Genomic DNA, 144,179 nt, shown 5'->3' with positions numbered 1-144,179 from the left:
GGCGGGTGCAGTTAAGTCCGCGAGGGAGAGGATAATCAAACTTCTCGTTGATGTACGAGTTGACGCGACACATCAAAGCACTGCACTCGATATATTTCAATAATTTGCGTTTACCGATGCATTAATTACAATGCATGCATGCATGCCGTGACTCTCCTTTTGGTACTTGCATGTGTTCATTTAATGCACCTTGAAGTAGTATAAAATATGTGACGGTAAAGCTTTGTAATACCCCGGCCCAAGTCGAGAGATGGTTATGCACGAGGAGGGCGAGATCATGCAGACCGAACAGGACCCGACGATGGAGCTCTCTAAGGTCTCGATGGACCTCACCGTGCTCCACTGCCCCTTGTGCCTCCGCCCCTTGAATTGTGGTTTCTCAACGAGTTGTGTTGAACTTCTTGTGAATTGTGGTGGTTTTCAGTAATGAAAATCGGAAGGGCCAAGCCCTTCTTTGATCAAAAAAAAATTAATCGTCCTTATATATTCATCAGTCTTGCTATAAGTCGCAGTAGATGCTATATAGGTCCGTCGGATCTTACATCAAGATCCGTGCTTTCAGGTTTTCTTTTTTCTCTCTTAAATCTCAGTCGAATGAGACATAGCCACGCAATTAAACAGAGGCTCGGGCGCCATTAATGGAGACCTTGGGAGAGAGGTGGACGGCAGATGGAGGTCAAAGGGCTCTCCTCCCGATAAGCACGCGCAGGGGTCTGATCGCACGCCTCTCGTACTCAAATAGCTACCATGCACGGCGCCTCCTAGCTAATAAAAATGGGGACGCGTGGTGGCACGTAAATGGTACTAGTAAGTAGAACGCCCACGATTTCAATAATACTTGTGTTTCCGATTGTAACGTGACAGCACTTGTTCCAAAATGACTTTGTTGATTGTTAATGTGTGCGCCTTCGCAAATTGGACTGCAAATTTACCACAGCATGTTGGTGCCATCTCATGGCACCAAGCCAAGTTTCATTATTTTCATGCGTGTTTTGGATTTACAGGAATTAAAAAATTAAGTTTCTCAATGTTTCCAACCCAGCCACGACGCCCAGAATTTTGAATTTCATTCCCATTTCTTGCATGGAACCTAGAAATTTACCCGAGGACACACATGTGATTTTTCAAGCAACTTTGGTGCACTAGAACATGTGCTTGTATTTCAAATTTGAATTATGCACACAAAGGTGACACGTTCCCTCCCAGAACCACGAGCCTTCTTGAGAGAAGCTCTGATTTGCAAGAAGCTTATACCAAAATTTGTTCCTATTCAGCCATTTTTTTACCACGGCATGGTACTACCATGACATGACACCATACCAAGTTTCATGATTTTAAAACCAAGTTTCTCAATGTTCTCGACCGAGCCACGATGCCCAGATGTTTGAATTTTATTCTCATTTTTTGCATGGGACCTACTCCCTCCTTCCATCTATATAGGGCCTAATGTGTTTTTCAAGACAGCCTTTGACTATTGACAAGATTAATAGCACATGAGATGTATACTATGAAAATTATATTATTGGAAGCTCCTTTGACATACAAATTTGAAGGTATGCTTTGTGTAAGTTGCATGTCCATATATTATTGCTCTAACGTTTGGTCAAAGTTAGCCTCTAAAAACGCATTAGGACCTATATAGATGGAAGGAGGGAGTAGAAATTCACCCGAGGACACAAATGTGATTTTTCAACCAACTTTGGTGCACGGGAGCATGTGCTTGTAGTTCAAATTTGAATTATGCACATTAAATGACCAAAAACTCAATTAATGTGTAAATAAGGCCAAACGAAGCCGGAATAATTCCAAAATTTAACAGGGCACTCATGTAGTTCTATGTTGCCTTTGTAAATAAACTCAAGGGGGACAACGTATATCGTTTCGCACTCAAAGGTGGCACGTTCCCTCTCAGAACCACGAGCCTTCTTGAGAGAAGCATCGGTTTGCAAGAAGCTTATACCAAAATCTGTTCCTGTTCGGCCAATTTTTTTACCACAACATGGTAGTACCATGACATGACATCCATGCCAAGTTTCATGATTTTCAGACGTGTTTTGGATTTACAAGAATTTTAAAACCAAGTTTCTCAATGTTCTTGGCCGAGCCACGATGCCCAGATGTTTTAATTTTATTCTCATTTCTTGCATGGGACCTAGAAATTCACCCGAGGACACAAATGTGAATTTTGAACCAACTTTGGTGCACGAGAGCATGTGCTTGTAGTTCAAATTTGACTTATGCACATTAAATGACCAGAAACTCAATTAATGTATAAAAAACAACAAACGAACCCGGAATAATTCCAAAATTTAACAGGGCACTAATGTAGTTCTATGTTGCCTTTGTTAAGAAACTCAAGGGGGCGGCGTATATCGTTTCACAATCAAAGGTGGCACGTTCCCTCTTAGAACCACGAGCTTCCAAATCGGCCCAATTTTTTACCACAACATGTTAGTGCCATGACATGACACCATGCCAAGTTTCATGATTTCCAGGCGAGTTTTGGATTTACATGAATTTAAAATCAAAGTTTCTCGATGTTCTCGGCTGAGTCATGACGCCCAGATGTTTGAATTTCATTCTCATTTCTTCCATGGGACCTAGAAATTCAACCAAGGACACACATGTGATTTTTCAACCCACTTTGGTGCACCGGAGCATGTGCATGCAATTCATATTTAGATTATGCACATTAAAAGTCCAGAAACTCAATTAATGTATAAAAAGGCCAAATGAACCCGAAATAATTCCAAAATTTAACAGGGCACTCATATAGTTCTATGTTGCCTCTGTAAATAAAATCAGGGGGAGGCAGCGTATATCGTATCTCACACAAAGGTGACACGTTCCCTCTCGGAACCACGAGGCTTGTTGAGAGAATCTCCGGTTTTGCAAGAGGCTCATACCAAAACTTGTCCCAGTTCAGCCAAAAATTATACGTGTGAAAACAGGGTTTAGATTATCCCAAACATCTCGCTACCTAGACCAATAATGTACTATGATTTGAATTCAACATAAAATGGATACAAATATTTGAATTGGAGAGCGTATGGTACATGTAGTTCATAGTGAAATATGATTACTGCAATATGTATGTTTTTTGTTATCAAGATAATATTTAAATTATTGTATAACTTGACAACAATCGTATTCAAATAAGGAAAATTGATTCAAATTTAGTCCATATGGTAGACGACAATATATATGTTCACATGGTGGAGTAAAATGTTCATATATGATGGAAGATCAAAATGTACGACTACATCGATTATAAACCGCAAGGTCACCTAACGATATATTTGAATTCAACATAATGTGGATTCAAAAATTGAAATTCGAGATCATGGCATTTGTAATCATATAAAAAGGGACATTACTCTTTCTTTGGTGGGAATTGATTTGTTTTTTGTTGTTGTTGAGGGAAGTGCGAATCGATTTGGTACTGTGCAGGGTAATCTTGTCACTACTGGAATCAGCTAATTTGCCATCTGCCAGCTCTTTGTCGTCTGCTAGCTGACGGCAAAGAAGCTCTTTGCCATCAGCTACCCAAAAGCAGACGGCAAAGAACAGGCAGACGGCAAAGAAGCTCTTTGCCATCTGCCAGCTCTTTGCCATCTGCCAGCTCTTTGCCGTCTGCCAGCAGATGGCAAAGAATCTTTGCCGTCCGCTGGCAGACGGCAAAGAGTGTGGTGGCCCCCACCCCCCGCTCGTTTGAAAAAATCTTAACGGCCCACCTCTTTGCCGTCCGCTAGCAGACGGCAAAGAGGCAAAAAGGCGGACGGCAAAGGCTGGCGGACGGCAAAGAGGGCACTTGACTAACGGCAGGTACCCCCCCCCCCGTTACTCACTTCCTCCTCGCCCTTCTCCTCCCACCCCGCCGCCGCCCGCCACGCGCCGCCGTCCCGTCGCCCCCGCCGCCCCGTCGCCCCACCGCCCCGGCTCCCCGCCGCCCCACCGCCCCGCCACCCCACCGCCCCGTCGCCCCCGCCCCGGCCCCCCGCCGCCCCGCGCCCCACTGCCGCCCCGGCCCCCCGCCGCCCCACCGCCGCCCCGGCCCACACCCGCCCGGCCCCCCCCCCCCGCCGCCCCGGGCCCCCGCCGCCCCGCCTCCTCCACCGCCCCGCCCCGGCCCCCCGCCGGCCGGGCCCCCGCCGCCCCGCCTCCTCCACCGCCCCGCCCCGGGCCCCCGTCGCCGGCCCCTCCCCGACCCGTCGCCGCCCCCCACAGTGAGCCCCTCCCATTTTTTTCTGTTTTTTTTGTTTTTCTTTTCTGTTTAGATAAGGTTTTTTAAGTTTTTTCAGTTTAGAATTAATTAGTTTAGGTTATTTAGTTTAATTAGTTTAGGTTTAATTAGTTTAAATAGTTTAGTTTTAATTAGTTTAGGTTTTTAGTTTAGGTTAAGGTTAAGTAGAAGGGGGAAGAAGAAGAAGAAGAAGAGGAGGAGGAGGAGGAGGAGGAGGAGGAGGAGAAAGAAGAAGAAGAAGAAGAAGAAGAAGAAGAAGAAGACGGGGGATGAGAAGAAGTAGAAGAATGAGAAGAAGTAGAAGTAGTAGAAGAATGAGAAGACCCCCTGACCCCCCAACCCCGACACCACACCCCGACACCCGACCCCGACTCCACCCCGACACCCGACCCCCTAACCCCCTGACCCCGACACCACACCCCGACCCCCCGACCCCCTAACCCCCTGACCCCGACCCCCCGACCCCCTAACCCCCTGACCCCGACACGACACCCCGACCCCCCGACCCCGAAACAGCACCCCGACCCCGACACGGCACCCCGACACCGACACGGCACCCCGACACCGACACGACACCCCGACCCCCGACAGGACACCCCCGACACCCCGACCCCGAGACCCCGACCCCGACCCCGACCCCGACACCCCGACCCCGAGCCTGACCCGACACCCCGACCCCGACACCGACACGGCACCCCGACCCCGACCCAGCACCCCGACCCCGAGACCCCGACCCCGACACGGCACCCCGAGACCGACACGACACCCCGACCCCCGACACCTCCCGAAAAGGTGTTCTTTGGCCTTCCAAAAGCCGACGGGGTCATATATTTGTGAATTATTAGTTAGGTCATATATCTTTCGATTTTGTTATGAAAAACATCATATATAATTGTGTTGATCGGGTAGTTTTAAATGTGCAGTTGTTTCATCGCTGCGAGGTTTGGTGTTCGACGACCTCGCCGTGCGTTTGACGAGCTCTGCCCCTTCGTTCGTGGGTGAGCACAAATGACATGTCCTCCTCCCCCATTAATTATTTGATCTATTCCGATGAAACTTGATAGCTAGATATATATGTGTCTTGAATCATCAGTATGCGTAACCAATATGTGTCTCCCGTTCAAAAGCATCATAGTTATAAATATGCATGCATTTGCATATTTATAACCTTGATTCTTTCGAATTGTCCAACGCTATCCATGGACAGCCCGAGTATGTTTAGATTGGGTTCGTTTTCCCATATGCTTTGCTCCGGATCCGACGCATAAATTTCGTCAGTGCCTCCCCTGTTGTTCTCCGGGTACACATCCTCTCTGTTTATTGCAGAGACGTGTATCAGGAGAACAGCGGGGAGGTGCTGCCGAAATTTTGCGTAGGATCCGGGGCATAGCATGGGAAAATGAACCCAACTAAACATACTCGGGTGGGATTAGGACCTATCATTACCTATTAGAGTGTAGGTTGCATGGACGTAATACAATTGACAAAGTAGATCAACTGATGAATACATACATGGTGAATTATATATATATATATATTTGTTGTGTGTCTAGTAGCTCTGAAAGTCAAGATGAGTGATCGTGCGTGGATGTACACCGGTCACACTGGTCAGAACAAATGGAGCACTGAATGGTTCACAAAAACCAAGGGGTTTGTGCGAGCCGCATTTGCAAATGGCCAGAGGAAAACCTGGTGCCCCTGTTTATGGTGCGGCAATTGGGAAAAGAGGACAGAGGCTGAAATGGGCAAACACCTGCAGAAGAGTGGTTTTACGCCCGATTATACGGTGTGGACATTTCATGGTGAGTCTGCCCAACGTGACCGAGCTGAGGTGGATCGTCGTCGCACCGACGAGCATGGTACCGGGATGGAAAACATGGTGCAAGACTTTGATGATGCTCGGGATTCGGACGAGGAGATGGAGGAATCTGCAAAGGCCTTCAATGAAATGTTGGAGTCTTCAAAACGTCCGCTCCATGAGCACACTAAGCTTTGTCAGTTGGATGCCATCTCACAAGTAATGGCTCTGAAGGCTCAGTTCAACTTGGGCAGAGAATGCTACGATGCAATGATGACAGTATTTGGACGCTTTCTACCCAAAGGCCATGTAATGCCTGCAAACCTGTACCAGTCGGACAAAATCCTCCGTGCACTGAAGATGCCCTATGATAAGATACATGCCTGTGAGAAAGGATGTGTCTTGTTTAGGCTTGACTATGCGGACTTGAACTATTGTCCCATTTGCAAGTCTTCCAGGTATGTTGTGGTAGACAACGGTATGGGTGAGAAGACACAGACCAAAATCCCCGTTAGTGTTCTTCGAAATATGCCAATCGTACCAAGACTTCAACGTCTTTTCATGGTCGAAGAGACGGCCAGACAGATGACATGGCACAAAACGGGCAAAAGAACCGAACTAGATGCAGATGGGAATCTGATGATTGTACACACATCGGATGGTGTTGCGTGGAAAAAGTTTGATGAATTACATGGTGACAAAGCGGCAGATCCGAGGCATCCTCGAGTCGGCATCAGCACGGATGGGTTCAGTGTGTTTGGTATGACGGCAGCCCAATACAGTTGTTGGCCCGTATTTGTCTTTCCACTCAATCTCCCCCCCGGACAGATTATGCAAAGAAAGAACATTTTCCTGACGTTGATAATTCCAGGGCCCAACTATCCGGGGAAAAATATGAATGTGTACATGCAACCGCTTAAGGACGAATTGCAAGAAGCCTGGGATAATGGGTTCAAGACATACGATGCTTATAGCAAACGGAACTTCATAATGCGTGTCTGGTACATGTACTCGACGCATGACTTGCCGGCGTATGCGCTATTCGTTGGCTGGTGTGTGCATGGAAGGTTCCCGTGCCCCACATGCAAGGGAGCTCTTGAGTTTCGTTGGCTTCAGGCCGGTCGCAAGTTTTCTTGCTTCGACATGCATAGACAGTTCCTGAATCCTCGCCATAAGTTCAGGAAAGACAAGAAGAACTTCATCAGAGGTAGAGTTGTCAAAATTCTTAAGGCCTTCTACTTAAGTTCCTTCATTTAGTAATTCTTAGCCGTAGCGCTCAAGTTTCTATTTGCTAACTTAGGCGCCTCCGAGATGGTGTGCGGATCGGATGGATTGTTGGGAGGTGTTGGTCGATGAGTGGTGCTCACAAGAATGGCTAGCCCTCCACAACCAGGCCAAGGACAAACGTGCCCAAATGGAAGGTGTGCCACACCATCAAGGCAGCTCCAACTTATATCAGTTCGGGCGCAACTGGGTATGTGGTTTGCTTCATGATTCATGCAATTCATTCATCATGCTAGCTTGAGCCCTTTAATTACTAATTTTCATTGTTTCTCTCTTTCAGGCACGCCACAATAAGGCGGATAAGGTGCCAGAGGTGTACGACCTGTATGCCATGGCCCACACTGGCTCTTTCAAGAAAGTCAAGGCTTTCTCTCAGTCTGACCTCGATGATGCAAACAACTTCACCAACATCTCCTCCCACAACAAGCTCGTGAGATATAGAGATGAGGGGAAGGCGAGGAAAGGGGAGGACTTTAACCCGAGCCAGGGTCCCATTGATCCAGAGTTGGTGATGATATCTGGTGGCGGGAGGTCCCATGGCTCCATAGCCATTGGAGATGGACTTATCCGTTGTCCTAGCACTCTCCCGGAGATCAAGGCGTGCCAGTCGAGCTCCGCTCCTGAGATAAGGCCTCGTGAACGGCCAGTGCAACTCGCCATCAAGGTTAGTGATACGTACTCAGTTATCTTTCTCCATTACATTGTGTGCGCTTCCATCAATGTTTACAAATGGTCATGTGAGTGGTGTTGCAGGCTGCTATACAGACTGAGAGAGATAGAACGGAGAAACTTCTGGCGGAGGCGGCGGAGAGGCAGCGGGAGATGGAGGAGAGGACAAGAAAGATGATGGAGGAGGAGAGGGCACGGAATGACATGCAGGCAAGGGCCATGTACGAGCTCCTTGTGGTAAGTTTCTTCTGCAGATTACTTGCTAGTCTTAACATTTGAGTCTCATTACTAACTAGTATGACTCTGTTCTGAAAACCAAATGTGCAGTCTGTGTGCGAGAAGTCCGGTCAGCCCGCTCCGCCGATGCCAGTGATTGCTCCTGGGAGCACGGTGAGTTTAGTTTGAATGGACATTACTTGGTAGTCTTAACATTTGAGTGTCGTAATGCTAACGAGACATTGGAAATGATCTTTGGTGCAGCTTAACTCCAGAAACGCATCGCACGATCCTTCTCCAGGTAGCGGCACTAGCCACCCCGCTCCTACACCTCCCTGATCACGGTAAGTTTCTCTAGTGTTTTGCTTAACAAATGCATAAAGACCTAGACTTAGCTTTATTTCCTCCAATATGCTTACCATAATGACCTAGAGTTAGCTTATTTTCCTCCAAAATGACCCATTTTACCTAGGTTAGCTTATAAATGATGCAGTTCATCCAAGTTAGCTCAAAAATGACCCATTTTACCTAGATTAGCTCCTACATGATCCATTTTACCTACGTTAGCTTTAAAATGGCCCATTTCACCTACGTTAACTCCAAAATGACCCATCTTACCTAGGTTATCTCATAAACGATCCATTTCAACTAATTTAGCTCATAAACGATCCATTTGACCTAAGTGAGCTAAAAACGATCCATTTCACCTAAATTAGCTCTTAAATGATCCATTTCACCTAAGTTAGCTCAAAAAGATCCATTTCAACTAAATTAGCTCTAAAATGACCCATTTTACATAGATTAGCTCCTAAATGATCCATTTTACCTACATTAGCTTTAAAATGACCCATTTCACCTAGGTTAGCTCCAAAATGACCCATTTCACCTAGGTTAGCTCCAAAATGACCCATCTTACCTAGGTTAGCTTATAAATGATCCAGTTTATCCAAGTTAGCTCTAAAATGACCCAATTTACCTAAGTAGCTCCTAGGTTAGCTTATAAATGATCCAGTTTATACTTCTTGTTCTAGTCTTCTTCTTGTTCTAGTCACCTATTTCTAACTTTCTTATTTACCATTTTGCAGATTTCATTCACTTCATGGAAGCTAGCTTGCTATGATGGAGTGCTTGCTTTTCCTTTGATGAAACTTTGCATTGTATCTAGCTTGCTATGATGGAACTTGCTATCTTGATGAAACTTTGCATTGTAATATATATATTGATGGAACTTGCTTATGTATGAACAATGTGTATGGATGAAACTGATGTGATATGTGATATGTGATATGAAACTTATGTGCTGGATATGTGATATGGAAATATATCTATATATGTCATATATATTTTCTGTGCAAATTGTGGGATTTAATAAAAAACAGAAAAAACAGCCAATATGCAGGCTCTTTGCCGTCTGCCACCGACGGCAAAGAGCTCTTTGCCGTCTGCCGCGGACGGCAAAGAAGCCACGTGGCAGCCAACTGTGCTTCCTGGGAGCTGGCCCATTTGGTCAGTTTGCCTACAGTGGCAGACGGCAAAGACTTTGCCATCTGTGGCAGACGGCAAAGAACCTGCACTTTGCCATCTGTGGCAGACGGCAAAGAACCTGCCATCTAGTGACGTGTAGATGACATCATACGGCAGACGGCAAAGACCATAGAAATTTTGCCGTCAGCGGCGGACGGCAAAGATCTGCCGTTAGCCACTTAACGGACTGACAGCGCAATTATTGACGTCCGCCCTCTTTGCCGTCCGCCGCAGACGGCAAAGAGCCTGTGCCGTCCGCCGCCAGGAAGCAGACGGCAAAGCAGCTGTTTACCGTAGCCTTCTTTGCCGGAGCCTTTTGCCGTCCGCGGCTGACGGCAAAGGTCTTTGCCGTCCGCCTTTCGAGCCTTTGCCGTCCGCCGTGGCGGACGGCAAAGTAGCTGTTTCCTGTAGTGTGTTCTCCCGATTTTTTTTACATTTTTCTTGTAGTTTTCTCAATGGCATCTATAGCAATATAGTAAAAGGGGACATGACTCTCTTGTGTCTTGTATGAATTGTTTTTTTACACATTAAGTTTGTTCTGCTGAACAAGGAATCCGCACCTTGTTATCCCGAAATTTTCAAGCTCGAGTATCTTTTGTCTCACCTGCTTTGAAACTCCCGCTTCTTCAACCCACGCCGCGCCTTGTTATCCCAAAATTTGGACGCGTGCGAGAACTCCCTCCTCATCCGAAATCGCTCCCGCAGCCCAGACATGCGAAATCCCCCTTCTACCCCTCAGCCGGAAATGAAGCTCCATGTCGCGGTGTCAAAACCGGTGGGGGTACGCTGGTAGCTTACCCTACATTTCGGACAAGCGCGTCCCTAAGCTTGGCTCCCCCCTCCCCCTTCACCCCCCCATTCGTACACCGAGGCCGCCAAAACCCGCGAAACCCCACGCTCCTCCGTCGGCCTCCCGACCGCCGCCCAGCCGGAGACTCTTCCCCAACTACGTCGTCCACCGCAACAGCTCGCTGTCCCTCATCCACCGCACCGGATGAGGATCCGTTGTCGATCTCGTCATCCCGCCGGATCAGCCGCCCCGTCCTCCACCTCCAAGGAGCTGCCCCGACGTTTGCCTCGTCTATCACGCCACCTCAATCCCCACAGCGCCGTCTTGACCTGCCCCACCGGAACCGCAGCACCCTCACCAATTCCTCCGATGAAGCCGAGGCCAACTCGGCGCCACCAAGGAGGTTCTGCACTCACCGCTGCATTTTATCTTTTATTCGATCTCATGGGGCTGCCGGTGCTCGATACCGAGCAGACATGGCGTGTCTCCATCGACGGCGCCGTCGCCGGCCACATCATCCATGGCGTCTCTCCCCCATGTCATTGCTTCCTCGGCGGCGACTTCCACAACGACACTAGCTGCAGCTGCTCCGGCTCTCGCTCGCGCTGCGGCTCTGTTCTTGCTGTCGGTCGCGCTGCTGCACTGCTCCTGCTTTCGTTCGTGCTGCTGCTCTGCTCTTGCTCTCGCTTGCGCTGCTGCTGCTGCTGCACGACCTCCGGCAGCTACAGGAGTTGCTGCTTTAGCACTCGGTTGCGGTGCTACTGCATGACTTGCTCTCTGCTAGTGCGTTCCCTGCTCGAGCGTCTGCTGATTTAGATCACTGCTTCTCTGCTACTAGTGCTCGAACGCCCTAAACATCTATTGCAATGCTCTATTAGTAGTTCAATCGGTTTCGACAGTAAAATTCAGTTTTGACTGTGAAGTTCATTTTCTTCAGTTAAGTTCAGAGTGAACGGTACTTACAGCATCTGTCGGAGCGGCCGTGGCGCGGCTGATGCGTTTTACATCTAGCACTTTTTGGTGATGTATTTTACATCATCTATTGCAGATGATATTAGGGTCCCACTTCAGATTAACGTTGTTTGTCTTGTCATGCTTCAGCCTCGTCGCCGTACACCTTAGCGGAGCTGCTCCAACGACGAAACCGTCCATCACAGTGGAGCAATACCCTCGGCGCCATTTCCAGAGGCCTCGGATCTTCTTCCCTGCCTCCGACAGTCACACCAGCATCATCACCATCCTCCACGTCCAACCCAATGATGCTGAGGTCCACAAGGCTATGCCAAAGAGGTTGTACACTCGTCGCATCACTTTGTTTCTCCATTCCTCTGTTCTTCCAATTCATGTGAGCCAAACACCCAGGTTGACTGAAATCCTATGTTTCCAAATGCTCTGTTTTGCACGTGCATTCCTATCCTATTCCTGTGTTTTTCCTGTCCCTGCGTTTATAGAATCCTCCAATCCTAAGGAGCCCTTACAGATTTACTTCATTTTCAGATAGGCGTCAAAGAAAACTCTGTGTGTTATGTCCTGCTCCTGTCGTGCCGTCATCCACCCCACCTGAGGTGCACCATCGACAGAAGCGTTCACTGCAGCAGAGATCCCCCCTGCAGACTTCCTTTCACCGCCTCAGATCATCTTCCCCATTGCCGGCAGCCACGCCAACTGCATTACCATCATCGACTGAGAAGATGAACCTGAGGACTACACAGTTCCGGAAGAGGGGTCGCAGTCTTTCGTGTTTGCTTACGTTATACATCGGTTATTATTACCTGCTACTTTATCGTTCAATCTTGAGTTTTGAATTGCCCATGGGTCTCATATCGAGCCAGCAACGAATAGTATCTATCTACTATTTGGTTCATCTGGGGTCTTCTATGTGGTTCATGTTGGGTGGGCAACAAACAATAGATGATCCATTGTCTATCTTTTTAAACTGAAGCTATAATCTACCTGCTATCATTAGTTTTGGATCCATCCACTCGTTTGCTACCATCAGTCTTGATTTTTGCATGCACCCCTTAGGCCTTACAAAATCTAACTATTTTTTTATTATGCATGTCAGATATTGTACACAATCATACTGAACATGTAGAGAAAAAGAGAAGACCGTTGTGTGCGAATATAATGTCATGCAAACGCCGCTCCATGGTGGGCGAAGTGCCCCCCCCTCCTGCATTTCCAGATTGTATTCCAGAGGAAGATAACTATTCAGATGGAGATTCAGAAGGAGCCGACCACGCCTGTTTACCACCTGAGGTGTTTGCTCTAACCTGGCATGCTGATGTTGGTCATATCATGCATATGGCGCCTTGCATTGCTTACATTATACATCTTATATGTCATCAGCTTAGTTTAGATTTGCTTTGTGTGAATGCCACTTGTTTGGTTTCTATATCATACTCCCACCATTCCTAAATATTTGTCTTTTTAGAGATTTCAACAAGTGACTACATACGGAACAAAATGAGTGAATCTACACTCTAAAATATGTCTATATACATCCGTATGTGGTAGTCCATTTGAAATCTCTAAAAAGACAAATATTTAGGAACGGAAGGAGTATATGGGAATTATGCAATGCCATCTTCTTTAGCCAGGCATCATATACGTGAATCATGCAATGCCATCCTGTTTAGCCAGTCATCGTATATGTGAATTGTATTGTGCCATATTTTTTTTTCCATAATGTATTCCATTTGTCAACAATGTTTATACATTCATCTACTCTTCCTGTGCATCAGCCATTTGAGTCGGTCATGGGAAAATCTGGAGTGAAAACAAGGTCTTCTGAGCAGTCAGTGCTACCTGTCGATGCAGATTCTTGCTGGTTACAAATAGCTCCTCAGAGGAGGATTCAGAGAGAGATGACCAGTCGTATCCCCCCCCCCCCGAGGTGCATGCTCTAACTTGGCTGGGTTATATTGCTCATATCATGCATATGGTGTCTTGCATTGCCATGCCATCTGCTTAGATTAGACATGCTTTGTGTGAATGCCTCCTGTTTGCTTTCTATATCAGATATGTGAATTATGCAATGCCATGTTTTTCAGCCAGTTATCATATATGTGAATTATGCACTGCCATGGAGCCAGGCATCATATATGTGAATTATCTCATGCCATCTTTTTTTTTCATTACGTATTCCATTTGTCGACAATCTGTGTATATTGAACTACTCTTCATGTGTATCAGCCATTTGAGCCGGTTATGGAAAAATCTGGAGTGAAAACAAGGTCTTCAGAGCAGGCAATGGTACCTGTTGAAGCATATATCTCGATGGTTACAGGGAGCTCCTCAGAGGAGCATTCAGAGACAGATGACCAGTCCTATATCCCACCTGAGGTGTATGCTCTAAGTTGCAATGTTTATATTTCTCATATGATGCATATGGTGTCTTGCATTGCTTAGTTTAGACATCATATGCACAATATTGAATTCTATCTGCTTAGTTTAGAGATCATACATGCGAGTGCCAGCTGCTTAGTATATGAATCAATTATGTCAATTATATCATGCCATCTTGTATACTTAGACAACATGTATGTGAATTATTTCATCCCAACCTATTTTAGAAAGACATCATATAGTTTTGTCATGTCATCCTATTTAGGTACTCATCATATGTTGAATTATGCCATTATATCCTGTTAAGTTATCCATCATATATCTGAAACTGTGTCATGCTATCCTGTTTAGTTAGGCATCATATATGTGAAATTGTGTCATGCTGTCCTGTTTGGTTAGACAACATATATGTGAATTACCACATCTGTCTATCATACAATGTCTGTACGTTCAATTTCTTTTCTTGTTTATCAGCCATTTGAATTGGAGGGGGTGATGGCAGTATCTAAGGGAGCAAAAACCCGTTCTTCACAAAAGACAGTGCTACCCGTCGATGCAGATAGAACCATGGTTGTACTGGCCCACAAACTAGCCCCACCACACATAATCGAGACTCTTCCAGATTGCACACTTACATCGTTGGGCAGAGAACCAGCTACAACCCATCTAACCGCAACCCCAGCGGATAGTAACCCACTTATAGTTGACAAAGCACCATGTCCACCACAGAGTACCCCCACACGAGCAGTTTGTAAAGCTACTGTAGTGCCCAAAGCACGAAGACCACCACAGCTAACCCAAACTCCACGTTTAAAGCAGAAGAGCAACTATTCTCATGTCAGATTCCGTAGCTATGGTCCATACTCCTTTGCTGTTGCATCACTGTACTTACTCATACCAACTACTTTCGAATTTGAAGGATCCAATTGAAACTCCAATGGCGCAACAGGTATGTTTTAAACCTATTTCTTTAACTGGATTGCTGTCCTAACTTGTTGCTCTATGTTGATTTCAGTTTAAGTTGTATAAACAGTTATGTTCTCATGTGATGCACATTACAAGTGCTGCTAATGCTATGTAGTTTCTCACACTTATATTCTGTCTATGCTGTTGTGTCTTAAAATATATGAGTTGAACTGTGTCTCTATCTTGATTAGGGAACATAAACTAGAATGATATGGACAATACAGTGACCATAGTACATAGATATATGTTTGTTTCATGTTGTTATCCTGTCCACCTTACTACTGAACCGGTTTACCAAAATGAGTTTCGTATACTACAAGCTAAACCTGTGATGTGTCTGCTTGTTTCTCTTGTAGTATGCAAACAGAATATTGGAGAAGAGCACCCCACTATGCAATGGTAGATAAAGTAATGCAGATAAGGTTCAAGATAGTGAGACAACCCTGTTGGTCTCCAAGAAAGGTGATAAAAACGATCTTGTAGACAGTGAGAAAACCCCACAGTCCTGCGTTGATGTAGTGTTCGAGTTACTGGCCAGTACCGCTGGCACAGGCTCTTCGAACCCGCTGCCTGAATCACTTCGGCTTCTTCAGTCTCAGCTACAAGCTGAAAGGCATCAGTCAGCTGTGTTGCGGCAAGAAGCCGAAGGACTAAGGAAGTCCCTGCAGAATTCAAATGTGTACTTTCTTGTGCAACAGCAAGCGCTGGAGGATTTAAGCGCCAAACAAGAGAAAGTTAATAAGCTTGCTAAGCATCTTGCCAGCATTATGGGTACCCAGGATATTGTTTCTTGAACTCTTCTGAAGTGGTTTCAGTTCTGGACTTGTTTTGCTGCGGCATTTATATGCTGCTTTGTTCCCTATATTTGCACTGGTGGCGAACTTTGATGCCCAGTGGATGTAATATGTGTAATAGCCGTGATAGCCTAGCATAAGTTGCTTGCTTATTTATTTCCTTGTTGTCTTGTTTATTTATTTGCTTGTAGTCAGTGCAGTTCTTTTTCCGCGGTTTGCTAGTGGCTGCAATAACCTATTTTTTAAAACTAGGCCACAATAACCATGGGCTAATATTTACTGTAGTGACACTGGGCCTCCTGCGGGCCGTAGAAACAGTGGGCCTTCTACGGGTCGTAGAAACAGTAGGCCTTCTAGGGGCCGTAGAAACAATGGGCCTTCCACGGGCCGTATCATCAATGGGCCTTATACGGGCCGTATGATCGATTGGCCAAACATGGGCCAATAATAGGCCGCATTATGGCCGTAAACGGGCTAGAGTTGGAATCGTCCGTTCATGGGCCGACCATAACGGGCCATCGTTAATAGGCCGTATTTGATGACGCTATGAAAACGGCCCAACGTATTAACGGACCACAAACGGGCCGACTGTAACCACGGGATGAATTTGGCCCACAAGCAGAAAATGACAGTAACGAGCCGTAAGTAAACGAATGCTGGAAATGAGCCCAAGAATAAATGGGCTCTGAGAAGGCCGAAAGATAACATGGGCTGGAAACGGCCCAACGGAATAACGGGCCGTTAATGGGTATAAAGTGATACACTGTTCATTACGGGCCAGTTTCACCATGGGCCGTTAATGGGTGTAAAGTGATACACTGTTCATTACGGGCCAGTTTCACCACGGGCCGTTAATAGGCCAAGAGTTACATAGGGCCTCATATGGGCCGAAAGATGTCATGGGCCAGAAGTGAAAACGGGCTGGAATCATATTGGATGGCCCAGATGACGCTACTGGGCCTAATTCGGATAGGGCGTAACGGGCCTTGGGTTAGCGGGCTGTAAATGGGCTATATGCGAACAGGCCGTTAACAGGCTTTCCATGGGCCGGCCCGCCACCTTTTGACCAAGTCAAACGGGCCGGCCTTTTCACAGGAATGGGCCTCTGTTGGGCCGTGCCACGTGTCGACGTATCATAGGCGCCTTCTGTCCAATGAGTGGATGACATCTGTCCCAAGGATGAGCCGACACGTGTTTCCTCCAGCCAATGATGATTTTACACGTGGAAAATCCCCATTGCTCGGGGCTGTTAACGGGTTATCGAATCCAAAACCCGACCCGATAGCTTAACGGCGTTCCGTTACGGTGGATGCCACGTGTCGGTCACCCTTGATGAAAGCACTTCTGTGACGCGTGATTTATTGTCATGGAAGTGGACACTTCCGTGATGATAATTTTGGTAATGTCATGGAACACTTCTATGACAGCACAGGTATGACTATCTTGATTCTGTCATAAATTTGTCATGGATGTACATGCATGACAAAAAACGCGACCTACTGTGACAAATACGTATCATCACGGAAGTGTATTTTTTTGTAGTGCTAGTCCATGACACCTTCAATGGGTCCATTTCTACTAAAATCAAATGGGTTGTAAATTATGAGAAACAATAAATGGGATGCATGTCCGCAATATTTCTTTTCACCCAGCGAGGTAAATAGGTGTATTCGAATAAATAATCAAATGCGCACTAGGAAATAGATTATTTTTTGAGTCAAAGCCTAGGAAATAGATGTATTGGAAAACGATGAAATGGGCTATAAAACCTAAATAAATGGGTTGCATGTCCGCCATAGCTTTCGAAGCTGACTTTGTTAGCCCACTAGGACGAAGCCTACGCAAGGTATCGTTCATTTAGTCAACAAAACGATTTAATGGTCAAAACAAAAGTCAACGAATTATTCTGACAACCATAGTCGTTGGATTGACATCGAACGGTCATCCTGCTTCTTCAATCTCTGATCTAGTTGCTCTTGCTCTAGCCGCCGAAACCATTGCCGGCGGGAGTGCTTACATCTGCCTCCCGTGGTCGACTGTGCTGCCACGCAGGCCTCGCCGCCCCACCCTACTCCCAATGGTGGCCAGGTCATACCTCAACTCACCCACACCTTTTGTTATTCTCCGGCGACGGCAGCCTCACCCCGTAGCCGAACCAGTCAACCCTCGTGCTCCCCTCCGCCAGGGACTCCAGTGCCCCTTCTTCCACGACTCCAGATCGTTCCCATCGTAGGCCTCGCCATCGTCCACCGCCGTGGTGCGGTCGACAATGTGTTGTAAACAACAAGAGTCAATGTGGAGTACATGGAGAGGCTGACAGCTGGGAACCACCAGCTACATCTTTGCACGCAAGCTAGTGCCTCCTTATTACATGAAGATAAACGATTCCTCCCCTTAACAGGTTGAACCCACCAACTACAATCTTTGCACGCAAGGAAGTTCCTTCTTAATACACGGAAAAAGGTTTGCTCCCCATGACAGCTGGGATCCACCAGCTACATCTTCGCACGGAAGAAAGTGCCTCCTTATTACGCGCAAGAAAATGATTCCTCCCCCTACTAGCTAGGATACACCAGATTCGGAGGCCGACTTGTGGGCCTATTAGGTTGACATGTACGCGGGGCTTTGTCAACTTAGTCAACAAATGACCGCACTGCTTCTTCAATCTCTGATCTTCTTGCTCCAGCCACTCAAACCAACGCTGGCGGGACCACCTGCTCCTGCCTCCCATGGCCGGCTATGCTGCCACGCAGGCCTCACCATCCCACCCTACTTCCACCGCTAGCCATGCTATCCCTCTACTCACCCATACCTCCTGTTATTCTCCGGCGACGGCAGCCTCACATTGCAACGGAACCAGTAAACCCTTGTACTCCCCTCCATGTGGGCAACTACTACCGCATCTTCCCCGACCCCTGGTCGTTCCCTTCCTAGGCCTCGTCATCGTCCACCGCCTTGGTGCTCTCAGTACGGTGTCATCAACGCGGTCAATGAACGACAACCATCGGTAGAGGACTGTACGTGGAGAGGCTGGCAGCTGGGACCCGCCAGTTACATCTTTGCACGCAAGGAAGTGCGTCCTTATTTGGCCAAAAAATGATTCCTCCCGCTGATAGCTGGGACCCACCAGCTATATCTTCGCACGCAAGAAAGTGCCTCCTTATCCTCCCAGACAGCTGGGACCCACCCGGTCGAACCGTACATAGGGTTGTCTGTCTGGTCGCGAACGTGTATGTACATACTAGTTGATCGGTCTCTCTACAAGGATGAACCGTGGCCAAGTAAGTTGCAATGCGTCTCGTAGTAGAGCCCTCGACGTAGCAGTTCACGCAATCTTGTCTAAATCGTGTATACGTACGTACAACCACGCTGCAATAAAGTAAATACGGCCACGTACGTACATACGAGCGGGATCTCGAACGCGTACATCAACGACATCCTGTTCATGTGCAGCCCATCGGCTGGGTCGGAACGAAGGAAACAACGTTGTGTTGATTGGGAGGCAACCAACTGGGTCGGAATGGGTCCTGTTCATCGGGAGCCAGCTGGCTTGGACGAAACAACCAAAACAGGGTCATGTTCATTGACTCGGGGCTTCGCGTACTGCAAAACAGTGGAAACGGAGTTTTGTTTGACCGCTTACAGTTGAAACGAGGTCCTGTTCATTCGGATGGGTCTGACGTACCGCAAAAAGGAGGAAACGGACTTCTGTTCAACCACCTACGATCGAAACGGGGTCCTGTTGATCGAGATGGGTCTAGCGTACCGTAAAACGAAGGAAATGGACTTCTCTTCAAGTGCCTATGGCCGAAACAGGGTCATGTACCGCAAACCAGGACTCCACGGGCTACTGTTCATCCATCGTCGACTTCCTCCAGCCTTCACCAGCTACTCTTCATCCATCGCGATTTCCTCTAGTCTCCACCATCTACTGTTCATCCACGGGCTACTGTTCATCCAGCCTTCATTGGCTACTGTTCATCCAACCTCCACGGGGTCCTGTTCATCCAACCCCAACCGGCTGAGGTGTGTGGCAGCCTCCTCGGGGTCCTGTTCATCCAGCGACAACTGCCTACACGACCGGGGTCCTGTTTATCCAACCCCCACCGGGAACTGTTCATCCACAACCAACCGACTAGGTCAACTCACCACGTCTGGACACGTTCTACGTATCATGCGCGCGACAGCAACTGGCACTGTTCATCTAGAGGAAACCCAACCGGCTAGCTACGTCTCGCCCGAGGGCTCAATCGGCTTCAGTAAGCAGTGAAGGGATCGATCGGGTTCAATTAACAGCGAAGGAATCACTCGGATTCAGTTAGCAGCGAAGGAATCGATCGGGTTTAGTTAGCAACGAAGGGATCGATCGATCGATTTCCGTACGCATCAGTGTGATTGCTCGGGTTCAGTTAGTGAGCACCTCGCACACACGCGCGTACGAGAGAAACGCGCAAACCACACTGCATCGCTTGACCCCGACCACCCACCGTAACCGGGAACTCCCCGAAATTTTCCTCGCACTCACTTCTACCACAATTTTTTACATCCTGAACGACTGAAAGAATGTCACGCGGGCGCGTCTCCGACCCGCCCAAGACGAAAAGCCCAATTTCTGTCATTATTTTTGGTCATAGAAGTAGGATCCCACCACATCTATGATGATACATGTGTTTGTCACAATTATCATCATAAAGTGTCATAACCATGTTAGAAAAAGTTTTCGTTCGGGCCATAATGTCACGGATGTGTCTTTTTTTGTAGTGATGTATGTTGTCATCAATTACCAAAAAGGGGAGATTGAAAGCACATTTGCTCCCTTGGTGGTTTTGGTAATTAATGTCAACATACATGTTGTTGGACTAACACTTTTATCTAGTATGTTTCAAATAAGTTCAAAAGTGGCATGGCGAGGACATGAGGATGTGACCCCTTCAAAATGCTAAGGACAAATATTGGCAAAGCTCCAAGACTCTACATTTTTGGTTAAGTGATCCAAGATCACATTGAGTCCATAGGAAAGCCAAAAGGGATCAGGTTTTGATCATGACTCAATTGCTCAAGTGCTTAGTGGTACTACTCCAAAATCCTCAACTACTTCTCCACATCACTCCTAGTCCTATCCAAAACCCTAGAAGTCCATTCGGGTCCCACCAAAAAGTTCCCATATAGACCCACCGAGATGACCCTATCGGAATTTCCGGAACGAGGTCTTGCCCTAGCCATTGCACTTCAGTCGCACCGAGTCATTCTGTTCGGACTCACCGAAAAGCCTGACAGTCAAGTCTTTTACACTAGCCGGTCTCACCGAGATTTTCATATCGGTGTCAGTGAGTTGGGTCAAAGGCTTGTAATGGTTGGATTTTTGGTGCTGCCTATTTATACCCCTCCACCACCACCTACTCTCTAAGAGAGCCATCAGAACGAACCACAACTTCCACTACTGATTTTCTGAGAGAGAACCACCTACTCATGAGATCAAGAGATTCCAATCCAACCATTTGGACCTTGATTTCTAGCATTTCTCAAGTTGTTTTCCATTCAATCCCCTCTTCTACCAAAGCCAAATCTATGAGAGAGTATTTGAGTGTTGGGGAGACTATCATTTGAAGCACAAGAGCAAGGAGTTCATCATCAACAACACCGTCTATTACCTTTTGAAGAGTGGTGTCTCCTGGATTGGTTAGGTGTCACTTGGGAGCCTCCAAGAGATTGTGGAGTTGAACCAAGGAGTTTGTAAGGGCAAGGAGATCGCCTACTTCATGAAGATCTACCCGAGTGAGGCTAGTCCTTCATGGGCGTAAGCCATGGTGGAATAGACAATGTTGCTTCTTCATGGACCCTTGGTGGGTGGAGCCCTCCGTGGACTCGCGCAACCGTTACCCTCCGTGGGTTGAAGTCTCCAGCAACGTGGATGTACGATAGCACCACCTATCGAAACCATGCCAAAAATCACCGCGTCTTCATTGTGTTTGATCTTCCATCTCTATCCTTTACTTTTCGCACAGTTGCATGCTTTACTATTTCCGTTGCCCTCTGTCTAGATATGCATGTGTAGGAAGTCTTGGTGATATCTTAACTAGTGCCAAACTCTGCCTAAATTTTAAGAGAACTAAAAACTGCACTTTGGTTGGTAAGAGTCTATTCACCCCCTCTAGACCTATATTCTTCGACCCTACAAGAATAACAATGACTCACGGATACCACACAACAATAGGGCAGGTACAAGTAAGCAATGCTCTAACGTGAGAGCGGTGTGTTGTCCTATTTGGAGTTCTTCTTCTTCGATGATCGGGAACCTGAGATTAGCAGGGGGACATTTCTTATTTCTCTTGCATCTTAGGCATATCTGCTTCTTATCCATACTCAAATTGTGCCTTCTGGATGATGCTTGTAATGTAATGTTGGGTCATGTGACCTCTGTTTAGTGATGTAGCTATGTATGACATTTGTATCGTATTGTATTTTTGTATTATCTCTTCTATTCTTGAGTAGTTGTATGTGTTGTGATGTCCACCTTCACTGACATATGACACTCGGGTTAAATCATATGTTGGGGTGGCCAAATGTGCGTCTCTTCTCCACAAGATTGCAAGGTCTTGTAGGGATTAGAACCACATCTTAGGCGTTACAACCAAATTCGTGTTTTACTCTGCCAAATTTAGGAGATCAGCTAGAATTCGTGTTTTACTCCACTAAGGTTTACTTTGCCATTTACTCCTCTATTATTTAGGGGATCAGCTCATGATGCCCTTAGCCCATTTCTAGATACAACCTGTGTCCAAAGTAGTTGTCTTAGATTTGTTTAGATACGGATATATCTAATACTAAAACATGTCTAGATGCATCTATATGTAGACAAATCTAAGACAAGTAATTTGGTAGAAAAATGACATCGGGCAAGGAAAAAGTGAGGCATCCATTGGATGTAAAACAAGCGCCGATGGGGCCATGTAGTTGATCATGCTTTTTGGGTGTGTTGGTTACCATCATCAATTTTGCATGCATTGCATGTGTGTCTCAGTTGGGCCTGGTTGAGAGAAAACAAGCAAAAAACCACCATCTGCACATTGTTTGGTTGCCCGCGTCTAGGCTACCTGCATTAGGGAAGCAGTTTTGGCATGACATTTGGTGTCCTACATTGGCTCGACTCATGCAACTACACGGTGTTTGGTTGCATATACGGGATATGATTAAGAGTTAGCATTTACACTTAACACATAGAGTTACACTAGAGTGCCTAGCGACTGCGATGGACAATGACTGTGATGCCGCGTCCGAGACGACGAGCACGGAGTCGCGGGTGAGTGCTCCTGCCGACAGTGTGACGAACTAGTTGCTAGTGTCGTCGCCACGGAGAAAGTCTGTGCGGAGGAGTGCTGAGGCAGATGACGGGGGAGGAGAAATGTAGTGCGCACGGCGTTAGTGTAGTAGGATGCAAGATTGGAGGCCGAAAGGAACGACGCCGGCGACATTGCAGTAGGACACATGCGAGGAGGCCGAGAGGAATGATGCCGACAACAGTGTAGTAGGACGCAAAGCGAGAGGAACGGCGCCGACGATGGCGTCAGTGTAGTAGGATGTGGGAGAGAAGGCCAAAAGGAATAGGAAAGCCATGTGAAACTGCGAGATGAAGCTATAGGTCAAAGGAAATTTCAAATGGTCAACTGTGCGCGACGAATTTGACAAATTTTATCCAAAATTGCTCCAAACATGAACACAGAATTGAACATCCGAATGAAACCACAACATCAATGTGTATATTTTTCATGTAGACTTTATCTTAAATCGGAGCACCGTTTTATAAATTAGAAGATGAAAAAGATTAAAAAGGAGATTACACTGAAACAGTGCAAACTCACCACAGGGTGCACCCACCCTAGAGGATCACACGTAACGCACAGCCTAAGCTACCCAGGTGCGCTTTATTGCATCCCTCGGGCCTGATTTTTGAAAAACTGTCAAATCAAGGATTTTCAGGGATGCAGGCAAACACATGCAAAAGTCTACCCGGCTCTGTTGGAGCAAGTAAACACGTCCTATATAACCCCTTCTTTTTTCTTCCAAACACGTACAGTAGCTTCCTAGTTGTATACGTGTAGCAGAACGTTTCCAAGTCCTAGTCCAAGTCCGAGTCATGGATGGACTGCTCTTATTCTGCAAGTTATATACGGAGGTTATACCTTGGCACGGTCGTCTATTAGCCTCAGGTTAAATTATTTTGCGTTGGTGACCGGCTGGTGAAAGCCAACATGTCGTCGCCTACCGAGTATGTCTCTCCCGATCATCCCTTCCCCATGAATTTCCTTATATCGAGACGATCAAGATTTTCTTCGACACTACGTATGTTTTTTAGAAAAAACTAAACCTAAACTCTGGTAGCTGCATGTTTTTAATCGTAAAAAAGCTGCACGTTTAAGGCATCAACAGCGCGGTGCTTAAACGATTTTTTTTCAAGGATACGCCAAAAACGTACCTTAGCTTTATAGAAGAGAGAAAATATGTACAAGAGATTAAATTGCGCTGGTTAAGAGTCACATCCGATCCTAACCAAGCCTCCACTCCACTCCTCACGCTACTCTACTACTCGGATACACGTTGTCCTCCAAACGCTCCTGCTGTGGCCATGTCCTCAAGTCGTCGAAGATCATGTCCACCGTATCCCGCTCGTTCTTGATCTGGCCCGATCCGAACACCCTCGCGTTTCTCTGTTTTCATAGTGTCCAGCAGATAAGCATTACAAATGTGTCGAATTTTTTCCGAGTTTGCTTATGTATTCGCTTTCTGGCTCTGACCACCATTGCGCTTAAACGATTTTGATCCTTGTCAACTGGCGGTTGGAAGGTCTGAGCCCAGTATTTGCCCATACCATCGAAATTTTCGGGTTTGCGGCATGAAAAGCAGAGGTCGCCCGAACTCGGTTGTTAGCGCCCTGCGTTGAAGCGGGGAGTAGCTAGGTTATTTTTAATTTCTTTTCGGTATTTATCTTTTTTGCATATTTTCTTTTTTTTAGCATATTGCATTTTTTTAGGGGAGCATATTGCATATTTTCTGTTTAGTCCAGTCCGTCGCGCGCGACCCAGCCTCGAATCCAAGGGGATCGATTTTTTTTTAGTGATACGGGATCGAATTGATGTGGCGCGACCTTGTTCCACTAGCAACGATCAATGAGACCCTAAAAAAAAAGCAACGATCAATGAGTGACGGCCCATTTGAGACAACTGGAACTGGTCGAGATATTTTCCCCTCGTCTCCCCAGGAAAGCTCCTTCCTTTTCCCCTCGCCCATCTTCTTCCCCTTTGCCTCCCCCAAGTCGCCGGCAATTCTCCATGCCGCTCAGACGACTCCTCGCCGGCGAAAATTCCATATTTCGTCGTCCTGGCCATTCCACGATTCGTCTTCCCGATGGCCAATACATCGATGTCTACACTGACGACGATGGGACTCTCGTCACCGGCGGATCGGAGGGCCGGCCGCCACGGCCTGTCCAAGAAATCTTCGCCGACATCCGGCGCCGTCAGGCGGCCGCTGAGGACGCCGCCCGTCGCCTCCACCACCCGCAGCGGCGTCCACAACCCCAGCCAGCATCAGATGCGGCCTCCACGACCCAACTACCTCCAACCCCCTCCACTCCACTCCACTCCACCATCAGAATCAGATGCAGCCGACCCCCTGCAACCCCTTCCCCTCCCCTCCACCGTCAGCTGCAGCCTCCACAACCCGAACCCATCCCCTACGCTCCAGGCAAGCCTCGCCCCTTTACACTCACCGACCTGGATGCGATACGTCGACGCGTAGCAGATGCACGCATGGAAGTCACTTGCTCCGACTACCCTGACGGGGATGGACAACTCTCCACGGATGTCGATGAGATATCTCAACGCGTAGCAGATGTACGCATGGAAATAGCCTGCTCCGACATCCAGACGAGGCCCTACGATCGGCCGCAACCTCCACAGTATGAACTTTATCGCCCTCTCCCTCTCTCGACTGTATCTCAAGCAACATGGGCACTATGCTGGTTGCTCAAGCCTCCCAGATTTATGCATGCTAGGAATACTGGAGGTAACAGTAGCTGTATTTCTCTCTTCACACATCTAATTATCAAGAAAACAAATTTAAGTCTGATGGGATGGAGGGTTCTGGTATATAGATAGATACTGAAGAAAAAACAATTCTCTCTTTTCTTCTTTCTCTTGGGGTTCTGTTATTGATCGATTAAACTTCATGTGTTCTGCATGCATCTCCCGTGATAAATTAAGTTATTCTTCAAATCATCGAGCTTGTTCCATTGAGCATGTAGCATCTGTTAAAATGTCTATTCCTGACCCCCATTATGATGTGCCGAAGATTAAAAAAAAATTGTCTACTAACCTTCTAACCATGTTTCGCTTCAGGTGCGAGTACCCTTCTTATGATGTGCCTGAGCAGTTGGAAACGCCACTGCTAGAGCCAAAGAACACCAACACTTCATCTTCCTCCACACAGCCAGAGGCGCTAACTCATGACATCTTGCCAGTGTCAAGGCAATCATCTCCGCCTATTTTCGCTCGCAATCCTTCTGGTTGGCATATACAGTTTTTCATCAGAATAGATGTTGAGGGTTCTTTCCAACGTATCCTAGTCTGGGCGGGCCATTTCAGAGCTTGCAGGAAGCTGAGAACGCTATCACTAGCCATCTTGACGAGCTGCGCTCTCCAATGATGTGCGTTTTCTCAACTTTGTTATGGATTTTCATCATAATTAATGGAAATTACAATGTACTGACACATAGAATACTCTGACCTGAACTAGGTGCACAGATGGGCTTTCGGATGCTGAGATTGGTATATTACATGCCCTTCACTGGCCTGATGGCACAAGGAAGAAATCTTCTAAAGGCAATGCGGAACATAGGAATATCAGCTTATTGGTTCAAGCGTTACTGGACAAATACAATGAAGATCACCATCTTCTGGGGGTTTACTCTCTCTCCCTCTTGCCCGCTCTCACTCCCGGTCCTCTTACCAGGATTGTCTTATTTGTTCTTATATTCATGTTCTAATTGCTGACACAATCCATGCCTCCTTTTCAGGATTTTGCATATGAACTTGATGATGTTGTTATCTTCCGAGAATTTGTTGAGGGGGAGAAAGTGACTAGGTTCTATCATATCAATCTGGCTACAAAAACCAAAGGAGAAGATGGTTTGCAGAGTGGCGTCAACAATCTATTTTCTGCTGAAGTCAGACAAATTAAAGGAGAAAATGTATATGTACTCAGTTGTTTATGCATGGTTAAACCTACTGACAGTGGTATATTTTCCACCTTGTATTAAGTTCTGTTCATACAGTTTGGCCTCACATTTATCTGATTGACGTGTTTGGTTGCCCCTTGTTTCATTTTTACCTTCATCTCATCCAGTGTTTAATGTCTAATATAGTTCGTGCCCAGCCATAAGTAGCGACATTCTAGTTCCTACACATGTTTGTTATTTTTCCTGGTTGATTATTTGGTAAGGAAATGACTGCTCAATGGTTTTTGTTCCACCTTAGATAACTTCTGTTTATTCATACAGTTTGGGGTCACATTTTTTCTGGTTGACCTGTTTGGTTGCTCCTTGTGTCATGGTCCCAAGCTTTACTAAAGTTTAAATATGTATAAGCTAGATAGGCAACCATATGTACTGAGAGTCTAAACATGTTTTTTTTGCCTAGTTGGTTATTTGGTAATTAAATGATAAATCACGGTATTACTTCCACTTTAGATTAATTTCTGTTATACAGTTTGGGGTTCACATTTATCTGCCCTTCATCTTATTTGTTATCTTTGAGCTTTTAACATCTAAGGTAGTTCATGCCCAGCCATATGTATTGACTTTTTACACACTTTTTTTTTTGCCCAAGGCCAATGCTATGGTTGCTTGAGTTATGGAAATGTTGATTTGAAGCACCCTGTTGATACTGATAAATACAAAGGTGGCCACACTGCCCCGCGCTCACCATGTTGCGGTTTTGATCTACGGTGTGATGTTATCCCTGGCCTAGATGTACCTGAATGCATCGAGGATGAGGAGGCTAGGCTGGCGAAGGAGGAGGCTAGGTTAAGATATATATACAAGGTAATTTTATATCTTGTGTGGTTGGTATCTTGTGTGGTTGGTATTTTGTGTGGTTGAAATTATTCTCCTTCAGTGCCCTGCTCCGGCAAAATTGGATGGTGCAAGAGTGCGTGCTGGTTTGGCAAAGAGAGAGGATGGTGGTTTGACCAAGGGAGAGTGTGGCCAGGGAAGCGCGAAATACATTGTGCCTGCTAGGCGTCGTCTGCTGGTTTGAGTAACCCCTCAGGTACGTAGATAAATTTAATTTGATTTAGGTAATGCTTGATCTCACTACTCATCAGTGTCCTCGGTGTTTCATTAGGTTCAAGCATTATAGTATTCTTACAATCTGCACGGTTGCATTTTTCTGCATGGTAATGATTCTTTAGTTGATCAACTAGAGTCTGGATCAAGTGTTAGGGCAATCGATTTCAAATTTTGCTAGACATTTAAGCACTAGTGTCATTTATGATCAATCAACTACCAATGTTCTCAAACCGAATATGTTTTTTTTTAAATTTGAAGTATAGTGCAGGAGGATGCATTGTTAGAAATGAAAATATATGCTTCTGACATGTTTTATTTAGTAACTTCTGTCATCCTACCATTGTTCCCTTTTGGGAGGTGATGCTCAATTTGTTTTTATCATGTACTCCCTCCGTAAACTAATATAAGAGTGTTTAGATCACTACTTTAGTAATCTAAACGCTCTTATATTAGTTTACAGAGGGAGTACATGCCGAATTGCCAAAAAAGAAATTCCATTGATGAGTTGTTTTCCTTCAGAACTCCTTGATGTTGCATGGCATAACTATTCTTTAGGTTAGTTCATATCCTTTGGCCATTAATCTCATTGCATGTTTTTGTTGCTTTCTGCAGCTTGTAGTGCCGCATCTTATGAGAATTGTCTTTTTTTTCTCATTCAGTTTCTAGTATCTTGGAGAAGGATTAAACTCGCCGTGCACCATAATTTGGGATGTTGTTGCTGCAATAGTAGAATGTATGGACCTGCCCTTTGCTTTGGACTTGGTTGTAGCTGCTCGGAAGTTTGGTGCTTTGGGTCCGTAATGGTGTAATGTTTCATATTTTAGTTCCATGGAAGGTCTGCAATGGAGCTGCCTTTTGTTTTTTAAATGTTGTCAATATTTATGCTTCAGTCTTTCATCGACACATAAGTTTCCATCTAGTTAGCACACATGCTCCGCATCTAATTTTCATCGACACATAATTTGCCATGACGTTAGCACACAGGCGCCTCATCTAATTTTTCATGACGGTAACAAGTATGGAATGAAAGGAAGCATGCCATATGATATGGACACATGGAATGAATATCGGAACCATAATGTACGCAGGGTGATTAAAGGAAGTTTGTGAGGGAACTTTGCAATTATTCTGGAAGCATATTTCTATGGACTTAAGCAAATTTTAGTTGTCGTCGTTTACAACTCATCTGCATGCCATGTTCGAGCAAATGAGTCAAGATGGATAAATTCAAGAAGAAAAAGGCCAACGTGGTCGAACCAACCTAGCTCCTGGATCAGACGCCGCAGCAGCTCGCCCCGGTAATCGCCGGTCTTCAGGATGCAAGACTGCACCACGTAGTGCCCGTACTGGTGGCAGGACAGACTGGCGACCTCCGTCATGAGCTGATCCACGATGGCGTACTGTATGCCTATGTCCCCGTGCTCCAGGACGTCCTGCATCAAGTAGTTGCTGCATGCGGGGTACCGATCGACAGACTTATGTCAGTTTTAGCTTGGCATTCAGTTCAGACTTCAGAGCGGGCCGGTAATATCCAACGGAAGTTGAGAATCATGGAACAGGTTAACGCGAGGATTGAGAATTAATTAACCTGTATTGGCTCATGGCTATTTCTACGGTGCCTTCACAGACGACCTTGTTGAAATCCTGGAGCTCATCGGCTCAATGGCGGATTCAGGATTTGAAATTTTTAAACGAAACAAAAAAAATAGAACCCACAATACACTTAAATAAGACAATCAAGAAAATTAATTGGCCAAGTGTATGCATTCAGGCAAGACGATCAACGTAATAAATTGTTCAAAGTGGTTTCATTCTCAAGAACTAGGCAAAATAATATAATACAAAAACCACATAAAGTCTAACTTGGACTCCCGGTTGTGCTGAATCTTCCACACTATATTGTCATCCCCCTGGACCACTTTGAGCACCTTAGCTCCGAGGGCCCATTTCATTTCCTCTTCTCTAAGAAGAACCCAAAGTTTCTGTTCGGCCTTAGTTTTAGCCGTATGCTCAGTGACGTTGAGCAAGCTAGATTCAGCTTTCAGATCTAGTTCATTGTCGGTGTCAAAACCGGCGGATCTCGGGTAGGGGGTCCCGAACTGTGCGTCTAAGGCTAATGGTAACAGGAGGCGGGGGACACAATGTTTACCCAGGTTCGGGCCCTCTCTATGGAGGTAATACCCTACTTCCTACTTGATTGATCTTGATGATATGAGTATTACAAGAGTTGATCTACCACGAGATCGTAGAGGCTAAACCCTATAAGCTAGCCTATGATTATGATTGTTGTTTATATATCGACTAGCCTGGCCTCGGTTTATATAATGCACCAGAGGCCTAGGATAACAAGAGTCCTAGCCGAATACGCCGGTGGGAAGGAGTCCTTGTCTTGATCGCCAAGTCTTGTGGAATCTTCCTTGTATGCGGCAGCTGTCCGAACTGGCCCAAGAGTATACGGCCATGGGGGTCCTCGGCCCAATCTAACAGATCGGGAGATGACGTGGTGAGTACCCCCTAGTCCAGGACACCGTCATTCGTTAATCAGTTGACTGAGTCTCTCCTTTTCTCGCTTATAAATCCCACTTTCATTTCTGGCCCAACCCCTCAGGAATTATCGCAAGTGTCTAATCTTATTCTGCCATCGTTCAACACTAGTGTGCCCACCAACATCCTTGGACCACTCTTGCGATGATATCTAAAAAAATCCTCCCTCTCGAACCACGCTAGTTCGAAGGAAAAGGTATTCTTATTACCTACATGGGTCGCTTCGCCTGAATCGACCAACAAAGGTGTATGATCTGAGACTGCACGTTGCAGCGCATGCACAGTAACAAGAGGGAACTTTGTTTCCCAATCAACACTGGTAAGGACACAATCCAACTTCTCATAAGTCAGATTTGGTAACGAGTTCGCCCACGTGAACTATCTACCCAAAAGATCAATCTCCCTCAAATTAAGACTCTCAATAATCGCGTTAAACATAAATGACCATCTTCCATTGAAGTTATCATTATTCTTTCTTCCCTTCTCCTGATTATGTTGAAATCCCTCCCACTAGGATAGGTAACCTCTCATCCCCGCAGACCCTTACAAGGTCCGCTAGGAAATCAGGTTTAAATTTAGGTTGCGTCGCTCCATAAATAGCCACCAAAGCCCATCGAAACCTATCAAGTTTCAAACGGACCCGAAATTTAACGGTAAAATCTCCTTGAACGATGTTCATGACCTCTAAGGTCTCGCATTTAACCCCAAGTAAGATCCCTCTGGATCGTCCTCGTGGGGGTAAACAATGCCAATCGAAGTTGACACCACCTGATAAAGTGCCTAGAAACTGTGAGGTGAAGTTGTCCCTGCCGGTTTCCAGTAAGTCAACAAAGTCTAGTTTGTATTCAAGTGACGCTTCCGCAAGAAACCTTCTTTTAGCCAAGTCAGCTAGACCTCTTCTATTCCAAAAGATTCCTTTCATTTGTCATCATGGAATTTTTTTCTTGAATTTGACTCTCGCACTTCTATGCATTGCCGATGCAGGATAAACCTTCCTCTTATAGGAATTTTGGTTTATCCTGCACCTCCTCCGTGTCCATATGATCTGACACAGTTTGGAAAGTGTCATCCAGCTGTAGAGGAGCCACATACCCCTCCTGCCCCGATTCATCTACCTCATCTTCTTGTCCCGAATCGGGCACAACATCCTCACAAAGACTCTCAAGAGTATTAATTCCTAAGTTTTTAATCTCCTCATCGTTCATAGGCTTCACAACCGCAATGTTATGAATAAACTCTTAAGCCCTCCCAGCTTCTAAGTCCAACAAGTCATTAACTGATTTCACAATTTCTTTCCTGTTAGTACCGAGAGAATCCCCAGGTTGCTCACATGATCAATAATATCTTGTTCAGGAAAATGAAGAATAGAACAACTCGTGTATTAGATGTGTCAAGCATTAGTTGCAGTGGTGTGAGAGCTGAATTTTCATATCAAAAATTTCAGGTTCTTACCTGCATAGGCAACTTGTGTATCTACTCGATTATTGTGGGTGTCTTCATTGAGGTTATCATCATGTTCATGGTCCAGCACCACTCGTACCGGGAAGGGATCAACAATGTGCTTGTTATTCTGATCATAGGGATGCCAACAGTTATTTCGGTCATGCTCGCAATAGGTTCTCATCACTTATCTCAACAGGTGTGTTTGGATATTCTCATCACCTTTCTTCAATTAACAGACGATGTGTTATATACCACTGAATTTGTTCTGAACTTTGAAAGGTGCCATCACCAAGAGAATGATGGCCATTGAGGAAATGGCGGGAATGGATGTTCTCTGCTACGACAAAACCAGAACCCTCCCTCGTAACCACCTTACTGTTGAAAAAAACCTAATCAAGATCTGTTGGGGGATCTGGTGCACCCACAACAAAGTTACTTTCGATAATCATATTGTCCGGTCTCCTCTTGAGGCAGTTTTTACCGCTTGTGCACTGATGACTTACTAGACAAGGCTGCTGAAGATGGAAGACAAAGCTATGTTTTAGGCCGAGATCTAGAGGGTGATGCTGGATACTCACTCTTCTTTCAAGGCGTGGCGTGGATCTGGTCCTGCCATCCCCTCCCCCCACTGAGGTTTGATGCCTGCTAGGGGGTTCTCATTAGATCTGGTTGTTCTTGGTTGGTCTTATCTCTAGTTCGTGGTCTTAAGGCGTACTCCCTCCATCCACGAATAAGTGTACATCTAGCTTTTGTCCTAAGTCAAGGTTTTAAAATTTTGACCAACTATATAGAAAAGAGTAGTAACATATATGACCCCAAATTGGTATTATGAAAGTACATTTTGAAACGGATCTATTGATACTAATTTAGTGTCATAAATGCTACTGTTTTTCCCTATAAAGTTGGTCAAAGTTTTAAAACTTTGACTTAGGACAAAAACTAGATGTACACTTATTCATGGACAGAGGGAGTATAGTAGTGTTATCAGGTTTTTGCCCTGTAGTAGATGTCCGTTTTGCATATGCGGCGGGTTTCCTGGTAGTGCTCCAACTCGCTAAACCCCTTTCCCTCTCATATTCGGGTGTGTGTTTTTCTGTTTCCTAGTTGAACCTGGTCCTATGTACTAAAGTTTATATTTCCGTTAAGCAATTAATGGAAAGGGGTGATAGCCCGGTTGGAAAAAAAGAAAGAGAATATCCTGAGAATTCTGAGATTTATCAGCAGTGTAACACTGCGTGCATGCTTCCTTTTGGTAATTTCAGGTTTTTAGCAGAGAAATGGATAAGGACATGATTATCTTGTTGGCTGCAAGAGCATCAAGCGATGATAATCAAGATGCAATTGATATGGCCATCATAAACATGCTTTCTGATCCCAAAGAGGTTTCTGAATCATCTCACTTGATTTGAGCCTGCACATTAATAATGGATCACAAGGACTACCTATTGGAGCTATTGGAGGAGCTAGGATTCAGTGCCATATGGAAGGACTGGATCGCCTGGTTGCCATCGTCTTGTAGTTCTGAATTCCTACTCAACGATGCCCCAAGGAGCAAGATAAAGCACCAGAAAGGTCTTCGGCAGGGGGACCCGTTATCTCCTCTCCTGTTCATCATTGCAATTGATCCGTTGCAGCGGCTGATTGGTGAAGCAGTCCAGCAGCAAATGATTCAACCCCTGCCTAGGAGAGAGCTCAAGTTGCAGGTTAGTCTTTATGCAGACGACACAATCATCTTCATGAACTCGGACAGAGAAGAGATGGAATCATTTCTTATAATTTTGAACCTGTTTGGAGAGGTGATAGGTGTAAGGGCATATTTATACCTAAAGTGTTTTGGTGATTGATGACAATGCTTTTGCGGACTAATCGTGTGCCATGAGTTTTTCAGACGTTTCATCGCTAGGCACAAGACGGTTTGGTGCCCCTCGAAGACTATTGAAGACGGCGTTTTTCTACGTTTCTTTTCGGTGGAGTTGAGTCATAGGAAAGCCGTACTATTAAGAGGGGGTCCGCTTCGGAAAGGTTCGGGTGGAATCATCACGTACACGTTTCCTTCCTATACACCGCCTTTCCCCTTGCGCTTTGGAGCATCCTCCGTTTTCCTCATTTCTATGCAGAGAGAAGAATTCCTAGTGTTGCTGTTCTGGGGCATGTGGTAGTACTGCTCCATGGAGCGGTAGTACCGCAGGCCCCTGCGGTAGTACCGTAGCCCCCCGCGGTAGTACCGCTTCTACGGAGCTGTACTACCGTGGCCTCAGACCAGACTCAGCTGCTCGTGCGGCTGCAGGAGCGGACATAATTTTTTACGTCTGCGCCCTACGCGGTAGTATTGCCCTACGCGTGCGGTAGTACCGTGAGTCCGGGTCTGGCACAGCTACATGAGCGGAAGTAGGGGCGGATGTAATTTTTTACATCCGCTCCCTGCGCAGTAGTACCGCATGCCATGTGCGGTAGTACCGTGTCGGATTTTTGCATCGATTGTTTTTCAGCGGAAGTTGGCACGGATGTATTTTTATTCATCCGCACCCTTCCCAGGCTAGGCCAATCCTGCCTTGCGGTAGTACCGCAAGGGGGAGTGGTAGTACCGCCCTCAGCCTCAGTGCTTCAGGCCTGTCCTAGTTCCTGCCGTAGCAGCGGTAGTACCGCGGTCGGTCGTGGTAGTACCGTGAGGCCTTGCGGTAGTACCGCTTTTCCCGGGCGGTAGTACCGTAGGTCGCGGGCTGGTTAAGTGGATAACGGTTGGATTTGGTTCTCCACTATATAAGGGGTGTCTTCTTCCTCTAGTTGACCACCTCTTCCAACCCTAAGCTCCATAGTTGCTCCAAGCTCCATTTTCGCCCAATCTCTCTCCCTAGCCAATCAAACTTGTTGATTTGCTCGGGATTGTTTGAGAAGGCCCCGATCTACACTTCCACCAAGAGAAATTTGATTCCCCCACTAATCCCTTGCGGATCTTGTTACTCTTGGGTGTTTGAGCACCCTAGACGGTTGAGGTCACCGCGGAGCCATAGTCCATTGTGGTGAAGCTTCGTGGTGTCGTTGGGAGCCTCCAATTAAGTTGTGGAGATTGCCCCAACCTTGTTTGTAAAGGTTTGGTCGCCGCCTCCAAGGGCACCAATAGTGGAATCACGGCATCTCGCATTGTGTGAGGGCGTGAGGAGAATACGGTGGCCCTAGTGGCTTCTTGGGGAGCATTGTGCCTCCACACCGCTCCAACGGAGACGTACTTCCCCTCAAAGGGAAGGAACTTCGGTAACACATCCTCGTCTTCACCGGCTCCACTCTTGGTTATCTCGTGCCTTTACTTGTGCAAGCTTATTTGTGTTATATCCCTTGCTTGCTCGTGTGCTTGTTGTTGTTGCATCATATAGGTTACTCACCTAGTTGCATATCTAGACAACCTACTTTGATGCAAAGTTTAAATTGGTAAAGAAAAGCTAAAAATTGTTAGTTGCCTATTCACCCCCCTCTAGTCAACTATATTGATCCTTTCAATTGGTATCAGAGCCTCGTCTATTTATTAAGGACTTTGCCGTCCAAAGAGTATGGTTGACGTCGTAGACGGTGTGGAGGAGCACTCTGGTGTGAATCCGGTATCGTCTACGGGAGATGGGGAACCACGGTCTCTCGTGAGGAATTCAATGTGGCTTTGGACACATTGAAAACCTCCATGACGACCGAGGTTGAAAGCATGTTTAATAAATTCATTGAAGGGCTTAAACTTTCCACCGCACAGTTGAAAGTGGGTGATCCCACTAACAAGGTGACGGATGCTAACTCCGACAAGGGGAAGCTACTAGTGAAAAAGCTCCTTCTTCTAGTGTTAAGAATGGTACCGGCATCTTTGCCCATGTGGAACCTCCACTTGTTTATGGTGGACCGATTCCTTCTACTCATTTGAATCATGTCGGTCCTCCCCCTAAGATTGTGAAAAATGAGGACTTTGATTCTTGGGTCTATCGGTTTAAGCGTCATTTAAATCATGTGAATACTAATCTTTGGAGAATCATTGAAGAAGGTTTCTATCTGCATGACCGAAGCAACTTCACTCCTAGAGAAGCCACAGATAATCAATTCAATGAGAATGCTCTCTTCATCATCCAAGATGCTATTCCACCCGAAGATCTTCCTCACCTCCGGCCCTACGACATGGCCAAAGATGCATGGCACCAAGTTGTTTCCCTCTACTGAGGAAGCGCAAGCATTCAACGCTCCAACTATGAAGTGGTGCAAGATGAAGCCGACGAGTTTGCAATGAAAGAGGATGAAGAACCTCGTGAGCTTTATCGGAGAGTAACCAAACTCGTGGTTTCACTCCGAGATCATGGAAGCAAGGACACAGATGAAAATTGGATCAAGCGGAAATTCCTCAAGGCAATGATGCCTTACCACAAGGCCATGTCCTCCATCATTCGTCAAAGGCCGGACTTCCACACTTTGTCCTCAAGTGAAGTCTTGGATGAGTTTGTGGCTATGAGCATCTTGGACAAGACCGCCGACAATGCGGTGCTTTGCTCTCAAAGGGCAAAGAAGCCCAACCTTGCATTGAAGGCCAAGGTTTGTGTTGAAGAAGAAGAAGAAGAGGAAGAAGAGGAAGGCAATCCCGAAGATACAAAGTATGCTTATCATGAACACATGGCTCTTGCTTCAAGGCAATTTTGAAGCAAGAAGAACTCAAGGCCCAACTTCAACAAGAGCAACTCAAGTGGCACGAAGGTCAAGCAACGTGTGAGGACTTGTTATAATTGTGGCAATGTGAGCCATTTTGTTGCGGAATGCCCATATGAGAGAAGAGAAGACAATGGTGGCAAGCTCATCCGAAAGGACAAGGCCAAGTCTTTCTCTAACAAGAGCAACTTCACCAAGAAGGCTCCTCCCAAGGCGTTGGTGGTACAAGAAGAGTACAATGATGATGATGATGATGAAGATGGTGAGTCGGTTGCCATGGCCTCCGTTACCATTGCAACAACTCCACGGGCTTCTCTCTTCGACTCACCTAATGAGAACATCACCGCGAAGTGTCTCATGGCTAAAGCCACCAACAAGGTAACCCCCAACATCAAAACTACCATCATTAATAATCCATCTTTGACGGATTGCATTTATGAACATGAGGGGTCTAGTGTGGAGGAGAATGAGTTTGAGTCTTTTATGAATAAACTCAAAGGTAAACCCAAGAAGCACTTCGTTGCCCTCTTGGTATAACTTGGTGAAGCCAATGACATGATCGAGGCTCACGAAGATACCATCTCTAAGATGGAGGGGCATAGTCGTGACTATGCCGATGAGATTTTGGATCTTTCCAATGCTCTTGAAGAAGAGCGTGGTCTTCGTTTGGCTCTTGAGGAGTCACATAACGATGATCATGCTAAATTAAAGAAATATATTGATCATGCTCTTGTTGTATCTCGTGTGCTAAATTCCGAGAAGGCCAAACTTGGGGTTGATCTTGCTAGACTCAAGGAGGAGTTTGATATACTTGACAAGGCTCACAAGGCCTTGAAAGGTTTTCATGCTAGCCTCAAGGAGTCTCATGATCAACTCCAAGTGAAGCTAACCAAGGAGAAAGCCACCTTTCCTCATATGGTGTTAATTGATAATGCAAATGCTACTAACCCTTGTTGTGAGCATGTGCATCTTTTTGAGGAGAATGCGAAGTTGAAGGAGCAACTTGAGAAAGGCCTTGTGTCGTGCATTCAAGGTGAGAAGAAACTCAATGACCTTTTGAGCAACCAAAAGGAAGTTGTGGCCAAGGAAGGGATTGGGTTCGCACCCATGCCCAAGAACAAGAAGAAGAATGACAAGACCAAACGACCTCCCCCTCTTAAGAAAACCTTTGTGAAGGAGGGAGAGGGTGTTTCCAAGGCGAAGAAGAACAATGTGAAGGGTGGTGGTGCCAAGAAAAGCAATGCCACCCCTTCCGACAAAGCCGGCGACTTTAACCCTTCTTATGTGTTGTGCCATGCAAGTGATGGGCATGTTTATGCCAAATTTGTTGGTTCTCCTTATGAGTACATTGAGTGGTCTATTTGGGTTCCTAAGACCCTTGTTACTAACATCAAAGGAACCATTACAAAATGGGTACCTAAAACCAAGCATTGATTTCTTGTAGGTGTTTGCTTCCGGTGGGGGATCATGGTTGCTTGATAGTGGAGCAACTAATCATATGACCGGGAGCAAGGACTTGGTGGTGGATGTTCACAAGATTCCATCTATGCCCACCAATGTCGAGTGGGGTGATGCCTCGTCCTCTAAGGTATTGGGGCATGGCAAGGTTGTCATTTCTCATGATCTCACAATCGAGAAGGTAATGCTTGTTGAGTCCCTTGCATATAGTTTACTTTCCGTTCGTCAACTTGCACTCATGGGTTTTGCCACTTTCTTTGATATTGATACCGTGGCCCTCTTGTGGAGCAAGACTCTTAAAGTAGCCTTTGTTGGGCATGTCGAGAACGGTCTTTATGTGATTAACTTTTCGGAGAGACCCACTAAGACCGCGACATGCCTAATGGCTAAAGTTGACATGGGATGGCTTTGGCATCACCGTTTAGCCCATGTCAATATGAGATCTTTGCAAAGTCTTCTCGAGGGATACCATGTCCGTGGACTAACGAATGTTAGTTTTGCTAAAGATCGTGCTTGCAGTGCTTGTATCGAAGGAAAGGTACATGAGAAGGCTGACCCTCCCACGACTATCATTTACTCGAAGAGGCCTTTGGAGCTCCTTCACTTGGATCTCTTTGGGCCTCCATCCTTTGATAGTCTTGGGGGTAGAAAGTATTGCTTGGTGATCGTGGATGACTATTCAAGATACACATGGGTATATTTCTTCAAGAGGAAGAGCGAGACCCAACAAACCGTCATTGACTTTGCGAATGAAGCCCAACGTCAACACAATGCAAAGATCTTGACTATAAGAAGCGACAACGGCACCGAGTTCAAGAACTACACCTTGGATGAGTTTCTTAGTGATGAGGGGATCAAGCATCAATATTCCGCACCATACACCCCTCAACAAAATGGTGTAGCGGAGAGGAAGAACCGGACGTTGATGGATGCGGCAAGGACCATGATGGAGGAGTTCAAGTCTCCATACAACTTTTGGGCCGAAGCCATCAACACCGCGTGTCATGCATCAAATCGGCTCTATCTCCGCAAAGGCTTGAACAAGACTCCATATGAGATACTCACCGGTAACAAGCCCAACCTCAAGTACTTTCGGGTGTTCGGGTGCAAGTGTTTCATTCTCAAGAAAGGTGTTCGGTTGTCTAAATTTGAGGCTAGAGCTTATGAGGGCATATTTGTTGGTTATGCTACAAACTCCCATGCTTACCGTGTCCTTGATAAGTCCATGGGTCTTATTGAGGAGACGTGTAACGTGGAGTTTGATGAGAATAACGGCTCCCAAGTGGAGCAAAGTGGCACTTGTGATGTAGGTGATGAAATTCCTCCCCAAGCCATAAGAAGAATGGGAGTTGGTTTTATCCTACCCATTGAGGAACCCCTTGTGGCCGAAGGAGAAGGACAATGCTCCACTCAAGTGGAGCCATCACCAACCCAAGGCCCACACGCTTCCGAAGAACAAAATGAAGGCCCTCAACCTCATGAACAAGTCCAAGGGCAAGATCAATCTCAAGATGGTGTTGAAACACCTAGTGATGCCCAAGGCCAAGTTCTCTCCTCCAAGCAAGTTCAATATCAAGAACAAGCTCAAGACGGCACTCAAGATGATCAAGTGACCGCTCCTCGACTCACCCCCGAGGAGGATTTGGAGCGTCGTGCCGCCAAGATTGCTTCCAAGCTCTCCACCAAGGGTCATCTCATGAAGAATGTACTTGGAAGCATCCAAAAGGGGGTAAGCACTCGTAGACAATTGGCAAACTATTGTCAACATCACGCGTTTGTCTCTTGTGTTGAACCCCAAAAGGTATATGAGGCGCTCGAAGATCCGGATTGGCTTAATGCCATGCATGAAGAACTCAACAACTTCGAGTACAACAAGGTGTGGAGATTGGTTCCAAGGCCAACGGGGAACCACAATGTCATTGGAACCAAGTGGATATTCAAGAAAAAGCAAGATGCTAATGGGACCATCGTCCGCAACAAGGCTAGATTGGTGGCACAAGGCTACTCCCAAGTCGAGGGTATCGACTACGGTGAAACCTTTGCTCCCGTTGCTCGCCTTGAATCCATTCGTTTATTGATTCTTATGCTTCCCATCACAACTTTAAGTTGCAACAAATGGATGTTAAAAGTGCTTTTCTTAATGGTCCTATTAATGAGTTGGTATATGTCAAGCAACCCCCCGGGTTCGAGGATCCCTACTTTCCCGATCATGTGTATCAACTCAATAAGGCACTCTATGGCCTTAAACAAGCCCCACATGCGTGGTATGACCACCTTACCGAGTTGCTACAAGACCGTGGATTTGAAGTGGGGCTAATCGACCCCACTCTTTTTACTAAGAAGGTCAAAGGGGAGTTGTTTGTGTGCCAACTATATGTTGATGATATTATCTTTGGTTCCCCTAACAAAGCTTTCAATGAGGAATTTGCCACACTCATGACCTCAAAGTTCAAGATGTCTTCAATGGGAGAGTGGAAGTTCTTTCTCGGGTTCAAAGTGAAGCAAAGAAGAGAAGGAACCTTCATCAACCAGGCAAAATATACTCAAGACATGCTCAAAAGATTCAAGCTAAGTGATGTCAAGCCGGCTTCCACTCCAATGCCCACCAAGTGCCAACTTGACATTGATCCCAATGGTAAAGCGGTGGATCAAAAGGTATATCGTTCCATGATTGGATCCTTGCTTTACCTTTGTGCATCTAGACCAGATATCATGTTGAGTGTGGGAATTTGTACACGGTTTCAAGCCGCACCTAAGGAAAGCCACTTTGTGGGGGTCAAGCGAACCTTTCGATATTTGGCTCATACCCCAAACTTTGGCTTATGGTACCCAAGAGGAGCAAACTTCAAGCTTGTAGGGTATTCGGACTCCGATTGGGCGGGAGACAAAGTGGATAGGAAGTCCACTTCCGGAGGGTGCCAATTTCTTGGTTGCTCTTTGGTGAGTTGGTCTTCCAAGAAGCAAAGTTGTGTGTCTCTCTCGTCCACCGAAGCGGAGTATGTGGCTACCGGTAGTTGTTGTGCACAAATCTTATGGATGAGGCAAACTTTAAAGGATTACAGTGTCATTTGTGACAAAGTGCCTCTTTGGTGTGACAATGAAAGTGCCATCAAGATTTCTTTCAACCTGGTGCAACACTTCAAGATGAAGCATACTGAGATTTGGTATCACTTCATCCGGGATCACATTAGGCGAGGGGAGATCGAGCTCAACTATGTCAACACTCATGATAACCTTGCAGATATTTTCACGAAGCCTTTGGATGAAGCAAGATTTCGCGAGTTAAGGCATGAGCTAAATATCATTGATTTGAGCAATGTGGCTTGAACCCTTGCACACCCCACCATATTCAACTTGTTATCATGTTTAGGTGTAGGCATGGACATAGGGGGAGTGTTGTTCTCTCAATGAACTCTCCCTCCCCCCATTATGCATAAATTGATCAGCTCTTTCACATTAGCCACTTTTGATGGTACTTGTGCTTCAAAGACGAGTTTTGGTCATGGGCCCAAGGATAATTCTTCGCGGTGCCATACCAATTGACTCAAACATAGGTGGCTCCGGCCACCGCCCTCTCCTTGGAGAGATTGTGTATCGTGGTTGGTCCTTGTTGCTTCTTGCCTTTCTTTCTTCGTGTTGAGCGTGTTCTTGTGGTGTTTCTTTCGCTTGAAGTTTCCTTGAGCAAAGACCCTTTCTCTTTTGTCTGAAACATGCATCTTCTTGAGCTCACGGTACTACCGCGGCACGCCACGATACTACCGCAAGTGGAGCGCACGGTACTTCCGCACCTAGTGCAACAGTAATTTTTTACTGCCGCCCGGGGAGTGGTACTACCGCTTCGATGCGGTACTTCCGCCCGAGCGGTACTACCGCGATGAGATGCGGTACTACCGTGCTGACGAGTGCGCATGGGGGTTAAGACCCGGGCAGGGGGAGTTCCAACTCCCCCATACCCATTCGTCTGTTTCTCTCCCCATCGCCTGTCTCTCTCCTGCTCAAGAACGGCGCCGGAGACCCTTGCCGGATCTCCGTCTCCAGCCGCTCTCCTCCGATTCCGACCGGTGGGATCGTTCCCCACCACTTCCTCTTGCCATGGAACAAGGTTTCTCCCCAAATCCCTCTCTCTTTTGTTCGTTCTTTTGCCTCTAGGTTTTTGGGGAGATGCATGTGTTCTTGAGATTTTAGGCCAAATCTATGCAAGAGTAGGATGTAGGCGAGTAGTGTTGCGTAGAAATTATACTTGATATGTTGTCCCGTGGTAGATTTGATCAACCGTAGTACCGCCTCGTTTTCTGGTTTTTCTCAGATTCAAATGGTTCGGATCTGACGCCGATGCGGTACTACCACATCTCCGGTGCGGTACTACCGCTTGTACGGTACTACCGCCCCTCAGGTGCGGTACTACCGCACGAGCCGTGGTACTAAAGTTCTACTACCGCTCCGAGCCACGGTACTACCGTGCCTTCACGCTGTACTACCGCGACTAGGAGCGGTACTAAAATTTTAGTACCGCGCGACCTAGCAGTACTACCGTTGTTGTCCAATCTTCTTCTTGGCAATTACCATGTATGCTTTCTTCATGTTTCCCTTGCTTTGCTAAGGTCTTTGCATTGATTCTTCTCGGTTTTCGTTTGTGCTTTTTTGCTTTGTGTCTTAGGTGGTGGCTCAGGTGCTCCTGCTCGCCGTTCCAATCCCAGTCGTGACACTAGCTCCAAGCGTCTGCGCAATCAAGATGAAGCTCCAAAGGGCTCCAGTGCCCCCAAGCGCAATGTCAAGTCCTCCGCCAGCAAGTACAAGGAACCCGCAAAGGGCATGGACGAGATACCACTTTCTGAGTTTATCCCTCGAAGGCAGATCAACCCATATGTGAATGCCCGTGCTATCTTCAGAGGAAATGACTTGCTTTGGACCAAGCAGCAGACTCTCATTTATCTGGATGTGATCAAGGCCAAGCAAAATACTTATGTGGATGTCAAGTGGATTGAGATGAATCGCATGAGGCAGGACAAGCACCGTGATTACTTTGGAGAGGCTCTGGACTTGGTGGAGCAGTTTGGTATTGAACATGTGATCTCCTTTCATCTGGACTATGACCCTGAGATTATTTGCCAGTTCTTTGCCTCAATTCACTTTCACTCTGGGGAGGATCAAAGGATGACCTGGATGACCAATGGACGTCAGTGGACTGCTACCTGGAAGGACTTCATGGATCTGCTCCACGTACCTGATGAGGGGCTCAACACACCCGTTGGTGTTCGCCCTCATGCCAACCCTGAGTCAGCCGGCAAGAACAGGCTCCAGCAGTATTATGTTGCGAAGACGCTTCCCAGTGGCAAGACGATCTGGGTGCTGAACCCATTTCTGGACATCATGTATCGCATTTTCCGCAACTCTCTTTTCCCTCGCATTGGTGACAAGGACAAGGTGCATGCCTATCTGGTGGATATGATGCTCCTGTGTGAGGAGGCGCGTGTGTCTCAGTCTCAACCACTTGATGTCTCACATATCATGTGGTGTGAGCTTCGGTTCGCGGTGTTCAACCGCAAGGTACCCATCTATGGACCGTACCTGTTTCTGTTGATCTCCAAGACTTGGGAGAAGCTGTTCTCTGGTGATGAGTTTCTTGCTCCAGACTAGATTCGTCATGAGTCCATCAGTCTCCGTGTCAAGCCCAAGTGGGCCAACACTACTACTCGTGCTGAGGTGACGGCTGCTCAGAGGGCTGGTGATGGGGAGGAGGCTGAGGCGGAGGATGCTGGTGAGGACCGCGCTGCTGGGTTTGCCCCTCGCTCCTCCGAGCCCTCGTGGGCCAAGAAACTGAAGGACAAGATGAAGACTCTGTTCTGCATGCAGGCAAAGGGGCAGTACAGGACTCACGTTGCCTCCAAGGAGAGTCGCCGCCGCCACAAGAAGATCATGAGGGTCTTTGGAGAGGAAGTTTCTGGCGGTTCTGAGGAGGTTATCACTCCAGAGGCTGAGTGGATGGCGAAGCAAGGCTTCAAGTATACTGATTCTGAGGAGGACTTCGAGGAGACCATCCTCGCTGCTGAGTCTGACGAGGAGCGTGCGAGTGATTACTCCGCTTGAGCCACCCCTTGTGTGTAGGTGTCCTCTCTGCCTTTTTGGCGTCTCGATGCCAAAGGGGGAGAGAGTGTAGGATTTGCGAGTCGTTTTATCGTGTAGTTTCGTTTGCGTTTCTGTTGAACCTCGTTTGCTTTGGTTTGGTTTGCGCTTGTGAGACTTATCCTTCATATGGTGTAAGACATATGCACTCTATCGTATCTAAGTGAGCTTATGATATATCGTGCTATTTATGTTATGCTCTTGTTTGCTATCTTGCTTAGTGTTAACCTTATTATTGCAAGATATGCCTTGTTTGTAAAATATAGGGGGAGTGTTGATCCTAGTATGTGTGACGTGCAGCCCAAAGCACCTATCTAGATTGCACACATCTAGGGGGCGCCCGTCTATATTTTAGAGATGTGGGGTTTGCCTATGCTCTATATCATTTCCCTTTGTGCAAATCCCGTATTTTCATCAATCCACCAAAAAGGGGGAGATTGTAAGGGCATATTTATCCCTAAAGTGTTTTGGTGATTGATGACAATGCTTTTGCGGACGAATCGTGTGCCATGAGTTTTTCAGACGTTTCATCGCCAGGCACAGATGGTTTGGTGCCCCTCGAAGACTATTGAAGACGACATTTTTCTACATTTCTTTTCGGTGGAGTTGAGTCGTAGGAAAGCCGTACTATTAAGAGGGGGTCTGCTTCGGAAAGGTTCAGGTGGAATCATCACGTACACGTTTCCTTCCTATACACCGCCTTCCCCTTGCGCTTTGGAGCATCCTCCATTTTCCTCATTTCTATGCAGAGAGAAGAATTCCTAGTGTTGCTGTTCTGGGGCATGCAGTAGTACTGCTCCACGGAGCGGTAGTACCGCAGGCCCCTGCGGTAGTACCGCACGCCCTTGCGGTAGTACCATAGGCGCCCGCGGTAGTACCGCTTCTACGGAGCTGTACTACCGTGGCCTCAGACCAGACTCAGCTGCTCATGCGGCTGTAGGAGCGGATGTAATTTTTTACGTCCGCGCCCTACGCGGTAGTACAACCCCACGCGCGCGGTAGTATCGTGAGTCCTGGTCTGGCACAGCTACATGAGCGGAAGTAGGGGCGGATGTAATTTTTTACATCCGCTCCCTGCGCAGTAGTACCGCACACCATGTGCAGTAGTACCGTGTCGGATTTTTGCATCGATTGTTTTTAGCAGAAGTTGGCACGGATGTATTTTTATTCATCCGCACCCTTCCTAGGCTAGGCCAATCCTGCCTTGCGGTAGTACCGCAAGGGGGAGCGGTAGTACCGCCCTCAGCCTCAGCGCTTCAGGCCTGTCCTAGTTCCTGCCGTAGCAGCGGTAGTACCGCGGTCGGTCGTGGTAGTACCGTGAGGCCTTGCCGTAGTACCGCTTTTCCTGGGCGGTAGTACCGCAGGTCGCGGGCTGGTTAAGTGGATAACGGCTGGATTTGGTTCTCCACTATATAAGGGGTGTCTTCTTCCTCTAGTTGACCACCTCTTCCAACCCTAAGCTCCATTGTTGCTCCAAGCTCCATTTTCGCCTGATCTCTCTCCCTAGCCAATCAAACTTGTTGATTTGCTTGGGATTGTTTGAGAAGGCCCCGATCTACACTTCCACCAAGAGAAATTTGATTCCCCCACTAATCCCTTGTGGATCTTGTTACTCTTGGGTGTTTGAGCACCCTAGACGGTTGAGGTCACCGCGGAGCCATAGTCCATTTGGTGAAGCTTCATGGTGTCGTTGGGAGCCTCCAATTAAGTTGTGGAGATTGCCCCAACCTTGTTTGTAAAGGTTCGGTCGCCGCCTCCAAGGGCACCAATAGTGGAATCACGGCATCTCACATTGTGTGAGGGCGTGAGGAGAATACGGTGGCCCTAGTGGCTTCTTGGGGAGCATTGTGCCTCCACACCGCTCCAACGGAGACGTACTTCCCCTCAAAGGGAAGGAACTTCGGTAACACATCCTCGTCTTCACCGGCTCCACTCTTGGTTATCTCGTGCCTTTACTTGTGCAAGCTTATTTGTGTTATATCCCTTGCTTGCTCATGTGCTTGTTGTTGTTGCATCATATAGGTTGCTCACCTAGTTGCATATCTAGACAACCTACTTTGATGCAAAGTTTAAATTGGTAAAGAAAAGCTAAAAATTGTTAGTTGCCTATTCACCCCCCTCTAGTCAACTATATCGATCCTTTCAATAGGGCTGAAGATCAATCGGCAGAAATCAACGACAACTCCAATTCGCCGTGACAACATCAACAATCAGCAGGTCCTGCATAGTTTTGGGGGCCAAATCACTACCTTTTGTAGGATCGAAAGTATGTCTAGAGGGGGGGGTGATTAGACTACTTGACCAAATAAAAATCTAGCCTTTTCCCAATTTTGAGTCCTGGCAGATTTTAGCAACTTAGCACAAGTCAAGCAATCAACCTACACATGCAAATCTAAGAGTATAGCAACAGAATGTAAAACATTTGCATGTGAAGGTAATGGGAGGAGTTTGAAGGGAGCAAACGCAATGTAGACACAGAGATTTTTGGCATGGTTCCAATAGGTGGTGCTATCGTACATCCACGTTGATGGAGACTTCAACCCACGAAGGGTAACGGTTGCGCGTGTCCACGGAGGGCTCCACCCATGAAGGGTCCATGAAGAAGCAACCTTGTCTATCCCACCATGGCCATCGCCCACGAAGGACTTGCCTCAGTAGGGTAGATCTTCACGAAGTAGGCGATCTCCTTGCTCGTACAAACTCCTTGGTTCAACTCCACAATCTTGTCGGAGGCTCCCAAGTGACACCTAACCAATCTAGGAGACACCACTCTCCAAAAGGTAATATATGGTGTGTTGATGATGAACTCCTTGCTCTTGTGCTTCAAATGATAGTCTCCCAACACTCAACTCTCTCTCACAGATTTGGATTTGGTGGAAAGATGATTTGAGTGGAAAACAACTTGGGGAAGGCTAGAGATCAAGATTCTAGTGGTTGGAATGGAATATCTTGGTCTCAACACATGAGTAGGTGGTTCTCTCTCAGAAAATTTATGCTGGAAGTGTAAGCACATTTTGATGGCTCTCCCCACGAATGAAGAGTGGGTGGAGGGGTATTTATAGCCTCCACACAAAATCTAACCGTTACACACAATTTACCAAACTCGGTGGGACCGAATCATAAAACTCGGTCAGACCGATTCAGTTCAAAATGTGAACGTTAGGCTTTTCGATGGGACCGATTTCATTAGGGTTAGGGCATAATGTAATCTCGGAGAGACCGATCACATAAACTCGGTAGAACCGATTTATGTAATAGGCAAACAGAGAGTTGGTCAGGAAAACTCGGTGGGACTGATTCGCTCATTTCGGTGAGACCGAAACGTTACGAAAGGGAAACAGAGAGTTTGCATTGTGAACTCAGTGGGACCGATCGCTCATTTCGGTTGGACCGAAATGTTACGAAGGGAAACAGAGAGTTTGCAATACCATCTCGGTGACACCGAGATCCCTATCGGTGAGACCGAAGTGACTAGGGTTTCTGGCAGTGGCTATGTCAAATGAACTCGGTGGCGCCGGATAGATCAAATCGGTAGGGCCGAGTTTGACTTTTGGTTTGGGACATATGTGGATATGACAAAGTGGTTGAGGGCTTTTGGAGCATATCACTAAGCATTTTGAGCAAGCAAGCCATTAAGCAACACCTCATCCCCTTTTAATAGTATTGCTTTTCCTATGGACTCAATGTGATCTTGGATCACTAAAATGAAAATGAAGAGTCTTGAGCTTGAGCCAATATGTGTCCTTAGCATTTTGAGGGGTCCACATTCCTGATCCATGCCATGCCAATCATTGAACTTTCTGAATGATCATCTTGAAATAGCATTAGTTCAATGAGCTATATGTTGTTAGGAATTACCAAAACCACCCAGGGATAGTTGCACTTTCAATCTCCCACTTTTTGGTAATCGATGACAACATATAGATCAAAGCTTCGACAAATGATAATAAGATTTAAATACATCGTCGCTTTGAGAAGTATGTGATAAGCTAGAGCTCCCCCTAAATTTGTGCATTATTTAAAATTTGCTTTTGAATGCAAATGCACAATCGATTAGGATGATGGGTTACTCTTCCATGTCACATACATCTTGGTGGAGCACTCAAGATGATATATGGAAAAAACATGCACTCATCACCAAGCAAAGTGAATGATCATATATGAGATATAAAAGATGATATCATCCAAGCATAAGCATTAAGGTGGAATATGATCAAACACATGATCATACAAGTATCTCACACACAGACATAGAGTATTAAGCAAGCACACACAAGAGTATCAACCAAATAGCAAGAGAGACAAAGAAGCAAAAACACTCTGTCTCGAAGCCTATGATCTATACATTTCTCCCCCTTTGGCAACAAGTTACCAAAAAGTTTGAAAATGCATAGTGCTATGTGTCTCTCTAGGCTTGATCTTCGGGAGGTGGTGTTGAGAGGACTCTGCGAACGAATGCATCTGTAGAAGTTGTTGGAGCTGGTGGAGTGGCAATTGGAGGTGGCACTGAAGCTGTAGCTGCTGGTGCTGATGTGGTAGCTCTAGTGTCAGCCATGGGCACTGCAACAGACCTCTGACCTCTGGGCACTCTCTGAAAGGCATTTGTGGTAGCCTGCCCTTTCCTATCCTCAGCTTCTTCTTGGAGTTGCTCAATAGCTGTTTGCATCTCAGTCACTTTAAGATCAAGATCATAGAACTTTGTTTCAATGATCCTTTCCAAGATCTCCTGATTTTGGGTCAGGGTGGCCAAGCCCTTCTCAATCCTCAAAGTTGCTTGAATCAGATATCCAAGCTGATCTTGTTTGCTCTTCAGAAACACTTGAGATGCCTCTTCAATACTTGGCATCCTTGCAGCCTTCTCAGCATTTGCCTTCTCTCTCTTTTCTTGTGCTTGCACAGATGTAGGATCTTCTTCATTCATGACAACAGTGTTGTCCTCAAAGTCTGGTCTCAAGGGTAAATGCTCCTTGTCGAAGAGATAAGTGCATGTGCCCATCTTGGAGTTGATGAGCACCTGAATATGTGGAGCATACTGATACGTCTCCAACGTATCTATAATTTATGAAGTATTCATGCTATTATATTATCCATCTTGGATGTTTATGGGCTTTATTATGCACTTTTATATTATTTTTGGGACTAACCTATTGACCCAGAGCCCAGTGCCAGTTCCTGTTTTTTCCCTTGTTTCAGTGTTTCGAAGAAAAGGAATATCAAACGGAGTCGAAACGGAATGAAACCTTCTGGAGAAGTTATTTTTGGAAAGAAAGCAACCTGGGAGACTTGGAGTCCACGTCAAGAAAGCAACGAGGAAGGCACGAGGCAGGGGGGCGCGCCCACCCCCTGGGCGCGCCCTCCACCCTTGTGGGCCCCTCATGGCTCCCCTGACGTATTTCTTCCACCTATATATATCCATATACCCTAAAAACTTCGGGGAACATAATAGATCGGGAGTTCCGCCGCCGCAAGCCTCTATAGCCACCAAAAACCTCTCGGGATCCCGTTCCGGCACCCTGCCGGAGGGGGAATCCCTCACCGGTGGCCATCTTCATCATCCCGGCGCTCTCCATGACGAGGAGGGAGTAGTTCACCCTCGGGGCTGAGGGTATGTACTAGTAGCTATGTGTTTGATCTCTCTCTCTCTCTCTCTCTCGTGTTCTTGATTTGGCACGATCTTGATGTATCGCGAGCTTTGCTATTTTAGTTGGATCTTATGATGATCCTCCCCCTCTACTCTCTTGTAATGGATTGAGTTTCCCCTTTGAAGTTATCCCATCGGATTGAGTCTTTAAAGATTTGAGAACACTTGATGTATGTCTTGCCGTGCGTATCTGTGGTGACAATGGGATATCACGTGATTCACTTGATGTATGTTTTGGTGATCAACTTGCGGGTTCCGCCCATGAACCTATGCATAGGGGTTGGCACACGTTTTCGTCGTGATTCTCCGGTAGAAACTTTGGGGCACTCTTTGAGGTTCTATGTGTTGGTTGAATAGATGAATCTGAGATTGTGTGATGCATATCGTATAATCATACCCACGGATACTTGAGGTGACATTGGAGTATCTAGGTGACATTAGTGTTTTGGTTGATCTGTATCTTAAGGTGTTATTTTGGTACGAACTCTAGGGCTGTTGGTGACACTTATAGGAATAGCCCAATGGATTGATTGGAAAGAATAACTTTGAGGTGGTTTCGTACCCTACCATAATCTCTTTGTTTGTTCTCCGCTATTAGTGACTTTGGAGTGAATCTTTGTTGCATCTCGAGGGATAGTTATATGATCCAATTATGTTATTATTGTTGAGAGAACTTGCACTAGTGAAAGTATGAACCCTAGGCCTTGTTTCCTAGCATTGCCATACCGTTTACGCTCACTTTTACCACTTGTTACCTTGCTGTTTTTATATTTTCAGATTACAAAAACCTATATCTACCATCCATATTGTACTTGTATCACCATCTCTTCGCTGAACTAGTGCACCTATACAATTTATCATTGTATTGGGTGTGTTGGGGACACAAGAGACTCTTTGTTATTTGGTTGCAGGGTTGTTTGAGAGAGACCATCTTCATCCTACGCCTCCCACGGATTGATAAACCTTAGGTCATCCACTTGAGGGAAATTTGCTACTGTCCTACAAACCTCTGCACTTGGAGGCCCAACAACGTCTACAAGAAGAATGTTGCGTAGTAGACATCAAGCTCTTTTTTGGCGCCATTGCCGGGGAGGCTAGCTAAGCGGCACTCACACCCCGTCAACTAAGCTCTTTTCTGGCGCCGTTGCCGGGGAGGTGAGTGCTTGAAGGTATATCTTTAGATCATGCAATCGAATCTTTTAGTTTCTTGTTTTATCACTAGTTTAGTTTATAAAAGAAAACTACAAAAAAATGGAATTGAGTTTGTCTCATACGCTTCATCTTTTTAGTATCTTTCGTGAGTATGGTGGAAAGGAAAATTGTGCCAAAGTGTTAGAAGAAGAATGCATTAAAATGTTTGGCACTAAATCTTTGAATGATGAGCATGATTGCAATGTTGTTAGTATAAACTCTTTGAATATCCATAGTATTAATGATGATTGCACTAGTTATGATGAAAATGTCTCCTATAAACATGTCAATTTTTGTGGAGTGCATTGGTTTGCAAGTACACACCGAATAGGAAATATAGATATTGCAAGAGGCATAAGCATTTAGAAACTAAATTGTTGCAAGAATGGCTAGATGTTTGTGCTGAAAATTCCAGAAACTTTCTGTTCACGAAAACAATTATTTAAAATAACCAGAACGTGATAAAATACTGATTCCAATTGCAGAAGATCAACAATCAAATTATCTAGGTCTTCCAATTTTGATAGATTTTTTGAGTTCCATAAGTTTGCGTTAGTTACAGATTACTACAGACTGTTCTGTTTTTGACAGATTCTGTTTTTCGTGTGTTGTTTGCTTATTTTGATGATTCTATGGCTAGTAAAATAGTTTATAAACCATAGCGAAGTTGGAATACACTAGATTTAACACCAATACAAATAAAGAATGAGTTCATTACAGTACCTTGAAGTGGTGTTTTGTTTTCTTTCGCTAACGGAGCTCACGAGATTTTCTGTTAAGTTTTGTGTTGTGAAGTTTTCAAGTTTTGGGTAAAGATTCGATGGACTACGGAATAAGGAGTGGCAAGAGCCTAAGCTTGGGGATTCCCAAGGCACCCCAAGGTAATATTCAAGGACAACCAAGAGCCTAAGCTTGGGGATGCCCCGGATGGCATCCCCTCTTTCGTCTTCGTTCATCGGTAACTTTACTTGGAGCTATATTTTTATTCACCACATGATATGTGTTTTGCTTGGAGCGTCATTTTATTTTATTTAGTTTTGCTTTATGTTATTTAGAATAATGTTTTGCATCTTTATTGTCAATAAAAATGTCAAGGATAGCCTTTACCATGCTTATTTTGCAAGTATACATGTTGCTGTTTCAAAACAGAAAGTTTACCGCTGTTGGAAAAATTCCCTAGAAAAGTCAGAACGTGATAAAATGTTGAAACCTTTTGCATAATAAGCTCTGATAAATTTACTACAGTGGGAATTTTCTTTCATAATTTTTTGAGTTAGGGAAGTATAATGAATCTTGCATTCTTTACAGACTGTACTGTTTTGGCAGATTGCTGTTATGTTTGCATTGTTTGCATATGTTTGCTTGTTTAATGATTCTATTTGAGGATAGGAGTATTAAATATGCAGAGGCATTTAGTATGCAATGTTTAATTATAATTTTAGTGATTTGTTACAGTAGAAAATGATAATGTTTTGCATTGGTTTATACTAACTTATCTCACGAGTTCTTGTTGAGTTTGGTGTGGATGAAGCTTTCGAGATTTAGGAAACCGAGATATAAAAGGAATTAAGGAGACACAAAAGCTCAAGCTTGGGGATGCACAAGGCACCCCAAGATATTATTTCAAGAAGTCTCAAGCATCTAAGCTTGGGGATGCCTCGGTAGGCATCCCACCTTTCTTCTTCAACAACTATCGGTTAGTATCGGTTGAACCTAAGTTTTTGCTTTTTCACATTAGTTGTGCTATCCTTGCAATGTAGTTTTATTTTGTTTTGCTTCCTGTTTGAATAATATCCCAAGATCTGAAATTCTTAAATGGGAGAGAGTCTTCACATAGCTACATAATTATTTAACTACTCATTGATCTTCACTTATATCTTTTTGGAGTAGTTTGTCATTTACTCGTGTGCTTCACTTATATCCTATGAGTAAATGGTTGAATGATTTGAATGTCATAAATCTGAAATTATATATGTTTCATATGCCTTTCCCATGGGGAGTAATGACTTCACATATAAGAAGTAGAGGTGGTAAATTTATTGAAGGTTAGCAAACAATGTATTGGTCACTTGAACAATTCATGAAAGAATATTGAAGGAAGAGAGATTTCACATATAATACTATCTTGGACATCTTCTATGATTGTGAGCCCCATTAATTATTTTCAAACCTGAGCAAATTAGTTGAAGTTGGACAAGGAAGACAACATAACGAGTTATGCTTGAGTATATTTGTATAGAAGTTATATTGTTATGGATCCTCTAACATGTGGTGCTTGCTATTTAGAATCCTTTGCTAGCCAAAATATATGTACTAAGCGGGAATACTGCTTGTGCATCCAATTCCTTGAACCAAGTTTCTTCCATGAGTGTCCACCATATCTACCTATATGCGGTATTTACCTGCCGTTCCAAGTAAATTTGCATGTGCCAAACTCTAAACCTTCAAATAATAATCTGTTTTGTATGCCCGAATCGCTCATGTAGTGACTACGGGTTAGCAGTATCTTCCATGCTAGGTGGGTTATTATCACGATGAGTGGACTCCGCTCATCATTCACGAGAAAATGGCTGGTAACTGGGATGCCCAGTCCCATGATCAAAAGATCAAAATCAAATCAAAAATAATTGCAAACAAAAATCTCCCAGGTTTGATGTTAGTTGGAGGCACCCGTTGTTTCGGGCAAGCCATGGATTGATGATTGTTGGTGGAGGGGGAGTAAAAATCTTTACCTTTCTGTTTGGGAACCGCCTATAATGTATGTAGTATGGAAGATATTGGGAACTCTTGGTCGTTATGTTGACAATGAAAGCATACCTCTCAAAAAAAAATTCATCTCTGTTTTTGCTTCGACCTCTGGCACCTCTACAAATCCCTGCTTCCCTCTGCGAAGGGCCTATCTTTTACTTTTATGCAAGAGTCAGTAGTATTCCTTCTCATTCCAACCTACTCTTTAGTTGGCAAGCATCATGTGATGGAAAGATCTAAGCATATATGGCCATTCAAATATATTTGAGCATGAATTATTATTGCTGACATTACCCTTGAGGTAAAAGGATGGGAGGCGAAACATTAAGCCCCTATCTTTCTCTGTGTTCGATGAATACTATTTGTTCTAAAAATATGCTTTGAGTGGTAGTAATCATGGAAGACTAAACTTCTCCTGCTTGGCTGCATCTGTAGCAACGTCATCTGGTGCATAGCGTGCTAACTTACTGAAATCCTCCACATACTGGCCTACGGTGCGTCCTCCTTGGCGTAGGTTGCGAAACTCGCGCTTCTTCATAGCCATAGCTCCAGCTGAAACATGTGCTGTACGGAAAGCTTGCTGAAACTGGTCCCATGTGACAGTGTCAATAGGGTGCGTGGCTGTATAATTCTCCCACCATGATGCTGCGGGTCCATCAAGCTGATGTGCCGCAAAACGCACTCTTTCCGCATCTGTGCATCCTGCAGTGGTCAACTCCCTTCCAACTTTGCGGAGCCAATCATCTGCAACAATCGGCTCGGTGCTACTGGAAAACACCGGCGGGTTTAGCCTTAAGAAACGGGCTAAGTGATCAACAGGTGGTGGTGGTGGTGGGTTGTTGTTGTTGTTGCCTTGGTTCTGCACTAGCACTTGCATCAGGGCATTCTGTTGCTGAATCAACTGGGTGATCTCTGGTGGGAAAACAAATCCGTTGTCGCGTCTCGGAGGCATCTGATAGGTTTAGAAAAGATGAGAGTTAAGAATAGAATGAGGTCTCGAGAGAAAACACTACCCATATGCTCATGAGACAAATACAATCAATATCACTCAATCAATTCAAACAAGGCAAAACAATCGATCTATCTAGCGTTACAAAGTGCTTGAACTATACTATTAAATGGGGGAAAACTACTACTGATATGGTGGTCTACTAAAAATTCTGATCCGTTGAAGACTCCATGATATCTGCTCCAGCTTCGTCAACAAAGACATCTTCACTTGGTTCCGAGTCGGTGTCGTCGATAATGATGTAGTTATCCGGACAAGTGCATTCGTCGACTTCTGCTTTTGGCACTGGATTTCCCATGAATACTCCAATCTTCTTCTCCAGGTCGTCATTCTTCCCTACTAGTGCGATGATTTCCTCCATATAATCCTCGCGTGTAGCCTTGAGTTCTTCTTGGAGCTCCTTGATCTTGGTTAATGCCTTCTTCAGTTCTTCCTTGTCCGTGCACATCTGGTTCTCCTGGCGACGAATATGTTGGTTTTGCTCCTGGATGAAAGCTGCAATTGATCCATCCTTCTTGGTTCTGATCATCTCCCATTGCGCGTCTCGGCGTCCACAAATTTGGTAAATTGTATCTTTAAGCTCCTGGTGGTAGACTTCTCCAATGCGTCCCATGGCGATGTGTGCGGCCATGCTCTTCCCTAAACTCCAGGTTGGTGCTTCGAAAACCAATCTTATGGGTTCAGTAACTGGCACAAACGTCCTTCCTGGAATGTGAACTTGAATCTTCCAGCTCTCCTCTTCGGGTAATGTGGCGTTGTAGGTTCCGGTGATGCTTGGTATTCCTATGTTCAAGTATTTGGTGACTTCCTTCAAGTGTCGACCAAAAGGCGTGTCTTCATCGGGTTGCATGAACTTGCTCCTTGCATCCGCCATTCCTAAGAGTAGAAAGTGGAGAGGGGTCAGAAATGAGAAGAGAGAAGCTTTCTAGGGCTTAAGCTTAGTGGTCGTGTCCTACAGTCAGCGTGTGCTCTGATACCAACTTTGTAGCGACCAGACCTCAAATGGTCTGTGCTGCTGTGCACCAGTGTCATCCCTGGATCAGTAATGCTGACACGCACAGTACAAATGGAGGATTTATAACAGAGTAGCAATCACACACTTATTACATCGAATATCTCCAAAGAGATTAAGTATGACAAACATGGCTTAAGGCCATCTAAAAACGATAACAGCGGAAGACTTGGAAGATAAGTGAGTCCATCAACTCCAGCGGCATCACTGAGTATAAGACCACGACCTAAGGCACCTTACTCGTCGTCTGAAAAGTCTGCAACATGAAACGTTGCAGCCCGAAAACGGGTCAGCACATAGAATATGCTGGCAAAGTAACACATAGAGGATAATGAACAAAAATAAGGCTATACTACATGCATATATGGCTGGTGGAAAGCTCTATGGTTACAATGTTTTTGCGAAAAGCCAATTTTTTCCCTACTACAAAGGAATAAATTTTATTTAATTATCATGGTGGTTGTGAAACATTGAGAAGGTACCTCCAACTCAATCCCAATTAAGTGTCATCAATAACCCAACAATATTAATTAAAAGTAACATGGTGATGAGATTCAAATGATAATCCAGGTACTAGATACTCAAGTTGTCCATAACCGGGGACACGGCTAACCATGATTAGTTTGTACACTCTGCAGAGGTTTGCGCACTTTTCCCCACAAGACTCGATCGTCTCCGATTGTTTCTCGCACTACATGATGTTTGAGAAACGGATGACCGAGACACAGTCTTTCAGAAACAATCACTCTTTACTCTGGATGGACCGGTACACCTACTTTCCCCTACATCTGCTAGCCCACCTCTTCAAGAGATCATGTAACCTACTCAACTATGCTAGAGCCCATAATAGCTTGTGGCTGCACACGGAAGTTTCTAGCATGAATAATCTTATGATCCCTTTGAGCCTGGGTGGCGGTCCTTATACAAATAGACAACACTGGATTCTCCAGGTGCCTCAATCCACCCAGATGTGAGTTTTAGTTGCCACCTTAGGTAAACCATTATTAAAATCTCACATCTGTCATGAATATCACTCAAACCCAATCCACGTCTACGAGCATAGCATGGCAATATAATAGCAACGTAGAAGTAACTCCCAAGGGTTTGATAAGAAAAACAGGTAATAGGTACTACCTCAACTACTTCCCAATACCCACAATTTAATTAGATCCTAATCATGCAATTGTTTGAGGAAAAGATCTAATGAAATAAAACTGGGTATGGAAGGTATGATCAAAGTGTTACTTGCCTTGGTGATGATCCGCAAAACCTAGCGATTCAAAGTAACAAGCGGCACACTCCGGGTACTCTATCACAAACAAACAAGCAGACAATCAGTACTCAACTAATGCACAGGTAAAACTCGAATAAAAGATCCAACCAGAAAGTTCAACTTAAGAACTCCGGTTTGCAAAAGAATCAACTCGAAAGAAGCAACGAAAGTCAAACTGCGAAAGAAACAAGCTTCGTTTACTAATCTGGATCTAGGTCAAATTTTACAGTAGCAAAAACTTGTTTGAGTAGGTTAAACGGAAAGAGAATTTCGAGACGAAACTCTAGGCGCTTGAATCGCCTGATTCCGATAAACGAGCGAGAAGTTAAACAGAAACGAAGATTCGATCAGAAATCGAATCTGAGATAATCGCAGAAAAATCCGACGAAAAAGAAAAAATGGACGAACGGTTAAAGAACGGACGTTCGTTATCAGGGAAAAACCGATGAACGCGTTCGTTAAAACGAACGGTTCGGTGAACGCTCGCAAAATAACAAAACCGAAAAAAAACCAATCTAGGTTTTTTTTTAAAACGAAAGGTTTTTTTTAAAGAAAACCGGCAACGAACGGGACAGTACCTCGTCGGGGGCGGGGCTCCGGCGGGGCTCGGCTGCTCCGGCGAGGGCGGCGGGGTGCGGCGGGGCTTGGGGGCTCGGGGGGGGTGCGAGGGGGTGGCGAGGGGCGGCGAACGGCGGCGGCTCGGGCTCGGCTCCGGCGACGGCGAGCGAGGCGGGTGCGGGCGGCGGCGGGCGAGGTGAGGTGAGAGGAGACGGGGGGGCTATATATATAGGAGGAGGGGGGGGGGCAGCAGCTTGGGGGAGGGGCAAGGTGCGGCGGCGGGGTTCTCCCGTGTCCAACATGGACACGGCGGCGGCGGCGCTCCCGTACGCGGAGAGGACGACGGGGCGGGATGGGCCGGCGGCCTGGCTCGGCTGGGCTCGGCCCAGTCGGGCGGCGCATTTTTTTTTAAATACGTTCCGCGGAAAATAATTCGTAGAAAAATAAATAAAAATCCAAAAAAAGATAAAACAAATTTTCCCCGTCTAGTTAGAAAATCTAGAATAGGGTGGACATTTTTTTAACACAAAATAAATTTTTGAAAACATGCAATATTTTTTTAATGCAATTAAAATTGCAGATAAAATCCGAATAAATTCCAATAAATGATTTTAACACTTTTCCTCCGGTATTTCAATTGTTTTGGAGAAGTCATATTTTCTCCTCTCGTTTATTTTTAAAATGAATATTTTTCCGGAGAGAAAATAATTAGAACCAAAATCCTCGTCTTATTATTTGATGAAAATCAAATATGAAAATTCGAGAAAATCCCCAACTCTCTCCGAGGGTCCTTGAGTTGCTTAGGATTTATCGAGGATTTTTCAAAATGCAATAAAACATGATATGCAATGATGATCTATGTATAACATACCAAATTGAAAATTTGGGATGTTACAAACCTACCCCCCTTAAGATGAATCTCGCCCTCGAGATTCGGGTTGGCTAGAAAACAGGTGGGAGTGGTCCTTCCGTAGATCTTCCTGTCGCTCCCAGGTGGCTTCATCTTCCGTGTGGTGACTCCACTGGACTTTGCAAAACTTGATAATCTTACTGCGGGTAACTCGGCTGGCATACTCCAGAATCTTAACTGGTTTCTCCTCATAGGTCAAATCACTTTCCAGCTGAATCGCTTCCAGCGGCACAGTATCTCTCAGTGGTATCTCAGCCATCTCTGCGTGGCACTTCTTTAACTGGGAAACGTGAAATACATCATGAACTCCAGACAATCCTTCGGGCAATTCCAGCTTGTAGGCAACCTCTCCCATACGTTCCACAACTCTGTATGGTCTGATAAAACGGGGCGCTAACTTTCCCTTAACTCCAAAGCGCTTCACTCCTCGAAGTGGTGATACTCGAAGATACACTCTGTCTCCGACTTCGTGAACTGTCTCCTTTCGTTTAGAATCGGCATAACTCTTCTGCCTGGATTGGGCTACCTTGAGTCTATGACGAATCAACCTCACTTTCTGTTCAGACTCTTTAATCAAATCTGGTCCAAACAACTGACGTTCTCCAACTTCGTCCCATAACAACGGTGTTCTACACCTCCTTCCGTACAAAGCTTCGAAAGGGGCCATCTTCAAACTGGTTTGATAACTGTTGTTATACGAAAACTCCGCATATGGCAAATTGTCGTCCCAACTAGATCCATAATCTAGTGCACAAGCTCTCAACATGTCCTCCAAAATCTGGTTGACTCTCTCGGTCTGTCCATCTGTCTGCGGGTGAAAAGCTGTACTAAATTCTAGCCTGGTTCCCAATGTTTCATGTAACTGCTTCCAAAACTTCGAGGTAAACTGGGTTCCTCTGTCTGATACAATGGTTCTCGGAACTCCATGCAAACATACGATCCTGGTCATGTATATCTTTGCCAACTTAGCACTGGTGTAAGTGGTCTTCACTGGAATGAAATGAGCCACTTTCGTCAACCGGTCGACTACAACCCATATTGAGTCATAGACTGAACGAGTCCTGGGTAATCCTGTGATAAAATCCATGCCTATTTTATCCCACTTCCATTCGGGTATCGGCAATGGTTGTAGCAATCCTGCTGGCTTCTGATGCTCTGCCTTCACTCTCTGACACACATCACAAACTGCTACATACTCCGCAATATCCTTCTTCATTCCGGTCCACCAGAAAGTATTCTTCAGATCCAAATACATCTTGGTATTCCCTGGGTGAATCGAGTACGGTGAATCATGGGCTTCTTGCAAAATCAACTTCCTGATCTCCGGATCATTTGGCACATATACGCGGTCCTCAAACCATAAGGTATCGTGCTCATCCTCACGAAATCCCTTGGCTTTTCCTTTGCTCATCTTCTCCTTTATCTCTTCAATCTCCTTGTCTGTCTTCTGGGCTTCTCTGATCCTTTCCATCAAGGTAGACTGAATCTCCAATGTCGCTAAATAGCCTCTTGGGACTATCTCCAAACATAGCTCGCGAAGGTCCTGGGCTAACTCCTGGGGTAACTCTCCTGTCATGAGGGTGTTGACATGACTCTTGCGGCTCAACGCGTCTGCTACTACGTTAGCCTTTCCTTGGTGATAATGCAATATCATATCATAGTCCTTAATGAGCTCCAACCATCTCCTCTGTCTGAGATTTAACTCCTTCTGCATGAAAATATACTTCAAACTCTTGTGATCCGTATACACCTCACAATGGTTTCCGATAAGAAAATGTCTCCATGTCTTCAATGCATGCACCACGGCTACTAATTCCAAATCATGCGTAGCATAATTCTTCTCATGGGGTTTAAGTTGTCGTGAAGCATATGACACAACTCTTCCTTCCTGCATAAGCACTGCTCCAAGTCCTCGACGAGAAGCGTCGCAATAAACTTCATAGTCCTTGCGTTGATCTGGCAGAATCAACACTGGTGATGTAACCAATCGTTTCTTCAACTCTTGGAAACTAGCTTCACATTCCTCAGTCCAATTGAATTTGGTGTCCTTCTTTAATAGCTCAGTCATGGGCTTAGAAATCTTCGAGAAATTCTCGATGAATCTCCGGTAGTATCCTGCGAGTCCAAGAAAACTCCGGATTTCTCCAACTGTCGTGGGTGATTCCCAACTTGTCACTGTGTCAACCTTGGCAGGGTCTACTGCTATTCCTTCTCCAGAAATAACATGTACGAGGAATCCAACTTCCCTCAGCCAAAATTCACATTTGCTGAACTTGGCATATAACTGATGTTCTCTGAGCTTCTCAAGTACCAATCGTAAATGCTCCTCATGCTCTTCCTCATTCTTGGAAAAGATTAAAATATCATCAATGAACACCACGACGAACTTATCCAAAAACTCCATAAATACTTTGTTCATCAGGTTCATGAAATAGGCAGGTGCGTTAGTCAGACCAAATGACATAACGGTATACTCATACAATCCATATCTGGTGGTAAAAGCCGTCTTAGGTATATCCTGCTCTCGAATCTTTAACTGATGGTATCCCGATCGTAGATCGATCTTGGAAAATACTTTAGCTCCTTGTAGGCGATCAAACAAATCATTGATCATCGGCAGTGGGTACTTGTTTTTTGATGGTCACTTCATTCAATCCACGGTAATCAACAACCATCCTCAGCGATCCATCTTTCTTCTCTACTAGAAGTACTGGTGATCCCCAAGGTGACGAACTTGGGCAAATATAGCCTTTATCCAGTAACTCCTTGATCTGCTTCTTAATTTCTTCCAAATCTTTTGCGGGCATCCTGTATGGTCTCTTAGATATTGGCCCTGTGCCTGGCAAAAGTTCAATCAAGAACTCAATGTCTCTATCTGGTGGCATGCCTGGCAACTCTTCTAGAAATACATCCGGATAATCTTTCACCACTGGTACTTCCTCATGTACAATTCCTGATAAGGAATTTACTTGAGTCCTCTTCGGCATACGCCGGGATACATACTTGATCCTTTTTCCTTCTGGGGTGGTAAGCAAAATCGTCTTGCTGGCACAATCGATGTTTCCTCCGTACAACGATAGCCAATCCATTCCCAAAATCACATCCAAACCTTGCGACTCCAAAACTATGAGGTCTGATGGGAAAACATGCCTACCAATGGCCAATGGTATCTGAAAACATCCTTGGTTGGCCATATACTCTGCTCCTGGCGAGGTTACTAACATAGGGGTTTTGAGAACTTGGGTGGACATCTTAAACTTATTCACGAATCCCCTTGATATGTATGAATGCGATGCACCAGTATCGAAAAGAACGGTTGCAGTAAATGACTTAACCAAAAACTTACCTATTACTGCATCCGGCTGAGCTTCAACCTCCTCCACGCTCACGTGGTTCACATGTCCTTTGTTGAACGGGTTCGGCTTCTTCCCAGAGCTTCCATGGCCATTTCCATTTTGGGCTTCAGGACAATCAGTTGCATAGTGTCCAGTCTTCTGGCACTTGAAACAAGTAATGTGACTTAGATCCCTCTTGGTTGGGGTAGATGGGTTGGTGCGGTTCTGTCCGTTGCTTCCTCCATTCCCATTACCATTCTTGGAGCCATTATGGTTGTGCGAACTACCTCCTCCATGGGTATGCTGAAACTGCCCTCCCGGCTTCGGGGTAAATCGTGGCTTCTGCTGAGCTCCAGAATTGTACTTCCCTTGTCCATACTTATTCTTACGATTTTCAATCTGCTGTTGCTTCCCTTCAATCATGAGAGCTCTATCTACCAGCTCCTGGTAGTTGTTGAAGGTTGCTACCATCAACTGCATACTCAGCTCATCATTCAGTCCTTCCAAAAACTTCTCCTGCTTGGCTGCATCTGTAGCAACGTCATCTGGTGCATAGCGTGCTAACTTACTGAAATCCTCCACATACTGGCCTACGGTGCGTCCTCCTTGGCGTAGGTTGCGAAACTCGCGCTTCCTCATAGCCATAGCTCCAGCTGAAACATGTGCTGTACGGAAAGCTTGCTGAAACTGGTCCCATGTGACAGTGTCAATAGGATGCGTGGCTGTATAATTCTCCCACCATGATGCTGCGGGTCCATCAAGCTGATGTGCCGCAAAACGCACTCTTTCCGCATCTGTGCATCCTGCAGTGGTCAACTCCCTTCCAACTTTGCGGAGCCAATCATCTGCAACAATCGGCTCGGTGCTACTGGAAAACACCGGCGGGTTTAGCCTTAAGAAACGGGCTAAGTGATCAACAGGTGGTGGTGGTGGTGGTGGGTTGTTGTTGTTGTTGTTGTTGTTGTTGTTGTTGTTGTTGCCTTGGTTCTGCACTAGCACTTGCATCAGGGCATTCTGTTGCTGAATCAACTGGGTGATCTCTGGTGGGAAAACAAATCCGTTGTCGCGTCTCGGAGGCATCTGATAGGTTTAGAAAAGATGAGAGTTAAGAATAGAATGAGGTCTAGAGAGAAAACACTACCCATATGCTCATGAGACAAATACAATCAATATCACTCAATCAATTCAAACAAGGCAAAACAATCGATCTATCTAGCGTTACAAAGTGCTTGAACTATACTATTAAATGGGGGAGAACTACTACTGATATGGTGGTCTACTAAAAATTCTGATCCGTTGAAGACTCCATGATATCTGCTCCAGCTTCGTCAACAAAGTCATCTTCACTTGGTTCCGAGTCGGTGTCGTCGATGATGATGTAGTTATCCGGACAAGTGCATTCGTCGACTTCTGCTTTTGGCACTGGATTTCCCATGAATACTCCAATCTTCTTCTCTAGGTCGTCATTCTTCCCTACTAGTGCGATGATTTCCTCCATATAATCCTCGCGTGTAGCCTTGAGTTCTTCTTGGAGCTCCTTGATCTTGGTTAATGCCTTCTTCAGTTCTTCCTTGTCCGTGCACATCTGGTTCTCCTGGCGATGAATATGTTGGTTTTGCTCCTGGATGAAAGCTGCAATTGATCCATCCTTCTTGGTTCTGATCATCTCCCATTGCGCGTCTCGGCGTCCACAAATTTGGTAAATTGTATCTTTAAGCTCCTGGTGGTAGACTTCTCCAATGCGTCCCATGGCGATGTGTGCGGCCATGCTCTTCCCTAAACTCCAGGTTGGTGCTTCGAAAACCAATCTTATGGGTTCAGTAACTGGCACAAACGTCCTTCCTGGAATGTGAACTTGAATCTTCCAGCTCTCCTCTTCGGGTAATGTGGCGTTGTAGGTTCCGGTGATGCTTGGTATTCCTATGTTCAAGTATTTGGTGACTTCCTTCAAGTGTCGACCAAAAGGCGTGTCTTCATCGGGTTGCATGAACTTGCTCCTTGCATCCGCCATTCCTAAGAGTAGAAAGTGGAGAGGGGTCAGAAATGAGAAGAGAGAAGCTTTCTAGGGCTTAAGCTTAGTGGTCGTGTCCTACAGTCAGCGTGTGTTCTGATACCAACTTTGTAGCGACCAGACCTCAAATGGTCTGTGCTGCTGTGCACCAGTGTCATCCCTGGATCAGTAATGCTGACACGCACAGTACAAATGGAGGATTTATAACAGAGTAGCAATCACACACTTATTACATCGAATATCTCCAAAGAGATTAAGTATGACAAACATGGCTTAAGGCCATCTAAAAACGATAACAGCGGAAGACTTGGAAGATAAGTGAGTCCATCAACTCCAGCGGCATCACTGAGTATAAGACCACGACCTAAGGCACCTTACTCGTCGTCTGAAAAGTCTGCAACATGAAACGTTGCAGCCCGAAAACGGGTCAGCACATAGAATATGCTGGCAAAGTAACACATAGAGGATAATGAACAAAAATAAGGCTATACTACATGCATATATGGCTGGTGGAAAGCTCTATGGTTACAATGTTTTTGCGAAAAGCCAATTTTTTCCCTACTACAAAGGAATAAATTTTATTTAATTATCATGGTGGTTGTGAAACATTGAGAAGGTACCTCCAACTCAATCCCAATTAAGTGTCATCAATAACCCAACAATATTAATTAAAAGTAACATGGTGATGAGATTCAAATGATAATCCAGGTACTAGATACTCAAGTTGTCCATAACCGGGGACACGGCTAACCATGATTAGTTTGTACACTCTGCAGAGGTTTGCGCACTTTTCCCCACAAGACTCGATCGCCTCCGCTTGTTTCTTGCACTACATGATGTTTGAGAAACGGATGACCGAGACACAGTCTTTCAGAAACAATCACTCTTTACTCTGGATGGACCGGTACACCTACTTTCCCCTACATCTGCTAGCCCACCTCTTCAAGAGATCATGTAACCTACTCAACTATGCTAGAGCCCATAATAGCTTGTGGCTGCACACGGAAGTTTCTAGCATGAATAATCTTATGATCCCTTTGAGCCTGGGTGGCGGTCCTTATACAAACAGACAACACTGGATTCTCCAGGTGCCTCAATCCACCCAGATGTGAGTTTTAGTTGCCACCTTAGGTAAACCATTATTAAAATCTCACATCTGTCATGAATATCACTCAAACCCAATCCACGTCTACGAGCATAGCATGGCAATATAATAGCAACGTAGAAGTAACTCCCAAGGGTTTGATAAGAAAAACAGGTAATAGGTACTACCTCAACTACTTCCCAATACCCACAATTTAATTAGATCCTAATCATGCAATTGTTTGAGGAAAAGATCTAATGCAATAAAACTGGGTATGGAAGGTATGATCAAAGTGTTACTTGCCTTGCTGATGATCCGCAAAACCTAGCGATTCGAAGTAACAAGCGGCACACTCCGGGTACTCTATCGCAAACAAACAAGCAGACAATCAGTACTCAACTAATGCACAGGTAAAACTCGAATAAAAGATCCAACCAGAAAGTTCAACTTAAGAACTCCGGTTTGCAAAAGAATCAACTCGAAAGAAGCAACGAAAGTCAAACTGCGAAAGAAACAAGCTTCGTTTACTAATCTGGATCTAGGTCAAATTTTACAGTAGCAAAAACTTGTTTGAGTAGGTTAAACGGAAAGAGAATTTTGAGACGAAACTCTAGGCGCTTGAATTGCCTGATTCCGAGAAACGAGCGAGAAGCTAAACAGAAACGAAGATTCGATCAGAAATCGAATCTGAGATAATCGCAGAAAAATCCGACGAAAAAGAAAAATCGGACGAACGGTTAAAGAACTGACGTTCGTTATCAGAGAAAAACCGACGAACGCGTTCGTTAAAACGAACGGTTCGGTGAACGCTCGCAAAATAACAAAACCGAAAAAAACCAATCTAGGGTTTTTTTTAAAAGGAAAGGTTTTTTTAAAGAAAACCGGCAACGAACGGGGCAGTACCTCGTCGGGGGCGGGGCTCCGGCGGGGCTCGGCTGCTCCGGCGAGGGCGGCGGGGTGCGGCGGGGCTTGGGGGCTCGGGGGGGGGGGGTGCGAGGGGGTGGCGAGGGGCGGCGAACGGCGGCGGCTCGGGCTCGGCTCCGGCGACGGCGAGCGAGGCGGGTGCGGGCGGCGGCGGGCGAGGTGAGGTGAGAGGAGACGGGGGGGCTATATATATAGGAGGAGGGGGGGGGGCAGCAGCTTGGGGGAGGGGCAAGGTGCGGCGGCGGGGTTCTCCCGTGTCCAACATGGACACGGCGGCGGCGGCGCTCCCGTACGCGGAGAGGACGACGGGGCGGGATGGGCCGGCGGCCTGGCTCGGCTAGTCGGGCGGCGCATTTTTTTTAAAATACGTTCCGCGGAAAATAATTCGTAGAAAAATAAAAAAAATCCAAAAAAAGATAAAACAAATTTTCCCCGTCTAGTTAGAAAATCTAGAATAGGGTGGACATTTTTTTAACACAAAATAATTTTTTGAAAACATGCAATATTTTTTTAATGCAATTAAAATTGCAGATAAAATCCGAATAAATTCCAATAAATGATTTTAACACTTTTCCTCCGGTATTTCTATTTTTTTGGAGAAGTCATATTTTCTCCTCTCGTTTATTTTTAAAATGAAATATTTTTCCGGAGAGAAAATAATTAGAACCAAAATACTCGTCTTATTATTTGATGAAAATCAAATATGAAAATTCGAGAAAATCCCCAACTCTGTCCGAGGGTCCTTGAGTTGCTTAGGATTTATCGAGGATTTGTCAAAATGCAATAAAACATGATATGCAATGATGATCTATGTATAACATACCAAATTGAAAATTTGGGATGTTACATCAAATATATTTGAGCATGAATTATTATTGTTGACATTACCCGTGAGGTAAAAGGATGGGAGGCGAAACATTAAGCCCCTATCTTTCTCTGTGTTCGATGAATACTATTTGTTCTAAAAATATGCTTTGAGTGGTAGTAATCATGGAAGACTAAATGATAGTTGAGTATGTGAAGTTTGCTGAATCAAAGCTCTGACATAGACTCTTCCTGAAAATAAGATGAATTGTAATTGTTTGATGACTAATGACACGGTTTGTTAGTTTTCAAGAAAGTTATTGATCTATACTTTAATATGTGAATAGTTTGTTACTTGATCATGCAATGTTCTATGAGTTGAGCTATTGTTATGACATATAGTGATGCTAGAAAAGGTGATTGAAATTATCATTGATCAAACATATGCACCTGCTAGCATTCACACTTCATAAATTATTTCTTTTATCATTTACCTACTCGAGGACGAGCAGGAATTAAGCTTGGGGATGCTGATACGTCTCCAACGTATCTATAATTTATGAAGTATTCATGCTATTATATTATCCATCTTGGATGTTTATGGGCTTTATTATGCACTTTTATATTATTTTTGGGACTAACCTATTGACCCAAAGCCCAGTGCCAGCTCCTGTTTTTCCCTTGTTTCAGTGTTTCGAAGAAAAGGAATATCAAACGGAGTCGAAACGGAATGAAACCTTCTGGAGAAGTTATTTTTGGAAAGAAAGCAACCCGGGAGACTTGGAGTCCACGTCAAGAAAGCAACGAGGAAGGCACGAGGCAGGGGGGCGCGCCCACCCCCCTGGGCGCGCCCTCCACCCTCTTGGGCCCCTCGTGGCTCCCCTGACGTATTTCTTCCGCCTATATATATCCATATACCCTAAAAACTTCGGGGAACATAATAGATCGGGAGTTTCGCCGCCGCAAGCCTCTGTAGCCACCAAAAACCTCTCGGGATCCTGTTCCGGCACCCTGCCGGAGGGGGAATCCCTCACCGGTGGCCATCTTCATCATCCCGGCGCTCTCCATGACGAGGAGGGAGTAGTTCACCCTCGGGGCTGAGGGTATGTACCAGTAGCTATGTGTTTGATCTCTCTCTCTCTCGTGTTCTTGATTTGGCACGATCTTGATGTATCGCGAGCTTTGCTATTTTAGTTGGATCTTATGATGCTCCTCCCCCTCTACTCTCTTGTAATGGATTGAGTTTCCTCTTTGAATTTATCTCATCGGATTGAGTCTTTAAAGATTTGAGAACACTTGATGTATGTCTTGCCGTGCGTATCTGTGCCGACAATGGGATATCACGTGATTAACTTGATGTATGTTTTGGTGATCAACTTCCGGGTTCCGCCCGTGAACCTATGCATAGGGGTTGGCACACGTTTTCGTCGTGATTCTCCGGTAGAAAATTTGGGGCACTCTTTGAGGTTCTATGTGTTGGTTGAATAGATGAATATGAGATTGTGTGATGCATATCGTATAATCATACCCACGGATACTTGAGGTGACATTGGAGTATCTAGGTGACATTAGGGTTTTAGTTGATTTGTATCTTAAGGTGTTATTCTAGTACGAACTCTAGGGATGTTTGTGACACTTATAGGAATAGCCAATAACTTTGAGGTGGTTTCGTACCCTACCATAATCTCTTTGTTTGTTCTCGGCTATTAGTGACTTCGGAGTGACTCTTTGTTGCATGTTGAGGGATAGTTATATGATCCAATTATGTTATTATTGTTGAGAGAACTTGCACTAGTGAAAGTATGAACCCTAGGCCTTGTTTCCTAGCATTGCAATACCGTTTGTGCTCACTTTTCCCACTTGTTACCTTGCTGTTAAAACCTATATCTACCATCCATATTGCACTTGTATCACCATCTCTTCGCCGAACTAGTGCACCTATACAATTTACCATTGTATTGGGTGTGTTGGGGACACAAGAGACTCTTTGTTATTTGGTTGCAGGGTTGTTTGAGAGAAACCATCTTCATCCTACGCCTCCCACGGATTGATAAACCTTAGGTCATCCACTTGAGGGAAATTTGCTACTGTCCTACAAACCTCTGCACTTGGAGGCCCAACAACGTCTACAAGAAGAAGGTTGCGTAGTAGACATCAAGCTCTTTTTTGGTGCCATTGCCAGGGAGGCTAGGTAAGCGGCACTCACACCCCATCAACTAAGCTCTTTTCTGGCGTCGTTGCCGGGGAGGTGAGTGGTTGAAGGTATATCTTTAGATCTTGCAATCGAATCTTTTAGTTTCTTGTTTTATTACTAGTTTAGTTTATAAAAGAAAACTACCAAAAAATGGAATTGAGTTTGTCTCATACGCTTCATCTTTTTAATATCTTTCGTGAGTATGATGGAAATGAAAATTGTGCCAAAGTGTTAGAAGAAGAATGCATTAAAATGTTTGGCACTAAATCTTTGAATGATGAGCATGATTGCAATGTTGTTAGTATAAACTCTTTGAATATCCATAGTACTAATGATGATTGCACTAGTTATGATGAAATGTCTCCTATAAACATGTCAATTTTTGTGGAGTGCATTGGTTTGCAAGTACACGCCTAATAGGGAAGATAGATATTGCAAGAGGCATAAGCATTTAGAAACTAAATTGTTGCAAGAAAGGCTAGATGTTTGTGCTGAAAATTCCAGAAACTTTCTATTCACGAAAACAATTATTTAAAATCACCAGAACGTGATAAAATACTGATTCCAATTGCAGAAAATCAACAATCAAATTATCTAGGTCTTCCAATTTTGATAGATTTTTTGAGTTCCAGAAGTTTGCGTTAGTTACAGATTACTACAGACTGTTCTGTTTTTGATAGATTCTGTTTTTCGTGTGTTGTTTGCTTATTTTGATGATTCTATGGCTAGTAAAATAGTTTATAAACCATAGAGAAGTTGGAATACACTAGATTTAACACCAATACAAATAAAGAATGAGTTCATTACAGTACCTTGAAGTGGTGTTTTGTTTTCTTTCGCTAACGGAGCTCACGAGATTTTCTGTTAAGTTTTGTGTTGTGAAGTTTTCAAGTTTTGGGTAAAGATTCGATGGACTACGGAATAAGGAGTGGCAAGAGCCTAAGCTTGGGGATGCCCAAGGCACCCCAAGGTAATATTCAAGGACAACCAAGAGCCTAAGATTGGGGATGCCCCTGATGGCATCCCCTCTTTCGTCTTCGTTCATCGGTAACTCTACTTGGAGCTATATTTTTATTCACCACATGATATGTGTTTTGCTTGGAGCGTCATTTTATTTTATTTAGTTTTGCTTGATGTTATTTAGAATAATGTTTTCCATCTTTATTGTCAATAAAAATGTCAAGGATAGCCTTTACCATGCTTATTTTGCAAGTATACATGTTGCTGTTTCAAAACAGAAAGTTCACTGCTGTTGCAAAAATTCCCTAGAAAAGTCAGAATGTGATAAAATGTTGAAACCTTTTGCATAATAAGCTCTGATAAATTTACTACAGTGGGAATTTTCTTTCATAATTTTTTGAGTTAGGGATGTATAATGAATCTTGCATTCTTTACAGACTGTACTGTTTTGGCAGATTGCTGTTATGTTTGCATTGTTTGCATATGTTTGCTTGTTTAATGATTCTATTTGAGGATAGGAGTATTAAATATGCAGAGGCATTTAGTATGCAATGTTTAATTATAATTTTAGTGATTTGTTACAGTAGAAAATGATAAGGTTTTGCATTGGTTCTGGCTATCAATTTGATCAGACATACTGGCAAAGCAAACTGACAGCAGACCCTGTGACTAGATATAGATGAGATAGAGTGGATGAGCATCACAAAGTGCAGAGGTTTTGCAAAACAGATGAGTTAAAAACTTAGTTTTAGTTCTCCACAGAAAGCATTTTGGAGCTACCGATTTGTTAAACTCGGTGACACCGAAGCAACTTTTGGAGTCTAAACTAGTGAACTCGGTCAGACCGAGTCACAGTTCAGTGACTCCGAGATTGCTAGGGTTTCACAGAGAGTTGAACTCGGTTGCACCGATTTGCAACTTTCGATCAGACCGAAAAGTGCAAGTGCAATGGCCTAAGCCAAATCGGTGAGACCGATTTCTACAACTCGGTCGGTCCGAGATGAGTTCGGCGGAAACCTAACCCTAAATTTTCTAATCAAACCTAATCTAATGGAGGTTTTCTCTGGATAGTTTGATCTCATACGTGGTAAAGAACATGGCATTGACCTTGTGCTCAGAATCGGAGGTAAAAAGAATGCACAAGGGGTCGAACTCATACCCTAGTTCGGCGGTGAGTTCGCTACGGCGGCAACGGTAGCTTTGAAATCCGTTGACGGCGACAGAGACCAATGGCGGGAGGTCGCTGGCGACGAGAGGACGATCCGGAGACCCGAGGCGGCAGAGCAGGACACCCGCGGGATGAAGGGGTTTGAAGAAAATTTCCAAAACCTCACATGTCGGTATATATATCCTGACACTGTCGGTGTGAGCAAGTGGAACAACTCGGGTGGCACCGAGATGCAGAATCGCAAGCGTTTACTGCAACTCGGTGTGACCGAAAAGTTCTAATCGGTTGCACCGAGATTGAAAACCTAGATCAACTCAGTGAACTCGGTGTGACCGAAATGGATGGATCGGTCAGACCGAAATGCACAAAGAGGTTTTGGAAGTTTAAGTCTATGACGAATCGGGGACTCCGAGTTCTCCTGACACAAAGTGGTTCGAATCTGACTTGATCAAACTTTGTGATGTAGCATGAATAGAGTTTGAGACGAGAAAAGCATAGATAGCTAGAGGAAGTTCTTAGGCATTCTTGTCCATCCATTTGGCAAAAGAAGAAAAGCCAAACAATCAAAGAAACAAATGGATGTCCTCGAATGAGTAAAATATGCAATCAACATGCTCACACAACAAAATGGCAAATGAAATATGTGGCAAAGCATGCACAAACACTCTAGCATCTATCAAGCAATTGGCGATGACTAGGTCATCTATATATGAGTATATTGACTTAGGAGTCAAATGAGAACATTTGATCATAGGTCATACTCATCATTTAAGCACAAGTGGGGTTACCACTTTTACATAAAGCATTGTTGCGTTCACACCATTAGAGTTGCTTTAGCTCAATTGTTAGAGTAAAGCTCCCCTTAGATGTGATATCCCCCATAAGAGGGATGAACTAACCTTGGGTTTTGTCGATGATGACTCCATGTAGATGTTGAAGATGTGGATGCTCAATGTTGATGTAGATCATTTGGAGCAATCCATTGGAGTGAGTTGCACTTTCAATACCTACATGGGTTAGTCCCACAAGGAACAAACAAGGATATCCATAGACATAGAGTGATGTTCACACAAGATGATGTCCATGAAAGCATTAGGTTACCTTGTCCCTTATCTTACCAACAAGAGGGTTTGTGACTCCTTGAACTAGTGCAAGATGTGGAAGTTTTTTGCACTTGTCCTTGCCAAGATGATATGACTGAAGTATGTTGGCGGAGTCACCCTCAAGAACTCTCTAGTTCTTCTTATTCGGGATCCACATCATCTTGATGGGAATCCTTGGAGTTGTAGTTGTACTTGATGAAGTAGAACTTGATGTAGTCTTGGAACCCACTTGACCAAGGCCTTAGGAGCTTCTTCAAATGCATCAATCTCCTCTTGAAGCTTGTCCTTGCCCTTTTGCTTGTGATCATGTGGTGGAAGATCATCTTGAGCTTGTGTCCCTTGAAAAGAAGTAGGATCATACTTCTCTTGTTGAGGAACAAACTTTGTCTTAGGGTATTGATCTTCTTCCCACTCAACTCCATTGGCATTGAACTTTCATTCAAAACCAACACCTTAATTCTTCCGGTGCCTTCCTTGCTTGCGTACAATTTCCTGAAATTGCTTACTCCCGGCAAGGCTCTTGTAAACACCTTTCTCTATAATTCCCTTCAATAAGCTATTTTCTTGCTCAAGTGTAAGTTGGCTAAGAGAATCATTAGTGGAATCAAGAGAACTACTAGAAGCAAGAACATTGGATTTAACATGATTATTGTTACTACTAGAAGAAGAATCTTTCTTGCTCTTGTTACTAGATTTAACTTGTGGCATATAAGTAGACAAGAGTAAACGCTTGGCAATGTAAGAAGAACTTTTCTTGCAAAGATCATCATTGATTGCCTTTAAGAACCCATGCTCTTGCTCAAGGTTGAGCTTTTCAAAGCATAGCTTCTCATGAGTCTTTAAAAGTTCTCGATGATCTTCCAAGGTAGTTTCATGAGCTAACTTAAGAGTGTTTAATTCTTTAGTTAGACGCTCAATCTCCTTCTTATCATCATCATTCGTTTTATCTTGACTAGCATGATTAATAGCAAGTTCATCATAGTTTTCATCACTAGAGTTGTCAACAAGTAAATCATCATCACCTAGGAAATCATCTTCATCACTATTGAAATCAACATACTCGGGGTGTGATACCTTTGGGCCTTTAGCCATGAAGCATCTTCCAATTCCTTCATTTGGTGGGTCAAATATGTCATAGGAGTTGGTTGACACAAGTGCTAGACCGGCACCACCTTCATCTTGAGTATATTCAGAGTCAGAGTGATAACTTCTTTCGGAGTGATGGTCGGAGTCGGAGTCGGATACCCATTCACCAACATGAGCTTGATGTCTTCGTTTTGTGTAGCGCTTTCTTCATTTGTCCTTCCTTTCCGAATCCTTGCTTCTGCGAGATGTTCTTCGTTCATAATGATCATCTCTACTCCTCCTCTCTCTTGGTGGTGATTCTTCTCTTCTACTTCTCCTTTTGGGTGAATCTTCTCTTCTTTTGTAGGGGGTTGTACACTCATTGGAGTAGTGTTCGGGTCTTCCACAATTGTAGCAATTACAGTCACGGCTCAAAGATCTTTTGTCATTGTAGGACCTTGACTTGGAACTTCTTTCTTTGCTTCTACTCTTGTAAAACTTGTTGAAGTTCTTAACATTAGGCTCAATTCCTCATTGAAGGTTTGTTTCTCACTTGATGATGTAGGAGCATCACATGAAGGTTTGTAAGCACCACTTGACTTGTTGTGAAGCTCTTCCTTATCCTTGAGTGACATCTCATGAGCAACAATTCTTCCAATGACTTCAGTTGGCTTAAGATCTTTGTAATTGGGCATCATTTGGATCAATGTGCACACGGTATCATATTTTCCATCCAAGGCTCTTAGGATCTTCTTGATGATGAATCTACCGGTCATCTCTTCACTTCCTAAGCCGGCAATCTCATTTGTGATGAGAGCAAGCCTAGAGTACATTTCAGCGACACCTTACCATCCTTCATTTTGAACTTGTCAAGCTGACTTTGAAGCACATCCAATTTGGATTTGTTGACAGAGTCGGTACCCTCGTGCATATCAATCAAAGTATCCCAAATTTCCTTTTCATTCTCAAGACGACTGATTTTGTTGAATTCTTCGGGGCACAATCCATTGAAGAGGATATCACAAGCGTGAGCATTGTATTGCAACATCTTCAACTCTTCCGCGGTAGCTTCACGGTTCGGTTCTCTCCCATCAAAGAATTATCCTTGCAAGCCAATACACACAATAGACAAAATAATGGGGTTATGTCCAAGAATATGCATTTTCATCTTATGCTTCCAACTAGCAAAATTTGTACCATCAAAGTAAGGACCTCTACGGTGGTAATTTCCCTCGCTAGACGCCATACTCTCGTAGGTTGTGAAACCAAGGATATGATCACCAAAAGCTATGGAAATCAAGGCAAATGGAGACCAAAGATCTAATACGACTTGTAGGATCGAAAGTATGTCTAGAGGGGGGGGGGTGATTAGACCACTTGACCAAATAAATAGCCTTTTCCCAATTTGAAGTCTTGGCTGATTTTAGCAACTTGGCACAAGTCAACAAATCATCCTACACATGCAAATCTAAGAGTATAGCTGCGGAATGTAAAACATTTGCATGTGAAGGTAAAGGGAGGAGTTTGAAGGGAGCAAACGCAATGTAGCCACGGAGATTTTTGGCGTGGTCCCGATAGGTGGTGCTATCGTACATCCACGTTGATGGAGACTTCAACCCACGAAGGGTAACGGTTGCGCGAGTCCACGGAGGGCTGCACCCACGAAGGGTCCACGAAGAAGCAACCTTGTCTATACCACCATGGCCATCGCCCATGAAGGACTTGCCTCACTAGGGTAGATCTTCACGAAGTAGGCGATCTCCTTGCCCGTACAAACTCCTTGGTTCAACTCCACAATCTTGTCGGAGGCTCCCAAGTGACACCTAACCAATCTAGGAGACACCACTCTCCAAAAGGTAATAGATGGTGTGTTGATGATGAACTCCTTGCTCTTGTGTTTCAAATGATAGTCTCCCCAACACTCAACACTCTCTCACCGATTTGGATTTGGTGGAAAGATGATTTGAGTGGAAAGCAACTTGGGGAAGGCTAGAGCTCTAGATTCTAGTGGTTGGAATGGAATATCTTGGTCTCAACACATGAGTGGGTGGTTCTCTCTCAGAAAATGTATGCTGGAAGTGTAGGCACATTCTGATGGGTCTCTCCACGAATGAAGAGTGGGTCACTAGTAGAAAACAGGGCTTTGGTTCGGGCATGGACATCCCATTAGTCCCAGTTCTGCACGAACCGGGACCCATGGGGGGCAATTCGTCCCGGTTCGTGAGCCCAGGGGGCCGGCCGGGGCCTCGTGGGCATTGGTCCCGGTTCGTCTGGACCCATTTGTCCCGGTTCTAGGCACAAACCAGGACCAATGGGCCTCGCTCCTGGCCCACATACATTGGTCCCGGTTCGTGGCTCGAACCGGGACAGAAGGGGGAGCTTTAGTCCCGGTTCCAGCCACGAACCGGGACAAATGAGTTGCCTATATATACCCCATCGCCGCAGTAGAGCACTCCATAGTGCTCTGTTTTTTCTGGCCGCCGTCGATCGCCCGCACCGATCTCGTCGCTGGCACCACCATGGTGAGCCTCTTGTTCTTATCTTCTTTCTGAAAGAAAAAATTCTTACTTCAGATAGATACTTGTCTAATTTTCTTACTTTTATTATTCCTTGTTATTATATAGTGCGATGGTTTTGGTATCCGCCCCCGTCGGTCCTCGTCCTGTCTATGATTTGGATGTGGTATATATTATCTTTTTATAACTATTTGGTTCATTTAATGTTTATGACAATTATGCCAACCAACGTGACATAGATTTTATTTATCTAAGAGGTGGTTGAACCGGAAATTCCAACCGACCCTATTGTCGAGAGGTTAAATTTAGTTGAAGAAGAAAACAATTACTTGAAGGAAAAAATAAAAAAATTGAGGAGGAGAAGATGATATTGGAGTTGCATGTTGCGGATGTCAACGATGATCACAAGATCAATATGGATGCAATGCGGTTGAAGATTAGAAAGATTAGAAAATATGCCATTCATACCGAGGCTTGGTATCATTATGTCGTTGGATCAATTTTTACCTTGGTTGTGATTATGATCGCATTTGTTGTTGCATTGAAAGGTTTTACATAGTTTCAATGTATGGTTTAACTAGATGCTCTGGAGAGCTATATGTTGTTCAATTTGAACTATGTATGTACTTTGGTTTAAATGTGATGATGAACTACTATTAATTTGGTCACTTATCTATCCATGTGAATCTGTAATGGTTTTTGACACACATAATTAAGGTTTTGAGTGGTGCATTTTGAACACACAAAAATTCTGGAGTTCAAATAAGTTCAAAAAAATGAAATCCCTTTGTAACAGATGAGTTTCCGTATGAAACCTTGATACTTCGAAAGAGATTGTCCATTTTGTACACGAAGTGCATCCAGTTCTTCCCATAACCCTCTCAACTTTTTAGCACATGCTATGTGGGTGAAATGATGATACCATGCCAACTTTCAACCTTTTCAGAGTTCATTTGAAATGCTTTTCAATTTCAGGGTCTTATAGCTAAAAAAATCAGTAAATGCATGAAAAATAACAAATGAAGTCAGAAAGGGTTGAAAAATGATGATGTGGCTTTCAGTGGTGCATTTTGAACACACAAAAAGTCTGGAGTTCAAATAAGTTCAAAAAAATGAAATCCCTTTGTAACAGATGAGTTTCCATATGAAACCTTGATACTTGAAAAGAGATTGTCCATTTTGTACACGAAGTGCATCCAGTTTTTCCCATAACCCTCTCAACTTTTCGCACATGCTATGTGGGTGAAATGATGATACCATTCGAACTTTCAACCTTTTCAGAGTTCATTTGAAATGCTTTTCAATTTCAGGGTCTTATAGCTAAAAAAACCGTAAATGCATAAAAAATAACAAATGAAGTCAACAAGGGTTGAAAATTGATGATGTGGCTTTGAATGGTGCATTTTGAACACACAAAAAGTCTGGAGTTCAAATAAATTAAAAAAAGAAATCCCTTTGTAACAGATGAGTTTCCGTATGAAACCCTGATACTTACAAACAAATTGTCCATTTTATACACAAAGTGCATCCAGTTTTTCCCATAACCCTCTCAACTTATTAGCACATGCTATGTGGGTGAAATGATGATACCATGCCAACTTTCAACCTTTTCAGAGTTCATTTGAAATGCTTTTCAATTTCAGGGTCTTATAGCTAAAAAATCAGTAAATGCATGAAAGATAACAAATGAAGTCAGAAAGGGCTGAAAATTGATGATGTGGCTTTGAATGGTGCATTTTGAACACACAAAAAGTCCGGAGTTCAAATAAGTTCAAAAAAATGAAATCCCTTTATAACAGATGAGTTTCCGTATGAAACCCTGATGCTTCAAAAGAGATTATCCATTTTGTACACGAAGTGCATCCAGTTTTCCCCATAACCCTTTCAACTTTTTAGAACATGCTATGTGGGTGAAATGATGATACCATGCCAACTTTCGACCTTTTCAGAGTTCATTTGAAATGCTTTTCAATTTCAGGGTCTTATAGCTAAATAAATAAATAAATGGAAAAATAACAAATGAAGTCAGAAAGGGTTGAAAATTGATGATGTGGCTTTGAATGGTGCATTTTTAACACACAAAAAGTCTGGAGTTCAAATAAGTTCAAAAAAAATGAAATCCCTTTGTAACAGATGAGTTTCCGTATGAAACCGTCATACTTCAAAAGAGATTGTCCATGTTGTACATGAAGTGCATGCAGTTTTTCCCATAACCCTCTCAACTTTTTAGCACATGCTATGTGGGTGAAATGATGATACCATGCCAACTTTCAACCTTTTCAGAGTTCATTTGAAATGCTTTTCAATTTCAGGGTCTTATAGCTAAAAAAATATCAGTAAATGCATGAAAAATAACAAATGAAGTCAGAAAGGGTTGAAAATTGATGATGTGGCTTTGAATGGTGCATTCTGAACACACAAAAAATTTGGAGTTCAAATAAGTTCAAAAAAATGAAATCCCTTTGTAACAGATGAATTTCCGTATGAAACCCTGATACTTCAAAAGAGATTGTCCATTTTGTACACGAAGTGCATCCAGTTTTTCCCATAACCCTCTCAACTTTTTAGCACATGATATGTGGGTGAAATGATGATATCATGCCAACTTTCAATCTTTTCAGAGTTCATTTGAAATGCTTTTCAATTTCAGGGTCTTATAGCTAAAAAAATCAGTAAATGCATGAAAAATAACAAATGAAGTCAGAAAGGGTTGAAAATTGATGATGTGGCTTTGAATGGTGCATTTTGAACACACAAAAAGTCTGGAGTTCAAATAAGTTCAAAAAAATGAAATCCCTTTGTAACAGACGAGTCCCCGTATGAAACCCTGATACTTCAAAAAAATGAACTAATATCTAAAAGAATGAACTAAAAATAATCAATTAAAATATTCTGTTATGATCAACTAAAACAAAGCTATAATATTCTTTAATAGCAAAAAGAAAATCAACTAAAAAACTTTTATAAAACTCAAATAGGAAAAGGAATCAACTAAAAAGCTTTTATAAACCTCTAATATTTTTTAAACTAAAATTATATAAAATTTATGCAACTAAAATTATCAAAGTATTTTATGTTCAAAACATGAAAAGCAGAAAGAATTATCATAAAGAATTTTTTGTTAGAAACTTTAGTAGCAAAAAGAATTTTCATAAAGAATTTTTTGATAGAAACTAAAATAACAAAATCTGTTTTTGAATATAATGATAAAACACAGTAATATTAAATAGCAGGAAAAAGAATCAATCAAAATATATTTTTATAGTGAAGTTATTCACAAACTAGTGATTTACACAAATTTTAAAGAATTAAAATTTAAGCTATTTAAATTTGGAAACTAATGGCAGTAACAGAAAGTTTATAATTATTCTGACCTAAAAGCAAAAAGAATAAAAAAATAAAGCAAAAATCAAAAGAAAATAAATGATTCAAAAAACAAAAAAAATACTAGAAAAATAAAAAAATGCCGCCTAATGGCCACACAGCCTGCATACGACTAGAAACCCATCTGTACATGGGCCAGGATGCAGGTCCGCAGGCCCAATAGGCCCAACAAGGCAGTGACAAGGGTAGGCAAGTACTGCGTGCATATTAGAGAGGAGCTCAGCACCTGAGCCACAACAGAGCTTATAAACAGGTGCTGAGCTCTCTCAGCTAGCGAGGTAGGACAAAACTTCCCACCGCACCGCGCCAGCACAAGGCCTTTGGTCCTGGTTGGTGGCACCAACCGGGACGAAAGGGGTGCATTGGTCCCGGTTCGTGGCACCAACCAGGACCAATGCCCCCCTTTATTCCCAGTTGGTGCCACCAACCAGGACCAAAGGTCCCTGTTTCCCGCCCTTTGGGCTGCTGAAAGGAGACCTTTGGTCCCGGTTGGTGGCACCAACCGGGACTAATGCCCACCTTTAGTCCCAGTTCGTGGCACCAACCGGGACTAAAGGCTTAGCTATATAATATGACACTTAGGAAATTTTCAATTCTCATCTCGCAGTTGCTGCCCCGACGATGCCGACGACATCGACGCCGCCAGGCTGCCCCGATGCCGCACGCCGACCCCGCCGTCACCGTCGCCGTCGCCCGTGCCCGTCGTCGCCATCGCCCGCGCCCTCGCCGTCGCACGCGCCCCTCGCCCGACGCCGTCGCCCGTGCCCTCGCCCTCGCCGTCGCCCGCGCCCGCGCCCTCGCCGTCGCTCGCGCCCCTCACCCGACGCCGTCGCCGCTCGCCGGCCCTGCCCCGACGCGCGCCGCCGCGGCCCGCCCCCGTCGTCGCCGTCGCCCTGCCCCGCCCCCTTCGTCGCCGTCGCCCCCTACCACGAGCGCGCGCCCCCTGCCCCGTCGCCGTCCTCGCCGCCGACCCCGCGCCCCTCCTCACCTTGGTCCAGCCGGCGCCCTCCCTGCAATTTTTTTCATATATATGCTTGTTTTTTTTTCATATATATGATGATATATATGCTTGTTATCATAATTGTTTTGGTTCATATATATGATATTGTTTTTATAGAATATTATGTTTTTTTGTTCATAGATGATCATATATATGATGTATCAATGGATGTGGATGAAATATAATTTTTTTGTTCATAGAATATGTTGTTTTTTATTCATAGATTATTTTTGTTCATCAGAGAGGCGGGGACGTCGAGGAAGTTGTACTATTTAGGGTTAGGGTCATCGAGGAAGAAGGAAAATAAGGAAAAAGAAGAAAAGAGGAAGAAGGAAGAAGGAGAAGAAGAAGGAGAAGAAGAGGAGAAAAAAACAAGAAGAGGAAGTAGAAGAAAAAAAAGGAGAATAAGAAGGAATAGAGGAGAAGAAGAAAAAAATAGAAAATTTCTATTTTTTTCTTCTTCTCCTCTTTTTTTCTTATATTTTTTTTTTCTTCTTCTTCTCCTCTTTTTTTCTTCTTCTTCTCTTTTTTAGATGTATTTTTTGTATGTATGTATGTGTGTATGAGGGATCATAGATGTATTTTTTTCAGAATTTTCTATCGTGCATAGACCGATTTTAGACCACGGGAGCACCCCCCTATAGTCGCGAAAGTTGCTAAGTGATATTAAGAAGGAAGAAGAAGAAAAAGGAGAGGAAAAGGAAAATAAGAAGAGGAAGAAAGGAGAAGAAGAGGAGAGGAAGAAGAGGAGAAATAAATAAGAAGAGGGAAAAAGAAGAAAAAGAAGAGGAGAAGAAAGGAATAGAGGAGAAGAAGAAAAAATAGAAAATATTCTATTTTTTCTTATTTTCTATTTTTTCTTCTTCTCCTCTATTCCTTTCTTCTTCTCCTCTTTTTTTCTTCTTTTTTTCTTCGATCTTCTCCTCTATTCCTTTCTTCTTCTCCTCTTTTTTTCTTCTTCGTCTTCTTATTTTTTATCGGGTATGTCATTGTCGATATACCCCCTCCTCGATAACTTTAACATGAGGGGGGGTCGATATACCCCCTCCCCGATAACTTTGACATGAGGGGGGAGGGGGTCGACGAGGGTTCGAGGGGGCAAGGGTCGGGAACTAGCTAGGGTAGAGGGTCGAGGGTCGCCGAGGGTTCGAGGGTCATCGAGGGGCCGAGGGTTTGAGGGTCGTCGAGGGGCCGAGGGGTCGAGAGGTTGCCTAGCTAGTGTCAAAGTATTGAAGAAATCTATGGCTTTTGCATATGAACCCTTGAAGCGTTGCCGAGGCCACCCAAATTTACCAAGTTAAAAGAGCGTTGTCGTCGAGGCCACCCCGCACCCTTGAAGCGTTGCCGAGGCCACCCCAAACCGCCGGGAGAAGCGTCGAGGCCACTAATATGATTCCTTGTTCTGGTTAGGTAGCTAGGTCTACGTTTGCCACTAATATATCCACCTGTTGTCATGTTTGTATAATAATTGCCATGTTGTAATATTTGCAGAAACAATGGAGCACGGACGAGACGAGGCAACATAAGAGGTGTTGGGGGACATAATCTTAGCCGGAGGTGATGTCTTGTTGTATCTTAACGACAATGATGGTCTGGAAGAACAGAGTGAAGAAGCAGGCTATGGTGATCGAACAATGGAGGAGGAAAGACATGATTATGATGGCTCTGGTGACCGAATGCCGGTGCAAGAAGGAGACGGTGATGACGGCTCCGGTGACCGAACAAAGTCCGGCCAGGTATATATATTAATTAAGCATGTGCTGACTAGCTAATTGATGCATTCATTGTTTTGGTATGTACACATATTAATTAACTACCGTCTTCTTTTTTCTAGCCCTCCGGATCGAGCACAACTTCGGTAAGGAGACGAGGCCCGAAGAAAAAGTTGCGCTCGGATGAAAGGTTTGAGATCACAGCAATCATGCGCGATGGCCAACCGATTGAACCCATCCGGACCAAGGAAGCATTTTCTGCTCAGTGCGGGGTTCTTGTTAGGGACAAGATCCCGATCAGCATCCACCACTGGTTTAAGCCTAAGAAGGAAGACCCTGAGGTGTCTTATGTCTCTGATATGCAGAAAGATGATCTTTGGACTGCGCTGAAGGCAAATTTCACCCTACCACCAGAGGAGGATCCGGAGAAGCCAGTTAAAGAGCAATTGATCAAGTCTCATGCTCTTAAGAAGATGGCAGAACTATTCAGGAGGTGGAAGAATGAGCTGAAAACATCGTTTGTCGACCAAGAAAAGACACCAGAATTCACCGGCCGGTATGAGAAGATTAGAGATCATTGGCCCACATTTGTGGCCCACAAGACATCAGACAAGAGTAAGAGGATGTCAGCGACAAACAAGAAAAATGCTGCGAAGAAGCAGCTTCACCATCGCATGGGGTCAGGTGGCTACCTCTGGGCCAAGGCTGAGAATGACCTGCTTCATAAAGGGGTTGAACCAGAAACATTGAATTGGCCATACCGTTGCCGGACTTGGTTCTTCGGGGTTGGTGGAACCTTGGATCCTGTATCAGGGAAGTGCGTTTGGACGAACGAGCAACTGCGAATACCCGTCACGAAGCTTCAGGAGTATATCGATGCAGCGCAACAAGGGACGGTCGTTCCAGACAGAGAGAACGACGAGCTCACAATGGCCCTCGGGAATCCTGAGCAACCTGGACGGACACGAGGCATGCCAGGCTCCGTTCCATGGAAGGCTGGGTTTCCGGACGCAGGCGGTTACAAATGCCAGGAGAGGAGGAAGAAAGTGGAGCACGCCCAACTGCAGAAGCTGAACGAAAGGGTACAAGCGCTAGAGGAACGAGACGCAGTTCGCAACAAGCGACCTGCCGAAGCTACCCCGCCATCTCAGCGGAGAAGCAGCGTGGCTTCCACCGAGCTGCTTCAGCTGGAGCATGTCTTGACGGCTCCTGCTAGCTACCCTGTGGATGCTATCACGGAGTCTCAACATTGCCACCTTATGACGCAATGGCAGAACTTCAAAGTCAAGGCGGCTTTCAGCTCTGTTCGACCTCCTGAACCCGGCGCAACTTTTCACTGCCGTCCGATTCTAGAAGGATATGCTAGGGTGACGGTGGACGAAATAACGGAGGGATTTGAGGACCTCGAGCTTGACCACCCTACCGGTGAAGGGGAGACTCGGCTAGGTTCTTCTCCGAAGACTCCATGCCTATGGAGGAAGGAGCTCATCAACCTTCTCCTCCGCCTCGTAAGCAAGGAAAGAATACAGCCGTAGCCGCTCCGTCTGCTCCGGCGTCTAGCAGTACAGCCAGAGGCGGGAGGCAATACAGATTCGGTCCATCTCTCATGCCTCTGGAGAAGTTACCATACGAGAGGACCGTGGAGGAAACCGCGATGATCGTGGAAACCGAAGTGAAGGACTTCTTTGAAGGGGTGAAAGCAAAGAAACATCCACCTCCGGAGGAGAAGATAGATCCGGTGAAAGCAAAGCGCACTATCGATGCCCTGAAGAAACCACCAAAGTCTTCGCCGAAAAACAACTATGAGCACATTACTGAAAAGGTATATATATCAAAGCGGAGCGGTCGAGAAGTACTATCAGTGATCGAAGGTTAGCAGAATGACGAGCTGGGAAAAAAATTGCCCAGCTCGGCGAACAAGCGAACCAATCGTGCCCCCCGCTCAAGGTGTCTTTCGATATCGTCGCTAATCATCCTATATTATGCAGATTGAAGATCGTCGAGTGCAGAAAAGCAGAAAAGTATGATATTGGGTTCATTAACACAAATCTCATAGATGAATTTACGGTTAAAAAGAATGCCAAAGAAGCCGAGGCCAACTTGCTCAAATCGTTGGTAATAAATCAAAACAAAGATAAAATACTCTTTCCTTACAACTTCAAGTGTGTGTTACTGTCTTGTGCATATTCGGTTTCCCTTATTACTCGAGGTTATAGTAATGTAATTAATTGATGATTTATGCATGCGTGCGCAGCTTCCACTATATTCTCCTGGAGATTAAGCTTGAGCAGGGACTAGTAATCATCTTAGACTCGAGACGAAAAGATCCCGAGACCTATGCGGACATGACTAAAATTCTCAACAAGTAAGTTCAATCAATCATTATCGCACCATATCGGCAACTTTTTGTTCATTTCTTGATATCTCAAGTAATAATTATTTTCTTTGTCTTGCAGGGTTTGGAAAAAGTTCACCGCAGAAGCTCCGGGACTGCCGAGGGAGCTGCGATATACATACCCGAAAGTAAGTACTACTAGCTAGCTACTTCCGCGCATCTCCCGTTGATTCTAGCTACTTTCATGAATGCCATTTATAATGCTTCATTATCAGTTTGATTGACCTCTATTTCTCGTAAAGTGCTTGTGGCAGGAACAAGGAAATGATCACTGTGGATACTACGTGTGCGAGTTCATCTACAACGCGACTTGCAAAAATAAGCAGGGCTACTCTAAAAGACAATTTGATGTGCGTAAGCAATAATATTCACAATTTCATTTTATTACACCATCATTTCTGTTGAGTTTCATTCATATATATGTATTAACCCCTTCTTCAAATTAGAAGTGGCAGATGCGGAATGAACTCCTACCAGGAGATCGCATGAAAGCAATTCAAGAGGAATTGACGAGATTCTTTCTTGACCACGTCATCAATAAAGCCGGAGAATACCATGTTGAAGCTGATTACATATATAATTAGGGGGTTATATTGTAAGAGATCTTAATATTGTATATATGTAGCCAGTAGCGTCGGATAGATATATGAAAACTTGTTGTTCGCCCAATCTCTCGGAGAAAGAGAGGTGTATGCATATGTTCATGATGAACTTCTGTACTAAATGGTTTCCTTCATTTGCTTACTAGCTAGCATGTCGAGGGCCTCTCTATACGTATAGTACGTAGCATCGACCAAGCATGGAGATAAGAGAGGACACTTCTCTCTATTAATTAATTAGCTACCTCAATATATGAAACACCTTAATTAACCATACAAAACCCCCAAATCCCCCTCCTTTTAGAAAAAAAAACAAAAACCCTAGCCCCTGAACAGCTGACGCGTGGATGCCTTTTGGTCCCGGTTGGTGCCACCAACCGGGACTAAAGGCCCTCCTGCCTGGGCTCGCCGCAGCGGCCACGTGGAGGTCCATCTGTCCCGGTTCGTGTAAGAACCGGGAGTAAAGGCCTAGGGCTTTAGTAACGACCCTTTAGTACCGGTTCAACAACCGGGATAGATGGGCCTTACGAACTAGGACAAATGGCCCTTTTTCTACTAGTGGGTGGAGGGGTATTTATAGCCTCCACACAAAATCTAACCGTTACACACAATTTACCAAACTCGGTGGGATCGAATCATAAAACTCGGTCAAACCGATTCAGTTCAAAATGTGAATGTTAGGCTTTTCGGTGGGACCGACATGTCTACTCGGTGGGACAAATTTCATTAGGGTTAGGGCATAACGTAATCTCGGTGAGACCGATCACATAAACTCGGTAGGCCCGATTTCTGTAATAGGCAAACAGAGAGTTGGTCAGGCAAACTCTGTGGGATCGATTCACTCATTTCGGTGAGACCGAACATTACGAAAGGGAAACAGAGAGTTTGCATTGCGAACTCGGTGGGACCGATTGCTCATTTCGGTTGGACCAAAACGTTACGAAAGGAAACAGAGAGTTTGCAATCCCATCCGGTGAGACCGAGATCCCTATCGGTGAGACCGAAGTGACTGGGGTTTCTGGCAGTGGCTATGTCAAATGAACTCGGTGGAGCGGATAGATCAAATCGGTAGGGCCGAGTTTGACTTTTGGTTTGGGACATATGTGGATATGAGAAAGTGGTCGAGGGCTTTTGGAGCATATCACTAAGCATTTTGAGCAAGCAAGCCATTAAGCAACACCTCATCCCCTTTTAATAGTATTGGCGTTTCCTATGGACTCAATGTGATCTTGGATCACTAAAATGAAAATGAGGAGTCTTGAGCTTGAGCCAATATGTGTCCTTAGCATTTTGAGGGGTCCACATTCCTGCTCCATGCCATGCCAATCATTGAACTTTCTGAAATGATCATCTTGAAATAGCATTAGTTCAATGAGCTATATGTTGTTAGGAATTGCCAAAACCACCTAGGGATAGTTGCACTTTCACCTTTCCACTCAAATATCTAGGCCTACCACTGACACTGACTAGAACTAGGCCAGTGCACCTTCAATTTGTGTTAGATCGCATCAGGGTAAGGCTGGCCGGTTGGAAGGGTAGACTGTTGAGTACAACAGGGTGATGGATATTGGTCAGAGTTGTACTAAGTGCCATCCCAACCTTTTTCCATGACTGTGCTTCGTATGCCAAAGATTTTTTTCAAAGAAATCGACAAAGTAAGGCGGCGTTTCCTTTGAGCACAGGAAGAAGAGCTTACTGGTGGAAAGTGTAAAGTACACTGGACTAAGGTGTGTTCCCCTCCCGACAAGGGAGGGCTCGACATATTGGACCTCGAACGGTTTGGCCGTGCACTCTGGCAAAGATGGATGTGGCTGGCTTAGAAACACCCGAACAAGCCATCGGTCGGCATGGATGTCCCATGCTCAGCGACTGACAAAACCTTCTTCAGCACAGTGACATCGGTGACACTTGGGAATGGCCGAACTCCAAGGTTCTGGACCTGCTCTTGGCTGGGAGCAGGTACCATGAAGCTGTTGTTTCCGATGTTGTACAAACACTTTAGAAGAGAGAACAGAATAGTTGCTGCTGCCCTGCAGGGAGACACGTGGATCATGGACCTGGCGCACGGGCAAACGGATCAGCTTGTCCGAGACTGTGTGGCAATGGTGAGGCTCATACGCTCAGCAGAATCAGCCTCAGCCTGGACACACATGACGAGATCAGGTGGAACCTGGAAGCCAGCAGCTGCTACTCCGCTTTTGCTACATACACAGTGTAGTTCCAAGCGAACTACACCACCAGTTTGAGGCAGCTTACCTAGAGGATCTGGGTGCCGGGGAAGTTGAAGATCTTCTACTGGCTAATGCTACTTAACAGGCTATGGTGCAATGATAGGCCTCAGCGTCGAGGATGTGCAAACTCCTATTTCTCCTAGTTTTGCTGCAAAAACCTCGAGACCGCTGACCACATCTTCTGGTCATGCCCGTTGACAAGGAGAATCAGGAGCACTTTGTCCACTTGGGCAGGCTGTCAGGCTTTGAAGCCAAATGATGACAGCACCGCCCATGGAGCCGTTGATCGGGTCCTGAGGATTGTGGAGAACACCAAACCAGAGCATAGAAAGGGCATCAAGTCCATCACAATGTTGGCCTTGTGGGAGGTTTGGATGGAGCAGAATCGGTGCACTTTCAGAAACAAGGAGGCCTCTGTCCAAGAGGTTCTGTAGGCGATACGACGGGGCATTGACCTTTGGTGTGAGGCTGGTGCAACATGTCTGTTGCACCCGTTCGCAATGCCGCCAGAGAGGATCGGCTGATGGGCTGAGATTTAGAACAAGTTCCCCCCTTTTTTATGTTTTTTGTTGCCTCTTGTTTTTTCCTTATAGATCTTAGGATCACCACCATGTATTCTTTTCCCCATTGCTTCCTGCTGTGATCAACATGAAAAGCCAACATCATTCTGGATCTTTCAAAAAAATCACAAATGTTTACCTGTTCTTTCTTAGGCACGTGCAAACATCACCGAAGTTCACTTTGTCCCGTTCAATCCGGCCGGCAAGATGATGGTCATTACATACATTGATTTTGGCGGCAATTGGTTCCGGGTCAGCAAAGGTGCTCCTAAGGAGGTTCTCCCTCTCCTTTACTGAAGAAGTTCATTTTTGTATATCATCAGTGCTGCCGACTGTAATCTAACAACATGGAAATTAATAAAAAAATCAGAATGGGACTTAATAATTTATAGTGACAAGTAATACTAACTCAGAACATCTGATGTGATGGTGGTCGTCTTACAAATCCTCAAACCTGTGCTAGAACAAGGACAATGTCGCCGAGAAGGCATAATGGGTCCTGGACAGCTTCGCCGAGAGGGGCCTCCGTTCACTATAACAGTTGCTTACTAGGTAATCCTAGTAAGATTTTTCACGTCAAAAAAATCCTAGTAACATTTTTTGGGAAAAGATGATTAAGACCCCGCCTCTGCATCAATCGATGCATAGGGTCATCTTTATTTATTATTCAATATAGGTCTAACAAGAACATACATCAAGCCACCCGAAGCCACCACTCACACCTACAAAACACGATAATGTGGAGTGCTCTCACTCCTCATATCTAAAACTGGTGTCGTCGCCGATCCATCCACATAATGTATCGGAACCCACTGGTGCAGCAGACCTATACACCACATGCACACATTTTAGACGCCGCCATCATCATTGAACCGCTGACCCATCTTCAGGAGAGAGATCTGCATCATCCTTGCCAGTCCGTCCATGCATCGACGCCACCACGGTGCCCAACGGGGCCACCGTGTTGGGGAACATTGCATGGAAAACAAAAACAAATCTACGCACACGCAAGATCTATCCATGGAAATGTATAGCTACGAGAGAGGGAGAGCATCTACATACCTTTGTAGATCACTAAGCGGAAGCATTTATCAACGCAGTTGATGCGTCGTACACCTTAATGATTCGTCCCAATCAAGTACCGAACGTACGGCACCTCTGCATTCAGCACATGTTCAGCTCGATGACGTTTTATTCGTCTCCAACGTATCTATATTTTTTGATTGTTTCAAGCTATTATATTATCTGTTTTGGATGTTTTATATGCATTAATATGCCATTTTATATTATTTTTGGGACTAACTTATTAACCCAGAGCCTAGTGCCAGTTTCTGTTTTTTCCTTGTTTTTGAGTTTTACAGAAAAGGAATATCAAATGGAGTCCAAACGGAATAAAACTTTCATGATGATTTTTCTTGGACCAGAAGACACATGTAGGACTTGGAGATGAAGTCAGAGGAGCCCCAAGGAATGCACAAGCCTCAGGGGCGCGCCTTAGGGGTTCCCGCCCTGAGGGATGGAGGGCCGCTCGGAGCTCCTCCAACCCTAATTCTTGGCCTATAAATTCCCAAATATTCCCAAACGACCAGAAGCGTCCACCAAAATACTTTTTCGCCGCCGTAACCTTCTGTACCCATGAGATCCCATATAGGGACCTTTTCTGGCACCCTGTCGGAGGGGGATTCGATCACGGAGGGCTTCTACATCAACTCTATTGCCCTTCTGATGAAGCGTGGGTAGTTTACCACAGACCTACGGGTCCATATATAGCTAGTAGCTAGATGGCTTCTTCTCTCTCTTTGATCCTCAATACCATGTTCTCCTCGATGTTGTTAGAGATCTATCCGATGTAATATTCTTTTGTGGTGTGTTTGTCGAGATCCGATGAATTGTGGATTTATGATCAGTTTATCTATGAATATGATTTGAATCTTCTCTGAATTCTTATATGCATGATTTGATATCTTTGTATTCACTACTGCAGATTGCTGCTAACGCGATACTACGATCAGAGACCCTTCGATGAAACTTTGTGCGATGCCATAATCGCAAACGGTGGTGTAAAAAACCCGTGAAAAAGGTGCAAAACATTTGCGATGGAGGATGCATCAAACACGGTTCATATTTTAGTTGCGTGTGCGATTCAGGGCATAAGGTTCAGTTCAATTAACCGTTTTCGATCAGGAGGAACAAAAGAAACGGGCAGCCATATGAAGGTGTGTGGGATGTACAGCATACGGTTCACTCAGATGAACTATTTGTGATTAGGCAACACAAAAGAAACGGTCAGCGAGATGAAGGTGTGTGCGATATACGGCATGCGGTTCACTCAGATGAACTATTTGCATTGAGACAAGAGAACATAAATGGTTCAACTTAACAAGACGTGTGTGTTGTGCGATGGGATTGCATACAGAACAACAACACACATATATATATATATATACACACACACAAACTTATAAGGACATGCTTGCATAACCAAATTAAACATCCACTTACATAGGTGGCTACTACAACCATGGCATTTGCACACACCAAAGTAAAGTATTACATGCATAATTACATAGGTGGCTACTACACACATGACATTTCCACACACCAATAAAGTAAACTACATATTACATGCATGATTAACTAGCATAAACGATCATCTGATCATCATCTACTTCTTGTGACGCTTGCTCTGCTTGTGGCTCGATCCGGGCTCGTCGATTTGGGTAACGAGGCACTTCCTCATGTCAACGATCCGCCTGTGCATCTCGTAGCATGTGTACACTCTCTTGGCCACGAACCTGAGGTAAGGTTCATCCAGTTGCCGCATCCATGCCCTGTGCCAGGATAGGGGACTTGTTCTCTGGGCATCCTGCTTCATCCTTTCGTAGTAGGGGTCAATGATGGCTAAGGCGAGCTCGACCAGGGAGTCCTTCTTCGTGCTGCCCCAGACCCTGTAGTGGTCACGAATTTCGACAAGGTTCTTGTAGGGCAAGCTCGTAACACTGAGCGCTTTTACATCGTCGATGGTTTCCACCGTGGCGAACTTGTAGTCGGTGCTGTTGGCAAACCTGTTGAAACGGTCGCAAGGCTCTGTGGCCATGCAGTAGTGGTAGATGAGGACATGATGGCGCACGCACGACTGGGCGACGGCAACCTTCTGATCTATGCCGGGACGACCGGCGGTGTACTAGAGGTCGATGCCGACCACCTTGTACTTGTCTCCAGCAAGCAACTGCTCAACGCTGTTGATGTAGTCGTCCACCACGGCCGGGTCGATGGTGTACACCACCGGGAGATCTGCTCCCCTGCGTGGGTCTCCACTCTATGCTCGCCGAACTCCATTGGAGCGCCGCTGGACATCCCCTCTCTATGTGTCGTTGTGCATGTGCTTGTTGTGTTGTGGGGCGCGATCGAAAGGTTGAAGAGACTAAGGTTATAATGGCCACGGAAATTAAAGGGGAAGCCGGACGGCCAGGAATATCGGCAAGCCCTGATGTCAGTTCTAATTTGCAGCACGTAAATCCACCGTGCCGCACGTAACTGCATCGCGTGGCAACGCGCGCGGCGCAACCGCATGCATACGGGGGCCCCGACGTGGTCGTGCGCACGCCCAATCATTGGCAGAGCATGCGCGGAGGGACGCGAGCAGAGCGCTCCGCGGTCGCCTCAACGGCGAGCAACCATATATATATATGCATATAGCAGTTGAACACGCAAGGAAAAGTTGTCTACAAGCCGAGCGCGCTGACGGACGCGAGCAGAGCGTGCCGCGGTGCCTAACGGAGAGCACAGGGTGCTGCAGTGCCTAATGGTGGGATAGACCTTCATTCAAGCCAATCAAAATAAGACTGGAACGGACATGTGTGTATTGAGCAAAGGGATCGCACATGTCTGTATTGACTGGAACGAGAATGCAATAGGAAAATAAGAATTAAGGCCACGATGATGCGATCACAGTGGTGGTTACAGGAGCCAAGAAGAAAGATGCATCCATCAACGTACGACCTCCTCCTCCTCAACTCAATGCGCTGGATGGGCCACCGACCGACGGCTAAGGAGCGGCGGCTTTTGTGGCGAGGTCAAGGTGCTTCTCAACAAAGGCATCCAAGGCTTCCAGCCGGCTAAAGAAGGCCAACATCGTAGCGTCCTCACTGGCCTTGTAGATACCTATGTACACGATTCGCTCATACACATGGATGTGTAGGTCGACGGTTTCTTGCAGGACGAGGCGCCTCGCGGTGAGCGCGACCTCCAAGTGGACATTCTTCGTGGCGTCGGCGGGCAGTCGCAGGGCCATGATGGTAGCTAGAACTATGTTGGTACTTCCCCGGAGAGGGAGGGATGATGTAGCACAGCGATGGTAGAGTATTTCCCTCAGTTATGAAACCAAGGTATCAAACCAGTAGGAGAGCCAAGCAACACAATGTAAACAACACCTGCACACAAATAACAACACCTCACAACCCGACGTGTTAAAGGGGTTGTCAATCCCTTTCGGGTAACGGCGCCAGAAATTGGCAAGCGGACATGAGGTAAATTGTAGTAGATTGAAATAATAGATAACAACTAAATAAAGTGCAGAAAGGTATTTTTGTATTTTTTGGTTTAATAGATCTGAATAAAAATGCAAAGGAAAAGTAGATCGCAAGGCAAATATATGAGAAAGAAGACCCAGGGGCCGTAGGTTTCACTAGTGGCTTCTCTCGAGAAAAATAGCAAACGGTGGGTAAACAAATTACTGTTGGGCAATTGATAGAACTTCAAATAATTATGATGACATCTAGGCAATGATCATTACATAGGCATCGCGTCCAAGATTAGTAGACCGACTCCTGCCTGCATCTACTACTATTACTCCACACATCGACCGCTATCCAACATGCATCTAGTGTATTAAGTTCATGAAAAAAAATGGAGTAATGCAATTAGAACGATGACATGATGTAGACAAGATCCGTTTATCTATATGGCGGTAGATATAGATCTCGTCTTTTTATCCTTAGTAGCAACGATACGTACGTGTCGTTTCCCCTTCTAGGGTTTATGGAATATTGTGGTATTTATAGAGCAAAGAGGCGGTCCGGGGGCACGCGAGGTGGGCACAACCCACCAGGGCGCACCTGGGCCTCCTGGCGCGCCCTGGTGGGTTGTGCCCACCTCAGGGCACCCCCCAGGTGCAACCAGGGCCCTGGTGGGTTGTGTACCAAGGACTCATAAGCGGTGAGAGCCCCCATTGCCTTCCTTCCGTTTGATAAGGATTTTCTGCGATGTAAAAAACATGGAAAAAACAGCAACTGGCACTTGGCATATGTCTATAGGTTAGTACCAAAAATGATATAAAATTACTATAAAATGATTAAAAACATCCAAGATTGATAATAAAACAGCATGGAACGATCAAAAATTATAGATACGTTGGAGACGTATCAGCATCCCCAAGTTTAACTCCTACTCGTCCTCGAGCAGGTAAGTGATAAAAACAGAAGTTTTGATGTGGAGTGATGTTCATCAAGTCATATCATATTATTTTATTTATACCATGGACCTTTGGACTTTTATGTGATTCAAAGCAATAGTCTAGTTTTGACATAATAATTTAGATACTCAAGCATATCAACAAGCAACCATGTCTTTCAAAATATCAATGCTAAAATAAGTTATCCCTAGCCCATCATGTTCAAACATTGATCCATTCATCAAACACACTCGAATATTAACTACACCCAATACTTGAGCATGATCATATTTCCTCCTAGTTGGTGCTTTTTATGAGAGAAGATGGAGAATCAAATTTCAAAATAAAAATTGCATAAATTAAAAGAAAGGCCCTTCGCAGAGGGAAGTAGGGTTTTGTAGAGGTGCCAGAGCTCAAAGCGAAAAATTAGAGATAAAAACATTTTGGGAGGTGTATCCATCCCACCAACGAAAAGGACTCCGAGCTACAAACACTTTCCATGCTAGATATGCCATAGACGGTTCCCAAACAGAAAATAAAGTTTATTCCTTTTTCCACCATTCTTTCACTTTCCATGGCTAACCGTATCCACGGGTGCCCTCCATACCAACACTTTCCAAGGAATTTATTATTTGACAACATAAAGTAAATATTTTTTGCATTTCGGGACTGGGCATCCCTAGAACCTTTGCCTTACTCTCATGCAATGACAAGTGAATAAACACTCATCTTGAGAATAACACATCTACCATGGAAAATATTAGCCACCCGTTACCGTTCCACGAGCGAAACAAACACACAAAAGAGAAGTTTATTTTTGAAAATTAGAGATGGCACATGCAAATTTCCTTAAAACGGCAAAAGAATACCGCATATAGGTAGATATAGTGGACTCATGTGGCAAAATTGGTTTAAAGGATTTTGGATGCACAAGTAGAGGTCATACTTAGTGCAAAATGAAGGCTAGCAAAAGATTGGGAAGCGACCAACCAAGAAACGAATAATCTCATAAGCAAGCATTAAGCATAATTAACACCGAATAATGCACCACAAGTAGGATATAATTTTCATTGCATGATTATTTACTTTCGTGCATGCATAGGGAATCACAAACCTTAACACCAATATTCTTACTAGAGCACAATTACTCATCAACATAACTCACATATCACATCATCATATCTCAAAACTATTACTAAGAATCATGTTTATTTTTTCCAATGATCTTCATGACATTTTTTTACTTTATCCTTCTTTGATATCTATCACTTTTGGACTAATTTTCATGTGTTGGTTTTCATAAGCTCAAACAAATATAAGTGAAGATCATGAGCATAACAAATTTTCTTTCTCTCAAAATAATTTAAGTGAAGCAAGAGAGAATTTCTTCAAAATTTTACTAACTCTCAAATAGATCTAAGTGAAACAAGAGAGCATTTCTTCAAAAACAACAAAGCACACCGTGCTCAAAAAGATATGAGTGAAGCACTAGAGCAAGTCCTAGCTCATAAAAGATTTAAGTGAAGCATAGAGAGAAATTCTAACAAGTCATGATATAATTTTGGCTCTCTCAAATAGGTGTGTCCAGCAAGGATTGATGACATAAAACACAAAATAAAACAAGCAAATAAACATATCATACAAGACGCTCCAAGCAAAACACATATTATGTGACGAATAAAAATATAGCCTCGAGTAAAATACCGATAGTTGTTGGAAGAAAGCGGGGATGCCACTCTGGGGCATACCCAAGCTTAGTTGGTTGCTCATTCTTGGATAATAGCTTGGGATGCCGGGGCATCCCCAAGCTTAGGCTCTTACATCCTTCCTTCATCCATCGTAAGATAACCCAAAACATGAAAACTTCAATCACACAAAACTCAACAAAACCTTCGTGAGATCCGTTAGTGTAAGAAAAATAAACCCACTACTATAAGTGCTGTATAAAACCAATTCTTATTTTGTTTTTGTATTATATCTACTGTATTCCAACTTATCCAGGGCAAAAAATCATCAAAGAAAACCATAGAGCCATCAAAATAAGCACACAACACAAAGAAAACGGAATCTGTTAAAACAGAACAGTCTGTAGCAATCTGATTTAAACTAATACTTCTGGACTCCAAAAATTCTGAAAAAATAGGACGGCCTGAGAAATTTGTATATTAATATTATGCAAAAAGAATAATGGAAAAAGCTCTTTCTGAATAAAAATGAGAATTAATTTCGTGAGCGCAAAGTTTCTGTCTTTTTCAGCAAAATCAAACAACTATCACCCAAGAAGATCCTATCGGTTCTACTTGGCACAAACACTAATTAAAACACAATCATAACAGTAGCATAATTGTGCTAACACTCAAGAACAGAAAGAAAAAATCAAAAATAAGTTTTATTCATTGGGTTGCCTCCTAACAAGCGCTATAGTTTTACGCCCCTAGGTAGGCATAAGATTTCAACGATGCTCCAACGAAAGATAATAATTGAAACACAAAGAGAGCATCATGAAACATGTGACAAACACATTTAAGTCTAACATATTTCCTATTCATAGGAATTTTATAGGAAAATAAATTTTCAAGACAAGAAATAAGAAGCATATGCAAAGGAGAGGAATACAACATCGACGACTCAACTTAACGAGAGGTAATTTAGTAAAACGAAAATTTCTACAACCATATTTTCCTCTCTCATAATAATTACATGTAATATCATAATCAAATTCAAAAATATAACTATCATATAAAAGTTTCTCTTCATGATCCACATGCATAATAGTTTTATAGTCTTCCAAGATAGTGGGATTAACATCAACTAAAGTCATGACCTCTCCAAACCCACTTTCATCATGAAATTCACAAGATTGATAATTCTCCAAATATGTGGGATTATTTTTAGCTAAAGTTGACACTCTTCCAAACCCACTTTCAATATTATCGCAAACATATTCATCATGAGGCTTAAATAATTTTTCAAGATCATAAGAAACGTTATCACCCCAATCATGATCATTGCAATAAGTAGTGGACATGACAAAACAAGCATCCCCAAGCTTGGGGTTTTGCATATTATTAGCACAATTTACATTAATAGAATTTATAGTAAAATTATTGCCATCATGCTTTTCATTCAAGGAGCTATCATGAGTCACTTCATAAATTTCTTCATCACAATTTTCAGATTGATGATTCTCAAGCAAAACTTCATAAAGATAATCTAGTGCACTCAACTCACTAGCAATTGGTTCATCATGATTGGACCTTTCAAAAAGATTAGCAAGTGGATGAGGATCCATATCAATAGATTTTTAGCAAGCGAAGATGCAAGCAAATAGAAGGCACATGGTAACACAAGCAAAGGTAGTAAACAAGATTGCAACCAAAAAGATAGATCTGACGTGGAAACGGCAAACGAAAAAGAGGGCGAATAAAACGAATTTTTTTTGTGAAGTGGGGGAGAGGAAAATGAGAGGCAAATGGCAAATAATGTAAATTACGAGGATATGAGATTTTGATTAGGAACCTGGTTATGTTGAAGATCCTCCCCGGCAACGGCGCTAGAAATTGGCACGTTGACGGGAGACTATCTTGACTTGATCCTCCCTGGCAATGGCGCCATAAATTCTCCTTGATGGTAGCAAGAACCACGTCGATATTTCCCCGGAGAGGGAGGGATGATGTAGCACAACGATGGTAGAGTATTTCCCTCAGTTAAGAAACCAAGGTATCGAACCAGTAGGAGAACCAAGCAACACAACGTAAATAGCACCTGCACACAAATAACAACACCTCGCAACCCGACGTGTTAAAGGGGTTGTCAATCCCTTTCGGGTAACGGCGCCAGAAATTGGCAAGTGGGCGTGAGGTATATTGTAGTAGATTGAAATAATAGATCGCAAATAAATAAAGTGCAGCAAGGTAGTTTTGTATTTTTTGGTTTAATAGATCTGAAAAATGCAAAGGAAAAGTAGATCGCAAGGCAAATATATGAGAAAGAAGACCCAGGGGCCGTAGGTTTCACTAGTGGCTTCTCTCGAGAAAAATAGCAAACGGTGGGTAAACAAATTACTGTTGGGCAATTGGTAGAACTTCAAATAATTATGACGATATACAGACAATGATCATTACACAGGCATCACGTCCAAGACTAGTAGACCGACTCCTGCCTGTATCTACTACTATTACTCCACACATCGATCGCTATCCAGCATGCATCTAGTGTATTTAGTTCATGAAAAAATGGTGTAATGCAATAAGAACGATGACATGATGCAGACAAGATCCGTTTATCTATATGGCAGTAGATATAGATCTCGTCTTTTTATCCTTAGTAGCAACGATACGTACGTGTCGTTTCCCCTTCTGTCACTGGGATCGAGCACCATAAGATCGAACCCACTACCGGGCACCTCTTCCGATTGCAATATAAATAGATCAAGTTGGCCAAACAAAACCCAAATATCGGAGAAGAAATACGAGGCTATAAGATATCAAAGAAACGCAAATAACTTTCATGGATATAAAAAGATATGACTGATCATAAACTCAAAGTTCATCAGTTCCCAACAATCACACCGCAAAAGAGTTACATCATATGGATCTCCAAGAGACCATTGTATTGAGAATCCAGCGAGAGAGAGAAAGCCATCTAGCTACTAACTACGGACCCGAAGGTCTACAAAGGACTACTCACGCATCATCGGAGAGGCACCAATGGAAGTGGTGAACCCCTCCGTGATGGTGTCTTGATTGGATCTGGTGGTTCTGGACTCTACGGCGGCTGGATGAATATTTCGACGCTTCTTCTAGGGTTTCATGAATATTGTGGTATTTATAGAGCAAAGAGGTGGTTCGGGGGGCACCCGAGGTGGGCATAACCCACCAGGGCGCACCTGGGCCTGCTGGCGCGCCCTGGGGGGTTGTGCCCCCCTTGGGGCACCCCCTAGGTGCAACTAGGGCCCATTGCCTTCCTTCTGGCCCATAAAAGATCTCCGTAAAGTTTCGTGGCATTTGGACTCCGTTTGATAAGGATTTTCTGCGATGTAAAAAACATGGAAAAAACAGCAACTGACACTTGGCACTATGTCAATAGGTTAGTACCAAAAATGATATAAAATGACTATAAAATGATAATAAAACATCCAAGTTTGATAATAAAACAACATGGAACAATAAAAAATTATAGATACGTGGGAGACGTATCAGGCCACCAGTGCTTGAAAGAGGTTCCGACCATGGAGGCCGATTAGGGTGGCAGGCAATGAGGAGCCCGGGCGCGCGGGCTGGAGGAGTACGGCGATGTCGTCCGCGAGCTTCTTGACGACGGTGAACCTGTTGGTGGTGCGAACGATCATCTGGTCCAATTGTGAGTCTTAGCTGGCGTCGACGGCGGCCATCCACCAGCCGGTCGCCAACATTATATGGAGACAATCCACGGTGCCATGCCGCAGGCCGGCGTTGTGGACCATCTGGCACAGCAACTGGCTGCTCGCGCGCATCGCCGCCATGGGTCTGTGGTGGGCACTTTTGCGCTTATTAGTGTAGGTGCTTAGGCGAATGCTTAGGTGCGTACGATGTGGTAGATGCATTGCAATGGAGGGGCGCCTTTATATGAGTGCAAACTGCGTTGCATTCACATCGTGCTGCCTCTTTTCCCGGTCCTCCCATTACTTCCCTCATGCATTCACACGATGCTAATTGAAGGAGGATGCATCATTGGCTGTTCAACATTTCAGGAACTGCTACCCTCTCCCTCGTCTGCATTAAAGCCGTATCGGGAACTGTGTCGCCTGCCGTCAAATCGAATAGTACTGCACCGCCCGCTGCACGCCTGGCTGAACACGCCTCCTCGCCTCCATCTATGCTTAATTACTGAATTTTAGTTGCGAAAATTAGATACTACTAGTGATTTTTAGCTTCATATTTTGACAAATCGCAGTGTTACAAGGTTGGCAAATGGCAATGTTACTAGATCCACAAATGTAATTCTTTCTAGTTTGACAAATGGCAACATACCCAATATGACAGATGCAAATTGCACCAAATTGTTTGTAAGTGGTTCACACGGGTCATCCAAAAGAACCGTTTGTGTTCAGGAGATGCACAAATCCTGCTCTCACTTTGCATACGGGTGTTCTATCTGAAACATGTGTGATCAAGAGCCATTAAAACAAAGACACATGGCGTCACGTGAATGGTTAACAGAGCGCACACGGTTTGAATTATACAAACGTTTGAGATATTAAAGTGGCAGCTATTTTTTTCAAAATGCCTTTGTTGGCTGTTATTCGAGTGCGCCTTCTCTCAAAATGGACACAAAAATACCACAACATGTCGGGTGCCGCTCCATGATAGCATGCCAAGTTTCATGAATTTCAGACGAGTTTTGGATTTACTAGAATTTAAAAACCAGGTATCTCAATGTTTGGGGCCGAGTGACAGAGGCATGGTGTTTGACATTCATTCCCATTTCTTGCACGGGACCTAAGCATGCACCCAAGGACAAATATTTGATTTTTCAACAAATTTATATGCACTGGAGCATGTGCATGTATTCAAATTTGAGTTATACACATAAATGCATTAAAAACTCACTTAATGCATAAAAATGTCCAAACGAACCCCAAAAATCACAAAAAATAACACAACACTCCTGTTGTTCTATGTTGACACGAGAAAAAATTTGAAAGCAATAAGAGGCAATGGATATCGTTTCGTCCCGAAAGTTGGGGCGTTCCCTACCGAAACCATCATGCTTGTTGTGAGAAGCTCTGGTTTGTGAAAAGCATATACCCAAACCTGCCCCAAATGGGACAAAAATTTACCATGATATGTTGATGCCGCTCCATGATAGCATGCCAAGTTTCATGAATTTCAGACGAGTTTTGGATTTACTAGAATTTAAAAACAGGTATCTCAATGATTGGGGCCGAGTGACGGTGGTAGTATGTTTGACAATCATTCCCATTTCTTGCATGGGACCTAAGCATGCACCCAAGGACAAATATTTGATTTTTCCACCAATTTATATGCACTGGAGAATGCACATGTAGTTCAAATTTGAATTATGCACATAAATGCATTGAAAATTCACTTAATGCATAAAATGTCCAAACGAACCCCGAAAAACACAAAAAAACTGGTAATGTTACCCGCGCATTTGCGCGGCTAGATTTTCAATGTTTTCTTCCATTTATATCTTCATTATAACTATATTAGACTAGATATACTGATTTTACAGTATGTACCTTAAATAAAATTCATATTTCTGATTTAGTCACATGTATTACAGGAGCAAGATTTTTTATTATATGATCAACCGTTAAGGTATTATAAATATGAAATTTATCCTTTTGTGATGAAAAAACTCATCTATGGTTTTAGGCATAGATATTTTAGTTTTGCTCCAATGAATGCACTGATTTTTCAAATTCTACTACTTATTGTTTTCAAAAAGTTCAATATCAGTTGACATTAAATTGTTACATTTTGGTCTTTTTCCCCTTTGCATCAACTTTACATGCGGGTGTGGCACCCTTTTTTGTTTCAGTATAGGTTTTGCAAACTCCACCAAGCTTGACCGCAATATAATCTGCCTTATATTCATACATATCAACATGGCAGTTCAATGTTGGCACATATGTAAGTAATATTAGCATATGTGGACAAACGTGAGGGCTTATTTGACTCTTGTTTTAATTATATAATAGATAACACAACACTCCTGTTGTTCTATGTTGACATGAGAAAAAATTTAGAAGCAATAAGAGGCAATGGATATCGTTTTGTCCCCAAAATTGGGGCGTTCCCTACCGAAACCATCACGCTTGTTGTGAGAAGCTCTGGTTTGTGAGAAGCATATACCCAAACCTGCCCCAAATGGGTCAAAAAATTTACCACGGCATGTTGATGCTGCTCCATAATAGCATGCTAAGTTTCATGAATTTCAGACAAGTTTTGGATTTATTAGAATTTACAAACCATGTATATCAATGTTTGCGGCCGAGTTACGGTGGCAGGGTGTTTGACATTCATTCCCATTTCTTGCATGAGACCTAAGCATGCACCCAAGGACAAAAGATTTGATTTTTCAACAGATTTATATGCACCGGAGCATATGCATGTAGTTCAAATTTGAATTATGCACATAAATGCAGTGAAAACTCACTTAATGCATAAAAATGTCCAAACGAACCCCGAAAAATCACAAAAAATAACACAACACTCCTGTTGTTCTATATTGACACGAGGAAAATTTTGAAAGCAATAAGAGGCAATGGATATCGTTTCGTCCCCAAAGTTTGGGCGTTCCCTACCGAAACCATCACGCTTGTTGTGAGAAGCTCTGGTTTGTGAGAAGCATATACCCAAACCTGCCCCAAATGGGTCAAAAAATTTACCACGGCATGTTGAAGCCGCTCCATGATAGCATGCCAAGTTTCATGAATTTCAGATGAGTTTTGGATTTACTAGAATTTAAAAACCAGGTATCTCAATGTTTGCGCCCGAGTGATGGTGGCAGGGTGTTTGACATTCATTCCCATTTCTTGCATGGGGCCTAAGCATGCACCGAAGGACAAAGATTTGATTTTTCAACCAATTTATATGCACTAGAGCATGTGCATGTAGTTCAAATTTGAATTATGCACATAAATGCATTGAAAACTCACTTAATGCATAAAAATGTCCAAACAAACTCCGAAAAATCACAAAAGATAACACAACACTCCTGTTGTTCTATGTTGACACGAGAAAAAATTTGAAAGCAATAAGAGGCAATGGATATCGTTTCGTCCCGAAAGTTGGGGCGTCCCCTACCGAAACCATCATGCTTGTTGTGAGAAGCTCTGGTTTGTGAAAAGCATATACCCAAACCTGCCCCAAATGGGACAAAAATTTACCATGATATGTTGATGCCGCTCCATGATAGCATGCCAAGTTTCATGAATTTCAGACGAGTTTTGGATTTACTAGAATTTAAAAACAGGTATCTCAATGATTGGGGCCGAGTGACGGTGGTAGTATGTTTGACAATCATTCCCATTTCTTGCATGGGACCTAAGCATGCACCCAAGGACAAATATTTGATTTTTCCACCAATTTATATGCACTGGAGAATGCACATGTAGTTCAAATTTGAATTATGCACATAAATGCATTGAAAATTCACTTAATGCATAAAATGTCCAAACGAACCCCGAAAAACACAAAAGAACTGGTAATGTTACCCGCGCATTTGCGCGGCTAGATTTTTAATGTTTTCTTCCATTTATATCTTCATTATAACTATATTAGACTAGATATACTGATTTTACAGTATGTACCTTAAATAAAATTCATATTTCTGGTTTAGTCACATGTATTACAGGAGCAAGATTTTTTATTATATGATCAACCGTTAAGGTATTATAAATATGAAATTTATCCTTTTGTGATGAAAAAACTCATCTATGGTTTTAGGCATAGATATTTTAGTTTTGCTCCAATGAATGCACTGATTTTTCAAATTCTACTACTTATTGTTTTCAAAAAGTTCAATATCAGTTGACATTAAATTGTTACATTTTGGTCTTTTTCCCCTTTGCATCAACTTTACATGCGGGTGTGGCACCCTTTTTTGTTTCAGTATAGGTTTTGCAAACTCCACCAAGCTTGACCGCAATATAATCTGCCTTATATTCATACATATCAACATGGCAGTTCAATGTTGGCACATATGTAAGTAATATTAGCATATGTGGACAAACGTGAGGGCTTATTTGACTCTTGTTTTAATTATATAATAGATAACACAACACTCCTGTTGTTCTATGTTGACATGAGAAAAAATTTAGAAGCAATAAGAGGCAATGGATATCGTTTTGTCCCCAAAATTGGGGCGTTCCCTACCGAAACCATCACGCTTGTTGTGAGAAGCTCTGGTTTGTGAGAAGCATATACCCAAACCTGCCCCAAATGGGTCAAAAAATTTACCACGGCATGTTGATGCTGCTCCATAATAGCATGCTAAGTTTCATGAATTTCAGACAAGTTTTGGATTTATTAGAATTTACAAACCATGTATATCAATGTTTGCGGCCGAGTTACGGTGGCAGGGTGTTTGACATTCATTCCCATTTCTTGCATGAGACCTAAGCATGCACCCAAGGACAAAAGATTTGATTTTTCAACAGATTTATATGCACCGGAGCATATGCATGTAGTTCAAATTTGAATTATGCACATAAATGCAGTGAAAACTCACTTAATGCATAAAAATGTCCAAACGAACCCCGAAAAATCACAAAAAATAACACAACACTCCTGTTGTTCTATATTGACACGAGGAAAATTTTGAAAGCAATAAGAGGCAATGGATATCGTTTCGTCCCCAAAGTTTGGGCGTTCCCTACCGAAACCATCACGCTTGTTGTGAGAAGCTCTGGTTTGTGAGAAGCATATACCCAAACCTGCCCCAAATGGGTCAAAAAATTTACCACGGCATGTTGAAGCCGCTCCATGATAGCATGCCAAGTTTCATGAATTTCAGATGAGTTTTGGATTTACTAGAATTTAAAAACCAGGTATCTCAATGTTTGCGCCCGAGTGATGGTGGCAGGGTGTTTGACATTCATTCCCATTTCTTGCATGGGGCCTAAGCATGCACCGAAGGACAAAGCTTTGATTTTTCAACCAATTTATATGCACTAGAGCATGTGCATGTAGTTCAAATTTGAATTATGCACATAAATGCATTGAAAACTCACTTAATGCATAAAAATGTCCAAACAAACTCCGAAAAATCACAAAAGATAACACAACACTCCTGTTGTTCTATGTTGACACGAGAAAAAAATTTGAAAGCAATAAGAGGCAATGGATATCGTTTCGTCCCCAAAGTTGGGGCGTTCCCTACCGAAACCATCATGCTTGTTGTGAGAAGCTCTGATTTGTGAGAAGCATATACCCAAACCTGCCCCAAATGGGACAAAAAATTTCCCACGACATGTTGTTGCCGCTCCATGATAGCATGCCAAGTTTCATGACTTTCAGACGAGTTTTGGATTTACTAGAATTTAAAAACCAGGTATCTCAATGTTTGCGGTTGAGTGACGGTGGCAGGGTGTTTGACATTCATTCCCATTTCTTGCATGAGACATAAGCATGCACCCAAGGAAAAAAGATTTGATTTTTCAACCTATTTATATGCACTGGAGCATGTGCATGTAGTTCAAATATGAATTATGCACATAAGTGCATTGAAAACTCACTTCATGCATAAAAATGTCCAAACGAACCCTGAATAATTCCAATTCTTTTATGATCACTACAGATAAAAGGTCTAGCAATTAAAACTCCGTTATGTAATTCAAATCAAGACGAAAAATCAAGTAGATCCCACACAGTTCATTATAACCAACCGTGTGAGATGCACCACAAATTATCTTGGAGCACCGTCAGACTATAGTACGCATACGGCTTACGCGAGAAGGTGCGACGGCTACAGTCCATAGCCCGCTCTGAATAAGGGACCGTGTATGATGACACTTTGCGCGCCAGTTTTTTCGCTGAAGCGATTCCAAATTTTAGGCTTTTGCGGAAATATCTACCTCCCCGCCCCCTTCCCCTTACCAAAAGCCACATTTCCCCCGTTTCCGCCTTCCTTTCCAAGATGAAACCTTCAATCCTTGCTTGCAGCGGTGCCTCCTCGCTGGCGACCCTCCTTCAAGCTGCTCGGCCTCATCCGGTGAGGAAACAGAGAGTTCGCAATCCCATCCGGTGAGACCGAGATCCCTATCGGTGAGACCGAAGTGACTGGGGTTTCTGGCAGTGGCTATGTCAAATGAACTCGGTGGAGCGGATAGATCAAATTGGTAGGGCCGAGTTTGACTTTTGGTTTGGGACATATGTGGATATGAGAAAGTGGTTCAGGGCTTTTGGAGCATATCACTAAGCATTTTGAGCAAGCAAGCCATTAAGCAACACCTCATCCCCTTTTAATAGTATTGGCTTTTCCTATGGACTCAATGTGATCTTGGATCACTAAAATGAAAATGAAGAGTCTTGAGCTTGAGCGAATATGTGTCCTTAGCATTTTGAGGGGTCCACATTCCTGATCCATACCATGCCAATCATTGAACTTTCTGAAATGATCATCTTGAAATAGCATTAGTTCAATGAGCTATATGTTGTTAGGAATTACCAAAACCACCCAGGGATAATTGCACTTTCACCTTTCCACTCAAATATCTAGGCCTACCACTGACACTGACTAGAACTAGGCTGGTGCACCTTCAATTTGTGTTAGATCGCATCAGGGCAATGCTGGCCGGTTGGAAGGGCAGACAGTTGAGTATAGCAGGGTGATGGATATTGGTCAGAGTTGTACTAAGTGCCATCCCAACCTTTTTCCATGACTGTGCTTCGTATGCTAAAGATTTTTTTCAAAGAAATCGACAAAGTAAGGCGGCGTTTCCTTTGAGCACAGGAAGAAGAGCTTACTGGTGGAAAGTGTAAAGTACACTGGACTAAGGTGTGCTCCCCTCTCGACAAGGGAGGGCTCGACATATTGGACCTCGAATGGTTTGGCCGTGCACTCCGGCAAAGATGGATGTGGCTGGCTTAGAAACACCCGGACAAGCCATCGGTCGGCATGGACGTCCCATGCTCAGCGACTGACAAAACCTTCTTCAGCACAGTGACATCGGTGACACTTGGGAATGGCCGAAATCCAAGGTTCTGGACCTGCTCTTGGCTGGGAGCAGGTACCATGAAGCTAATGTTTCCGATGTTGTACAAACACTTCAGAAGAGAGAACAGAATAGTTGCTGCTGCCCTGCAGGGAGACACGTGGATCATGGACCTGGCGCACGGGCAAACGGATCAGCTTGTCGGAGACTGTGTGGCAATGGTGAGGCTCATACGCTCAGCAGAATCAGCCTCAGCTTGGACACACATGACGAGATCAGGTGGAACCTGGAAGCCAGCAGCTGCTACTCCGCTTCTGCTACATACACAGTGTAGTTCCAGGCGAACTACACCACCAGTTTGAGGCAGCTTATCTGGAGGATCTGGGTGCCGGGGAAGTTGAAGATCTTCTACTGGCTAATGCTACTTAACAGGCTATGGTGCAATGATAGGCCTCAGTGTCGAGGATGTGCAAACTCCTATTTCTCCTAGTTTTGCTACAGAAACCTCGAGACCGCTGACCACATCTTCTGGTCATGCCCGTTGACAAGGAGAATCAGGAGCACTTTGTCCACTTGGGCAGGCTGTGAGGCTCTGAAGCCAAATGATGACAGCGCCGCCCACGGAGCCGTTGATCGGGTCCTGAGGATTGTGGAGAACACCAAACCAGAGCATAGAAAGGGCATCAAGTCCATCACAATGTTGGCCTTGTGGGAGGTTTGGATGGAGCAGAATCGGTGCACTTTCAGAAACAAGGAGCCCTCTGTCCAAGAGGTTCTGTTGGCGATACGACGGGGCATTGACCTTTGGTGTCAGGCTAGTGCAACATGTCTGTTGCACCCGTTCGCAATGCCGCCAGAGAGGATCGGCTGATGGGCTGAGATTTAGAACAAGTTCCCCCCTTTTTATGTTTTTTGTGGCCTCTTGTTTTTTCCTTATTGATCTTAGGATCACCACCATGTATTCTTTTCCCCATTGCTTCATGCTATGATCAACATGAAAAGCCAACATCATTCTGGATCTTTCAAAAAAATCACAAATGATTACCTGTTCTTTCTTAGGCACGTGCAAACATCACCGAAGTTCACTTTGTCCCGTTCAATCCGGCCGGCAAGATGATGGCCATTACATACATTGATTTTGGCGGCAATTGGTTCCGGGTCAGCAAAGGTGCTCCTAAGGAGGTTCTCCCTCTCCTTTACTAAAGAAGTTCCTTATTGTATATCATCAGTGCTGCCGACTGTAATCTAACAACATGGAAATTAATAAAAAAATCGGAATGTGACTTAATAATTTATAGTGACAAGTAATACTAACTCAGAACATCTGATGTGATGGTGGTCGTCTTACAAATCCTCAAACCTGTGCTGGAACAAGGACAATGTCGCCGAGAAGGCATAATGGGTCCTGGACAGCTTCGCCGAGAGGGGCCTCCGTTCACTATAACAGTTGCTTACTAGGTAATCCTAGTAAGATTTTTCACGTCAAAAAAATCCTAGTAACATTTTTTTGGAAAAGAAGATTAAGACCCCACCTCTGCATCAATCGATGCATAGGGTCCTCTTTATTTATTATTCAATATAGGTCTAACAAGAACATACATCAAGCCACCCGAAGACACCACTCACACCTACAAAACACGATAATGTGGAGTGCTCTCACTCCTCATATCTAAAACTGGTGTCGTTACTGATCCATCCACATAATGTATCAGAACCCACCGGTGCAGCAGACCTATACACCACATGCACACATTTTAGACGACGCCATCATCATTGAACCGCTGACCCATCTTCAGGAGAGAGATCTGCATCATCCTTGCCAGTCCGTCCATCCATCGACGCCACCACGGTGCCCAACGGGGCCACCGTGTTGGGGAACATTGCATGGAAAACAAAAACAAATCTACGCACACGCAAGATCTATCCATGGAGATGTATAGCTACGAGAGAGGGAGAGCATCTACATACCATTGTAGATCACTAAGCGGAAGCATTTATCAACGCAGTTGATGTGTCGTACACCTTAACGATTCGTCCCAATCAAGTACCGAACGTACGGCACCTCTGCATTCAGCACACGTTCAGCTCAATGACGTCTGATTCGTCTCCAACGTATCTATATTTTTTGATTGTTTCAAGCTATTATATTATCTGTTTTGGATGTTTTATATGCATTAATATGCCATTTTATATTATTTTTGGGACTAACTTATTAACCCAGAGCCTAGTGCCAGTTTCTGTTTTTTCCTTGTTTTTGAGTTTTACACAAAAGGAATATCAAATGGAGTCCAAACGGAATAAAACTTTCGTGATGTTTTTTCTTGGACCAGAAGACACATGTAGGACTTGGAGATGAAGTTAGAGGAATCCCGAGGAGGGCACAAGCCTCAGGGGCGCGCCTCAGGGGGTTCGCGCCCTGAGGGATGGTGGGCCCCTCGGAGCTCCGCCAACCCTAATTCTTGGCCTATAAATTCCCAAATATTCCCAAACGACCAGAAGCGTCCACCAAAATACTTTTTCGCCGCCGTAACCTTATGTACCCATGATATCCCATCTAGGGACCTTTTCTGGCACCCTGTCGGAGGGGGATTCGATCTCGGAGGGCTTCTACATCAACTCTATTGCCCTTCTGATGAAGCGTGGGTAGTTTACCACAGACCTACGGGTCCATATATAGCTAGTAGCTAGATGGCTTCTTCTCTCTCTTTGATCCTCAATACCATGTTCTCCTCGATGTTGTTGGAGATCTATCCGATGTAATATTCTTTTGTGGTGTGTTTGTCGAGATCCGATGAATTGTGGATTTATGATCAGTTTATCTATGAATATGATTTGAATATTCTCTGAATTCTTATATGCATGATTTGATATCTTTGTATTCACTACTGCAGATTCATGCTAACGCGATACTACGATCAGAGACCCTTCGATGAAACTTTGTGCGATGCCATAATCGCAAACGGTGGTGTAAAAAACCGTGAAAAAGGTGCAAAACGTTTGCGATGGAGGATGCATCAAACACGGTTCATATTTTAGTTGCGCGTGCGATTCAGAGCATACGGTTTAGTTCAATTAACCGTTTTCGATCAGGAGGAACAAAAGAAACGGGTAGCCATATGAAGGTGTGTGGGATGTAGAGCATACGGTTCACTCAGATGAATTATTTGTGATTAGGCAACACAAAAGAAACGGTCAGCCAGATGAACGTGTGTGCGATATACGGCATGCAGTTCACTCAGATGAACTATTTGCGTTGAGACAAGAGAACATAAATGGTTCAACTTAACAAGACGTGTGTGTTGTGCGATGGGATTGCATACAGAACAACAACATATATATATACACACACTTATAAGGACATGCTTGCATAACCAAATTAAACATCCACTTACATAGGTGGCTACTACAACCATGGCATTTGCACTCACCAAAGTAAAGTATAACATGCATAATTACATAGGTGGCTACTACACACATGACATTTCCACACACCAATAAAGTAAACTACATATTACATGCATGATTAACTAGCATAAACGATCATCTGATCATCATCTACTTCTTGTGACGCTTGCTCTGCTTGTGGCTCGATCCGGGCTCGTCGATTTGGGTAACGAGGCACTTCCTCATGTCAACGATCCGCCTGTGCATCTCGTAGCATGTGTACACTCTCTTGGCCATGAACCCGAGGTGAGGTTCATCCAGTTGCCGCATCCAGGCCCTGTGCCAGGATAGGGGACTTGTTCTCTGGGCATCCCGCTTCATCCTTTCGTAGTAGGGGTCGATGATGGCTAAGGCGAGCTCGACCAGGGAGTCCTTCTTCGTGCTGCCCCAGACCCTGTAGTGGTCACGAATTTCGACAAGGTTCTTGCAGGCCAAGCCCGTAACACTGAGCGCTTTTACATCGTCGGTGGTTTCCACCGTGGCGAACTTGTAGTCGGTGCTGTTGGCAAACCTGTTGAAACGGTCGCAAGGCTCTGTGGCCATGCAATAGTGGTAGATGAGGACATGATGGCGCACGCACGACTGGGCAACGGCAACCTTCTGATCTATGCCGGGACGACTGGCGGTGTACTGGAGGTCGATGCCGACCACCTTGTACTTGTCTCTAGCAAGCAACTGCTCAACGATGTTGATGTAGTCGTCCACCAAGGCCGGGTCGATGGTGTACACCACCGAGAGATCCGCTCCCCCACGTGGGTCTCCACTCTATGCTCGCCGAACTCCATTGGAGCACCGCTGGACATCCCCTCTCTATGTGTCGTTGTGCATGTGCTTGTTGTGTTGTGGGGCGCGATCAAAAGGTTGAAGAGACTAAGGTTATAATGGCCACGGAAATTAAAGGGGAAGCCGGACGGCCAGGAATATCGGCAGGCCCTGATGTCAGTTCTAATTTGCAGCACGTAAATCCACCGTGCCACACGTAACTGCATCACGTGGCAACGCGCGCGGTGCAACCGCATGCATACGGGGGCCCCGACGTGGTCGTGCGCACGCCCAATCATTGGCAGAGCGCGCGGGGGGGGATGCGAGCAGAGCGCTCCGAGGTCGCCTCAACGGCGAGCAACCATATATATATATATATGCATATAGCAGTTGAACACGCAAGGAAAAGCTGTCCACAAGCCGAGCGCGCTGACGGACGCGAGCAGAGCGCGCCGCGGTGCCTAACGGCGAGCACAGGGTGCTGCGGTGCTGCGGTGCCAATCAAAATAAGACTAGAACGGACATGTGTGTATTGAGCAAAGGGATCGCACATGTCTGTATTGACTGGAACGAGAATGCAATAGCAAAATAAGAATTAAGGCCACAATGATGCGATCGCAGTGGTGGTTACAAGAGGCAAGAAGAAAGATGCATCCATCAACGTACGACCTCCTCCTCCTCAACTTAGTGCGCTGGATAGGCCACCGACCGGCGGCTAAGGAGCGGCGGATTTTTGGCGAGGTCAAGGGGCTTCTCAGCAAAGGCATCCAAGGCTTCCAGCCGGCTAAAGAAGGCCAACATCGTAGCGCCCTCACTGGCCTTGTAGATACCTTGTAGGTCAACGGTTTCTTGCAGGACAAGGCGCCTCGCGGCGAGTGCGACCCCCAAGTGGACATTCTTCGTGGCGTCGGCGGGCAGTCGCAGGGCCATGATGGTAGCTAGAACTATGTCGGTACTTCCCCGGAGAGGGCGGGATGATGTAGCACAACGACAGTAGAGTATTTCCCTCAGTTATGAAACCAAGGTATCAAACCAGTAGGAGAGCCAAGCAACACAATATAAACAACACCTGCACACAAATAACAACACCTCACAACCCGACGTGTTAAAGGGGTTGTCAATCCCTTTCGGGTAACGGCGCCAGAAATTGGCAAGCGGACATGAGGTAAATTGTAGTAGATTGAAATAATAGATAACAACTAAATAAAGTGCAGAAAGGTATTTTTGTATTTTTTGGTTTAATAGATCTGAATAAAAATGCAAAGGAAAAGTAGATCGCAAGGCAAATATATGAGAAACAAGACCCAGGGGCCGTAGGTTTCACTAGTGGCTTCTCTCGAGAAAAATAGCAAACAGTGGGTAAACAAATTACTGTTGGGCAATTGATAGAACTTCAAATAATTATGATGACATCCAGGCAATGATCATTACATAGGCATCACGTCCAAGATTAGTAGACCGACTCCTGCCTGCATCTACTACTATTACTCCACACATCGACCGCTATCCAACATGCATCTAGTGTATTAAGTTCATGAAAAAAACGGAGTAATGCAATTAGAACGATGACATGATGTAGACAAGATCCGTTTATCTATATGGCGGTAGATATAGATCTCGTCTTTTTATCCTTAGTAGCAACGATACGTACGTGTCGTTTCCCCTTCTATCACTGGAATCGAGCACCGTAAGATCGAACCCACTACCGGGCTCCTCTTCCCATTGCAAGATAAATAGATCAAGTTAGCCAAACAAAACCCAAATATCAAAGAATAAATACGAGGCTATAAGAGATCATGCATATAAGAGATCAAAGAAACTCAGATAAATTTCATGGATATAAAAAGATATGACTGATCATAAACTCAAAGTTCATCAGATCCCAACAAACACACCACAAAAGAGTTACATCATATGGATCTCCAAGAGACCATTGTATTGAGAATCCAGCGAGAGAGAGAGAGAGAGAGAGAGAGAGAGAGAGAAAGCCATCTAGCTACTAACTACGGACCCGAAGGTCTACAAAGGACTACTCACGCATCATCGGAGAGGCACCAATGGAAGTGGTGAACCCCTCCGTGATGGTGTCTAGATGGGATCTGGTGGTTTTGGACTCTGCGGCGGCTGGATGAATATTTTGATGCTTCTACTAGGGTTTATGGAATATTGTGGTATTTATAGAGCAAAGAGGCGGTCCGGGGGGCATCCGAGGTGGGCACAACCCACCAGGGCGCGCCTGGGCCTCCTGGCGCGCCCTGGTGGGTTATGCCCCCTCGGGGCACCCCCAGGTGCAACCAGGGCCCATTGCCTTCCTACTGGCCCATAAAAAATCTCGTAAAGTTTCATGGCATTTGGACTCCGTTTGATAAGGATTTACTGCGATGTAAAAAACATGGAAAAAACAGCAACTGGCACTTGGCACTATGTCAATAGGTTAGTACCAAAAATGATATAAAATTACTATAAAAGGATTAAAAACATCCAAGATTGATAATAAAACAGCATGGAACGATCAAAAATTATAGATACGTTGGAGACGTATCAGCATCCCCAAGTTTAACTCCTACTCGTCCTCGAGCAGGTAAGTGATAAAAACAGAAGTTTTGATGTGGAGTGATGTTCATCAAGTCATATCATATTATTTTATTTATACCATGGACCTTTGGACTTTTATGTGATTCAAAGCAATAGTCTAGTTTTGACATAATAATTTAGATACTCAAGCATATCAACAAGCAACCATGTCTTTCAAAATATCAATGCTAAAATAAGTTATCCCTAGCCCATCATGTTCAAACATAGATACATTCATGAAACACACTCGAATATTAACTACACCCAATACTTGAGCATGATCATATTTCCTCCTAGTTGGTGCTTTTTATGAGAGAATATGGAGACTCAAATTTCAAAATAAAAATTGCATAAATTAAAAGAAAGGCCCTTCGCAGAGGGAAGTAGGGTTTTGTAGAGGTGCCAGAGCTCAAATTGAAAAATTAGAGATAAAAACATTTTGGGAGGTGTATCCATCCCAACAATGAAAAGGACTCAGAGCTACGAACACTTTCCATGCTAGATATGCCATAGACGGTTCCCAAACAGAAAATAAAGTTTATTCCTTTTTCCACCGTTCTTTCACTTTCCATGGCTAACCGTATCCACGGGTGCCCTCCATACCAACACTTTCCAAGGAATTTATTATTTGACAACATAAAGTAAATATTTTTTGCATTTCGGGACTGGGCATCCCTAAAACCTTTGCCTTACTCTCATGCAATGACAAGTGAATAAACACTCATCTTGAGAATAACACATCTACCATGGAAAATATTAGCCACCCGTTACCGTTCCGCGAGCGAAACAAACACACAAAAGAGAAGTTTATTTTTGAAAATTAGAGATGGCACATGCAAATTTGCTTAAAACGGCAAAAGAATACCGCATATAGGTAGATATAGTGGACTCATGTGGCAAAATTGGTTTAAAGGATTTTGGATGCACAAGTAGAGGTCATACTTAGTGCAAAATGAAGGCTAGCAAAAGATTGGGAAGCGACCAACCAAGAAACGAATAATCTCATAAGCAAGCATTAAGCATAATTAACACCGAATAATGCACCACAAGTAGGATATAATTTTCATTGCATGATTATTGACTTTCGCGCATGCATAGGGAATCACAAACCTTAACACCAATATTCTTACTAGAGCACAATTACTCATCAACATAACTCACATATCACATCATCATATCTCAAAACTATTACTAAGAATCATGTTTATTTTGTCCAATGATCTTCATGACATTTTTTTACTTTATCCTTCTTTGATATCTATCACTTTTGGACTAATTTTCATGTGTTGGTTTTCATAAGCTCAAACAAATATAAGTGAAGATCATGACCATAACAAATTTTCTTTCTCTCAAAATAATTTAAGTGAAGCAAGAGAGAATTTCTTCAAAATTTTACTAACTCTCAAATAGATCTAAGTGAAGCAAGAGAGCATTTCTTCAAAAATAACAAAGCACACCGTGCTCAAAAAGATATGAGTGAAGCACTAGAGCAAGTCCTAGCTCATAAAAGATTTAAGTGAAGCATAGAGAGCAATTCTAACAAGTCATGATATAATTTTGGCTCTCTCAAATAGGTGTGTCCAGCAAGGATTGATGACTTAAAACACAAAATAAAACAAACAAAGAAACATATCATACAAGACGCTCCAAGCAAAACACATATTATGTGACGAATAAAAATATAGCCTCGAGTAAAATACCGATAGTTGTTGGAAGAAAGGGGGATGCCACTCTGGGGCATACCCAAGCTTAGTTGGTTGCTCATTCTTGGATAATAGCTTGGGATTCTGGGGCATCCCCAAGCTTAGGCTCTTACATCCTTCCTTCATCCATCGTAAGATAACCCAAAACTTGAAAACTTCAATCACACAAAACTCAACAAAACCTTCGTGAGATCCGTTAGTGTAAGAAAAATAAACCACTACTATAAGTGCTGTATAAAACCAATTCTTATTTTGTTTTTGTATTATATCTACTGTATTCCAACTTATCCAGGGCAAAAAATCATCAAAGAAAACCATAGAGCCATCAAAATAAGCACACAACACAAAGAAAACAGAATCTGTTAATACAGAACAGTCTGTAGCAATCTGATTTAAACTAATACTTCTGGACTCCAAAAATTCTGAAAAAATAGGACGGCCTGAGAAATTTGTATATTAATATTCTGCAAAAAGAATCATGGCAAAAGCTCTTTCTGAATAAAAATGAGAATTAATTTCGTCTTTGTGAGCGCAAAGTTTCTGTCTTTTTCAGCAAAATCAAACAACTATCACCCAAGAAGATCCTATCGGTTCTACTTGGCACAAACACTAATTAAAACACAATCATAACAGTAGCATAATTGTGCTAACACTCAAGAACCGAAAGAAAAAAAATCAAAAATAAGTTTTATTCATTGGGTTGCCTCCCAACAAGCGCTATAGTTTTACGCCCCTAGCTAGGCATAAGATTTCAACGATGCTCACACGAAAGATAATAATTGAAACACCAAGAGAGCATCATGAAACATGTGACAAACACATTTAAGTCTAACATATTTCCTATTCATAGGAATTTTATAGGAAAACAAATTTTCAAGACAAGAAATAAGAAGCATATGCAAAGGAGAGGAATACAACATCAACGATTTCAACTTAACGAGAGGTAATTTTGTAACACGAAAATTTCTACAACCATATTTTCCTCTCTCATAATAATTACATGTAATTAATAATCAAATTCAAAAATATAACTATCATATAAAAGTTTCTCTTCATGATCCACATGCATAATAGTTTTATAGTCTTCCAAGATAGTGGGATTAACATCAACTAGAGTCATGAACTCTCCAAACCCACTTTCATCATGAAATTCACAAGATTGATAATTCTCCAAATATGTGGGATTATTTTTAGCTAAAGTTGACACTCTTCCAAACCCACTTTCAATATTATCGCAAACATATTCATCATGCGGCTTAAATAATTTTTCAAGATCATAAGAAACATTATCACCCCAATCATGATCATTGCAATAAGTAGCGGACATGACAAAACAAGCATCCCCAAGCTTGGGGTTTTGCATATTATTAGCACAATTGACATTAATAGAATTTATAGTAAAATTATTGCCATCTTGCTTTTCATTCAAGGAGCTATCATGAGTCACTTCATAAATTTCTTCATCACAATTTTCAGATTGATGATTCTCAAGCAAAACTTCATAAAGATAATCTAGTGCACTCAACTCACTAGCAATTGGTTCATCATGATTGGACCTTTTAAAAAGATTAGCAAGTGGATGAGGATCCATATCAATAGATTTTTAGCAAACGAAGATGCAAGCAAATAGAAGGCACATGGTAACACAAGCAAAGGTAGTAAACAAGATTGCAACCAAAAAGATAGATCTGACGAGGAAACGGCAAACAAAAAAGAGGGCGAATAAAACGATTTTTTTTGTGAAGTGGGGGAGAGGAAAACGAGAGGCAAATGGCAAATAATGTAAATTATGAGGAGATGAGATTTGTGATTAGGAACCTGGTTATGTTGAAGATCCTCCCCGGCAACGGCACTAGAAATTGGCACGTTGACGGGAGACTATCTTGACTTGATCCTCCCTGGCAATGGCACCAGAAATTCTCCTTGATGGTAGCAAGAACCACGTCGGTATTTCCCCGGAGAGGGAGGGATGATGTAGCACAACGATGGTAGAGTATTTTCATCAGTTAAGAAACCAAGGTATCAAACCAGTAGGAGAACCATGCAACACAACGTAAATAGCACCTACACACAAATAACAACACCTCCCAACCCGACGTGTTAAAGGGGTTGTCAATCCCAAGTGGGCGTGAGGTAAATTGTAGTAGATTGAAATAATAGATCGCAAATAAATAAAGTGCAGCAAGGTAGTTTTGTATTTTTTGGTTTAATAGATCTGAAAAAATGCAAAGGAAAAGTAGATCGCAAGGCAAATATATGAGAAGGAAGACCCGGGGGCCGTAGGTTTCACTAGTGGCTTCTCTCGAGAAAAATAGCAAACGGTGGGTAAACAAATTACTGTTGGGCAATTGATAGAACTTCAAATAATTATGATGGCATCCAGGCAATGATCATTACATAGGCATCGCGTCCAAGATTAGTAGACCGACTCCTGCCTGCATCTACTACTATTACTCCACACATCGACCGCTATCCGTCATGCATCTAGTGTATTAAGTTCATGAAAAAAAGGAGTAATGCAATTAGAACGATGACATGATGTAGACAAGATCCGTTTATCTATATGGCGGTAGATATAGATCTCGTCTTTTTATCCTTAGTAGCAACGATATGTACGTGTCGTTTCCCCTTCTGTCACTGGGATCGAGCACCATAAGATCGAACCCACTACCGGGCACCTCTTCCGATTGCAATATAAAAAGATCAAGTTGGCCAAACAAAACCCAAATATCAGAGAAGAAATACGAGGCTATAAGAGATCAAAGAAACGCAAACAACTTTTATGGATATAAAAAGATATGACTGATCATAAACTCAAAGTTCATCAGTTCCCAACAAACACACCGCAAAAGAGTTACATCATATGGATCTCCAAGAGACCATTGTATTGAGAATCCAGCGAGAGAGAGAAAGCCATCTAGCTACTAACTATGGACCCGAAGGTCTACAAAGGACTACTCACGCATCATCGGAGAGGCACCAATGGAAGTGGTGAACCCCTCCGTGATGGTGTCTAGATTGGATCTGGTGGTTCTGGACACTGCGGCGGCTGGATGAATATTTTGACGCTTCTTCTAGGGTTTCTGGAATATTGTGATCTTTATAGAGCAAACAGGTGGTTCGGGGGGCACCCGAGGTGGGCATAACCCACCAGGGCGCGCCTGGGCCTCCTAGCGCGTCCCGGGGGGTTGTGCCCCCCTTGGGGCACCCCCTAGGTGCAACCAGGGCCCATTGCCTTCCTTCTGGCGCATAAAAGATCTCCGTAAAGTTTTGTGGCATTTGGACTCCGTTTGATAAGGATTTTCTACGATGTAAAAAACATGGAAAAAATAGCAACTGACACTTGGCACTATGTCAATAGGTTAGTACCAAAAAATGATATAAAATGACTATAAAATGATAATAAAACATCCAAGATAGATAATAAAACAACATGGAACAATAAAAAATTATAGATACGTGGGAGACGTATCAGGCCACCAGTGCTTGAAAGAGGTTCCGACCATGGAGGCCGATTAGGGTGGCAGGCAATGAGGAGCCCGGGCGCACGGGCTGGAGGAGTACGGCGATGTCGTCCGCGAGCTTCTTGACGATGGTGAACCTATTGGTGGTGCGAACGATCATCTGGTCCAACTGAGAGTCGTAGCTGGCGTCGACGGCGGCCATCCACCAGCCGGTCGCCAACACTGTATGGATTCAATCCACGGTGCCATGCCGCAGGCCGGCGTCGTGGACCATCTGGCACAGCCGCTGGCCGCTCGCGCTCTTCGCCGCCATGGGTCTGGAGTGGGCACTTTTGTGCTTATTAGTGTAGGTGCTTAGGCGGATGCTTAGGTGCGTACGATGTGGTAGATGCATTGCAATGGAGGGGCGCCTTTATATGAGTGCAAACTGCGTTGCATTCACATCGTGCTGCCTCTTTTCCCGGTCCTCCCATTACTTCCCTCATGCATTCACACGATGCTAATTGAAGGAGGATGCATCATTGGCCGTTCAACATTTCGGGAACTGCTACCCTCTCCCTCGTCTGCATTAAAGCCGTATCAGGAACTGCGTCGCCTGCTGTCAAATCGAATAGTACTGCACCGCCCGCTGCACACCTGGCTGATCATGCCTCCTCGCCTCCATCTATGCTTAATTACTGAATATTAGTTGCGAAAATTAGATACTACTAGTGATTTTTAGCTTCATATTTTGACAAATCGCAGTGTTACAAGGTTGGCAAATGGCAATGTTACTAGATCAACAAATGTAATTCTTTCTAGTTTGACAAATGGCAACATACCCAATATGACAGATGCAAATCGCACCAAATTGTTTGTAAGTGGTTCACATGGGTCATCCAAAAGAACCGTTTGTGTTCAGGAGATGCACAAATCCTGCTCTCACTTTGCATACGGGTGTTCTATCTGAAGAATGTGTGATCAAGAGCCATTAAAACATATAGCCATTAAAACCAAGACACGTGGTGTCACGTGAATGGTTAACAGAGCGCACACGGTTTGAATTATACAAACGTTTGAGATATTAAAGTGGCAGCTATTTTTTCAAAATGCCTTTGTTGGCCATTATTCGAGTGTGCCTTCTCTCAAAATGGACACAAAAATACCACAACATGTCGGGTGCCGCTCCATGATAGCATGCCAAGTTTCATGAATTTCAGACGAGTTTTGGATTTACTAGAATTTAAAAACCAGGTATCTCAATGTTTGGGGCCGAGTGACAGAGGCATGGTGTTTGACATTCATTCCCATTTCTTGCATGGGGCCTAAGCATGCACCCAAGGACAAATATTTGATTTTTCAACAAATTTATATGCACTGGAGCATGTGCATGTAGTTCAAATTTGAGTTATACACATAAATGCATTGAAAACTCACTTAATGCATAAAAATGTCCAAACGAACCCCGAAAAATCACAAAAAATAAAACAACACTCCTGTTGTTCTATGTTGACACGAGAAAAAATTTGAAAGCAATAAGAGGCAATGGATATCGTTTCGTCCCGAAAGTTGGGGCGTTCCCTACCGAAACCATCATGCTTGTTGTGAGAAGCTCTGGTTTGTGAAAAGCATATACCCATACCTGCCCCAAATGGGACAAAAATTTACATGACATGTTGATGCCGCTCCATGATAGCATGCCAAGTTTCATGAATTTCAGACGAGTTTTGGATTTACTAGAATTTAAAAACCAGGTATCTCAATGATTGCGGCCGAGTGACGGTCGTAGGATGTTTGACATTCATTCCCATTTCTTGCATGGGACCTAAGCATGCACCCAATGACAAATATTTGATTTTTCGACCAATTTATATGCACTGGAGAATGCGCATGTAGTTCAAATTTGAATTATGCACATAAATGCATTGAAAATTCACTTAATGCATAAAATGTCCAAACGAACCCCGAAAAACACAAAAAAACTAGTAATGTTACCTGCGCATTTGCGCGGCTAGATTTTTAATGTTTTCTTCCATTTATATCTTCATTATAACTATATTAGACTTGATATACTGATTTTACAATATGTACCTTAAATAAAATTCATATTTCTGATTTAGTCACATGTATTACAGGAGCAAGATTTTTTATTATATGATCAACCGTTAAGGTATTATAAATATGAACTTTATCCTTTTGTGATGAAAAAACTCAACTATGGTTTTAGGCATAGATACTTTAGTTTGGCTCCAATGAATGCACTGATTTTTCAAATTCTACTACTTATTGTTTTCAAAAAGTTCAATATCAGTTGACATTAAATTGTTACATTTTGGTCTTTTTCCCCTTTGCATCAACTTTACATGCGGGTGTGGCACCCTTTTTTTTCACTATAGGTTTTGCAAAGTCCACCAAGTTCGACCGCAATATAATCTGCCTTATATTCATACATATCAACATGGCAGTTCAATGTTGGCACATATGTAAGTAATATTAGCATATGTGGACAAACGTGAGGGCTTATTTGACTATTGTTTTAATTATATAATAGATAACACAACACTCCTGTTGTTCTATGTTGACATGAGAAAAAAATTTAAAAGCAATAAGAGGCAATGGATATCGTTTCGTCCCCAAAATTGGGGCGTTCTCTACCGAAACCATCACGCTTGTTGTGAGAAACTCTGGTTTGTGAGAAGCATATACCCAAACCTGCCCCAAATGGGTCAAAAAATTTACCACGGCATGTTGATGCCGCTCCATAATAGCATGCTAAGTTTCATGAACTTCAGACGAGTTTTGGATTTATTAGAATTTAAAAACCAGGTATATCAATGTTTGCGGCGAGTTACGATGGCAGGGTGTTTGACATTCATTCCCATTTCTTGCATGAGACCTAAGCATGCACCCAAGGACAAAAGATTTGATTTTTCAACCAATTTATATGCACCGGAGCATATGCATGTAGTTCAAATTTGAATTATGCACATAAATGCAGTGAAAACTCACTTAATGCATAAAAATGTCCAAATGAACCCCGAAAAATCACACAAAATAACACAACACTCCTGTTGTTCTATATTGACACGAGAAAAAATTTGAAAGCAATAAGAGGCAATGGATATCGTTTCGTCGCCAAAGTTGGGGAGTTCCCTACCGAAACCATCACGCTTGTTGTGAGAAGCTCTGGTTTGTGAGAAGCATATAGCCAAACCTGCCCTAAATGGGTCAAAAAATTTACCACGGCATGTAGATGCCGCTCCATGATAGCATGCCAAGTTTCATGAATTTCAGACGAGTTTTGGATTTACTAGAATTTAAAAACCAGGTATCTCAATGTTTGCGCCCGAGTGATGGTGGCAGGGTGTTTGACATTCATTCCCATTTCTTGCATGGGACCTAAGCATGCACCCAAGGACAAAGATTTGATTTTTCAACCAATTTATATGCACTGGAGCATGTGCATGTAGTTCAAATTTGAATTATGCACATAAATGCATTGAAAACTCACTTAATGCATAAAAATGTCCAAACAAACCCTAAAAAATCACAAAAGATAACACAACACTCCTGTTGTTCTATGTTGACACGAGAAAAATTTGAAAGCAATAAGAGGCAATGGATATCGTTTCCTCCCGAAAGTTGGGGCGTTCCCTACCGAAACCATCATGCTTGTTGTGAGAAGCTCTGATTTGTGAGAAGCATATACCCAAACCTGCCCCAAATGGGACAAAAAATTTACCACGGCATGTTGTTGCCGCTCCATGATAGCATGCCAAGTTTCATGAATTTCAGACGAGTTTTGGATTTACTAGAATTTAAAAACCAGGTATCTCAATGTTTGCGGCTGAGTGACGGTGGCAGGGTGTTTGACATTCATTCCATTTCTTGCATGGGACCTAAGCATGCACCCAAGGAAAAAAGATTTGATTTTTCAACCTATTTATATGCACTGGAGCATGTGCATGTAGTTCAAATTTGAATTATGCACATAAATGCATTGAAAACTCACTTAATGCATAAAAATGTCCAAACGAACCCTGAATAATTCCAATTCTTTTATGATCACTACAGATAAAAGGTCTAGCAATTCAAACTCCGTCCATGGCCGCTATGACCCCATTATGTAATTCAAATCAAGACGAAAAATCAAGTAGATCCCACACAGTTCATTATAACCAACCGTGTGAGATGCACCACAAAATATCTTGGAGCACCATCAGACTATAGTACGCATACGGCTTACGCAAGAAGGTGCGACGGCTATAGTCCATATCCCGCTCTGAATAAGGGACCGTGTATGATGACACTTTGCGCGCTAGTTTTTTCGCTGAAGCGATTCCAAATTTTAGGCTTTTGCGGAAATATCTACCTCCCCGCCCCCTTCCCCTTACCAAAAGCCACATTTCCCCCGTTTCCGCCTTCCTTTCCAAGATGAAACCTTCAATCCTTACTTGCAGCGGTGCCTCCTCGCTGGCGACCCTCCTTCAAGCTGCTCGGCCTCATCCGGTGAGGAAACAGAGAGTTCGCAATCCCATTCGGTGAGACCGAGATCCCTATCGGTGAGACCGAAGTGACTGGGGTTTCTGGCAGTGGCTATGTCAAATGAACTCGGTGGAGCGGATAGATCAAATCGGTAGGGCCGAGTTTGACTTTTGGTTTGGGACATATGTGGATATGAGAAAGTGGTTCAGGGCTTTTGGAGCATATCACTAAGCATTTTGAGCAAGCAAGCCATTAAGCAACACCTCATCCCCTTTTAATAGTATTGGCTTTTCCTATGGACTCAATGTGATCTTGGATCACTAAAATGAAAATGAAGAGTCTTGAGCTTGAGCGAATATGTGTCCTTAGCATTTTGAGGGGTCCACATTCCTGATCCATGCCATGCCAATCATTGAACTTTCTGAAATGATCATCTTGAAATAGCATTAGTTCAATGAGCTATATGTTGTTAGGAATTACCAAAACCACCCAGGGATAGTTGCACTTTCACCTTTCCAGTCAAATATCTAGGCCTACCACTGACACTGACTAGAAATAGGCTGGTGCACCTTCAATTTGTGTTAGATCGCATTAGGGCAAGGCTGGCCGGTTGGAAGGGCAGACAGTTGAGTACAGCAGGGTGATGGATATTGGTCAGAGTTGTACTAAGTGCCATCCCAACCTTTTTCCATGACTGTGCTTCGTATGCCAAAGATTTTTTTCAAAGAAATCGACAAAACAAGGCGGCGTTTCCTTTGAGCACAGGAAGAAGAGCTTACTGGTGGAAAGTGTAAAGTTCACTGGACTAAGGTGTGCTCCCCTCTCGACAAGCGAGGGCTCGACATATTGGGCCTCGAACGGTTTGGCCGTGCACTCCGGCAAAGATGGATGTGGCTGGCTTAGAAACACCCGGACAAGCCATCGGTCGGCATGGACGTCCCATGCTCAGTGACTGACAAAACCTTCTTCAGCACAGTGACATCGGTGACACTTGGGAATGGCCGAACTCCAAGGTTCTGGACCTGCTCTTGGCTGGGAGCAGGTACCATGAAGCTTTTGTTTCCGATGAAACACTTTAGAAGAGAGAACATAATAGTTGCTGCTGCCCTGCAGGGAGACACGTGGATCATGGACCTGGCGCACGGGCAAACGGATCAGCTTGTCCGAGACTGTGTGGGAATGGTGAGGCTCATACGCTCAGCAGAATCAGCCTCAGCCTGGACACACATGACGAGATCAGGTGGAACCTGGAAGCCAGCAGCTGCTACTCCGCTTCTGCTACATACACAGTGTAGTTCCAGGCGAACTACACCACCAGTTTGAGGCAGCTTATCTAGAGGATCTGGGTGCCAGGGAAGTTGAAGATCTTCTACTGGCTAATGCTACTTAATAGGCTATGGTGCAATCATAGGCCTCAGCGTCGAGGATGTGCAAACTCATATTCTCCTAGTTTTGCTGCAGAAACCTCGAGACCGCTGACCACATCTTCTGGTCATGCCCGTTGACAAGGAGAATCAGGAGCACTTTGTCCACTTGGGCAGGTTGTGAGGCTCTGAAGCCAAATGATGACAGAGCCGCCCATGGAGCCGTTGATCGGGTCTTGAGGATTGTGGAGAACACCAAACCAGAGCATAGAAAGGGCATCAAGTCCATCACAATGTTGGCCTTGTGGGAGGTTTGGATGGAGCGGAATCGGTGCACTTTCAGAAACAAGGAGGCCTCTGTCCAAGAGGTTCTGTAGGCGATACGACGGGGCATTGACCTTTGGTGTCAGGCTGGTGCAACATGTCTGTTGCACCCGTTCGCAATGCCGCCAGAGAGGATCGGCTGATGGGCTGAGATTTAGAACAAGTTCCCCCCTTTTTTATGTTTTTTGTGGCCTCTTGTTTTTTCCTTATTGATCTTAGGATCACCACCATGTATTCTTTTCCCCATTGCTTCCTGCTATGATCAACATGAAAAGCCAAAATCATTCTGGATCTTTCAAAAAAATCACAAATGTTTACCTGTTCTTTCTTAGGCACGTGCAAACATCACCGAAGTTCACTTTGTCCCGTTCAATCCGGCCGGCAAGATGATGGCCATTACATACATTGATTTTGGTGGCAATTGGTTCCGGGTCAGCAAAGGTGCTCCTAAGGAGGTTCTCCCTCTCCTTTACTGAAGAAGTTCATTATTGTATATCATCAGTGCTGCCGACTGTAATCTAACAACATGGAAATTAATATAAAAATCGGAATGGGACTTAATAATTTATAGTGACAAGTAATACTAACTCAGAACATCTGATCTGATGGTGGTCGTCTTACAAATCCTCAAACCTGTGCTAGAACAAGGACAATGTCGCCGAGAAGGCATAATGGGTCCTGGACAGCTTCGCCGGGAGGGGCCTCCGTTCACTATAACAATTGCTTACCAGGTAATCCTAGTAAGATTTTTCACGTCAAAAAAAAGCCTAGTAACACTTTTTTGGAAAAGAAGATTAAGACCCCGCCTCTGCATCAATCGATGCATAGGGTCATCTTTATTTATTATTCAATATAGGTCTAACAAGAACATACATCAAGCCACCCGAAGCCACCACTCACACCTACAAAACACGATAATGTGGAGTGCTCTCACTCCTCATATCTAAAACTGGTGTCGTCGCTGATCCATCCACATAATGTATCGGAACCCACCGGTGCAGCAGACCTATACACCACATGCACACATTTTAGACGCCGCCATCATCATTGAACCGCTGACCCATCTTCAGGAGAGAGATCTGCATCATCCTTGTCAGTCCGTCCATCCATCGACGCCACCACGGTGCCCAACGGGGCCACCGTGTTGGGGAACATTGCATGGAAAACAAAAACAAATCTACGCACACGCAAGATCTATCCATGGAGATGTATAGCTACGAGAGAGGGAGAGCATCTACATACCTTTGTAGATCACTAAGCGGAAGCATTTATCAACGCAGTTGATGTGTCGTACACCTTAACGATTCGTCCCAATCAAGTACCGAACGTATGTCACCTCTGCATTCAGCACACGTTCAGCTCGATGACGTCTGATTCGTCTCCAATGTATCTATCTTTTTTGGTTCTTTCAAGCTATTATATTATCTGTTTTGGATGTTTTATATGCATTAATATGCCATTTTATATTATTTTTGGGACTAACTTATTAACCCAGAGCCTAGTGCCAGTTTCTGTTTTTCCTTGTTTTTGAGTTTTACAGAAAAGGAATATCAAATGGAGTCCAAACGGAATAAAACTTTCGTGATGATTTTTCTTGGACCAGAAGACACATGTAGGACTTGGAGATGAAGTCAGAGGAGTCCCGAGGAGGGCACAAGCCTCAGGGGCGCGCCTCAGGGGGTTCGCGCCTTGAGGGATGGTGGGCCCCTCGGAGCTCCTCCAACCCTAATTCTTGGCCTATAAATTCCCAAATATTCCCAAAGGACCAGAAGCGTCCACCAAAATACTTTTTCGCCGCCGTAACCTTCTGTACCCATGAGATCCCATCTAGGGACCTTTTCTGGCACCCTGTCGGAGGGGGATTCGATCACGGAGGGCTTCTACATCAACTCTATTACCCTTCTGATGAAGCGTGGGTAGTTTACCACAGACCTACGGGTCCATATATAGCTAGTAGCTAGATGGATTCTTCTCTCTCTTTGATCCTCAATACCATGTTCTCCTCGATGTTGTTGGAGATCTATCCGATGTAATATTCTTTTGTGGTGTGTTTGTCGAGATCCGATGAATTGTGGATTTATGATCAGTTTATCTATGAATATGATTTGAATCTTCTCTGAATTCTTATATGCATGATTTGATATCTTTGTATTCACTACTGCAGATTGCTGCTAACGCGATACTACGATCAGAGACCCTTCGATGAAACTTTGTGCGATGCCATAATCGCAAACGGTGGTGTAAAAAACCGTGAAAAAGGTGCAAAACGTTTGCGATGGAGGATGCATCAAACACGGTTCATATTTTAGTTGCGTGTGCGATTCAGGGCATACGGTTCAATTCAATTAACCATTTTCGATCAGGAGGAAGAAAAGAAACGGGCAGCCATATGAAGGTGTGTGGGATGTACAGCATACGGTTCACTCAGATGAACTATTTGTGATTAGGCAACACAAAAGAAACGGTCAGCCAGATGAAGGTGTGTGCGATATACGACATGCAATTCACTCAGATGAACTATTTGCGTTGAGACAAGAGAACATAAATGGTTCAACTTAACAAGACGTGTGTGTTGTGCGATGGGATTGCATACAGAACAATAACATATATATATACACACACACACTTATAAGGACATGCTTGCATAACCAAATTAAACATCCACTTACATAGGTGGCTACTACAACCATGGCATTTGCACACACCAAAGTAAAGTATTACATGCATAATTACATAGGTGGCTACTACACACATGACATTTCCACACACCAATAAAGTAAACTACATATTACATGCATGATTAACTAGCATAAACGATCATCTGATCATCATCTACTTCTTGTGACGCTTGCTCTGCTTGTGGCTCGATCCGGGCTCGTCGATTTGGGTAACTAGGCACTTCCTCATGTCAACGATCCGCCTGTGCATCTCGTAGCATGTGTACACTCTCTTGGCCACGAACCTGAGGTGAGGTTCATCCAGTTGCCGCATCCAGGACCTGTGCCAGGAGAGGGGACTTATTCTCTGGGTATCCCGCTTCATCCTTTCGTAGTAGGGGTCGATGATGGCTAAGGCGAGCTCGACCAGGGAGTCCTTCTTCGTGCTGCCCCAGACCCTGTAGTGGTCACAAATTTCGACAAGGTTCTTGCAGGCCAAGCCCATAACATTGAGCGCTTTTACATCCTCGGTGGTTTCCACCATGGCGAACTTGTAGTCGGTGCTGTTGGCAAACCTGTTGAAACGGTCGCAAGGCTCTGTGGCCATGCAGTAGTGGTAGATGAGGACATGATGGCGCACGCACGACTGGGCGACGGCAACCTTCTGATCTATGCCGGGACGACCGGCGGTGTACTGGAGGTTGATGCCGACCACCTTGTACTTGTCTCCAGCAAGCAACTACTCAACGCTCTTGATGTAGTCGTCCACCACGGCCGGGTCGATGGTGTACACCACCGAGAGATCCGCTCCCCCGCGTGGGTCTCCACTCTATGCTCGCCGAACTCCATTGGAGCGCCGCTGGACATCCCCTCTCTATGTGTCATTGTGCATGTGCTTGTTGTGTTGTGGGGCGCGATCAAAAGGTTGAAGAGACTAAGGTTATAATGGCCACGGAACTTAAAGGGGAAGCCGGACGGCCAGGAATATCGGCAGGCCCTGATGTCAGTTCTAATTTGCAGCACGTAAATCCACCGTGCCGCACGTAACTGCATCGCGTGGCAACGCGCGCGGCGCAACCGCATGCATACGGGGGCCCCGACGTGGTCGTGCGCACGCCCAATCATTGGCAGAGCGCGCGCGGAGGGACGCGAGCAGAGCGCTCCGCGGTCGCCTCAACGGCGAGCAACCATATATATATATATATATATATATATATATATATATATATATATATATATATATATATATATGCATATAGCAGTTGAACACGCAAGGAAAAGCTGTCCACAAGCCGAGCGCGCTGACGGACGCGAGCAGAGCGCGCCGCGGTGCCTAACGGCGAGCACAGGGTGCTGCGGTGCCTAATGGCGGGATAGACCTTCATTCAAGCCAATCAAAATAAGACTGGAACGGACATGTGTGTATTGAGCAAAGGGATCGCACATGTCTGTATTGACTGGAACGAGAATGCAATAGCAAAATAAGAATTAAGGCCACGATGATGCGATCGCAGTGGTGGTTACAGGAGGCAAGAAGAAAGATGCATCCATCAACGTACGACCTCCTCCTCCTCAACTCAGTGCGCTGGATGGGCCACCGACCGGCGGCTAAGGAGCGGCGGCTTTTGTGGCGAGGTCAAGGGGCTTCTCAGCAAAGGCATCCAAGGCTTCCAGCCGGCTAAAGAAGGCCAACATCGTAGCGTCCTCACTGGCCTTGTAGATACCTATGTACACGATTCGCTCGTACACATGGATGTGTAGGTCGACGGTTTCTTGCAGGACGAGGCGCCTCGCGGCGAGTGCGACCTCCAAGTGGACATTCTTCGTGGCGTCGGCGGGCAGTCGCAGGGCCATGATGGTAGCTAGAACTATGTCGGTACTTGCCCGGAGAGGGAGGGATGATGTAGCACAGCGATGGTAGAGTATTTCCCTCAGTTATGAAACCAAGGTATCAAACCAGTAGGAGAGCCAAGCAACACAATATAAACAACACCTGCACACAAATAACAACACCTCACAACCCGACGTGTTAAAAGGGTTGTCAATCCCTTTCGGGTAACGGCGCCAGAAATTGGCAAGCGGACATGAGGTAAATTGTAGTAGATTGAAATAATAGATAACAACTAAATAAAGTGCAGAAAGGTATTTTTGTATTTTTTGGTTTAATAGATCTGAATAAAAATGCAAAGGAAAAGTAGATCGCAAGGCAAATATATGAGAAACAAGACCCAGGGGCCGTAGGTTTCACTAGTGGCTTCTCTCGAGAAAAATAGCAAACGGTGGGTAAACAAATTACTGTTGGGCAATTGATAGAACTTCAAATAATTATGATGACATCCAGGCAATGATCATTACATAGGCATCGCGTCCAAGATTAGTAGACCGACTCCTGCCTGCATCTACTACTATTACTCCACACATCGACCGCTATCCAACATGCATCTAGTGTATTAAGTTCATGAAAAAAGGAGTAATGCAATTAGAACGATGACATGATGTAGACAAGATCCATTTATCTATATGGCGGTAGATATAGATATCGTCTTTTTATCCTTAGTAGCAACGATACGTACGTGTCGTTTCCCCTTCTATCACTGGAATCGAGCACCGTAAGATCGAACCCACTACCGGGCACCTCTTCCCATTGCAAGATAAATAGATCAAGTTAGCCAAACAAAACCCAAATATCGAAGAATAAATACGAGGCTATAAGAGATCATGCATATAAGAGATCAAAGAAACTAAAATAACTTTCATGGATATAAAAAGATATGACTGATCATAAACTCAAAGTTCATCAGATCCCAACAAACACACCGCAAAAGAGTTACATCATATGGATCTCCAAGAGACCATTGTATTGAGAATCCAGCGAGAGAGAGAGAGAGAGAAAGCCATCTAGCTACTAACTACGGACCCGAAGGTCTACAAAGGACTACTCACGCATCATCGGAGAGGCACCAATGGAAGTGGTGAACCCCTCCGTGATGGTGTCTAGATTGGATCTGGTGGTTCTGGACTCTGCGGCAGCTGGATGAATATTTCGACGCTTCTTCTAGGGTTTATGGAATATTGCGGTATTTATAGAGCGAAGAGGCGGTCCGGGGGGCACCCGAGGTGGGCACAACCCACCAGGGCGCGCCTCGGCCTCCTGGCGCGCCCTGGTGGGTTGTGCCCCTCTCGGGGCACCCCCAGGTGCAACCAGGCCCATTGCCTTCCTTCTGGCCCATAAAAAAATCTCGTAAAGTTTCATGGCATTTGGACTCCGTTTGATAAGAATTTTCTGCGATGTAAAAAACATGGAAAAAATAGCAACTGGCACTTGGCACTATGTCAATAGGTTAGTACCAAAAATGATATAAAATTACTATAAAATTATTAAAAACATCCAAGATTGATAATAAAACAGCATGGAACGATCAAAAATTATAGATACGTTGGAGACGTATCAGTATCCCCAAGTTTAACTCCTACTCGTCCTCGAGCAGGTAAGTGATAAAAACAGAAGTTTTGATGTGGAGTGATGTTCATCAAGTCATATCATATTATTTTATTTATACCATGGACCTTTGGACTTTTATGTGATTCAAAGCAATAGTCTAGTTTTGACATAATAATTTAGATACTCAAGCATATCAACAAGCAACCATGTCTTTCAAAATATCAATGCTAAAATAAGTTATCCCTAGACCATCATGTTCAAACATTGATCCATTCATGAAACACACTCGAATATTAACTACACCCAACACTTGAGGATGATCATATTTCCTCCTAGTTGGTGCTTTTTATGAGAGAAGATGGAGACTCAAATTTCAAAATAAAAATTGCATAAATTAAAAGAAAGGCCCTTCGCAGAGGGAAGCAGGGTTTTGTAGAGGTGCCAGAGCTCAAAGCGAAAAATTAGAGATAAAAACATTTTGGGAGGTGTATCCATCCCACCAACGAAAAGGACTCAGAGCTACGAACACTTTCCATGCTAGATATGCCATAGACGGTTCCCAAACAGAAAATAAAGTTTATTCCTTTTTCCACCATTCTTTCACTTTCCATGGCTAACCGTATCCATGGGTGCCCTCCATACCAACACTTTCTAAGTAATTTATTATTTGACAACATAAAGTAAATATTTTTTGCATTTCGGGACTGGGCATCCCTAAAACCTTTGCCCTACTCTCATGCAATGACAAGTGAATAAACACTCATCTTGATAATAACACATCTACCATGGAAAATATTAGCCACCCGTTACCGTTCCACGAGCGAAACAAACACACAAAAGAGAAGTTTATTTTTGAAAATTAGAGATGGCACATGAAAATTTGCTTAAAACGGCAAAATAATACCACATATAGGTAGATATAGTGGACTCATGTGGCAAAATTGGTTTAAAGGATTTTGGATGCACAAGTAGAGGTCATACTTAGTGCAAAATGAAGGCTAGCAAAAGATTGGGAAGCGACCAACCAAGAAACGAATAATCTCATAAGCAAGCATTAAGCATAATTAACACCAAATAATGCACCACAAGTAGGATATAATTTTCATTGCATGATTATTGACCTTCGTGCATGCATAGGGAATCACAAACCTTAACACCAATATTCTTACTAGAGCACAATTACTCATCAACATAACTCACATATCACATCATCATATCTCAGAACTATTAATAAGAATCATGTTTATTTTGTCCAATGATCTTCATGACATTTTTTTACTTTATGTTTCTTGGATATCTATCACTTTTGGACTAATTTTCATGTGTTGGTTTTCATAAGCTCAAACAAATATAAGTGAAGATCATGAGCATAACAAATTTTCTTTCTCTCAAAATAATTTAAGTGAAGCAAGAGAGAATTTCTTCAAAATTTTACTAACTCTCAAATAGATCTAAGTGAAGCAAGAGAGCATTTCTTCAAAAACAACAAAGCACACCGTGCTCAAAAAGATATGAGTGAAGCACTAGAGCAAGTCCTAGCTCATAAAAGATTTAAGTGAAGCATAGAGAGCAATTCTAACAAGTCATGATATAATTTTGGCTCTCTCAAATAGGTGTGTCTAGCAAGGATTGATGACATAAAACACAAAATAAAACAACCAAATAAACATATCATACAAGACGCTCCAAGCAAAACACATATTATGTGACGAATAAAAATATAGCCTCGAGTAAAATACCGATAGTTGTTGGAAGAAAGCGGGGATGCCACTCTGGGGCATACCCAAGCTTAGTTGGTTGCTCATTCTTGGATAATAGCTTGGGATGCCGGGGCATCCCCAAGCTTAGGCTCTTACATCCTTCCTTCATCCATCGTAAGATAACCCAAAACATGAAAACTTCAATCACACAAAACTCAACAAAACCTTCGTGAGATCCGTTAGTGTAAGAAAAATAAACCCACTACTATAAGTGCTGTATAAAACCAATTCTTATTTTTTTTTTGTATTATATCTACTGTATTCCAACTTATCCAGGGCAAAAAATCATCAAAGAAAACCATAGAGCCATCAAAATAGCACACAACACAAAGAAAACAGAATCTGTTAAAACAGAACAGTCTGTAGCAATCTGATTTAAACTAATACTTCTGGACTCCAAAAATTCTGAAAAAATAGGACGGCCTGAGAAATTTGTATATTAATATTCTTCAAAAAGAATCATGGCAAAAGCTATTTCTGAATAAAAATGAGAATTAATTTTGTGAGCGCAAAGTTTCTGTCTTTTTCAGCAAAATCAAACAACTATCACCCAAGAAGATCCTATCGGTTCTACTTGGCACAAACACTAATTAAAACACAATCATAACAGTAGCATAATTGTGCTAACACTCAAGAACAGAAAGAAAAAATCAAAAATAAGTTTTATTCATTGGGTTGCCTCCCAACAAGCGCTATAGTTTTACGCCCCTAGCTAGGCATAAGATTTCAACAATGCTCACACGAAAGATAATAATTGAAACACAAAGAGAGCATCATGAAACATGTGACAAACACATTTAAGTCTAACATATTTCCTATTCATAGGAATTTTATAGGAAAACAAATTGTCAAGACAAGAAATAAGAAGCATATGCAAAGGAGAGGAATACAACATCGACGATCTCAACTTAACGAGAGGTAATTTAGTAAGACGAAAATTTCTACAACCATATTTTCCTCTGTCATAATAATTACATGTAATATCATAATCAAATTCAAAAATATAACTATCATATAAAAGTTTCTCTTCATGATCCACATGCATAATAGTTTTATAGTCTTCCAAGATAGTGGGATTAACATCAACTAAAGTCATGACCTCTCCAAACCCACTTTCATCATGAAATTCACAAGATTGATAATTCTCCAAATATGTGGGATTATTTTTAGCTAAAGTTGACACTCTTCCAAACCCACTTTCAATATTATCGCAAACATATTCATCATGAGGCTTAAATAATTTTTCAAGATCATAAGAAACGTTATCAACCCAATCATGATCATTGCAACAAGTAGCGGACATGACAAAACAAGCATCCCCAAGCTTGGGGTTTTGCATATTATTAGCACAATTGACATTAATAGAGTTTATAGTAAAATTATTGACATCATGCTTTTCATTCAAGGAGCTATCATGAGTCACTTCATAAATTTCTTCATTACAATTTTCAGATTGATGATTCTCAAGCAAAACTTCATAAAGATAATCTAGTGCACTCAACTCACTAGCAATTGGTTCATCATGATTGGACCTTTTAAAAAGATTAGCAAGTGGATGAGGATCCATATCAATAGATTTTTAGCAAGCGAAGATGCAAGCAAATAGAAGGCACATGGTAACACAAGCAAAGGTAGTAAACAAGATTGCAACCAAAAAGATTGATCTGACGAGGAAACGACAAACGAAAAAGAGGGCGAATAAAATGAATTTTTTTTGTGAAGTGGGGGAGAGGAAAACGATAGGCAAATGGCAAATAATGTAAATTACGAGGAGATGAGATTTGTGATTAGGAACCTGGTTTTGTTGAAGATCCTCCCCGGCAACGGCGCTAGAAATTGGCACGTTGACGGGAGACTATCTTGACTTGATCCTCCCTGGCAATGGCGCCATAAATTCTCCGTCATGGTAGCAAGAACCACGTCGGTATTTCCCCGGAGACGGAGGGATGATGTAGCACAACGATGGTAGAGTATTTCCCTCAGTTAAGAAACCAAGGTATCGAACCAGTAGGAGAACCAAGCAACACAACGTAAGTAACACCTGCACACAAATAACAACACCTCGCAACCCGACGTGTTAAAGGGGTTGCCAACCCCTTTCGGGTAACGGCGCCAGAAATTGGCAAGTGGGCGTGAGGTAAATTGTAGTAGATTGAAATAATAGATCGCAAATAAATAAAGTGCAGCAAGGTAGTTTTGTATTTTTTGGTTTATTAGATCTGAAAAAAATGCAAAGCAAAAGTAGATCGCAAGGCAAATATATCAGAAAGAAGACCCGGGGGCCGTAGGTTTCACTAGTGGCTTCTCTCGAGAAAAATAGCAAACGGTGGGTAAACAAATTACTGTTGGGCAATTGGTAGAACTTCAAATAATTATGACGATATACAGACAATGATCATTACACAGGCATCACGTCCAAGATTAGTAGACCGACTCCTGCCTGTATCTAATACTATTACTCCACACATCGATCGCTATCTAGCATGCATCTAGTGTATTTAGTTCATGAAAAAAATGGTGTAATGCAATAAGAACGATGACATGATGCAGACAAGATCAATTTATCTATATGGAGGTAGATATAGATCTCATCCTTTTATCCTTAGTAGCAACGATACGTACGTGTCGTTTCCCCTTCTGTCACTGGGATCGAGCACCATAAGATCGAACCCACTACCGGGCACCTCTTCCGATTGCAATATAAATAGATCAAGTTGGCCAAACAAAACCCAAATATCGGAGAAGAAATACGAGGCTATAAGAGATCAAAGAAACGCAAATAACTTTCATGGATATAAAAAGATATGACTGATCATAAACTCAAAGTTCATCAGTTCCCAACAAACACACCGCAAAAGAGTTACATCATATGGATCTCCAAGAGACCATTGTATTGAGAATCCAGCAAGAGAGAGAAAGCCATCTAGCTACTAACTACGGACCCGAAGGTCTACAAAGGACTACTCACGCATCATCGGAGAGGCACCAATGGAAGTGGTGAACCCCTTCCGTGATGGTGTCTTGATTGGATCTGGTGGTTCTAGACTCTGCGGCGGCTGGATGAATATTTCGACGCTTCTTCTAGGGTTTCATGAATATTGTGGTATTTATAGAGCAAAGAGGTGGTTCGGGGGGCACCCGAGGTGGGCATAACCCACCAGGGCGCGCCTGGGCCTGCTGGCGTGCCCTGGGGGGTTGTGCCCCCCTTGGGGCACCCCCTAGGTGCAACTAGGGCCCATTGCCTTCCTTCTGGCCCATAAAAGATCTCCGTAAAGTTTCGTGGCATTTGGACTCCGTTTGATAAGGATTTTCTGCGATGTAAAAAACATGGAAAAAACAGCAACTGACACTTGGCACTATGTCAATAGGTTAGTACCAAAAAATGATATAAAATGACTATAAAATGATAATAAAACATCCAAGATTGATAATAAAACAACATGGAACAATAAAAAATTATAGATACGTGGGAGACATATCAGGCCACCACTGCTTGAAAGAGGTTCCGACCATGGAGGCCGATTAGGGTGGCAGGCAATGAGGAGCCCGGGCGCGCGGGCTGGAGGAGTACGGCGATGTCGACGGCGGTGAACCTGTTGGTGGTGCGAACGATCATCTGGTCCAACTGAGAGTCCTAGCTGGTGTCGACGGCGGCCATCCACCAGCCGGTCGCCAACACTGTATGGAGACAATCCACGGTGCCATGCCGCAGGCCGGCGTCGTGGACCATCTAGCACAGCCGCTGGCCGCTCGCGCACATCGGCGCCATGGGTCTGGAGTGGGCACTTTTGCGCTTATTAGTGTAGGTGCTTAGGCGAATGCTTAGGTGCGTACGATGTGGTAGATGCATTGCAATGGAGGGGCGCCTTTATATGAGTGCAAACTGCGTTGCATTCACATCGTGCTGCCTCTTTTCCCGGTCCTCCCATTACATCCCTCATGCATTCACACGATTCTAATTGAAGGAGGATGCATCATTGGCCGTTCAACATTTCGGGAACTGCTACCCTCTCCCCCGTCTGCATTAAAGCCGTATCGGGAACTGCGTCGCCTGTTGTCAAATCGAATAGTACCGCGCCGCCCGCTGCACGCCTGGCTGAACACGCCTCCTCGCCTCCATCTATGCTTAATTACTGAATTTTAGTTGCCAAAATTAGATACTACTAGTGATTTTTAGCTTCATATTTTGACAAATCGCACTGTTACAAGGTTGGCAAATGGCAATGTAACTAGATCAACAAATGTAATTCTTTCTAGTTTGACAAATGGCAACATACCCAATATGACAGATGCAAATCGCACCAAATTGTTTGTAAGTGGTTCACACGGGTCATCCAAAAGAACCGTTTGTGTTCAGGAGATGCACAAATCCTGCTCTCACTTTGCATACGGGTGTTCTATCTGAAACATGTGTGATCAAGAGCCATTAAAACCTATAGCCATTAAAACCAAGATACGTGGCGTCACGTGAATGGTTAACAGAGCGCACACGGTTTGAATTATACAAACGTTTGAGATATTAAAGTGGCAGCTATTTTTTCAAAATGCCTTTGTTGGCCGTTATTCGAGTGCGCTTTCTCTCAAAATGGACACAAAAATACCACAGCATGTCGGGCGCCGCTCCATGATAGCATGCCAAGTTTCATGAATTTCAGACGAGTTTTGGATTTACTAGAATTTAAAAACCAGGTATCTCAATGTTTGGGGCCGAGTGACAGAGGCATGGTGTTTGACATTCATTCCCATTTCTTGAATGGGACCTAAGCATGCACCCAAGGACAAATATTTTATTTTTCAATGAATTTATATGCACTGGAGCATGTGCATGTAGTTCAAATTTGAGTTATACACATAAATGCATTGAAAACTCACTTAATGCATAAAAATGTCCAAACGAACCCCGAAAAATCACAAAAAATAACACAACACTCCTGTTGTTCTATGTTGACACGAGAAAAAATTTGAAAGCAATAAGAGGCAATGGATATCATTTCGTCCCCAAAGTTGGGGCGTTCCCTATCGAAACCATCATGCTTGTTGTGAGAAGCTCTGGTTTGTGAAAAGCATATACCCAAACCTGCCCCAAATGGGACAAAAATTTACCATGACAAGTTGTTGCCGCTCCATGATAGCATGCCAAGTTTCATGAATTTCAGACGAGTTTTGGATTTACTAGAATTTAAAAACCAGGTATCTCAATGATTGCGGCCGAGTGACGGTGGTAGGATGTTTGACATTCATTTCCATTTCTTGCATGGGACCTAAGCATGCACCCAAGGACAAATATTTGATTTTTCGACCAATTTATATGCACTGGAGAATGCATATGTAGTTCAAATTTGAATTATGCACATAAATGCATTGAAAATTCACTTAATGTATAAAATGTCCAAACGAACCCCGAAAAACACAAAAAAAACTAGTAATGTTACCCGCGCATTTGCGCGGCTAGATTTTTAATGTTTTCTTCCATTTATATCTTCATTATAACTATATTAGACTTGATATACTGATTTTACAGTATGTACCTTAAATAAAATTCATATTTCTGATTTAGTCACATGTATTACAAGAGCAAGATTTTTTATTATATGATCAACCGTTAAGGTATTATAAATATGAACTTTATCCTTTTGTGATGAAAAAACTCAACTATGGTTTTAGGCATAGATATTTTAGTTTGGCTCCAATGAATGCACTGATTTTTCAAATTCTACTACTTATTGTTTTCAAAAAGTTCAATATCAGTTGACATTAAATTGTTACATTTTGGTCTTTTTCCCCTTTGCATCAACTTTACATGCGGGTGTGGCACCTTTTTTGTTTCACTATAGGTTTTGCAAAGTCCACCAAGCTCGACCGCAATATTTTTTATACTCTATTGAGTGACATTTCTTCTATTGCATCGGTTGACCAATTGACTGCGAGCACGGTCATTCTCACTCCCTTGTTGTCTTAACATTCGGTGTTTATGGTTTCCATCGGACAACATTTTTTTGCTGTATTGGTACACTATGCTAGCTCACAACAATAAGATTTTGAAATTGATCGTCCTATTTTTCCTAAACAATTCCATGCACGTCGTCTATCCAATGCTTATGCATGTATATACTCTATGGTTCTCCCCAGATGTTGTGAAACCATCTCTCATCACTATTATTTTCATTAGAGAGGTTAATTGCTAATTCTGCGTGACTCGGCTCATCTTTCTCATGCCAGGATTTTTTTTCTCACCTTCTCTTCTTACGAACCGTCGCACATTGCTTTAGCCTGGTCCTCATATGTCTAATATATTTTTATTCACCATACGGTGCCTCCTTTTCTTTCTATAAGCCAATATGAAATGTGTCTGGACGCTAATTGTTTTTTGAAGACAGAGACTGACTGGAATTTTGTTCTGAAATTTGAAAATACATTTTCAGATTGTCAAAAAGTTCTGAAAGTAATTCAATACGTATATATAGAACTATTAGACATATCTTTTAAATTTTGTCATTAGGATATACTAAATATAGTTGAAATCACTTTTGAAAATTTTGAAACATTGGTAATACAATTTATTTATTTTTAAAATCATTGTTGGAGTCTGAACTCCAAAGTTATGCATGACATGGATCGTATTTCTCCTACCTTAATTTTTCATTTCTTCAGCGTCGAGTCTAGTTGGAATTGTGTTTTGCAGCTCATGCTCTGTTGAGGTTAGTTTTCTAAAAAATAGATGGAAATACATTCTCTGACCGGCAAAAGTTCTTGAAAGCAATTCACATGTATATATGGGTATATTAAACTTTTGTTTTCTAAAAATATTGGAAATGTATATTCTGACTGGCGAAAATTTCTAAATATATGGATATATTCGACCTATGCATCCATTTTTCGTTCGTACAGACTAAAGTACAATTTATCATTTTATTACTATTTTTTTAAGTCATTGTAGACCTAGCTCTAACTTTATGCATGGCTCAGACTCCAATCAACACCGTGGTTCTAATCGTTTGCTACCAGCAAAAACAGAACATGCTTTTATCTTGTGTGTGTCGGCCATGGAGGCCCTGAAAGCCTTGTTTTTTCTTTTAAAAAAGAGAGACGTCCTTCCTTGTGTGGCTGTGCTTTGCTTTTTGTTAGGTGGTCTGTGGTCGGCTTTTTTTTAGGTAGCCCATGGTCAGTTTTCATACGTGTGGTTGGGCTTCCTTTTTAGGCGATCGGTGTTTACTTTTGATACGTTGCCGGAGTCCGATTGAAATATAGCAAAAAAAGAGTCCGATTGAAGTATGTCCCTTTTTGTCGTTAGGTGCATGTCCCCTCCTCGTTAGGTGCATGCACAGAGAGTTGTAGTAGACCCGTAATGCAGTATGGCTTTATGTTTGGACCTATTTTTTTACTGGACTTGGTTTCCAATTTGTACACATGATTTGATGTACGTGTCAAATATTGCATGTAATATTTTAGTCTATTATTAATCTGCCTTATATTCGTACAAATCAACATGACAGTTCAATGTTGGCACATATAATCTGCCTTATATTCATACATATCAACATGGCAGTTCAATGTTGGCACATACGTTTGAAACATGTGTAACGTAAATTCTTTTAAATCTCAACCATTATTATTCCGATCAAACGATGCAAGTAATATTAGCATATGTGGACAAACGTGAGGGCTTATTTAATAGATAACACAACACTCCTGTTGTTCTATGTTGGCATGAGAAAAAATTTAAAAGCAATAAGAGGCAATGGATATCGTTTCGTCCCCAAAGTTGGGGCGTTCCCTACAGAAACCATCACGCTTGTTGTGAGAAGCTCTGTTTTGTGAGAAGCATATATCCAAACCTGCCCCAAATGGGTCAAAAAATTTACCACGGCATGTTGATGCCGCTCCATAATAGCATGCTAAGTTTCATGAATTTCAGACGAGTTTTAAATTTATTAGAATTTAAAAACCAGGTATATCAATGTTTGCGGCCGAGTTACGGTGGTAGGGTGTTTGACATTCATTCCCATTTCTTGTATGAGACCTAAGCATGCACCCAAGGACAAAAGATTTGATTTTTCAACCAATTTATATGCACCGGAGCACATGCATGTAGTTCAAATTTGAATTATGCACATAAATGCAGTGAAAACTCACTTAATGCATAAAAATGTCCAAACGAACCCCGAAAAATCACAAAAAATAACACAACACTCCTGTTGTTCTATATTGACACGAGAAAAAAATTTGAAAGCAATAAGAGGCAATGGATATCGTTTCGTCCCCAAAGTTGGGGCGTTCCCTACCGAAACCATCACGTTTGTTGTGAGAAGCTCTGGTTTGTGAGAAGCATATACCCAAACCTGCCCCAAATGGGTCAAAAAATTTACCACGGCATGTTGATGCCGCTCCATGATAGCATGCCAAGTTTCATCAATTTCAGACGAGTTTTGGATTTACTAGAATTTAAAAACCAGGTATCTCAATGTTTGCGCCCGAGTGATGGTGGCAGGGTGTTTGACATTCCTTCCCATTTCTTGCATGGGACCTAAGCATGCACCCAAGGACAAAGATTTGATTTTTTAACCAATTTATATGCACTGGAGCATGTGCATGTAGTTCAAATTTGAATTATGCACATAAATGCATTGAAAACTCACTTAATGCATAAAAATGTCCAAACAAACCCCGAAAAATAACAAAAGATAACACAACACTCCTGTTGTTCTATGTTGACACGAGAAAAAATTTGAAAGCAATAAGAGGCAATGGATATCGTTTCGTCCCCAAAGTTGGGGCATTCCCTACCGAAACATCATGCTTGTTGTGAGAAGCTCTGATTTGTGAGAAGCATATACCCAAACCTGCCCCAAATGGGACAAAAAATTTACCACGGCATGTTGTTGCCGCTCCATGATAGCATGCCAAGTTTCATGAATTTCAGACGAGTTTTGGATTTACTAGAATTTAAAAACCAGGTATCTCAATGTTTGCGGCTGAGTGATGGTGGCAGGGTGTTTGACATTCATTCTCATTTCTTGCATGGGACCTAAGCATGCACCCAAGGAAAAAATATTTGATTTTTCAACCTATTTATATGCACTGGAGCATGTGCATGTAGTTCAAATTTGAATTATGCACATAAATGCATTGAAAACTCACTTAATGCATAAAAATGTCCAAACGAACCCTGAATAATTCCAATTCTTTTATGATCACTACAGATAAAAGGTCTAGCAATTCAAACTCCGTCCATGGCCGCTATGACCCCATTATGTAATTCAAATCAAGACGAAAAATCAAGTAGATCCCACACAGTTCATTATAACCAACCGTGTGAGATGCACCACAAAATATCTTGGAGCACCGTCAGACTATAGTACGCATACGGCTTACGCGAGAAGGTGCGACGGCTACAGTCCATAGCCCGCTCTGAATAAGGGACCGTGTATGATGACACTTTGCGCGCCAGTTTTTTCGCTGAAGCGATTCCAAATTTTCGGCTTTTGCGGAAATATCTACCTCCCCGCCCCCATCCCCTTAACAAAAGCCACATTTCCCCTGTTTCCGCCTTCCTTTCCAAGATGAAACCTTCAATCCTTGCTTGCAGCGCTGCCTCCTCGGCGGCGACCCTCCTCCAAGCTGCTCGGCCTCGCTTATCCAGGTAGGTAATCCACACCCGACCCCCATCTTCCTCCTCCTTCCACATCCCACATGCCCCGACCGCTAGCGCGAGCGTGACACCTTCCACCCAAATCACCGACCCCTCCACCAAATAAGCGCCGACCTAAGCCATGGTGCACACAGTATAGCCAGGACCTCAAGGAGAATTTGGCAGCGGAGAAGCAAATCGTGGCCGCACGCGTGGATGAGGTCGCGATGGCTGCCATTCGTGCTGACCCCCAGGTCTTGGAGGAGCACCTCGCTGTCGAGGCCACCGTTGACGCCTCGCGCGCCGACGTCGCGACGCGGTTAGCTGCTTTAAACGACAGTTCGTGGCGTTTTCTCGAGGCCACCGTCGGTGCCTTCGATGAAGACTACAAGGTGTTTTCTCAGCGTGCACGTGCTTACCTCATCTCGAGAGCCAAGAAGGTTGGTGCCCGGAGCGGCTCTGGCAACTCACCACTACAACAAGGGCACCCACGATGCGGAGGCCTCGCCCTCTTCCATGGCCAAGGAGCCAATCGTCATCGATATCTCCGACAATAAGGAGTAGCTTGTCTTATTAGCTCACTATAAGGACCCATGCATGTTCAGTTTGCTAGCTACTGCCTTCCCTTAACAAATTCTAGTGAATTGTGCTACCTACTTTACCATGCAATCTTCTGTTATAGTGTATATGTTCTATATGTCATGCAATGTGGTGTTCAGTTAACTGCTTGGTTCAATTCTGCAAATGTGATGTTCAATTCTTCAGGGTGCAATATTTCCAAGTTGTTAAGCATGCTTGGTTTGGTTAACTGTCCGATCTTCTATTAGGAGTATGTTATATTGTGCAATGTGGTGCTCAGTTAACGTTTGGTTCAGTGTGGTGTTTAGTTAATTGCTTGGTTCAATTCTGCAATGCAATGTTCAATTGTTGTGGCTGCATTCTGTTACTGTATACCATGTGAGAAATAAATTGAATTTGGCTGTACTAAATACATGAGAAACAAATACAGTTGCTATATTTCCAAGTTGTTAAGCATGCTTGGTTTGGTTAACTGTTTGATCTTCTATTAGGAGTATGTTATATTGTGCAATGTGGTGCTCAGTTAACGTTGGTTCATTTGTGTGGTGTTTAGTTAACTGCTTGGTTCAACTCTGCAATGCGATGTTCAATTGCTATGGCTGCATTCTCTTATTGTATACCATGTGAGGAATAAATCGAATTTGGCTGCACTTAATACATGAGAAACATATACAAGTGCTATATTTCCTAGTTCTTAATCATGCTTGGTTTGGATAAATGGGTTTTCCATGTGGCTTGAATTAATCTGATGAATCTGCAATGTGCTTATTTTTCATCAACATATTTTACTGATAGCATGCAAACTCTTACTTAACCTGATGACTAACTACCTTATATGTGTTGCAGGGAAACAATGGGAAGCACTGAGGTTTACAAGATGGTACTAACTATTATACCTTGCCCTTTTTATTCCTTTGCCCCATTTCCAATATTGAGAAGATATTTATGCACATCCTTGTTTTCAGGGTTCACTGATGATTACCTCTCAAACCACCTCTATGGTCAAGAGGCGAGGAAAGTTTTCATACAACACCCACGGTTCAATATTGAAGTGTTCCTAAAGAGGTCGAAGGATGGACGGTCAATCATCCACAGGCACTGGCCTAAAGTTGCAAAGACCTTCAACATGAATGAAGGCTCAATATTCGCCTTCCGCTTTAGCAGTTTTCCAGATGAGATGCATCTCTCTATGTACTGTCTATGATGCTAATTTCGAAAGGTTCTAGATGTTGCATGTGAAACTTGCTGCTGGTGCAGTTGTGTAATGGGGTGGCTGAGTGCTGAAGCTATATCATGATGTAGTATGATGTATTTCAATTATGAAATCCGCTTCCTTAATACGGAAATGGAATATATTATGTGATTAATATGAATGTCAATTAGATTAGTAAATGGATTATTAATAATAGGGCAATTAGCCCGCTAATTGGCCAATTAGCTTGCTAATTAGGTTTTACTATTGCAAACGGTTAATGAGAAAACACCATGGACAATGACCTCAGGCAACGCACACAGTTTCTACGAATAAACCGTGTTGGATCAATGAACAATCACACACGATATTCTCTTGAAAACTGTTTGTGTTGCGCCACCTTGCGCAAACGTTTTCCTTGGAGTGACTGTGTGGGATGTATATACGAATGGAAACATTTAGCGGTGACTGACTGTGTGGGATGTACTTACGACCGGAAATGATTTCGCCTGTATAATTGTATTTTTAGTACTACTATACGTATTTCTGTATTTGAGTGCTCACTGGTCGCACACGACCTCATTTTGCCGAGCGTGTGTGCCAAGAGGGCATATCCCCGACGGTTTCTGGGTCGTGTTGGAAGGACCCTCCTATCGCCCACACTCACTTGGCGACGGTTTCGAATGCCGTCGCGGAAAGGGGTTAAAAACTGTTTGTTTAGCACCGACGCGCACCAGTGATTTCTCTTCGAATTATCGGTTTGGTTTGGCCAACTAGATTGGTTCTTCTTGCAATGGTAGAGGTGCTTGGTTTTGGGTTCAATCTTGCGGTGATCTCACCCAGCGACAAAGTAGGGGTAGCGAGACACGTATTGTGTTGTTGCCATCAAGGCTAAAAAGATGGGGTTCTCATCATATTGCTTGAGTTTATCCCTCTACATCATGTCATCTTGCTTAAGGAGTTACTCCGTTCTTATGAACTTAATAGTTTAGATGCATACTGGATAGCGGTCGATGTTTGGAGTAATAGTAGTAGATGCAGGCAGGAGTCGGTCTACTTGACACAGACGTGATGCCTATATTCATAATCATTGCCTTGGATATCATCA

At 43.7% G+C, this 144,179-nt stretch overlaps 1 protein-coding gene and 1 pseudogene across 10 annotated transcripts; both read left to right on the top strand.

Annotated features, from left to right (window-relative positions):
* The first annotated feature begins 24,837 nt into the window (after window positions 1-24,837).
* On the top strand, window positions 24,838-28,842 carry LOC109741341 (uncharacterized). 10 transcript variants are annotated; one of them, XR_012182391.1, is made up of 8 exons: window positions 24,838-25,587; window positions 26,027-26,334; window positions 26,432-26,589; window positions 26,704-26,923; window positions 27,515-27,729; window positions 27,803-27,955; window positions 28,495-28,530; window positions 28,635-28,842. XR_012182391.1 is itself a non-coding variant. In XM_073496888.1 (8 exons), exons 2-6 carry the CDS (start codon window positions 26,330-26,332, stop codon window positions 27,941-27,943), a joined length of 747 nt encoding a protein of 248 aa, XP_073352989.1. In that variant the 5' UTR covers window positions 24,887-25,587; window positions 26,027-26,329; the 3' UTR covers window positions 27,944-27,955; window positions 28,495-28,530; window positions 28,635-28,842. The 10 variants fall into 9 exon arrangements, 3 of the variants coding, with proteins under 3 accessions (XP_073352988.1, XP_040243354.1, XP_073352989.1); XR_006662993.2 differs by having other exon boundaries at window positions 24,841-25,587; window positions 26,424-26,589; XR_006662994.2 differs by having other exon boundaries at window positions 24,841-25,587; window positions 26,424-26,589; window positions 28,429-28,530.
* Window positions 28,843-29,525: 683 nt separating this feature from the next.
* LOC109741339 (ATPase 10, plasma membrane-type-like) lies at window positions 29,526-88,136 on the top strand (annotated as a pseudogene).
* Window positions 88,137-144,179: the final 56,043 nt, after the last annotated feature.

Source organism: Aegilops tauschii, chromosome 4 (assembly GCF_002575655.3).
Source record: "Aegilops tauschii subsp. strangulata cultivar AL8/78 chromosome 4, Aet v6.0, whole genome shotgun sequence".
NCBI classification, from domain to species: domain Eukaryota; kingdom Viridiplantae; phylum Streptophyta; class Magnoliopsida; order Poales; family Poaceae; genus Aegilops; species Aegilops tauschii.
This window is presented reverse-complemented; position numbering and strand designations above follow the sequence as displayed.

Bases quoted from the DNA above. Each gene is read 5' to 3' on its own strand.
- LOC109741341 (XM_073496887.1), top strand. The intron at 26,924-27,514 runs GTATATTTTCCA...TTTTTGCCCAAG, and splicing joins GGTTAAACCTACTGACAGTG to GCCAATGCTATGGTTGCTTG. The intron at 27,730-27,802 runs GTAATTTTATAT...ATTCTCCTTCAG, and splicing joins GGTTAAGATATATATACAAG to TGCCCTGCTCCGGCAAAATT.